This window comes from Physcomitrium patens, chromosome 15, assembly GCF_059467195.1.
Source record: "Physcomitrium patens ecotype Gransden chromosome 15, ASM5946719v1, whole genome shotgun sequence".
In the NCBI taxonomy this organism is placed as follows: domain Eukaryota; kingdom Viridiplantae; phylum Streptophyta; class Bryopsida; order Funariales; family Funariaceae; genus Physcomitrium; species Physcomitrium patens.
Window position 1 is genome coordinate 675,025 of NC_143424.1, and position 121,896 is coordinate 796,920.

At 36.3% G+C, this 121,896-nt stretch overlaps 10 protein-coding genes, 2 long non-coding RNA genes and 2 other non-coding genes across 30 annotated transcripts; 5 read left to right on the forward strand and 9 right to left on the reverse strand.

Annotated features, from left to right (window-relative positions):
* Positions 1–10,350: 10,350 nt before the first annotated feature.
* On the forward strand, positions 10,351–14,340 carry LOC112292390 (coronatine-insensitive protein 1). Of its 5 annotated transcripts, none has more exons than XR_016506511.1 (5): positions 10,384–10,958; positions 11,200–11,869; positions 12,256–12,742; positions 12,859–13,836; positions 14,074–14,340. XR_016506511.1 is itself a non-coding variant. In XM_090256152.1 (4 exons), exons 2-4 carry the CDS (start codon positions 11,376–11,378, stop codon positions 13,657–13,659), a joined length of 1,782 nt encoding a protein of 593 aa, XP_090112278.1. In that variant the 5' UTR covers positions 10,351–10,411; positions 11,257–11,375; the 3' UTR covers positions 13,660–14,340. The 5 variants fall into 5 exon arrangements, 3 of the variants coding, with proteins under 3 accessions (XP_090112278.1, XP_090112279.1, XP_090112280.1); XR_016506512.1 differs by having other exon boundaries at positions 10,699–10,958; positions 11,257–11,869; XM_090256152.1 differs by having other exon boundaries at positions 10,351–10,411; positions 11,257–11,869; positions 12,859–14,340.
* A 218-nt stretch (positions 14,341–14,558) lies between these two features.
* LOC112292391 (CBL-interacting serine/threonine-protein kinase 24) lies at positions 14,559–18,570 on the reverse strand. Its single transcript, XM_024540819.3, has 13 exons — positions 18,038–18,570; positions 17,676–17,810; positions 17,426–17,533; positions 17,125–17,205; positions 16,914–16,967; positions 16,653–16,778; positions 16,419–16,508; positions 16,122–16,247; positions 15,775–15,891; positions 15,554–15,670; positions 15,221–15,280; positions 15,035–15,109; positions 14,559–14,927 (listed from the first exon to the last, which is right to left on the reverse strand). Exons 1-13 carry the CDS (start codon positions 18,188–18,190, stop codon positions 14,838–14,840), a joined length of 1,332 nt encoding a protein of 443 aa, XP_024396587.1. The 5' UTR covers positions 18,191–18,570; the 3' UTR covers positions 14,559–14,837.
* A 21,717-nt stretch (positions 18,571–40,287) lies between these two features.
* Positions 40,288–43,126, forward strand: LOC149987692 (uncharacterized). 3 transcript variants are annotated; one of them, XR_016506514.1, is made up of 6 exons: positions 40,293–40,572; positions 40,947–41,000; positions 41,529–41,651; positions 41,880–41,941; positions 42,292–42,775; positions 43,071–43,126. XR_016506514.1 is itself a non-coding variant. In XM_090256155.1 (5 exons), exons 3-5 carry the CDS (start codon positions 42,177–42,179, stop codon positions 43,107–43,109), a joined length of 369 nt encoding a protein of 122 aa, XP_090112281.1. In that variant the 5' UTR covers positions 40,288–41,000; positions 41,529–41,651; positions 41,880–42,176; the 3' UTR covers positions 43,110–43,126. The 3 variants fall into 3 exon arrangements, 1 of the variants encoding a protein (XP_090112281.1); XM_090256155.1 differs by having other exon boundaries at positions 40,288–41,000; positions 41,880–42,447; positions 42,717–42,775; XR_016506513.1 differs by having other exon boundaries at positions 40,293–41,000.
* Positions 43,127–43,216: 90 nt separating this feature from the next.
* Positions 43,217–43,867, forward strand: LOC149987693 (uncharacterized). The gene is made up of 2 exons (XR_016506515.1): positions 43,217–43,353; positions 43,630–43,867. It is a non-coding gene; the product is annotated as an uncharacterized LOC149987693 (long non-coding RNA).
* A 1,016-nt stretch (positions 43,868–44,883) lies between these two features.
* On the reverse strand, positions 44,884–49,029 carry LOC112292244 (uncharacterized). Of its 2 annotated transcripts, none has more exons than XM_024540536.3 (3): positions 48,261–49,029; positions 47,162–47,291; positions 44,884–46,755 (listed from the first exon to the last, which is right to left on the reverse strand). In XM_024540536.3, the coding sequence occupies exons 1-3, from the start codon at positions 48,307–48,309 to the stop codon at positions 45,150–45,152; spliced, it is 1,785 nt and encodes a 594-aa protein (XP_024396304.1). In that variant the 5' UTR covers positions 48,310–49,029; the 3' UTR covers positions 44,884–45,149. The 2 variants fall into 2 exon arrangements, with proteins under 2 accessions (XP_024396304.1, XP_024396303.1); XM_024540535.3 differs by having other exon boundaries at positions 47,861–49,029.
* Positions 49,030–55,262: 6,233 nt separating this feature from the next.
* Positions 55,263–58,651, reverse strand: LOC112292819 (uncharacterized). 4 transcript variants are annotated; one of them, XR_012219131.2, is made up of 7 exons: positions 58,452–58,651; positions 58,039–58,208; positions 57,356–57,449; positions 56,697–56,817; positions 56,243–56,353; positions 55,980–56,062; positions 55,263–55,801 (listed from the first exon to the last, which is right to left on the reverse strand). It is a non-coding gene; the product is annotated as an uncharacterized LOC112292819 (long non-coding RNA). The 4 variants fall into 4 exon arrangements; XR_012219134.2 differs by lacking the exons at positions 56,697–56,817; positions 57,356–57,449 and having other exon boundaries at positions 55,263–56,062; XR_012219133.2 differs by lacking the exons at positions 56,697–56,817; positions 57,356–57,449; positions 58,452–58,651 and having other exon boundaries at positions 58,039–58,179.
* Positions 58,652–59,200: 549 nt separating this feature from the next.
* Positions 59,201–59,276, forward strand: LOC149987694 (small nucleolar RNA SNORD36). The gene has a single exon (XR_016506827.1). It is a non-coding gene; the product is annotated as a small nucleolar RNA SNORD36 (small nucleolar RNA).
* Positions 59,277–59,656: 380 nt separating this feature from the next.
* On the reverse strand, positions 59,657–65,085 carry LOC112292818 (zeta-carotene desaturase, chloroplastic/chromoplastic). Its single transcript, XM_024541657.2, has 14 exons — positions 64,634–65,085; positions 64,271–64,395; positions 63,997–64,131; positions 63,612–63,684; positions 63,100–63,173; positions 62,757–62,861; positions 62,212–62,456; positions 61,985–62,072; positions 61,454–61,496; positions 61,170–61,326; positions 60,833–60,961; positions 60,625–60,697; positions 60,170–60,334; positions 59,657–59,934 (listed from the first exon to the last, which is right to left on the reverse strand). Exons 1-14 carry the CDS (start codon positions 64,827–64,829, stop codon positions 59,761–59,763), a joined length of 1,782 nt encoding a protein of 593 aa, XP_024397425.1. The 5' UTR covers positions 64,830–65,085; the 3' UTR covers positions 59,657–59,760.
* A 20,010-nt stretch (positions 65,086–85,095) lies between these two features.
* LOC112292220 (uncharacterized) lies at positions 85,096–89,267 on the reverse strand. 2 transcript variants are annotated; one of them, XR_012219048.2, is made up of 4 exons: positions 88,357–89,267; positions 86,896–87,771; positions 85,746–86,617; positions 85,096–85,483 (listed from the first exon to the last, which is right to left on the reverse strand). XR_012219048.2 is itself a non-coding variant. In XM_024540498.3 (4 exons), exons 1-4 carry the CDS (start codon positions 88,609–88,611, stop codon positions 85,452–85,454), a joined length of 1,860 nt encoding a protein of 619 aa, XP_024396266.1. In that variant the 5' UTR covers positions 88,612–89,267; the 3' UTR covers positions 85,096–85,451. The 2 variants fall into 2 exon arrangements, 1 of the variants encoding a protein (XP_024396266.1); XM_024540498.3 differs by having other exon boundaries at positions 85,921–86,617.
* A 759-nt stretch (positions 89,268–90,026) lies between these two features.
* On the reverse strand, positions 90,027–97,969 carry LOC112292219 (AT-rich interactive domain-containing protein 4). 2 transcript variants are annotated; one of them, XM_024540497.3, is made up of 16 exons: positions 96,592–97,969; positions 95,820–96,011; positions 95,581–95,631; positions 95,127–95,215; positions 94,604–94,886; positions 94,203–94,259; positions 94,036–94,067; positions 93,601–93,736; positions 93,289–93,465; positions 92,757–93,051; positions 92,168–92,472; positions 91,804–91,941; positions 91,393–91,491; positions 91,051–91,151; positions 90,747–90,837; positions 90,027–90,614 (listed from the first exon to the last, which is right to left on the reverse strand). In XM_024540497.3, exons 1-16 carry the CDS (start codon positions 96,823–96,825, stop codon positions 90,456–90,458), a joined length of 2,439 nt encoding a protein of 812 aa, XP_024396265.1. In that variant the 5' UTR covers positions 96,826–97,969; the 3' UTR covers positions 90,027–90,455. The 2 variants fall into 2 exon arrangements, with proteins under 2 accessions (XP_024396265.1, XP_024396264.1); XM_024540496.3 differs by having other exon boundaries at positions 92,168–92,475.
* A 3,222-nt stretch (positions 97,970–101,191) lies between these two features.
* On the forward strand, positions 101,192–108,329 carry LOC112292876 (exocyst complex component EXO84B). Of its 2 annotated transcripts, XM_024541804.3 has the most exons (13): positions 101,192–101,673; positions 102,116–102,364; positions 102,594–102,691; positions 103,333–103,948; positions 104,186–104,632; positions 104,912–105,076; positions 105,384–105,558; positions 105,713–105,951; positions 106,147–106,335; positions 106,624–106,760; positions 107,078–107,375; positions 107,733–107,849; positions 108,061–108,329. In XM_024541804.3, the coding sequence occupies exons 2-11, from the start codon at positions 102,155–102,157 to the stop codon at positions 107,223–107,225; spliced, it is 2,424 nt and encodes an 807-aa protein (XP_024397572.1). In that variant the 5' UTR covers positions 101,192–101,673; positions 102,116–102,154; the 3' UTR covers positions 107,226–107,375; positions 107,733–107,849; positions 108,061–108,329. The 2 variants fall into 2 exon arrangements, with proteins under 2 accessions (XP_024397572.1, XP_024397574.1); XM_024541806.3 differs by lacking the exons at positions 101,192–101,673; positions 102,116–102,364; positions 102,594–102,691 and adding an exon at positions 103,037–103,135 and having other exon boundaries at positions 107,078–107,849.
* A 1,777-nt stretch (positions 108,330–110,106) lies between these two features.
* TRNAQ-CUG (transfer RNA glutamine (anticodon CUG)) lies at positions 110,107–110,178 on the reverse strand. Its single transcript has one exon. It is a non-coding gene; the product is annotated as a tRNA-Gln (tRNA).
* Positions 110,179–110,416: 238 nt separating this feature from the next.
* LOC112292255 (uncharacterized) lies at positions 110,417–111,721 on the reverse strand. Its single transcript, XM_024540557.3, has 4 exons — positions 111,541–111,721; positions 111,245–111,366; positions 110,959–111,081; positions 110,417–110,773 (listed from the first exon to the last, which is right to left on the reverse strand). The coding sequence occupies exons 1-4, from the start codon at positions 111,704–111,706 to the stop codon at positions 110,615–110,617; spliced, it is 570 nt and encodes a 189-aa protein (XP_024396325.1). The 5' UTR covers positions 111,707–111,721; the 3' UTR covers positions 110,417–110,614.
* Positions 111,722–113,784: 2,063 nt separating this feature from the next.
* On the reverse strand, positions 113,785–116,027 carry LOC112292225 (vacuolar protein sorting-associated protein 25). Of its 4 annotated transcripts, none has more exons than XM_024540504.3 (7): positions 115,991–116,027; positions 115,632–115,728; positions 115,270–115,409; positions 115,062–115,115; positions 114,754–114,842; positions 114,456–114,525; positions 113,785–114,207 (listed from the first exon to the last, which is right to left on the reverse strand). In XM_024540504.3, the coding sequence occupies exons 2-7, from the start codon at positions 115,679–115,681 to the stop codon at positions 114,083–114,085; spliced, it is 528 nt and encodes a 175-aa protein (XP_024396272.1). In that variant the 5' UTR covers positions 115,682–115,728; positions 115,991–116,027; the 3' UTR covers positions 113,785–114,082. The 4 variants fall into 4 exon arrangements, with proteins under 4 accessions (XP_024396272.1, XP_024396269.1, XP_024396270.1 ...); XM_024540501.3 differs by having other exon boundaries at positions 115,969–116,020; XM_024540502.3 differs by having other exon boundaries at positions 115,917–116,020.
* Positions 116,028–121,896: the final 5,869 nt, after the last annotated feature.

Sequence of the window (121,896 nt, forward strand, 5' to 3'; positions counted from 1 at the left end):
AATAGTTAGTAGGTTGAAGGTTGATAAATAATTTTATCCTCTAAGATGTAGAGATTCTTTTACTATCTTAAAAAGACCATAAATTAATAAAATCGTGTTAGAAGAGGTAAATAATTAACATGGTTGATAATAGAATTAAGTTGAAGGTAGGATTGGACTAAAAAATCCCTATGATAGATTAGATTGATATTCAAGGATCGCCCATTTGTGAGACATGGTTGAAATCAGACCTTCGGTGATTAAATTGATCACCTGAGATAAAATAGGGTTTTATTTGAAGATTAAAGATTAGGATTTGAGAGCTAGCTTAGAGCTTTTTTAGAGACCTGACGCTTATTTTGTAGGATTTGTTGGAATTTACATAATACAATTACAGTTAGCACTCTCTACTAGTTCATGAAATTGGTGTCATATTTATAGTTCAAAATTTGATAATACTTAGTTAATAAGGTGCATTAAATGTGAATAAATTTTTGTGATAATCCAATGGTACAATTGAAAGGTATTTGGATTTTGATATAAGAAGATATCGGAAGTTGGTAGTTTGGAGTTAGGTAGGATTTCTATGATATCTGAAGATCTATTTGTTGGATCAAGGTGAAAATTGGCATGGTGTTAGAAGACTTAAAAGTCAAGCTACACACTAATTTATTAATTAAAATTAATAGTGAAAGAAGGAAAAATCACTATTGGAACGTTTGTTTCAACTTTTAAGATTGAAGCCAAGTAATATTAGTATGGTTTTCAAGCGTTTTTTCATGATCTGTAAGTTAGATTGAGATGAATTATTTTTGAATACAAAGAAGACTTATATTGGCATTTGTTTGTAAATTTTTTTTTAAGTAGATAGTTAAATTAAGAGCTCTATCTTATTGAAACTCGTTGATTAAATTTAAGATTTGTAAAGAAAAATCAAAATTATCTAATTATAAAAGTCATAAGACAAATAGAATTTATATATAATTAAGATTACTAAAGAGAGTATTTTTGACCACTTTGTATTAAATTTAAGTATTTTTGAATTAAAATTCAAATTGCATTCTTTTTATTAGAGTAGTATATATTAAGATTCTTAGATGCTTGTAAAAATATAATTCCACCTTTTATAGCCACATGTTCTATGCATTTTCAAATAAGACGACACATACTACAAAAATATAATAAAGCATGCAATGTAGCATCTTTTAGACTATTGCAGCCAATTCTACTACGAACAATACAATTGAAGTATGTGACTATGGATTTTATTATGTGTTTATGTCAAGGACATATACTAGGAAGTTGTAGAAGATTCTAGAAGGTTCTAGAGAAGCTTTCTAGCTCATGGAAGTTGCTTAAGAAGCTTCATAGATTGTAGTAGCTGCTTGAGAAGCTTCCTAACTTGTAAAAGCTGCTTGAGAAGCTTCCTAACTTATAATATATATATAGGAGCCGAGACTGAGGGGATCTTTAATCTCAACAACACACGTCTTGGAGCTCTAGCTCACCTCTCTAGTATTGTTCTTGTACTCATCTGATTAATTTAGTTCTTGTCGATTCTTCTTGAGCTTTATGTTTAGATTTCCAATCAATATTCTAAATTCGTGATAATTTATCGAGACTATACTCATCTTTCATATCAGAGCTAGTTTCTTCTTGTTAGAGTGGGGATTATGCCTCTACTTCAAGGTACTGGCATTTTAGAGGTTGCGGATTACCTTTCTCTAAACTCATATTTCTTCTATTGTAATATTGGAGTCTTATCTTTCTTGGAGAGAGTAGATTACCTCTCTTCTTGAAAGTTTTAAGGCGTTTTAGAGGTTGCGGAGTACCCTCCTCTAAACCAATACTGCCTTCTTGTAGAGTCATTTCTTTTCTTCTCTTAGAATGGCTGAAGGTTAAGATATTAGTATGACTAAAAGTTTGGATTCCAAGTTTGATGCCTTTATGAATGCTCTTGCTACGTTATTACAGAGAACTATAGAGATTGAAGGAATCATTGCAAGACTTCATAATGATGGAGCATCCGAGATGGCACAATCGAGGATTCACCAACTTCAAGCTTTACTACCAAGAAAAGTAGCTTTGCCTCTAGTTCAACAAGGATCGTTGGTCTTACAATAAAAAGAACCCTGAATTAGCCTTCCAAATAAGTTCAATGATATGCATTCCAAGTTTCGAGGTTTTGTCAATCAAATTAGATTGATAACAACTTTACAGCCCAAACGCTATCCGACGGAGGAGTCATGTGTTAGATTAGTTGGAACTTTGCTCATGGAGCAAGTTCTAGCATGGTTTGCTCCTTTGTTTGAAAAAGGATCATCAATTTTGAACAACTTTGAAACTTTTTTGGAGGTATTTGCAAAAGCATTTGACAAACATGACAAGGCATGATGGACTACAATAAAGATCCGGTCACTACGACAAAGAGCACGCTCCGCATCAATCTAAGTATGAAATTCTAAACAATTAGCATGCAATATCAACTGCGACGAGGAAGCATTGATGAGTCAATTTTATTGGGGCTTGAGAAATAACATGAAGGATTTGTTATTATCTCTTTTCAATCCGCAAATGCTCAATGAAGCCATTAGATAAGCTATGAAGTGCGATAATTGCTTGTTCCAACGTTACTAAGACCAACACTCAAGACAACATATGGCTCACCATGCTCCAACTATGTCAGTAAGCAGCCTAAATTTATATTCAGAGGTAGAAGACATGCAAATTGACGTGATACGTATCAAATTTCTAACTCTAGAAGAAAAAAAGTGGCATAAGGAGAAAGGACTATGCTTGTGTTGCAGTGAAGAAGACCATAGAGCTGAAAACTGCTTCAAGCACCAAAATCGATGTATTGTCAGGACCATAGGTGCATTTGTTCAAGAAAACAAGGATGTCCAGCCACAATAGGGACCGTGCGACTAGACAATTCAATACCACAACAACAATCAAGTTCTTCTCCTTTCGCTCAGCCTACCCATTGCTTTACCATTCCTCTATCTTTTGGCCCTCAAAAACTAAAAATCTTAGCTTTATTAGATTCAAGAGCATCTGTTTACTTTTTAGACGAAGAATTCGTTAAGGGTCATGAGATTCGTCTAGTATAAAAATTTAAACCCATTCACGTAGAAGTAATAGATGGACGACCTTTATTGTCTAGTAGTATCACCCATGAATCAGAACATATAGATGTGATGTTTAAAAACCATAGTAGTTATATTATTTTTAATATTATTAGAACCTCATCAAATCCTGTTATTCTTGGTCTTTCTTGGTTAGAAATGCATAATCCATCCATAGATTGGAAGTTATAAAGGATGACATTTCCTATAGAACATTCTGAGAATAAGCCTGTTAGAAGATCCCAAATCAAAAAATCCTTATTTATTGGAGCAAAGACGTTTGTAACATCGTCCAAGGAAGGCACACGATTTATCATTTATGTGACTCCAACTAGCAGAGAGAAGATTTTGACAGTAAATATACTGGAGTAATATTAGGGTTTTGAAGACGTATTTCAAAAGAAGAATGTCCACATGCTACCGAAGCATTGACCATACAATTATGCCATAGAGTTGCAGGAAGGAGCATAACCATCTTTTGGCCCAATCTATAATTTGTTGCAGATGGAGTTAGCGGAGTTGCGGAAGTACATTGATGAGAAACTAGCCAAGAACTTTATTCGTCATTCAAAGTCGCGAGCTGGGGCACCGATCTTGTTTGTGAAGGAGAAAGATGGCTCATTGCAGATGTGTGTAGATTATCAAGGTTTCAACAAGGTGATAAAGAAAAATCGTTATCCATTACCCTTGATATCAGGTCTTTTAGAGCAACTTGGGCATGCAAGGATCTTTACAAAGATTGATCTAAGGGGAGCTTACAACCTCGTATAAATCAAGGAAAGAGACGAATGAAAGACAACTTTTCTTACAAGGTATAGACATTTTGAATATAATGTCATGCCTTTTGGTCTTACCAATGCTCCAACGATCTTTTAATACATAATGAATGACATCTTTCAAGAGTACCTTGACGATTTTATTGTCATCTATCTAGATCATATTTTGATATTTTTCAAGAACGTAGAAGAGCATGAAAAATACGTTTGTTTGGTCCTTGAAAAACTCCGTGAACGAGGACTTTATGCCAAGTTAGAAAAGTGCTTGTTTAACCAAATTGAGATGGAATTTTTGGAATTCATTGCAACTACAGAAGGCTCGAAGATGGACCATAAGAAGGTGGAAGCAATTGTATCATGAGAAGTTCCAAAGATGATTAGAGATGTATAATACTTTCTTGACTTTGCTAACTTCTATCGGATCTTCATCAAGAATTATTCTTAAGTTGCTACTCCGCTCACTCAGTTGATATGGAAAGACAAGCTTGAATGGGGACCTCTAGGAGAAAAAGTATTTCAAGATCTTAAGACAGCATTTATTATGGCTCCAATCTTGGTACATCCAGACTTTACAAAGGCCTTCTATTTGGAGACCGATGCTTCAGATTTTGCTATGGGAATTATACTTTTGAAGATAGACATAAACGAGAAGCTTCATCCAGTTGTGTTCTATTCTCAGAAGATTTTTTTTGCCAAGTTTAACTATGAGATCCACGATAAAGAGCTTCTTGTGATAGTGGATTCTTTCCAAGAGTGGCGTCACTTTCTCGAAGGAGCTACGCATCCGGTGACCGTATATATGGATCACAAGAATTTGCAGTACTTTATGTCGGCTCGGATTGTGAATCGTTGTCAAGCTCAATGGAATATGTTGTTATCTAGGTTTGACTTTGTTATTACTTATCGGTCTGAAAAGCAACAAGGACTATCCAATGTATTATCAAGAAAATTGTATCTAGCGCCAAAGGCTGGAGAAGCAGCGTTTGATCAATAGTGTACAATATTATTGAAGTCGAAATAATTCACGCTTTATTGTGCTATAGTGCCAATTGATGTTGACTTCCTCAACCAAGTACATATTGCGACTATTGGAGATTTTGTAGCCTTCAATATCATGCAACGTTTCAGTAATGACAAGTTCAAGGTAGAAGGAGATCTTTTATACTTTAAGGAGTGGTTGTATATTCCAAAGGAACCAACACGACTTCAAGTTCTCCAATTTTGACACGACTTTTCAATTGCAAGATATTTTGGATTGAATAAGACCTTAGAACTTATTTTCTAAGATTTTTGGTGGCTCCAAATGTGGTAGGATGTCAAGGATTTTGTCCTCTCCTGTGATATTTATTCAAGATCTAAGAACCCTCGGCATCGTCATTATAGTCTTCTTCAGCCATTGCCTATTCCACATCGGCCATGGTCTTGAGTTTCCATGGACTTCATTATGGACCTCCCACCATCGAATTCATTTGTCAACATCTTTGTTGTGGTAGATCGGCTTACAAAGATGGCACATTTTGTCTCTTGCAAGAAAACATAGTGAAGCAAAGATATAGCAAGGCTCTTCCTTGATAATGTGTATCGATATCATGATTTATTAGATGATATTATGTCGGATTGAGGAATCCAATTTGTATCAAAATTCTGGAGATTTCTCTTTGAGATATTGAAGGTCGATATCAAGCTTTCTTCAACTTTTCATTCTCAAACTGACGGCCAAATGGAACGAGTGAATCAAACTTTGGAGAAGTATTTATAATGTAGCATGAACTATCAGTAATTTGATTAGACTGCATATCTATTGTTAACTGAGTTTACATATAACAACACCCTTCATATGTCGACTCAACAAACACTATTCTTTTTCAACTATAGATATCATCCGAAGCTTAATTTGTTGAGTCCGTCAACCAATAATAACCTGATAGCTGAAGAATTTGTAAAACAACTATCGGAGCTTCAAACTATGTTGAAGCTTCAATTGCAAACCATCCAAGAAGCTTATAAGGCATCCATAGACAAATTTCGAAATTAGGCACCTACTTTCAAAATTGGAGATAAAATATGGATGCTTCGACAGAATATCAAAACTAAGCGGCCATGTGATAAGTTGGACTATCGAAGATTGAGACCATTTGTCATCCAGAAGCAAATCAATCCAATGGCATATCTTTTTGGATTATCAACTGCTATGAAGGTACACCCAGTCTTTCATGTTTCTTAGTTGGAGCCTTATCGAGAGTCATCTTTTCTTAAAAGAGTGCAATGTTCGCCACCTAGTATTGAAATTGAGAACCACAAAGAATACGAGGTGGAAAAGGTACTAGATTTGTGCCGTAAGTAAAAGAAATTGGAGTACAAAGTACATTGGAGTGGCTATGATATCAATGAGCACACATGGGAACCAACGGAAAATCTTATCAATGCTTTGCAAAAGGTAGAGCAGTTTCATCGATGCTAATCTCAGAAACCTAATACCTTTCGATGAAAGTTTTTCAGTGTTCCTTCTCCTTGAAGGCTCTTAATCCTCGACTTTACAAAAAAGAGGGGAGAAGGAACCTCTAAAAGATATAGTTAGAGATTATAAATCTGTAACCTGAGCCCATTCTTCCATATTTAGTTCTTGTATTTTTTGATGTGATGTGGATAGCCAAGAGATAGATACCATACCAGCTATGTCTTTTCAATCGAGTATCTCACAAAGATGATCCCGAAATGAAGAACTGCCTATATCACGAAGATGACAAAAGATACCTACTAATAGGTTGCTAGTGATTGTGTTTGAGGTAGAACCTACCTACGGTGACCTTTGCGAACGAGTGTTTGCAAGGCATTTTCACAATGAAGACACGAAAGTTCATGCTTGGTCAGAAATCAAAGGCGTAGGATACTATCGTTGGTTATAAGGATCAATGAACTACTTGCCGCACAAATAATAATTGGAGTATATTGTAGAGACTATGTGACAAATTTTCAACTTCTTACATTGGTACTAACTTATAATAGGAGTGCTTCTTGGAGACCTCAAAGCTAAAGGGAGAGGTGATGTCAAGGATATACACTAAGAAGTTGTAGAAGATTCTAGAAGGTTCTAGAGAAGCTTCCTAGCTCATAGAAGCTGCTTGAGAAGCTTCATAGATTGTGGAAGCTGATTGAGAAGCTTCTTAGCTTGTAGTATATATAGGAGCCGAGACTGAGGAGATCCTCAGTCTCGACAGCATACCTCTTGGAGCTCTAGCTCACCTCTCTAGTGTTGTTCTTGTACTCATTTGATTAATCTAGTTCTTGCTGATTCTTCTTCAGCTTCTTGTTTAGATTTTCAATCAGTATTCTAAATTCGTTATAATTTATTACGGATGCTTCATAATCACAATGTGGTCGCCATCTTTGTAGATTGACTCTTTAAGCAACTTTATTTGGCCATGGTATGCTTGGATATTGATGCCTTAGTGCTTGCCAAGGTCTTCTTTAATATTATCTTTTGTCACCATAGATTACCTTACATCATCATTTCAGATTGAGATCCATGCTTCAGAAGAAGTTTTTGGTAAGCCTTCTTCAAGCTACTAGGCATATGACTTGTTATGTCTACAACCTTCCATCCTCCAATAGTTAGACAAACAGAGTATGCAAATTGGACCTTGAAAGATATGGTGCTTATACTTGTGGTAGTTCATCATAATGACTAGAATAAATACTTGACACCCTTTGAGTTTACTTACAATAATAGTATTCAAGTAAGTATCCATCATTCACTATTTTTCCTTAACATTGGTCAATATCCGATTATACCAATAATTTTCCATCATCTCATTGACACCAATAATCAAATAATGGAAGAATTCATACAACGGCTTATAACGACCTTACAAGAAATATGGCATTATTTTTTTATTGCACAAAATTGACAAAAGTAATATGTAGATAACCATTGGCAACACAAGACTTTTTGAATGTCAAGGATATGAATCTCAAAGAAAAAAAATCCTCAATGCACTCTTGTATCATTGAAAGGAACTAAAAAATCATTCAAAGATGATACACTATTGAACTAGAATGACTCTTACTAAAAATAAGAAGATTAGAAAGTCTAGAAATAAGATTAAGAACTAGAAAGACATTGACAAGAGTGAAGAAGGCTTTATTCCTGCCTCCATATATACTCTTAACTAGGAGCTACATGGCCATATCCTTCATGACCTCCAAAACATGTTGACTTTATAAGACATGTATCTTACTTTGCAAAGTAAGTTTTTTATATGTGTGCCACATAGTTAGCTTGATCCGTAAGCTATCAACACTTGATTAGCTTGTTGACCAAGTTTCTAACCTACTAATGAATTATAAACACATATAAAGTCAAAGTAGTATCTATGAAGCTTTTGGGAAGCTTGTCTAAAAGATATTATAAAATTAACCTATTTTTATTTATTTTTATTTACTTCTACTTATATAAATATTTACCTATATAGATTATAGAAGTTTTTAAAATTAGAGCTAAGTTAGTGGACTATCTAGAATCCATTGTGGAACATTCGTGAAAGAGCTTAAGGCGGTTATCTAAATGGGATCTACTATAGAACCTTCTAAAAAGAATTTAGGATAATTATCTAAGTAGGATCCATCATCTAAGAATATTCTAGAAAGTCCAAGGTACTAGAACAAAGTATAAATAAGACTAGTGAAGGCCTTTTGGGACATCTTATCAAGTATGACTATAGACCTTTTCTCTTAATAAAATTTGGTTTTACATCTTTTTATTTAGTTTTTTTCTCTTCTACTTCTATTTACTTAGTTTTGTCTTTTGTGTCTTATTTTGTTTAGTTATGTTCAATTTTATCCTAGTCTATTTTGTCCTACTTTGTGATGAGATTTTATGTTGTTGTAGATTAGAAGGAATTTAGACTCTCAAGATAGACCAATCTTGTTTCAAAAATCTTTTGCATCACTATTGAATGGTGACATACAATATGAAAGAACCTCCTCCCAAGATCATGTCTTAAAGCCATGCCTTCTCCAACCACCTTCTTAATTTCTTTAATCAATAATTGTAGGGCAATAAATATTTATTTTTTACTTACAAAATATACTATTATGGCATGTTTACTACGATGTTCTATTTTAGATTTAACTATTTTTTAGTCTACTTGGACCAAAAGGGCCATAGTACATAGCAAGAATCTTGCACTACTCTTTATCAATCCCAATGGCAAGCTCTTCCCAACTAATAAACAATGGAATGATATCTCGTATATTACCTCATATTTATCACAACGGCCACAAGTTCAAGTTTGATTAGATTTTCATCCTTATATGCATTTTCTAGGTCGCTACTTACTTTTGAGTGAGAGGATTGAATTGAAGCATGCTCTATCCTTGCTTTCAATGACTTTGTATATAAGATCTTCTTTGCCATATCAACAAAACGAGCATTCTTTGTTGTATTCTAAAATCTTAAAATCCTAAAAAATAAAAAAAATCTAAAATTATCTTATGCTACCCTACCCACCTATGGATAGCTAACTTATTCAAAAAAATAATTTGCATAATATACGTCCATGAATTTTTTTTTTGCTAAAAGAAAATTGGATCTAAAATAAATTAGGTCATAATGATCATTAATTAGTTGCAAAGAACTCCAAATCGATTGAGAAGTGCTTCCGAAGCTTCATTGTCTTTATTTTTCCTAGCTCCTATGAAATGTGCTTTGATTTTGCAATATAAAGTCCAAAAATCTTTGTCCAATACAAGTTTGCAAAGAATGAGCTTTCTTAAGGAAAACATTGTCCAAAAACATAAGTCAATTTTGAAATGTTCTAATATATAATTTGAATCTAAGTTTCATTTTAATAGAAGAAATCTCCTAAAAAAAATTTAAAAGCCTTTTATAAGGAGTTGACAAAGAAGGCTAAAAACAATGGTTGGGCCTACAACCTTTTTTTCTTTATCAATCATGTCTTCTCCTATCCAATCCATTAATCCAATCATTTAGAGAGGCAAATTAGGATTAAGAATTCAAAGCCATAGTTTTCGAATAATTTCTTTGTATGTCTTTTCAAATTTTCAAATCCAATTATGCGTTTCCAATTTTTGGGTTCATTTATTGGAATTCTTTCCAATATAATTTCTCCACATTATTTCCTTTGTAAACAATCCTTTGTCACATTTTCCTCTTATAGTATCCACAGACCCACTAATAAAGATTCACAATAGTTCCAACAATTTTTCTCCACTCTTTGCAATTTGATATGTTCTTGAGGCATGAATCAACTCGATTGCTTTCTATAAATATTTGTAAACAATATGCAAGAGATTGTCATTCGAAAGTCTGCATTATATGACAATGTGCAAAACTTGCAAGAAGTGGGATCTCCCCTGCTGCACGGCTATAGGGGAATTCCTAATTCCGGTGCGGAGAGATCGCGCCCATTGACTAAAGGAGGGAGAGGGAGTGGCGGAGGTTTTTATAGCTCGGAGGTCTCAGAAATGGCGGGTTCATTCAACGAGCTGACGCCGTAGCTCTCCGCTTTGGTCAGCGCTCCTCCTCCCACCTTCGCCTCGCCTTCTTCATCTTCTTCTTCTTCTGCTGTTGATTATTTATTTATTTATTTATTTATTTCTGCAGCCGATTTGCAGAGAAGTTTTGAGTAAGGGATCGCTGTTGCCGTTGCGCATGAGCTTCTTGCAATGGGTTTTATTTTTATTTTTATCGAGGTTTTGTACAACCGGGAGGGATCTTCACGGACTGGATCTTGTTGAACTCCGTTTAGGCAGTGCGGTGGCTGAAAATCAGTGACAGAGAGATGCAGAGAATGTGTGTGACGAAGCGTGAGCCGCGGGAGAGTTTCGAGGGTTGAGCTTTTGGGGTTTACCGGGGGATGAAGCCCTACGGGGGTAGGAAGTGGGAAGGGAGGGAGATGGTGCGAGGAGTGGTGATTTGGAAGCAGGATTGAAGCTGTTCGCGGAGCGTTTTCGGTAATGAGTGGTTCTACTAGGTGCATTACTAATAGAATCAGGATACGGGTGACTGCCACGGCATTGGGTTGGACTCGATAGGTGAAGAAGAGAGTCGGGGCAGGTACGGCGATCAATCATGCGGTAGCTGGAAATCTTGTTTCACATCTGCTGACTTCTTTGTGCAGATTTCGCCTCTGTTTTCTGTAGTGAGGACGTTTAGTCTTTCAGGATTTGACGTACATAGAATTCATGTACAGCTTGAGGAGTCGCCTTTGAGATTTCTTGGGCTTTTTTAATGTTTCAGTTGTTTTTCTGTTGGAGCTTCTGGTAATCTTGTATTATGTTCCCTGGTACTTGTACAGGAAAATTCCTACTGTGTTTGGCCTGTTTTCGACGCCTCACAATTTTTTGTCGTGCAGCCTCAGCAACTCAGAATTTAGAAACGCCTGGATTAAACGCCATCCGGATGGTCCTGTACACTAGGGGTTAAACGCTTCAGAACTATATTTTAGAGAAATTTTGGGGTTTGTGTGTGGAGATGGAGATGGGGCGAGAGAAGAGACCATCAGGATCTGGGACGGGCTTATCCGACGAGACCCTGGCGTGTGTGTTGAAGTATGTGGAGAGTGCGGAGGATAGAGCGTCAGTCTCCCTGGTGTGCAAGCAATGGCGACTCGTGGATGGTGCCACGAGGAAGTTTGTAACGATAGCTTACATGTACTCCACTAGCCCTGAGATGCTCACCCGACGCTTCAAGCGCCTGGAAGGGCTTAAGCTGAAGGGGAAGCCTCGCGCTGCGGAATATGATTTACTAGTACCCGATTGGGGTGGATATGCTGAGCCCTGGATTCGGGATCTGGGGCGCGCATATACAAGTCTGCAAACGCTGCAACTGCGTCGGTGCCAGGTTTCTAATGCGGATTTGACCTTAATTGCGTCTTCTCCCTGTCAAGCGTCTCTGCAAGTTTTGTATTTACATAAATGCGCTGGGTTTTCCACCGCTGGCCTCCTCCCTGTTGCTAAGTCCTGCCGGTGAGTCTTCTTTCCATGTTTCCTATCCACTTATGCACCCTCCATCAGGCCTTTTGTAGAACTAAAAATTCAAACGTTTGTCATACCACAGACCATTCTGTCTATGTGGAGTTAGTCTGTTATTTATTACTATGCTGTGTAGCTGGAGGATGGTTGTTTACTCTTTGTCATTCATAATCCACTTTTAGGGGTGCATGAAACCATCAGAGTCCAGCTGCTACTTCTTCGGATTTGGCATATTGGAACCATTAATGGTTGCAAATTATTTTTTGATTTTCACCCGCTACTTAAGCATTGCTTGTATTTGTGTGGGCTAATCGGACAATACAGGGTGCTGTTGTTGCAAGCTTTTGTTCTTATCCTCTTTCCACCACGAATGCATCCAGGTCTCTGAAGTCTTTGAGCGTAGAGGACAGCGATGTAACTGATGAAGGTGGAGAGTGGCTATTCGAGCTGGCCCGCAACAATTCCGTGTTGGAGGTCCTGAATTTTGCTGTACTTGGTCTTGAGGATGTTGATGCAGCTGACTTGGTGTTGCTAGTGGAGAGGTGCAAATCACTGGTTTCTCTAAAAGTTGGTGAAGTTGAAATGGTGGACATGATAAGTGCCATTAGCAGAGCGTCTTCTTTGACTGAATTCGGCACAGGCTCTTGCAATTTCTTCGGGGACGAGGACAGCAGGACACATGTATCTATATCTTTACCTTCAAGCTTGACGGGTTTGTCAGGTTTGTGGGCCATGTCCGACCCTGGATTGGCTATGGTTCTTCCCATAGCACCAAACTTGAGAAAACTGGACCTGAAGTTCACGCTTTTGAGCAGAAAAGCTTACTGCCAACTTTTCAGTCAGTGCCATGCTTTGGAAGAGCTTCAGGTAACGTTGGCATAATTTATTCATTAGCAGTGTCTCAGTTATATTTAAAAAAATCTGAAGAAGTCAGGTAGCATTAGTCAAGCCTGACTAGTTCTTGGGAATTCGTTGTTCAACAGGTTCGCAACGCAGTTGGGGACGAGGGCATGGAAGTTATCGGCAAGACATGCAAGAGCCTCAGGCGATTACGCGTGGAGCACGATAATGCAGGAGCTATCACTCAACGAGGCGTTGTTGCTGTTGCCCAAGGGTGTGCACGAATGCAGCAGTTGATCGTGTACGTGTCCGACATCACCAACGCCGCGCTGGCGATGCTGGGACAATGCTGCGCACAGCTGACGGACTTCCGTCTCGTGCTGGAGACCGCTGCAAGACGCGTCGTCGACCTGCCGTTGGACGATGGAATCAAGCTCCTGCTCAAAGGCTGCCGAAAAATATCCAAGCTTGCTGTATATCTTCGGCACGGGGGCTTGACAGACAGAGGAATGGGTTACATCGGGGAGTTTGGCACGAATTTGAAATGGTTATTGTTGGGATGCACAGGCGAATCCGACATTGGATTGGCCAGTTTGGCATACAAAGCGCAGCGCATTGAAAGGTTAGAGTGTCGGGATTGTCCGTTTGGGGAGGCAGGTCTTGCGGCAGCAGTAGTGGCGATGAGCTCGCTCAAGTTTATATGGATTCAAGGCTATAGGGCTCCATGGGCAGGAGAGCATCTACTGGCCTTATCACGACCGTATCTGAACATAGAAGTTATCTCCTCAACAGACACCCAACCAGGCCAGCTCATAGCCCACTATACCACTGTCGGGCCTCGCACTGATAACCCTTTGGAGGTAAAGCAGCTGACGTTAAACCCGGACGATCACCTGCAGGAAATGCGACCGAGTTTACACTCACCTGGATCTACGCGGCACTAAGCAGAGATTAGGCCAAGCGTCATTGCTTTCAGGCCCTCTATTGATTTCTGTCTTCTAGCCGCGGATGGTCGCAGTGCGCCGTTGGATACCCTACCAGAAGCGTGGCTATTAATACTAATGAGTGTTTGCCAGAACGGCCCTTGATTGTGGTCTGTGGTGGACGTTTACTGACAGCAGGTATGGAATTTGGAATTGATCCTTATTTTTCTAGTTTTCAATTTGCTAAATTCATATAGGAATTATGTGTAGCAATTTTTATTCATTCTGCTTGGAATTTTAGCTCTGTGCACTGTCTCGTTGTGGGTTTCCGTTTTCAGTGGGGGAGACTCCCCTAGTAAACAGAAACATCGAATTTATTCTCAGGAAAGTGACAAGTCTCAAATTGAGATATTGTCGGTTGATGCATCTACGCAGGAGGTGTACGAGAGATTGCCCCTCATTGTAAAATCTGTATTAGGACAGCTAGGCTACCAATGCTGCTGTTTCAAGTCCTTGAAACAGTGAAGATGTTGCATGCGTACGAGGACTGCCTACTACTGTATAAGTGTAGTGCAATGTGAAAGTGTAATGTAGTGTATTGAAATTGGGCAAGGAGTTATGGGAAAGGCTATGTAGCTGACACAGTTGAATGTACCTATTGTGCATTTTGGAGAAATGAAGCTCTGGAAATGTTTACCATGACTTTTTGTACATCCTGCCAAATTTGTGGGATCTGAATTTTTTTATCACATGAAATCTTAATTACAATCATCTTGGAGCATACTAATTAACTTTAAGCTTGTGGTTTGCAACTGCACATTGTTCAGTGACAAGATATCTGTACACCAAACTCTTTTCGAGCAAGTGATTGCTGCTTCAAATATAATCATAAATCCTTGCAACAAGATAAACACGGAGTATACAGAAATTTGGAAATAGCACATCTTATTTTCATCCCACTGCCTACGATATAGTACTCAACAAATTACCAACTGTTCTTTTTTACAGAATGTGCCTACATCATACAACAATTTCCAACTGTGTGTTCCACTAATTGGATCAGACACCTTTAGTCCTGTTCTAGTGTTGTTCAAATCTTGTCAGCCTAAAAGTAAACCAGCATAACCACACACCTCAACTCCACAAAAATACTTACACATTCGTTTCTTGTAGTTCACCATACACACACACTTCTATGCTCAAGGTGCAAGTTGTTTTCCTCGATCAATTCCCAACGTCGGCATTTTGGAGGTAACGTCCTTCATTCGGTCACAGAAAGTTTTATAGAACTGTAAAAAACAGACCACTTGAGATATTGTAAAATCAATTTTGAATAAGAGGAGCAATTCCACTTCAGCAAGCGGTGTCATCGCATATGGGAAAGCGCATATATTACCTTGTGATATTCCAAAGTATCACCCATGGCTTTCCGCACCTCAATCATGAACACGGAAGGCGCCATCTCGAACACCTGGAAGTGAAGAATTATAAGAAACAATATTTTCAGAGGTAACAGCCACAGTTCTGAACCTACAGGATCACTTCATGAGGTAAATTAGCTTATTTGAGCGAAATTGACAACCTCAATGGCCACGGCCAAGTGCTGATTAATCTTGCCACCACCACGACCTTCAAGCCTCATCTGCTCCATCCAGTCCCAGACCCAGACGCGTTAACGCATCATCTTAAAAAATCCTCGCAACTTAGATATAAAAAAGCAAATTCTTGTCAACATATTCTGGGCCATTCTGCGATCACCAAATCTTTGCCTCTTGTACGCTCTTGTAATTAGGTCACCAAGTAACAAGCATTGAGAAACCTAAGCTTTGTAACCTTATCTTGAACCAGATTATTTTCTGGCTAAATAAATCACATCACCGCGCTGAAGGGGCATGCTTCCCTTTATTGAGAGTACCTTGTATTTGCGAGTTTCCACTCGAAAGCCCATCGATTGGGCAGCTCCTTCCATTCGAGAAATAATTTCGTTAGCCGGTATATTTGAAGTAAAACATGTTTGACGTTTCACATGATCCTGCACAACACAAGCTCAAGAACATTTACCACAGACCTTTCCATGCCATCTCCATGAAAATCATTTCATAAACGATACTGAATCTAAGTCTAGAAATGCCATACCTGTCGCCTATCAAACAGAGCGGAGAGATTCAATCCCTGAGAGAGTGTTATGAGTTCAAATGCATTCATCATGGAAGGTCCTGATTCTTTGACCAGTTGATCATCAACGAATCGTTCCTGCAGTGGAAATTCAGCCACTATTCTGATAAGAAGGTAGAATATTTAAGTAACGTGATCGCAAGCAAGTAAAAACAAAACATAAAAACAAAAATAAAAAGATCATATGCGATGCTAGGTAGATAAAAATAATTCTAGAGATATTTAGAAACAATATTCGTCTCTCCGCGTCGCCACTCAGTTTCTCAACACTACAGTTGAGGAAGGGAAGAGTATGAGAATTTGACTACCTCTGAATTATCAAAGACAGACTCCACATCATCAAGATCTGAAGCCTCTTCAGCATCGCTCAAACGCGCGGGAACGTAGTTCTTTTTAAACCACGGGTGGTTATAAATCCCCTCTAAAGTAATGCGCTGCACAGCAATTTATCCTCACTTTCTGTTAAAAGAAAGGCACTTCTATAATCATAAATTCATATAACCAACAGGCCTGGGTAGCTGATTCAGTGAGAAAAGAAAAAGGGACAGCAATGCGCACATAAATATAAAAAAAACATTGTTCCAGATCAGCTTTGAACAGCATACAGTTCGAGTATTGGGGTCCAGCATCTTCAATATCAATGACTTGGCGCCAGGTGAGAACCAGGCAGGACATAAGAAACTTGCATGTTGAATCTGCAAACCACCAAGGAAATATCAAGCAGTTAGCTAGAAAGGATACGGATGCACAAGAATTTCAAGCCTGAGGATGAAATGCATAATTTGCTATCTTCCATGGTGTGATCGCTTTTAACTTCAGGTTGTAACATGGGTCTCTACCTTCTCATAAAGAGTTTTAAGGTCGGCTTCATTGAATGGAAGATATCCCGCCATCAAAACGAAAAGGATTACACCACATGACCAAATGTCCGCCACTGCACCGTCGTAGCCATTGTTGTCAAGCACCTATCATAAATCAATCCGACACATTCTAATCAGACAGTAATACAAATGATAAAATAACACAACCGGGTTAAAGCACCCACAACTATCATGATGCCTCACCCTTATATCAGACTGGGAGTTAATTTAATAACATACCTCCGGAGCAACATAGTTGGGAGTGCCACAAGTTGTGTGCAAAAGGCCATCTTCCTGTCAACATGAACGCCAAAAATCCCTCCCAACCTCTTCACACCCAGATACAAGAGTCAAACTAATCACAGAACCAGGATTGCTACAGAACACATACTACGAACCTTTGAGCAAACCATGTTGTCAATAACTACCCAGTTGGAAAGAGAGGCCTTACCCTCACTTGATGCGGCAGTGCACTGAGCCCAAAATCCGAAACTTTCAAGTTTCCCTTAGCATCCAATAGCAGATTCTCTGGCTGCAATACACACAGTGGGTGGGGTGTTATAGGATTTTGAAGTCTCTGTAAAGAAGGTGAGAGTTAATGCGATCGTGTTTGGGCTCGAATTGTACCTTGCCTCGTCGTCCAAACTTTGAAAAGAACGTTCAGGTGAAAGCTGAGTGGCTCGAGTACAACACTAAAAATATGCACACAACCAAAGGTATCGTTAAAGAATAGGATTCCAGCGACACCATACCTTCAAGTCTCGGTGCGATATACCCTTGCTGTGACAATATGCAACTGCATCTATCAGTTGCTGGAAGTACCTACGAGAATGCCCCTCACTGAGTCTCCCTTTGTGTGCCTGCCACATGATTTCAAACACAAAACCCTTACAAATCCTATCCAAAAATTCAAATCCAAGGTCATATCCAAAAATGCAGCAGGGCTGCCGAGGGAAATTAATACCGATCACCATGTATTACTAGGTAAGTTAAGAGTCTCACAATTGTATCCAGCAATTCTCCACCAGAAACAAACTCCAGTACGATGTAGATCTTCGCTCGGCTGGCCAGCACCTCATGCAAGCGCACCACATTGGGATGTCTAATCATCTTCATTATGGATATCTCACGCTTGATCTGTCAAGTTACCACCGATCCATCTCAAACTTCATCATCAATTCGATAGGCCTTCAAAACCCTGGCCAACTCATGGCACGTAAACATTCTACAGACTGAGAAATGTACTAAGCATCTGTTTCCCACTAAATTTCCTGACTATACGGTCTTCGTATACTCGATTGCTGCCGAAATCCCTCAAATGCAGCAAATCGGCCCAACTGAGAAGAGAGAAGAAGAATGACCACCTGCTCCACCATCTTATTCCTCAGCACGGTATCTTTATCCAACACCTTCATCGCCAAAAATTCGCTCGTTTCGGTGTTGATGGCGAATTTGACTTTAGCAAAGGTGCCTTCGCCAATTGTCCGCCCCACTTCATACTTCCCCACCTTCCTCATCACTTCCTCTTATTCCCTCCCGCCTTCATAAACGAATCAATCAACTTCCTCTCTGTATCTTCACAAAACGGACAGCGAAACCGAAAGCAAACCGACTCGGCACAATAAGTACAACCCTAGAAATAATTTAGCCTGGACTCGAAATCCCCACCCCGTTTGAGAGTCTTCCACTATGCCAGCTCTTGCACCTGACGAACGACCACCCCCAACAGCCCTGCGTATATATCTACCGCCTCTCATTTAATTCTATTCGAAGGTAGAAAGCTATAGCTTCTGTCGAGAGGAGCCGCTGACGAGCGGTGCCAGTGGTCAAACCTTCAAGCCTCTCAGCGATGAGTTTTCCAACCCCCCGCTAGAACAGAGAGAGAGCGAGAGCGCACGCCGAGATAATAACCAGCCTGTACTCGTCCGTGCATTCAATTCCCTAGGGAAAGTGGGGTCCATGCGCCCGATTCCAGCATTGTGCGAGAGCACGGGATGTATGGTGCACACCAACTAAGGATCATCCATATCCACCTCCGACAAATCCTACCAGACCCTACCAACACTCGCAATCAGCAATTGCAATGCATCGCCCCTCCCCCACACCAGTCCAACGCAAACGCGAGGCTAGTCCTCAAGAGGAGCCCTCTGTCTTTTTAGGGCATCCTACGTGGCATCCGAGTTGGATGGATGGGGTGGCATTTTGGCTGCCAGGTACAGGAATATATCGCCTAGGTGGCATGCCAGGCTGCCCACCTGAATCTTGCCCTTTGACCCGGATCCGACCTACGACCTCAGGAACCTTCTCGGATCCCACCACCCGCTCCGTACCGTAGAATATTCCGCTCCTTCCTGGAAGCTTCTTCACGCCTTAGTTTAATCATTACTGAGCTGACTGACACGTGGCTACTCATTTCAGTCGGCCTCCCCGGTGTCTGTGTCAGATACACGGGATGATACCCGGTGATAAGTGTAGGCTCCCCGTCTGGTTCTCACAGCTCCACGCCTTTCGTGCGCCGTCACTGTAAGTATTTGTGTGCGTATCTTTCAAGGTCTTGTGCAGAAAAGCTGGAATCTCATGGTCGGCCGTATCCGGCCGCCATTCTACAGAGCCTATTCCAAAACGCCTATTTGGTTCTGTTGCCAAGTTGGGTTGGGTTGGGTAAAGGATTCCATTTTATTCCATTTCATTCCATGCCTTTAGGGTGAGTACCTCAAGGTAACCTACTTAAAATATCTTTTTACTGGGTTTACAAAACTACAGGTCATTGACTAGCTTTATGACAACTGTGGTTCTTGGAAGAATATAACTCAAAAAAGACCTCTGTATCTATTCTGGTACATAACATGTTGTTTTTAGTTCAAACCAAAACTTTTTGCAATATTAGCATTGTTTTTTTTTTTTTTTGAGAGTTCTTACTGTTCTCTTTGGATTATCAATAGGCCTTTTTTAACTAGGGCTTTCCCTAAAATACCTAATTTAGCTTATTTTAGGGTTGTGGCTATGTTTTATTTTAGGTGAATTATGAATGGATGAAATTTATCTACAAAATTGTTCAAAAACATCCATCCTTGTCAAATTTAATAGACTTTGTCAAATTGTTTAGAATGCAAGATACTCTTAAGTAAGAAGTTCATGAATCACTACCAATACTCGTCTTCTTCTACTTGATTACAAAGAAGTCAGATTTGACAATGCTTATGTTAGAAAAAATTGAAACTAATCCACCACAAAAAAATTGAAGTTGTGGAAACTAGTCATTGCAATGAATCTGCCCGACATGAAATTTTATTCACAAAACAGAGTACTTGTCAACAACATCTTTGAAGGTCATCTCTTCGCAGTAAGCACCCACTATGGCTTGGTGGTCATTTTTAATATCTTCAATACATTGAGCATTCTACCTAGTTAATTCTAATTGTGGCCTATGTCAATGGATAGAAATATACAATGTAGATATTTGTAATATACACAAATTATAGGATAGTACTTTTAGAATGTTCTCATCACTAGCATCATTGTTACAATTGTATTGGATAATAATGGATTCCATAGCATCAATAAGCCAAACAAATAAGGTCACCATGTTACAAACTATAGCCTTGGCCTCAATTACGGGTAGCAAAGCCATGAGATTCATCATGAAGGTGCCTTGATTTTAAATGAAAGCTTTTGCATTTGTAAGGGCCACATACTAAGATCTATAGATGACTAGATTTTAGGTGCTATAAGCTATGGCTAAAGTCTTTGCATTATGTAGATCTTGCACTTTGTACAAAACCACCAAAGATTAAATTAAGCCTTTGAGTTGGACTTTTTATCGACTCGAAAGGGTGTTCAATTGTTATAAGTAATTACAACATTAGAGATTACCTTTGTAATATTGTTGAGTACAAGCAATACCACCCATCAAGAATAGAGAAGAGTATATGTGCATAGCTTTTGCGTGAGATATTTGTAGATCACTACACATTCTTACTATAAAAATTTATTCAATTTTTTTATAGATGACTACTATGTATCCATGAATTTTAAGTATGTACAATCCATTCTTCCAATGAGATTGTACTATTAGCAAAGATAAGAGATGAAGTTCATCAAGATGTTAACAAACTAGTCATCATACAACTTGGCATACTTGGCTTAGACTATAAGATTAAATTAGTATAGGATATACCATATCTATATAATTTTATCACTAATCGCCTTGACCATTCATGTTGTGATGCCAAAAATCTACCTAATCATTGTTTGCTTACTATTCATGCTAATTCCAATTAGTTGTATCTTCCATTTTCGAGTAATGATGTCGAAAAGTTTTTGCATCCATAGCAAAGAATATTTTGGTTGTTTTATGATCAAAAAGTGGAATGGCAAGAAGATGGAGGTTGTGCAATTTTGATTGATACTCAAATCAAAATCTAAAGCAAAAATGTATATTACATATGAAAGAACTTGATGATTTTTTGTAAGCTCACAATACAAGCCACCATCATAAACAAAACTGCATGATTGATATTATATCCATTAAAGCAATCCATCCTGCAATATGATCTTTGTTACATCAACGAGATGTGCTATTATTTGAAATAAGATTTCACATGAGACAAAGCTAATCATGAGATGAAACAACCATGAAGAATTGATCTCTACGTTGTCGTATGGCGTGATTTGCTATCTGGGAATACACTGGGTATCTAGCTTTAGAGAGTGTACCTTAAATCTTTATATGATTCTTTTCTTAGCTTCCAAAACTCCTTTATTTTTGTATAAAACTCCAAATATAATAAAATCCCTTCAAAACATATTTTTCCCGCGAAGGGTTTTCTCGCCCTGAACTTTAGCAAATCATAAATATTGATCTAACCGTTCAATTTGTTTCAAATTTACAAGATAGGTAGAATTTACCCTTAGCTTTTACCAAAAAAAAAAACCAACCGCAAATTCACTCCCGATCTTTTGGCATCTAAGAAATCCTAGCAGACACTCCAAACCCTAATTTATAAGCACCCGAAAAACTATTTTCCTTATATCTCAAAAAACCCGAACTCCAAATGTCATAAAACTTATGCACAAAGTTTACTAACATGAAATTACACATTCCTTGAAATTTTGAGCCAAAACCTTGTCAAATTTCTCAAGATATAGCTCAAGAGACAAACACTAGTAAATCGGTTTACTTACTACCCTTAGATTGCATGTGCTGACTTCAAAATCCAATAACTCCTTCATCTCAACTTAGAATCCAGTAAGCAGTATGTGAAAAGTATAGCCGCAAAAGTGCTCTCTCCAATCGCAGTCGCCGATCCTCAATTGCCATCTGTATGCGTGCGTTATGCTCAAAAGAATGACAGTAGGTCCAAAACTAACATCTTAACTTTGAGTGCCTATAATTTCTTCATAAAAACCCCAAATGACACAAAACTTGCACCAAAACCTTAACCAAAAACCTAAACCTTATGATCCTAGCCTTCAAATTTCAAATGGCCTCGAGAAACTAACCCTAATCCCTAATATGGCCTCGGGCAGCCTCCTCAAAGCCCATTGGTCATGATTTTTGACCAATAGGAATGGAGATTTTTATTTTTCATCTCCATTCATCTATATTGGTGCCCTAATTACTCCCTTTGCTACCAAAATCCATCTTCAATCCTTTTTCTTATAAGATTTACATAATGTATGCTCTAAACACCAAATAAAAGAACCAAAATAAGTTTTCAAATGTCACCAATCTCTAACAAAGGTGACTCTAAATATTTAGAAGTTACTATCAACCAAAACCAATCTTAAAAACCACTATCAAAAGGAAATTAAAGTTATACAAATTCTATAGTAATCTTTTTAAATAACCTCTTCTCAAAGTAATAATCAAATTATATTCTACAACCAACTAAAATCTACTAACATGGCTCTCACCATGTTACTTAATAAATTATATATTAAGTACATAATTACATTATTTTCATATAGTAGCCGAACCACAACACGACAACGTTATATGCTTTGCAATTTAGATCTTATTTTCTACCAAGATCAACTTGATCATTGTGTTACATCTTCTATGAACTTAAAAATTGACAAAGCATGTTCACAAGTCAGGGCAAATTCCTTGTCACCTATATTAAATAACATGTCATTAATAACCACATCTATAATATCCCAATTGATTGTGAACATGAGTGCCTTCTTAATCTTAAAATGAACTACAAGGATGTTTTTGAAATTCACGTAGCCAAAGAATTACTTCTTTAAGGCATTTAGAAGGGTATTGTATTCTATCCATACTTTGGCATGCTCTAACTTCATATGCGCTATGATATTATTTGTACAAAAAAAAAAATTAAAAATATTTTTATATTCACAATTTGCTTCTATTTACATCCTATGAGATTGACCTCTTTGCAACCATACTTCTTACAAAATAAGTATTGTGCTAATAGAACTTGATCAATGTTTTTATCTCGTAGATTTGGTGCAAGGCCAAGCTTTGTGTCTACAAAGGATTTCTAAGGAGATTATAACTTCTTTACTATGGTGAATTCAATGTATTATAAAGGACATGAATCATAAAAAAAAAAAAAAATCAATATATTCTTATATTACTTGAAAATATTAAAAAAATATTTGAAGATGATAATATATTGAAATAGAATGGCTATTATCAAAGATAAGAAAACTAATCTTTCATGTTTTGCAACTGAAAGAATTTTATATCGAGCCAAAATATTTTTAAAATCGACACCAACCACCACCACCAATTGTAATTGATGACCAAGAAGAATATGAAGTTAATAGCATTTTAGAGCATGACTACCTTTGCTGTGGTAGCAGATGTCAATAACTTCAATACAAAATTCTTCAGAAGGTTATTCCATCCACGATACAATGTGGGAATGTGTACAAAACCTCACCCATTACTAAGAGACAATTTGGAGATACCATCGGGAGCAAAATGAGGATGTTCTCTATTAGAAGAAGGTGATTAACTATAATAGGATATAGATAAGATATTTATATTATTGACACATAAGAATAGATAGTTAAAACCATGTTTGAGAAGTTATAGAAGTTTTTAGAATTAGGGTTAGATTAGTGAACTAGATAGGATCAATCATGGAAAATTTTTAAAAAAATTATGATGGTTATCTAAGTAGGACCTATCATAGAATCTTCTAAAAAAAGCTTAGGATAGTTATTTAAGTAGGTTCCATTATGGAACCTTCTAAAAAGAGTTTAAGATGATTATCTAAGTAGAGTTCATTATCTAAGAATATTTTAGAAAGTCCAAGGTGATATTGTAAAGTATAAATAAACTAGCTAAGGTCTTATGGGGCATCCTTTCAAGTATGGCTTCGAATCTTTTCTCTTAATAAAGTTTGGTTTTGCATCTTCTTATTCAATTTTATTTTGATTTATTTCATTTGTACAATTTTACCTTTCATGTCCTATTCTATTTAGTTTTGTTCAGTTTTATTATGGTCCATTTTGTCCTACCTTATAATGAGGTTTCATGTTGTTATAGATTAGAAGAGTCTTAGATTCTCAAGATAGACTGATTCTATTTTAGGAAAGATCTTAGATCTTAGAGATAGTCTAATCTTGTTTTAGATATTGAAGGTGGATATAAAATTATCTTCGATCTTTCATCCTCAAATTGATGGAAAAATAAAATAGATGAATCAAATTTTGGAATAGTATTTGAGGCGTGCCATCAATTATCATCAAGATGATTAAACAACTCTTTTATCATTGGTAGAGTTTACATACAATAATTTGGTACATTCTTCTACTCAATAAATATCTTTCTTTACTAATTATACTTATTATATATATCTTGATATTTTTAAATTTTTAAAAGTTAATAATCTTGCAGCAAAAGATTTGTGAAATCATTTTTCAGAATTATATACAATAATGAAGGCAAAGTTAAAAGAAGCTCAAGGAAAAGAAAAGAATAATATAGATGCCTATTGTAAGGAACAACAACAATTCAATATAGATAATAAGGTATAGTTACTTGCTTATCAATTATATCTACCAAAGTCTATGAAGATCCATCCAATGTTCATTGGTTATCCTTTTATTTGAAGATGGAAGGCTTTAGACATTGCAAGTAGTATGCCTAGTAGCTTGAACAAGGCTTATAAAAAACTTCATGTAAAATATAGATTCCGATCTGAAATGATAACACAAGGTAATCTATGGTGATGAAAGACAATATCAAATAAGACTAATATAAGTACTAAGGCATCAATATCCAAGCACACTATGGCCAAGTGAAGTCGCTTTGAGAGTCAATCTTCAAAAATGGCAACCTCAGTATGATTATGAGATATGTACAATAAACACGTAATAAGATCCATAGTCACCTATTCTTAATGTACTATAGGTAGTGGAATCGACTGCAATAGTCTAAGAGACACTGCGTTGCATGCTTTATTATGTTGATATGACTTGTATGAGCATACAAAAGTTCAAACATCATAATCCAAACTTGTCCAAAATCAATTCTTTGAGATCCATTTTAAAATCTTTTCTTATTTTAGATATCTAAATATAGAGATATCATGTCTCTCTTTAAGTATGCACGTCCAGAGTATAGGATTATCGAGTGCATAAATCTCCTTCTTGAAATAGAGCAAGCAATCATTAAGACTATAAACTTGGTACTATATATTATCTACCTTCAATCAATCCCTAACCATCTTAAAATAAGCATCCCGATGCGTAACTTCCTTCTATTTTGCCTCTTTTATTAGATTTAAAATAATACTATTAATGATAGCGATTTCTATCTTTTGATTTGTCCTTCAAGACTATTCTATACAATAAACTGTTTGACATAGTATATTGTCACCCTAGCTTGTACTCAAGTTGGATATTAAAATTTTTTAACTCTTCTTCTCAATAATGATGTTATGATTTCATATTTTCTAGATGCAAATCATATAGCAAGAATCAATGGTTAGTTCAAACAACCATTGGCTTCTCCAACAAATAGTGTTGTCACACCTTTGTAGTGTGTACAATCGCTAATTGCTTCCAATCACATGTAGAGTGATTGCTCTCTATCCTTCTAAGTTTTCGTGATTCATACGCCATAGGTTGAAGGCTCCTATCAAAGTTTTGTTGAAGGACCATTCTAATAGCAAAGTTGGAAGTATCAATGACAAGCATACAAGGAAGGTTGAGATCATACAATTGCAATATTATAGCAATAATAAGTGCCTCTTTCAACCTATCAAAGATGCTTTGCTGTTCTAGTTTCCATTCAAATGGAGCACCCTTCTCCATGTGCATGCCTTTGGAGGACACCACATCCTTCAAAAATGTGACTTTCAACTTCCAAAGTTTTTATTTTGATTACGTGTAATAAAAATAATTATCTTGTAGTCAACATAGCACTTCTCATAGGTATTGCTCATATTCTTGAGAGGTTTTACTATATATGAGGATATCATCAATAAAAATAATTATATAATTATCCGAAAGGTCCCAAAATAATCTGTTTTTATAACTTATAAAAGAGGCTGAAACATTGGTGAGGCCAATAGGTAAAACTAGCCATTTGAAATATCTATAGCACATATAAAATGCCATCTTTTTTACATCTTCTTTTTGCAATAGGTGTTTGTAATAGATCTAATTTATTAAAGATGGTCGCACTTCAAAGTTGGTCAAGAAGATTATCTCTGCATAAAAGTGGCTATGTATTCCTAAAAGTCTTCTTATTAAGGCCTTGATAGTCAATGCAAAGGCAAAGTCCACCATCCTTTTTAGGTGCAAAGAATACATACACTCTCCATGGTAATGTGCTTTCACAAATGAGGCCTTATTCCAAGAGTTCCTCCAATTTTTTTTGTAGATCTTCAAGTTCTTTTAGTGCTAGGTAATAATTGGTCAATTTATTAGTTTGAATCTAAGAAATAGTTCTATTTGAAAGAAGGCACCTCAATTAGGATGCATGCTACTAAGTGGATCAATTCAAAAGATGCCTTGATATTCTCGTACAAGTTGATTTTTTTGTTCTACTCATTCGGCTATCTTTCCTACTATTGATATGAGATTTGGAACCACCATATATTTTGTTTACTTATGCTCTACTTGCTTCTTTAAAAAGGTCATTCCTATAAATAAGTCTTTGATTACACATTGTCTTTTTTCTTTACTTGATGTATAAAGAGAAGATAATTCCTTCAATGGTATTTGTCCCAAATAATTAGAGGTATTGTCGCATGTTGAAGAGCCATTGATATACATCTTCTTGTCTTCAAATCTCAGAATATGTATTAGACTTACTCAATTTTAGCCTAACAAATATCAACTCTCTTATCCTTAAGACTTTTATTTGCCCTTGCAAAATAACTATCTAGCCTAAGAGGTACTATATTTGAACTTCTATTTGAAATTACTCCCCTATATCTCCCATATTGTAATTTCTTTATTAGACTTTACTATTGTAATGTCTTCTCACATCTCGGTTGACTTTTTAAGAGTAACTCATGGTAGCCTCAATATAGTATCTAGTGTGACCACAATAATTGACCTTTCAACTAGATGATGATTATTGATATACTATCAAAGAACAATCTAACACTTTCTCTGATACCAATGAAATGGGATTAGTCTATCATGAGATTCTAAGTCTCTTTTAATCCACAACAATATAAAACCTCATTACAAAGTAGGACAAATTGGATTAAAAAAAAATGAATAGAACTAAATACAATAGGACAAGAAAGATAAAATTGTGCAAACAAAAATAGAACAAAATAGAATTGAACAAGAAGATGCAAGACCAAATTTTATTAAGAGAGAAGGTTCAAAGTCATACCTGACTAGATGCTCCATAAGACCTTGGCCAATCCTATTTATACTTTGTTCTATCACCCTAGACTTTCTAAAATATTCTTAGATGATAGACTCTATTTAGATAATTACTTTAAACTTCTTTTAGAAGGTTTCATAGTAGATCCTACTTAGATAATCGCCTTAAATTCTTTTTAGAATATTCTTGAATGGATCCTATTTAGTCCACTTATCTAACCCTAATTCTAAAAACTTCCATAACTTCTCACACATAATTTTAACTATCTATTCATATGTGTCAATAATGCAAATATCTTATCTATATCTTGTTATATTTTTAATCCATAGCAATATAAATTCCATCAGAATGTAGAACGTTTATAGTCTATCAAAGATCAAATAAAATTGAATAGAACTAAATAAAATAAAATATGAAATATTGAATAGAGTAAAAGAGAATAGAATAAAATTGTATAAAAAATATGAAAAATCAAACTTTAGTATGAAAAAGAGATTAAAGCCATACTCGATCAAATATCGAAACGACCTTTGCAAGTTTTATTTATACTTTGTTCAATTATCTTAGAACTTTCTACAATATTTTAATAGTAGATTTTACCTAGATAATTGCCCTAAGTTCTTTCTAAAATATTCAATTATAAGTCCCATATAGATTACTAATCTAACTCTAATTCTAAAAACTTCTTAAACATGGCTCCAACTATGTATATCTATAGGTCAACAATACAAATATCTTATCTATACCTTATTACAATATCTTAAAAAGAATTTTCCAAAATTTTAATACAAATTATATCCTTTTATATAATATCATATCTTTTGGCAGTCTATGATAGCCATAGATGTTGTTAAAGAAAAACTTGATTATTTCTTCACTTATAATAGATTTTATAATATATTATTTTGGTGAAGCAATCTATGATCACAAATATAGAATCATATGAGCTTGAACTTGGAAGATTCTTAGTAATATCCATAGAAATATAAGATCATAATTATTCCAGTATATGGTTAGAGAAGTCCATAAGATCAATGACGAAGAGTTTTTGATCTTCAATATATGATATATGATTGTACAAAATCATTCATAGTCTTCTACATTTGCAGCCATAAAAAATCTCTAGATATAAGCTACAAAGTCTTGTTATATCTAAAATATCCTATCACTAAAAAGTTGTGACGTGCTTGAAGAACACATAAATGTGCTTCTCTTTTTGGAACATATAGACAACCTTTTGTCACGGACATATATCTACTGTAATTATTATTTATATAATATCAATAGATAGAAATAATTAAAAGTAGATTAATTTCATAATACCTTTTAAAAAAGCTTTCTAAAAACTTTCTAGATGCTGTTTTTACTTTATATGTGTTTGTAGTTGATTGATAAGTTAGAAACTTTGTCAATAAGCTAACTATGTGCCACATGTATTGGTAGCTTATAGAGCAAGCTAATTATATGACATCCATATAAAAAACTTACCTTACAAATTAAGATACATATCATACAAAGTTAATATATTTTTGGAGGTCCTATAAAATATCACTACATAGATCCTGGATATATATAGAGATAAAAGTGAAGCCTTCTTCACTCTTTTCAATTCCTTTCTCGCTTTTAGTCTAATTTCAAGAATCTCTAGTTTTCTTGTCTTTTGGCAATAGCCATTTCATTTTTTTTTTTAATATGCATACTTCTCTATTTCTATTTTTTTATATTTCTTTGATAGAATTTTATTTGTTTATTTGCTTTCATTGAGTTCTTATCCTTGACCTTTTTGAAATAGAGTAGGTTTTTTAATTCAAATTTTAAAATATTTTTGATATCATAAACAAAGAGATCACAAGACTTACTTCATTGAATTTTCTTGAAAAAGATTGAGTCAATGATCAATGTTGATATTATTTCTCGAAGATAAAAATGCTCTAATTTCATGAAAATTCTTTTTTATTGATCAAAAGCTGCATCTCTTTCTTTTAATATAAGATAAAAATATTTAAAAAGAAGATCTAATAAAACTTGTTATTTTTTGAATTTATAAATAATCTTAAAATCAAATCTTGATAAAGACATGCTCAAATAGGCTTCGCAATGATTCAAAACACATGTTGATATAAAGTACTCAAGGTTCTTGTAATTTTTATATATAATAACTAAACTAGAAGTGCCTTCTAGATAATGACACCATTCTTAAAATGAATCCATAATTGAAAAAAAATCTTTATTATAGATCTCGTAATTAATCTTAATTGCCAAAAATTTCTTAGAATGAAAAGCTATCAAGTAGAACTTATCACATATTTCCATTTGTGATAAAACAACACCTATAGTAAAGTTTGAAGTATTTTTTTCTATAAATAATGCCTTAAAAAGTCAATATAATACAATATTGGTACAAAAATAAATGATGTCTTCAAGACTTCAAAAGGTACTTCAGCTTTTTTATTCTACTCAAGTTTTTTTTTTATATGTGAAGTACGTAAGAAGAACCACAACTTGAAAAAAGTTTTTGATGAAAATCTGATAATAATTGGAAAATCCCAAAAAATATTATACATCTTTGGCTGATTTTGGAATCTTTGAATCTATAATAGTTTACACCTTCTTATCATAAAATCATCATTTGACATAATATACCTTAGGAAGTCAACTTTAGTAGTGTAAAATATACACTTTTCTATCCAAACAATGATCTTATATCTTTTAATTTTTGTAACACATAATAAATATAAAATTCATATTCTTCTATATTTTTAGAGTAAATTAAGATGTCATTTAAATAACAGATAATAAAATTAGCAAAAAACTCAAAAAATATATCTTTCATTCAATATTGAAAAGTAGCTATTGCATTTGTGAATCTAAAAGACATGACATTATATTCAAAATTTCCATACTTGGTTAAAAACATAGTTTTTTATTTATCTCTTTTTTTAATACATATTAGGTTATATGCTCTTTGTAGATCTATTTTTGTATAGATCTTTGCTTAATTCAGTTGATTAAGATGTCTTAGAATTAAAAGTAGAAGATATCTATTTTTGATAGTGATTTTGTTGAGTCCTCTATAATCTACATACATCCACAAAGATCCATCTTTTTTCTTCATAAATAAGATAGAAGCTTATGCTACAGATTTTGAATGGTGTAAAAAAAATTTAGCCAAATTCTTATCATAAATCCTTTAAATGTAATCAACTAATTCTATAATAAGTTATAGATTGGTTCAAATGGTGGTTGAGCTCTTTATTACAAATCAATTGAATAATTTTAGGAAAAATATTCTAAAAGAATATCTACATTCTTCTTTTCAAAAATATCCTAAAAATCTTCATACTTGCTATGAATATTACTTGTCATCTTTCTACCATCAAAAATACATATAACATATATAGCAAAAGATGACCTTTCTTTTGCTCCATGTATGAAAGCTTTTGCACTTATCTATAATGGTTTGGATGTATTAGACTTATATATTTTTACTTAACTAACAAAATTTTAAATTAAACTATAAGAAAAATTAAGGTTATAAAAAATCCAATTCATTTGAGGGTTATATTTTTCTAACCATAATAATCCTAAAATTATTGGATAAGTGGAAAATTTTATCATATTAAATATTACTATGCTATTATAATCTTTAATTGGTACATCTAAAGAAATAAGCTTAAGGATAATATTTCTAAAAGACAACAAATAACTATCTATAACTTCTACGTGTATGAGTTTAATTTTCTTGACTAATGATATCTCTTATTTTTTAATAAAGTCCTTGTTAATAAAATAAGTTGAGGCTTTTGAATCTAACAAAGCTAAGACTTTCTGATTTTTTGGTCCTAAATAAACTTCTATTGTGAAATAAGAAGAGGGATTGAAAGAAAAAATAAAAACTTTATTAGGTGTTTTGTAAGTTTTCAATTATACAATCTCTACTATAGCTAGAGAAACTTATTTTTAGATACATTATCTTTTTTGACAACTATGCTTCTCATTTTATAATTGTGTTGTTTCTTTGGATAATATTAAATAGTATACTTAGATTTTCTATAATATAGGCACAAATCTTCTTGATGACAATAAGTCTTTTCTTACTTAGTAAGATATTTAAAATGTAGTGTGTCAATTTACATAAGCTCTGGTCTAAATGAATAAGCTTCTAAAAACTTAGAAGGTATTGCCATAGCTTGACTTATCTCTTTCCAATAAAATCTTTGTTTTTGCCATCTTTCAAAGAATTGATTGTTGCATGTAATGGCTTGAGCAATAAATTGTTCTAATGAATCTGATCTTGATATTGTCAATAAATAATTCTTTGACATTATCTTCCAACCCATATTGAAATTGATTGATAAAGGCTTTGTTATTCCAATCCATGTGTCAAGGACAAGAACTCGATGAAAAAACAATTCAGACAAGTGAGCCTTCACTCAAAGAGAGGTAAAAAAATATATATAAATAAGGATATATATTGAAAGAGAAATTGGAATGGCTATTGCCAAAAGACAAGAAAACTAGAGACCCTTGAAACTAGACTAGAAGCAAGAAAGGAGTTGACAAGAGTGAAGAAGCCTTCACTCTTGTCTCTATATATACTATCTAACTAAGGGCTACGTGGCGACGTTCTATAGAACCTCCAATATGTGTTGACTTTGTAGGACACATACCTTGACTTACAAGGCAAGTTCTTCTACGTGTGGGCTACATAGTTAACTTGATCTTCAAGCTAACAACATGTGTGGCACATGGCCAACTTGTTGACCACGTTTCTAATCCAAAAAGTCAATTAAAGACACCTATGAAGTCAAAGCAGTATCTATGAAGCTTTTAAGAAGCTTCCATATTAAATACTATAGAATTTACTTACTTTTATCTACTTTTACTTACTTCTACCTATTTGTATATGTAATTACTAGCTTACATGATTATGTCCGTGACATTACCCCCCCTTCTAGGGACGAGTTCCACGATGAGTGGTCATCATATGTCGAGGAAATCTATGATGCGACGAATTGTATTTGCCACATACTCTAATCTTTCTTCTTTTTGAAGATGATTGATAGGGCCTCTCAACCATCGGTAGTATCCCATACCAGGGCAAGAAGTCCACCCAGTTATTTGATCATTGTTGAGGCCTTCGTAACTTCTTTCGAATAGAATATTTGGAACACCATCAGGAGTTGTTCCTACCTCTAGCACAATCACCAAACATCGGAAGTCCCTTCCCAAATCATGATATCAAACGCATTGTATCTCGCCATCTATTCGAGGAAGAACATGTCGTTCTTGAAGATCTTCATCTCAATTACGTCGTCTTGAAGGTTGTGACAATCATAATGTCTCATCCGGCAGGTCAGCAAATGAAGGCTCTTGAGTCGAATCCACTGGTTGTTGGTTCTCCATCTTCTGAGCGTCACTACTACAAAGAAGCTACGAACAAGAATTGAAAGTAGAATGTTATCTTGCCTAGATGTTGTTTCTTTTATAAAGAAGATTTTCATCTTGATTTTGATGGATGTTGTCAATGAAAAGCCTCCACCGCCTTTGCTGCATTTACAAGATTCTTTATTGGCTCCTATGTGCGTTCACTAATACCATATCCGTGCCAATGGACAAGATATTCTAATTTATTTTGGCGCCGCCTTAAATCTAAGACTTCTTCTATCTCAAACTCTTTATTATTGTTCACTTCTATAGGAGGAGGTGGAGCTTGTCGTCTTCTTGATATGTCTACTATCTTGTATGATTCAAGAAGAGACACGTGGAATATTGCATGGATTTTCATTGACTCCGGTAGATGTAAACGTTATGCAACTGGATTGATTTGTGCAGAAATAGAAAATGGTCCCAGCCTTCGATAGTCCAACTTTTCACAAGGACGAGTAGTCTTGATATTGCAACGAAGTAGCCATACCTTATCACCCAAGACAAATGATGGTTGTTCCTTTCAATAGACATCCGCATTGACCTTTTGTTGTTCTTGAGCCTCTTTTAATTACGCCTTCATCGTTGCATGTAGCTCTGATAAATGAATTGCCAAATCTTTTGCAGCAGGAATATCAACTTTTGAAAAGTCAAAAGTATCAAGTTGTGGATGATAACCATAATTAGCAAAGAAAGGTGTTTATTTTGTAGAAGAATGTACCGTGTTATTGTAAGAAAACTCTACCAATGGCAAAAGAGTTGTCCAATCATCTTGTTGGTAATTAATGGTACATCTTAAATATTGCTCCAAAACTTGATTAACACGCTCCATTTGTCCATCAGTTTGAGGATGGAATGCCGAAGATAGTTTTATATCCACTTTCAGAATCTTCAAAAGAGTCCGCCAAAATCTTAATACAAATTGAGTTCCCCTATCTGATATAATATCCTTGGATAATCCATGATAGCGATAGATATTGTCAAGAAAGAGCTTAGCTGTTTCTTCACTTGTGATAGATTTTGTACATAGTACAAAATGTGCCATCTTGGTAAAACGATCTACTATCACGAATATAGAGTCATAAGAACTTGAAATTGGAAGATCTATGATGAAGTCCATAGAAACAGAAGACCATGGTTGTTCTGGAATGGGTAATGGCTGAAGAAATCCAAAAGGTCGATGACGAGGAGTTTTCGATCTTGAACAAACATCACATGATTGTACAAAATCTTTAACTGCCTTCCACATTTGAGGCCACCAAAAATCCCTAGATATCAGCTCTAAAGTCTTATTATATCCAAAATATCCTGCTCCTGAGAAGTCGTGACGAGCTTGAAGAACACGTAAACGTGCTTCTCCTTCTAGAACATATAGGCGTCCTTCAAAATAGAATAGGTTATTCTTAAATTCAAATTTAGAGGGATCATGAGATTTAGAAGAATTATTCTTGATATCATGAACAAATGGATCTGAAGACATATTTAACTGGACTTGCTTAAGAAAAGTTAAATCAACAGTCAATGTTGATTTTATTGCTCAAAGATGAAATTGCTCTGGCTTCAAGAGAATTATTCTTTATTGCTCAAAAGCTGCATCTCCTTCTTTTGGTGTAAGATAAGAACGTCTAGACAAGGCATCGGACAAACCTTATTATTCTTTTGGCCGATAAGTGATGATGAACTCGAATCTTGATAAAGACATGCTCCAACGAGCTTGGCGACGATTTAATATGCGTGCTGACATAAAATATTCGAGGTTCTTGTCATTCGTATACACAATGACTGGACTGGAAGCGCCTTTTGGATAATGATGCCATACTTGAAAAGAATCCACAATTGCAAGAAGTTCTTTGTCGTGGATCTCATAATTGATTTCTTCTGCTGAGAATTTTTTTGAATGAAAGGCTACTGGATGAAGTTTGTCATCTGTTCCCATTTGTGATAAAACCGCACCCAAAGCAAAGTCCGATGCATTTTTTTCCATAAAGAATGCTTTGGAAAAATCAACACAATACAAGATTGGTGCACAAACAAACGCTATCTTCAAAGTTTCAAAAACAACTTCCGCTTCTTGATTCCATTGGAGTTTGTCTTTACAAGTCAAACGTGTAAAAGGAGCTGTAATTCGAGAGAAGTCTTTGATGAAGATCCGATAGTAGTTGGCAAATCCCAAAAAACATTGGACATCTCTTACCGTTTTTGGGATCTTCCAGTCTATAATAGTTTGAACTTTCTTAGGATCCATCATAAGTCCATCATTTGAAATGATGTAACCTAAGAAATCGACTTGAGTAGTGTGGAACACACACTTTTCTATCTTAGCATAGAGTCCTGTATCTCTTAATTTTTGTAACACACGACGAACATGAAGTTCATGTTCTTTTGGATTCTTAGAATAGATCAAGATGTCGTCTAGATAACAGACCACATAATCATCCAAAAATTCTCAAAAAACATCATTCATTAGATGTTGAAAAGCTCCTGGTGCATTTGTAAGTCCAAAAGGCATGACGTTGTATTCAAAATGTCCATACCTAGTTCGAAACGCAGTCTTCTATTCATCTCTTTCTTTGATGCGTACTAGATTGTATGCTCCCCAAAGATCTATTTTTGTATAGATCTTAGCTTGATTCAGCTGATCAAGAAGTCTAGATATTAAAGGTGGTGGATACCTGTTCTTGATGGTAATCTTGTTGAATCCTCGATAATCAACACACATCCGCAATGATCTATCTTTTTTCTTCACAAATAGAATTGGAGCTCCTACTGGAGATTTAGAATGGCATATGAAATTCTTGGCTAGATTTTCTTCAATATACTCCTTGAGTTCAGCCAACTCATTTTGTGATAAACTATAGATTGGTCCGAATGGCGGTTGTGCTCCTTCTTGAAGGTCAATTGAGCAATCATAGGGACAATGTTCTGAGAGTGTATCGGCATTCTTTTTTTCAAATACATCTTGAAATTCTTCATATTGGCTTGAAATGCCACTTGAAGTCTTTTCACCAGTAGAAACGGGTGTGGCATAAATAATATATGGTGATTCTTTCATAGCAGCATGCAAGAAAGCTTTTGCACCTATAAATATGGGTTTAATTGAACTGGACTTATGACTCTCTACTTGATTAACTACACTGTTAGTTATACTTTTAGAGAAAGTAAGAGTTTGGGAAATCCAATCTATTTGAGGGTTGTATTTTTCTAACCACAATAAACCTAAAATGACTAGATTAGAGGGAAATCTAATGATATTAAATACTACAAAACTATTACGACCATTGATTATTACTTCTATAGGAAGGGTTTCGTGAGTAATATCTCCAAAAGACAATGGACGACCATCTATGACTTCTACATGAACAGGTTTAGTTTTCTTTACTAAAGATATGCTATGTCTTTTAGTAAATTCTTCATCTAAAAAATATGCTGAGGCTCTTGAATCTAACAAGGCAAAGACTTTGTAATGTTTAGGTCCTAAAATAACATTTAATGTAAAACAAGGAGAAGGCTCTGAGGAGAGAATAAGACCTTTACTAGATGTTGTGCAAGGTTCCAACTGCACGGTCCCTATTGTAGCTGGACAAACTCGTTTTCCGACATATTGTCTTCTTTCACAGCCATACTCCTCATTTTGTGATTGCGTCGTTTCTTTGGACAATGTTGAATAGTGTACTTTGGTTCTCCACAATATAAACATAATCTTTCTTGACGACGACGAGTCTTTTCTTGCTCAGTAAGAGGTTTGAAACGTACTGCATCAATTTGCATATCCTCTACTTCCGAATGTATGTGTTGAAGAGGTGTTGGTGTTGCCGTTGAATTATAGTAACGTTGAGGTCCACTTGTACGGTTCTCAGATCGGAATTCAAAAAGGCAATTGTCGCACTTTACAGCAAAGTCAATTGCTTGACTCAATGTTTGAAGATTAGGCAAGTTGAGCATTAATTTTTTTACCTTATATTATAATCCGTAGAGAAATTGGCTAATAAGTGCAGCATCATCCCACTTGATATCAGTTACAAGTTGTCGAAATTGTGAAGCATATAACGTTACTGATTGATTGCCTTATCGTAAAATATGGATCTTATTGGTTGCAACACGAATTGCATCATGTTTTCCATACATGGATCGAAACTCCATCAAAAAAGCCTCTAGATTATCCAATATTGGATCTCGTCGTTCAAGAAAAGATGAAAACCACAATAATGCTGAACTTGAAAGAAGCGTACCAATGAATCTAACTTACGATCCTGAAGTTGGATAGCTTTGGGATTGAAGTTCAATCACAAGTTGCACTTGATTGATAAATCCTCGAAACTTGGATCTGGTGCCATCAAACTTCTCGGGTAGGACAATTCTTGGTTCTCTAATATTTGAAGGGCGTTCCACCATAGGAGAAAGGACATGGTTTGGAGCAGATGTTGAAGCAGCTCCAACCATTTCTATATCTTCACTTCTTGCCAATTTTGTTGCTCTTTGTAGTGGTAAATTGAGTTGATGCATTGCAAGCATTAATTCCCTCAATTGTTCTTGCATTTGTGCCATTGCATTCTTCATTTCAACAAGTTCTGCCATGATAACATTTAGAAGAGAGAAGATGTCTAATATCGCTCAAGTCAAATAGAAGAGAGGACTTGAGAACAAAGAAAATACTAAGGACAATATCAGTTTAGAAGAGGGTAATCTACATCTTCTAATATGCTTATATCTTATCAAGAAAAAGGGGTAATCCACTCTTAATCAAGATTAGACAAAGCTCTGATATTGTAGGTGTACTCTTGTCAATCTGTCAAGGACAAGAACTCGATGAAAAAATAATTCAGACAAGTGAGCCTTCACTCAAAGAGAGGTAAAAAAATATATATAAACAAGGATATATATTGAAAGAGAAACTGAAATGGCTATTGCCAAAAGACAAGAAAACTAAAGACCCTTGAAACTAGACTAGAAGCAAGAAAGGAGTTGACAAGAGTGAAGAAGCCTTCACTCTTGTCTCTATATATACTATCTAACTAGGGGCTACATGGCGACGTTCTATAGGACCTCCAATATGTGTTGACTTTGTAGGACACATGCCTTGACTTACAAGGCAAGTTCTTCTACGTGTGGGCCACATAATTAGCTTGATCTTCAAGCTAACAACATGTGTGGCACATGGCCAACTTGTTGACCACGTTTCTAATCCAAAAAGTCAATTAAAGACACCTATGAAGTCAAAGCAGTATCTATGAAGCTTTTAAGAAGCTTCCATATTAAATACTATAGAATTTACTTATTTTTACCTACTTTTACTTACTTCTATCTATTTATATATGTAATTACTAGTTTACATGATTATGTCCGTGACACCATGTCGTAAACAAGATTTTGAGATTCAGCAACATGTGTGGTGGTTGAATGTGATCTTTATCATAGAAATACAAGCTTGGTTTTTGTTATCATTTTTTAATTACTTCCTCCAAATGTGGCTATAAACACCTCCTAGAATAAATTCAAATCATAGAATAATTATGAATCTTTTACTATCAAAGGTGCAAATTAAGAAAGAACACTTGCAAAAAGAAATGCACATATGAATTCAACTTGGATAAATCCATTAAGATATTAAGAAGGATGCAACTTTAGATAGAGCTTTACTTGTTATAAAAACCCTCAAAATTTTGATCTTGTTCCATTAAACTTGTTAAGTATACTTATCCTTGCCTCTTTTATATTTGTAGTAGTAAGATTCCTCAGATTCAATTGTGAATTTAATCTACTTACTTTTCTTAATTTCACATCTTCTTAACACAAATTTTGAACTTCATTATTGACTTCTTTCATAGATGTAAGAATAGTACATCTATGATTCATATTAGAAGTATGTGAGATTTCTATCCTAAGAATGTTAATAAACTTGTGAAGATCTACAATAGTTATAAATCTATTTTCACTTCCGCCAAGAATAACATCTATAATTTTTTTTTCTATAGATAATTCAAAAAAATTGAAAAAGTTAAATTAGAGGAGGATAATCTACAACCTCTAATATCAAATGAAAATTTCTATGAAGAAGGATAATTTAATTTCTTTAAAAAAAAATCAATGTTAGATAATTAAACTATTTGTTTAAAAGTAAGTTATCTACAACCTTCAAAATACAATAAAATAATTCACTCACTTTTAAAAAAAGATAAAAATAATAAATTAGTACTCTTATTAAATCATCAAGAATATGAATTTTAAAAGAAGAAAATTCAATATACTCTTGTGTCACTCGAAAAGATTAGAAAGTTATTCAAAGATGGTAATATATTAAACTAGAATGACTATTGCCAAAGATAAGAAGACTAAAAAGTCTTGAAAGAAGACTAAGTATTAGAAAGGCATTGATAAGAGTAAAGAAGGTTTCATTCTTACCTCTATATATACTTTTTAACTAAGAGCTACAGAACAATGTTCTATAAGACCTCTAATATATGTTAATTTTATAAGACATATGATTTAACTTGCAAGGCAAGCTTTTTATATGTACACCACATAATTAGCTTATTTTATAAGCTATCAATATGTGTGGCACATAATTTACTTGTTGATCAAGTTTCTAATCTATCAATCAGCTATAAATACATGTAAAGTCAAAATTATATTTATGAAGCTTCTAAAAAGCTTTTTTATAAGCTATTATGGAATTAATTAATATTTATCTATTTCTATCAATTATATAGATAATTATTAGAATAAATATTTATATCTATGACATGTATATATTCCAATATGATTGTTGTGACCTTAGATCAATATTCCTCCACAAGAATTGCATCATGTGGCACCTTTCTTAATTATGCAAAGAAATATTGTTGGAACCTTATTTTAGGACATCTTATTAAGCTTATTTTAGAAAAATTAGATTTTTTTAAAAAAAATTCTAATTTAAAAAGGCTTGATTATTCAACCATATGTTGTATTTGAGTAAGACTCTATATATTGGATGTATTATCTTATTAGAAGATTATTACATAGATTAAAAGATTATGTTGTCATATTGAATCTATATCATTTAGAAATAAGTGCTAGTTACTGAGGGCTACTTAGGATTTGAGAATAACAAATAGATCTTTATTAAATGTGATTTATTTAAAGTCTAGAGAGAATCAAAATAAAACTTACAAAAAAAAAAAAAAAAAAAAAAAAAAACACACACACACACAGACAACTTCCATGTGAGAAAAGAAAATAGCCATAGTTTTATAAATATATTAATTGGAGGTTTGAAGTGTGAGTCTAGAAGTCACATACTCCACCTAAAATTGCCCTTAAAAATGATATTCATCTATTTTTAATTATTTGTCTATTTTTTTTTAATGAGAGACAATATAAAGACAAAATAAACTAAGTGGATATATCTGGATATACTTTGTTACTTATTGAGGTGAACCATCTTCAATTAACTATTGGATCATAATTCCATTCTATGTGGACCATCAACACCATCTTAATTTATAGTGCACTTGTTGATGCACGTCATATTCTCCAAAAATACTTCTCCCATTCATATTTCTGCTCAGTAACGAAACTATAACTATGCCTAGACAGCAACATATATGCACAGTTCAACTTTACATATACCCACCTACAGACTCGGTGTGTTGCTACACAAGAAAAGTGAGTTTCCCAGTGAATCAGTTGGATCTGTTTGTTACTGATGCGAAGCTCTTTGTCAGAGAAGTTGCAGGTTCTTTCCCATGGTAGCTTCCCAAGTTTTGAATCTCAAATGTGGTGATATTGGGGTGGGCAGCTTCTTCAGCTTGTTGAATGTGGACTTAAATAAGATTGTTGGATCTGGATTGAATTTTAGAACAGAATTCAGGTCTCGTTATTCTCAAGTCGCAGCCTTGAAATCATCATCGTATTCAGAAGCCTGAAACCTCAACTTGATTACTACCACCATCCATGTGTTCTTGTACCGCTTCAAGCTCATTACCGTAGACTATAAGAAGTACACTTACAGAATCTTGTGTTTTTGTGTCCAAGGATAGATCGATTGCTCTGGCTTTGAGCACCCACACCGACACTCGATTCACAAGTGAAAGGTATGAGAACTTATGGAATCTTGTTGTGCATGATTTGCCATGTTGCTTTGACACTGAAATGTGTAGTTTCTCATAATGTCGATCTGCAGCAGGAGGCTGAAGTGGAACCCTTATTCAATTGCCGCTACCTTCCGAGTTCCCCTAATCACGGCAATTCCATAGTATTTGGTCTTTTTTTTTTTTTTTTTTTTTTTTTTTTTAAAATAGTGGTGATGCAAAAGCCTCATATGAACGTTCACGCAAGCTATTTGTTTGTGATGGGCGGTTGCTGCACACAGTTTGAATGGGCCGCTATGGAATTTCCAGCCATTTCTCTTTGACGACCTACGTTCTGGACTTCAGCCATTTTTAAACCAGCCGTTGAGAAGAAAATTGAATTTTGGGGAAAGTTAATGCTTTTGTCATTGCTGTGTCATTCAAGAGGATGAGAAGAAGAGCATGCGTTTGGTTTCTTTGTGCATTGTGTGAAAATTGATATGTGCATTTGAGATTAATTTGTGGATACCTACCCTATGCTTTGCTGTGCAGGATAACAGACAGCGGAAGGCTAAAGCCCAAAAATGCCGCGTAAGATATTGACGCTGCGTTTGCTTTTTTGTAAACGCAAATTCTTTACAGAAACAAAGGAGGACCATTGTAGAATTCGTCAAGGTGTGTCTTGGATGTACTTCATGGAAATCGATATCTTTCTTGTGATTTTATGTGACTTGGTTTCTTATCTTTTCGATGTTCATCAAAGGCGGCAAGTGAGGAAAGTTTGGGTAACTGACATTTATTCCTTGTTAAATCTTGTTTGTCTCATTGTGACAGTATTCATGACCTACTTTGTTTCAACATGTCATTTCTAACTCTTCTTTATCGCATTGCTTTTGTGACAAGTATTCACAGGCTTTCAAGGTCTCTGAGTCTTCTGCCAATTGTGTTAATGCAAGTTCTTCGAGGTATGTCATGGTTCCAGGTGTTGATTCAGATACGAATTCAACTTCCAGTTGATCTCTTTCCGACACAGTAATGCCTGTACAACATGTTGAAATTGTTTACGGGATTTTGTTTCGTCGGTCATTTGCATGACCATTGAGACGCCTCGAGATATTTCATTGTTTCTAGCTCTCGAGTTATATTAATTTATTTCTCGACTCTAGTAGTTCCCTTGAATCATACTGCTATGCCAATGGCATGGTTGCTACTAGGATAGGCATGAAAGGTTCAGAATATACTGTTGAATATAACAGTCTTCTCTGTGGAATTATTTCCTTCACATTTCGTTCTAAAGAGTTACTCATGGATTCAGACTTTTTGAACGAAATCGCGAAGAAAATGCGTTACAAGGGTCTAACTGGCTTCTTCAAGGGCTTAAACACCACTATCATGCAGTTTGGTTTCAGTAGCGATGATCTTTATGATCAAGGAGTTTGTGAAAGCAGTTTTCGCAATGGTTACGAAGCAGGTGAAGATTTCCGAAGTGGCACTGTTGAAACTTCCCCACATGTTATTCTATAGTTTCGTTCTCCTTTTTTGAGAGCGCTATATTGCACTCCTGTGGAGGTGATAAAACATGAATTTCATTCCACTAATCAGCTGATGCATTTATTAAGGATAATCTTGACGTAGTCCAGATTAATGCAACATAATCATTGGTTTCCCACATACATTGAGATCGATATACCATAGCTTGAACAATAACATATTTGGCTCTTTCTTTTGCCAATATTTCAGTTCTGTTTTGTTTATTAAGGCTAAAATTGAGAAAGAGGGGATATTATTCCAATTTAAAGGTAACCTTCTGTGGATTTTCATCTTCCCTTGTGTTGCTTGCTTTCATCGATTCATTTCTACACAGTTTGCAGTACAGCCAGTAAATTACGGTAGACCTCATTGAATGGGTGGCTACGAAGAAAAATCCCAATTGATACAACATGATGGACTTGTGTTTCCTTCACATTCCCAATGCAGACGTATGGTTTGTCTGGTCACCAAGTACACGTACTGGCAATGTCAAGTAGTCAAAGTAGAGGTTCCGTTGTGCTACGTCTCTCAGCTGTGCTATGGCATTGGGTGTTGTGTGGTCAGGGCTGCTTCATTTCACAATCCTTGGATTTCTCTCTCTAGAGCTGGTTTCCAAGTCGCCGACCTCGCATGGAGACAAGTGACCGTGGGGGGCCGGCCTCAAGGCGGTCTTGATGAGGGCATTAAATGTTGTCTGACAGAAAAGGCAACAAGTCTTGACCGAATTGGTTCCATGTTGATGGAGTGTGTCTGACATCTTCAAGTCAATTGCCATGTGTACAAACCCCATTTTCTCACAACTCACTTGCTTTTTTCGATCCAATCGAACTCTCAGCACATGGGAGAGGTACGCAGTTCCTCTTAACTTGAATGTTGACATATTGTCGTTTATGAATGGATTCAGCTTTGATCATTCGCTGTAGATGTTTTGTGTGTTAACTTGCTACTGCAAAGGAAAATGGTGGCAATGCATTGTGCTAAACAATCAACCTTAGTCTAAGGTCGAAATAAAAAAGTTACACAAATATCATGATGTATGTATCAAGAGGGTGTACAATGTACATATCACTTATGAGGGATCAGAGGAATGTAGCTGAATAATACAGTGGCTGTTCTGTTCCAGAGAAAAAGGGCGATGTTACAAGTGTCCCATGCCATTATTAGAGGCTCTGCAGAAAACTGGCAACCCCGCTGATTGTTTGATGCGATATCTGATTGCTGAGCAGAGCTTTCTCCTCCAAGTGTTCAAGAATGTACAAGAGGCTTACTATGCATGGGTAAGATTTTGGGACTATCCTCCATGTTAGCTGTAGCTACTTTCGTAAACCGAAGCCCTTGTCAAGTAATTTGACATCCTTAAATTAGTCTTGTTCTGGTCTGGTTCCTGATTTGCAAGAAAGTGGTTACTTTGGCTAACTGACTTTGGACTACCTGTTTCAGTTATTCAAGTGTCGTTATTTCCAATTGTTGATGTTGTTGGATACAGCTTGGAAGTTGGCATCAGTGTGAATCAGAGCTAAGAAATCAACTTGGATAGGATCTGATTGAATTGTGCATGTGAGGCTGCATGTTCGAAACTCTCCGACTAGGCAGCTCTCATGAGGATCACAAAAGTCAATGTTTTCTCCTCAATAGAGCCAATTACCCGAAGTAACAAACTCCAACAATGACTGCCACACAGGGATCATTAAAAATAAAACAATAAAAACAATAAATAGTAAATAATAAATAACGAAAAAAACAAAAAACTGTTCAAATCATGGAATATTGTGGTATTGATGTGTTGATATGAGACGCACGTACTGTAATCAGTGACATGGAAATGCTTTTGCACATGTAGGGGAAAAACACCAAAATAAAAACAAAAGAATAAAATAAAATCGCAGAACTTTTTGTGAGTGTGTATAAGTGTGTATGATCTACGATAGGAGATGAGGGAAAGAGAGCCTAGAATGTGAAGGATATCGACCTATTGCATACCAACAAAGACAAAAAGCCTGGACCACGCAGTCAGAGCTCAAGAAAATCTGTACTTGGAGCATGACACTGACAGACATGTACCTTGATGGGCCATACCAGACAGCGAGCATATTGTACCCACTAGTGGAGAAACACGAATGATGAATGAAAGACGTGCCCGAAATCAGAGACTTCTTCAGTGGATGCGGAATAAGCAACACAGGCGGAGATGATTCCAGACGCAGAAGGTTCCATCGGATCAAAAGAGGCTTTGAATTGTCATCGGTGACTGAATCATATACAGGATGAGTGGAGTTGTTCAAACAATATTGAGTGCGTGGAATAATGCACTTCAAGCACTGACTTCAAACTAGGACTCTTAAGAAACTTTCAGGCACTCATCGCACACAGCAGTTGATTTATTGCATTGGTTAAAGAATGAAATGATTTTTAGTATTGATCATGCTATCTAATAAGTTACCTCCAGATGGACATCCGCACTGGCTTGTGGGTGATATATAGTTTTACAATTCACCCATGTCTGCTTCTTCCATTCCAACTTCAGCAGTTTTGAGTCATTGAATTTCATGTACATGTTTGAACCAAAAGTTTTCGTTACAGTGTGAAGATTCTGTATGAAATGAGAGTATCTCTACAATGTGAAAACCAATCGCCAAACGACCTCTAAATCTGGTCAAGAACGGCAGCCATCCGTTGAAGGTCTCGAAAAATGGGAACCATGGGGGCGTGGTAGAAAGAGCTGTGACCTTGTGCACCATCCTGAGTCTGCACAATTTGCCACGGATCATTGTCGACATAAACCTCAGGACCTGTAACTGCCAGCAGCTGATGATTCACTTGATCAAGCCCAACAGTGTTGATCCTGGTCCGATCGTGGACGTTGTGACAGGTCTGCTGCTGATCTTGCAAATCGCACAACTTCATGACAACGTCGCAATCGGGATTCGCCGCTCCACGCTTTAGGAGATCATCGGGAGAGCAGATCAACGTGGCCCTCTTAGCCGAGAAGTGTTGGTCACTGATTACATCTTTCGCAGGCAGAACAGAAGCACACTTCCGTTTGACGGTCGAAATCGCTGGAATATCGGTGCCAGCTCGATTCTGCCATAGATGGTTGGTGCCAAGAGGACTTAGGGCACGATGGTTTCTGTTAGTCTGATGATTTATCTCGATGCTGAGGTTGCTGGTGCTGCAACTGTTCGGTTCTGGCCAGAAATATGGCCTTCGCAGGCCGCGTTCGGGGTGCTCCAGATCCGCAGACATGTAGATGTCGTTACCCGACCTACAACCGAGCTGCAGAGTGTCACCAGGTTGGTGAAGATTTGCAGTAATGGAGCTCAATTCTCCCCTATCCTGTACAAAACTAGCGTGACCTGGGAATTTTCCCCCCGGGATGAAGTCAGGGTTAGGTGAGAGCGAGGATGAGTCGGAGTGTGTTGATCGTGGACCCAGCCTCGGCTCCATCTCTGAAAGATACTGGGGAGAGTCGGAGAAACTGCTAAGCTGCGGATCCAATTGCTGTGTACCTCGGTCGTGCACTTTGTTGCCTTTGCAGGTCAAGTGGACCTGAACTGATGCAGACGAAGAACTGGTGGCTGCCCCAGACTGACCGAGCAGCCAATACACAGGATTGAAAACGGGTGGAATAGTGGTGGACTGTTGCTCAACTTCTACTAACCTCGCGGAATCATAGCTTTCAGGTTGAAGATGGTTTGGGGAGCTCTCAGCCAGATTCGGCGCTGTGGGCGAGAACCCTGCGTCGTTACTTGTCCCGCTCACCATCAAACGCTCCAGAAGGTTGTCAGTCGAGAGTTTCATTGATGGTGTATGGCCAGCTTGCAAGTCAACCCTGTTGAAGTCCACTAAGTGTCCGACTGCGTGAGAGTATTGAGAGCTTACTCGATGGATTAAGGATCTGGTTGGATTGTACATCACATCCTCCGAGGAGTTGAATATGTTTTGGGCAGTTTGCGGAACGAGGAACGTAGACTGAGCTTTGAACTTGTTCCTCAACCTTACATTCCCTTCACCCGCTCTGTCGATGCCGCCGGCCATGAGCTGGGTGGAAGATTTGTGGGAGTTGTTCGTAGGGTTAATTTCACTGGAGGAGCTCTCCCCAGCTTCCATCAGTGTCGGGTTGGGAGTGACAAACTTGTGAGTGCTGGGGTCGATTCCCATGCTGCGGAGCTTCTTCTTGATGCATGAGTTCCAGAAGTTCTTGATCTCGTTGTCCGTGCGGCCTGGGAGTTGTGTTGCAATCTGTGACCACCTGCAGACCCACCGATTGACTAATTTTAAAAATTAAAAAATTAAAAATAACAATGTTGTATCATGTCGACCATTCACAAGGGTTGACAGAATCTCTCATCTTCCTTAATGACAGCAAACCTTGTAAACAATTTCTAATATCCACCACTTCAGTTATTCAGTCCTTTCAAAAGCAATCTATTTCTTTTAAAAAAACATATTGGATGTGAACTTCATTCCTTATGCTTAACGTAGTCATTGCACGTGACCTAGAGCAGACATAAATTTGCTACAAATACTGACTACCGAACATTCCAGCATTTTCCCATTGAAACGGCTCACGAATAATGAATTTGCAATATCGTCCATTCATGGTGCATGTGACATTGATGGATAAATTTAAGGTTTAGTGAGGTGAAGATTTAGACCTGTTGCCAAGTGCAGCATGCCAGTCTATTATCAAACTTTCTTCTGTCGCGGAGAATACCCCTCGTTTCAAATCTGGTCTCAAGTAGTTGATCCATCGCAGCCTGCAGCTCTTCCCACACCTTTGAAGACCTGTTGCATCCATTCACAAACACAAATATTGGTTAGTGATTAGTACAAAACAAAGTGTGCTAACCTGGTCGCTCTTCATTCCTGCGAAACCATTTTCATTTCCGAAATGCAGCTTCCTTGCATTAATCTAGAATTCGGGGTCTTTTCAACTGGTCCCATTCAACTGACTGTGGGCCTTAAATTGTATGTGAAATAATTGTTGATGATTAAGTAGGCTGTAGCTATCAGAATCGATCCAAAAAGAAAGCAAGTGCAGGGACAAAACAAGCCTTCATTTTCCAGTCGAGGAACATAGAAGCTTGTTTAGCTAAGTAAACAACTTCTAACTGCTTAGAAGTTCCAGGAGAATTTATGCCGGAAAACTGAAAAAAAAAGCTTCAATTTATCGGCACAAGTTTCCTGGAGAAGTTCTAATCCTCTAATGATCTTGTGACCAAGTCATGGGCGAAAAAGGTGCGAATCGAGCAGTATATTATTGTGTGCAAACAAAGTTCATCGTTGGTTTTGAATATATAGCAGCTGAAGTGACAAGTACTTAATTAAAGCTGTCATGGGTTAGAGGAGAAGACCGGCTTGTTTAGGAACAGCGCTCCAGCAGCCATGGCCGTGCTGAGTGATATATCGCACCAGCTTATCGTCTTCTTCTGGTGACCATAAGCCTTTCTTCAGTTTCTGTTTGTGACAACACGAGTGCCGACCCATGGCGGTTACACTACTGACTCCTGGCGATTGTGAAATCGTGCGCCTAGACCTCCCTTCTCACCCTCTAGTCCTGGCAATGTCATCAGTTCTATTACAACACATTCTGCGATGAGCAAACTATACTCTCTTCAATTTAATGTGCTGTATTGGGGCACCACTGCAGAGCGTCTAAATTAATCACTGCTGCCGGTGTCCCAGATAGGGCATTCGAGGTTAGAGACACCAGCTGTGACTGAACCCCAGTGTCGACTGTAAGAAGGTCTGCACCTCTTCGTGCCGGCAGGTTTGTAACAAAAATTCGTTGCACCACTGGCATACTTCTAACCCGTCATAGACAGTGCTTGATTGAGCGCCGAAGCAAACAGTCCCTGCAAAACAACAAGTATAGACGAAGTTGGTCCTAGCTTCTGTTGTTCCGAAGGAGGTGTATTCTTGTTTATGAACCTGAGATAACCACGTTTACAGATGTTCGGTAGCACTGCGGCTGTGTGCTGCTCTTGAACTCAAATTTCTCGACACTTGCATTTCTGTTATTGACTCCCCATTCCCTATCAAATGAGTATGCAACCCCTTCTTCACTCTCAACAAGGATCCTCTAGGTTCAGATACTCCTCTCAATTAATCTAAACGTGGACCAGAGTTCAGAAGAACTCAGTTGAAGTGGAACCGTGGATGACGGCGCTGGGTCTCGCATCCTGAGAAGGCTGAATCACATAAGTTGGTCGCGGGAACTATATAAACAAGCTGCAAGTTTCTCCGCTACTTCGATCCATTTATACAGGGGTGTAAAGTTAAGTAACGCCTTTCTAAAGCATTTCGGTTACCTCGACACTCCGCACAGCAATCGATATTGCGAAACCCAGCCGACCAGCTCCAGGGCCCACATCTCAACGGAAGACAATTCTCTTGTAAATCAGGAGCTACGAGACAAAGATTTTTTTGGTGGGTCGTGACTCAGCTTGTACTTGGACTCACCTCTACAGATGCACAATGTTCCTCGCAGAATCCGACCAGACCACGGAATGCAGGTACTGCGCAGATCGGAGCACACATGCGAGGGAATATAAATGTAAATTTGTGGTAGCTGGGACAGGCCGATCGCTTGGATAAGATAAGAATAAAAAAAATTAAGACCCCCCCTAGATGAGGTCTTCTGGGGTGGGGTCCCAACCCTGGCAAAGTGTCCCAGGCAGCACTGCAGCTTTCCAAACCCTCGATCGACCGAGCTCATGATCTGTTTTCGTGCATCCATGTCTCAACCCTTCTCCTCCCCAATTATTGAGTGCGACTTGCAGAACACATTGCTTTTCTAACAAGTATGACAATCACCAATATTGCATAGTAATGTGTTAATCTCTCGCTCGTGGAAAAGCTTTGACATCGCTGCAGTGCTGTGAAACATCACTCAATATCGGTCAGGGATCTCACATCAATGTTCACGCTGCAGATAGAAAATTTTCAATTTTCAGACTTCCTCGATGCTGTAATTACGAGCCTTAGCTGAAAATTTTAGCAACACTACAATCAGTATCAGAGTTGTAGCGCTACCATACGGCACTTCAGTGCGGCAGATAGTTTGACGTTTCCAAATTAATCATTTACTAGTCAGAGCCAGGAAAGTCGTAAAGCATGCATGCTGGATTATATTTCCAAGCTCATGATTTAACGGCCTGGTTGATCACGATCCGCCAGTTCACAAAGATCGCCGACCCATTCGAGTAAATCCCCACTGATCGAGGAAAAAAAAAAAAAAAAAAAAAAGGGGGAAAAGGAAAATGGTGTGCACCATCTGATCCGCACGATAACGTTTTTTTTTCTACCCCCACTCAATCTGCAGATCGCAGGAAACTAATCAGCACCCTCGCGAAACTTCGACTCAAACAAGGTGAACAACGCCGAAAATTCACTGTCGAGGCGTTTCGTTAACTGATCATGGCCCAAGTTTCTGGCTTGCTTTTGATCACCCACGCGCCATTACTTGATCCTGGTCCCACTGTGGAATGATTGCAAACTTGGCTACGCAATGGCCACGTTCATCAGTAGTAGTAGCTTCCATACCCCGATGGACAGATTAACTATTTCACCGAGCCCCGGACCAGATATTCCCATCGTGATGTCGGAAGAATCTGGGCTGCGCACTCCTCCTCCATGTGAGGAACTCCAGTCTGCGATCGACGCAGCACCATCCCCCTCCCTCCCTCCCTGCATGGGATGATTATGCACTAGACTTGACTAAAGCGAGTGAGAGAGAGTCTATTCGCCAGACCTTGGGCTGATGCTCATTCCCCTCAGATCCAATCAGATCTATTTATCTAACTCTCTATCTTTCTGTCTACTACTACTACTAGTATTACACTGCCCCCATCACAATGCCATTTCTGAATTCGGAGCCACTCCCATAGCGTCGATCTCCTTGCAACAGCAGCCCCGCGCTGTCGTCTCCGCGACCTGCCTTTGTTGGACGAATGAATGTATTTTTGATGGATGAATATATTTGGATGAATGTTTCTGGTTATATGGATGGGTGAAAGAAGGTTTTTATCATAGGTAGGAGGTGATGTTAAAAGAATAAGTGTGTTCCTCTTTGTTGTAATAAGGTTTATAAGCAAACTTGTCTATAATGGGCACTTTAGGATTTTGGCACCTTAATTGCCTAGATTAATTCTTCAAATGTGCCTAAATTAAGGTTGTTTGCACAATAGTAGTTATTGACTACCTAGATCACTTTTTCAATTGCACAACTATAGAGCAAAGCAATCAGTAGTTACTAATTACTTAAATCACTTTTTCAATTGTACAACAAGAAAGCAAAGTGGTAGTTAGTTATTTTGTTTATTGATGTTTAGACCTCTGATTTTGATATCTAAGTATAGCTTGGGTTATATTAAGGTCAATGATGTAAAGTATGGTTTGAAAATTGTCTCTTCTTGTGTTGCCACTTTGGTTGTCAACATCGTGTAGTACCACTTCTATATTGCATTTAATCATTAGGAGAATGTTGGAGTAAAGCACAAGATCACAACCAATATATAAGGTTAAAGTGTGTCATTTCAATATAACAATATTGACTTATACATGAAGAAGCAACACATTGTCAAATTCTATAAGTATATACAATTCCAATCAAAAGCAAAGGATGATGCCTTCTTTGATGATGTTACTATCCTATTTCAAAATTCAATAAGATCTTACTTCATCTCTAAAGCTTTAAGCCAACATGAAATTGTATTAAATATAAACAAAACCATTGTTGAAGTCATCATCGATTATATGATGTATTTAATTAAGGATGAAGCCATCGACAATGATAATGACTTGGAACAAAATGAAGACTAGGTTGCTTTTGGTTGTAGGGCCAAATGTGCTTGCAATCAATAATCATTATACAATTGCTTTGAAGATGAAGGAGTGAACAATTTCACTTTTTAAGTATAGCAAATTAACACATAATGAAGATGAGACATTATATTTTTATATTATCATAATTCCAAAGATCAAGACAAAACTATTCAGTCTTGTAATTTGATATGTTGTGTGTAGAGCATTGTTTTCCATAACATCAAACATCATCAACAAGACATACAAAGTCTTCTTTTCTCCATTGTTGTGTTCTTGTACTTCTAATAATATGAGTAGTTTTTTCAAGATGATTTGTACCATAAATTCCAATGTCTATTTAAATTACTACATAATATGTGGACATTCTAATTGATGCTTGACTTTGTAGCCCATCAAAGCATGTTATATCTTGACATACATTTTTGTATGTATGTGGAGCAATAATACATCATCATCAACTTGCATGGATGTATGCTCCCAATTCTTGAGTAGTACATAAGTGAAGTTATGTTCAACATGGTTGCTAAATTTCCTCATGTATTATGTTTAATTGGAGGATGCACCTTTTTGGCATGTTAACTAATGGAGCTAGAAACATGATCAGTTGTTTCACCAACGTCATGACTTAGCTTTAGAAAACTCTTCATTATAATTACAAATTGATTTGTATCTAGTGTAGAGTGTATCAACTCGATCTATTCATAGAGCATATCATTAATGTAGTTGTATATGAACATTTCTTCTTTGTAATGATTGGCATCATTTTGTACCTTATGTAGCAATAGAATTTTATTGTAAAAATGAATATAATATGTCCTTATATTGTAAACCGTTGGCTCTCTACAAACAAGGTTACCACTTGGTTCAAGAAGTATCGGCTGAAGCTCCTTACTTACATTCAGATGAAAGAACCTACAAGCATCCTGCCTTGGCTTTAGTAGATTTATTTGCCTATAATGGATACCTTCATAGAATACAAAGCTTGGATGTTTCATAAGATTCAAGGCCTAACAACTCGAATCTTGCAAGAAGAGGCAAATCTTAAGGCTTTTGTTAGTCACTTTATTGAAGATCTTAGATCAATTGGCTTACTCACCAATAAAATGATCTTAAGCTTGGATTTAACAATGCATGTTATGAGCAGTTGTTATGTTGTCTCTCTTTTTAATGAGCACAAATATTTTTTATTGATCTCACATCTTGAATAAAAAACATTCTCAATGATACTAAAGAAATTGAGCACAACCATTTGCTACAAGACATTGGCTTCATCTTCATCGTAGGATGTAATCATAATGAAGACATCTTTATGTAATATGATGTAGTCAATAATCCACATGCAAACCTATATTTTTTATTGCTTATTTTATTGCATGAGCTCATTTTAATTTTTGCATCCAACTTTATTTGTAAGGCTCGTAGATAGAGCTTTCAATTGTAGCATTGTTACTTTGCAACGTACATCAACTTGATTGTTAATAAGCACAAAGTTCTTTGTACCTACACCAATAATCATATTTTATAGGGGAGCATTAATGCTTGCAATGAAAAGACATTGTTTGACAATGTTTGGATCTTGTTCAATGCCCATTTCTCAAACTTAGTCAAGTTTTGGGGTAGTATTGCAACTCTCTTCTCCAACATGTGTAGTAGGGATTTAACTTCTTTATCTTGAGATGGGTGAAAGATGATTACCACAAAAGTCTATCAAACTTTGGACTCAAAGGCATATTATAAGCAAAGCAATACATCCAAATCAAGACACTTGTTAATTTTGAGTGATCCTTTAGAATGATTTGCATTACCTTGAATAAATCTAGTCAATAATGTTCATTTATTGGCATTGAGCCTTGCCTAAATTTTCCTACCACCTATATTTACTAAATTAAACTATTTTAGGTAATTTAGTTAAGCGCCTATTATAATCAGGCCTATTTATAAGGCTTTTGTGGAATTAGGGTTCAGGGTCAGAAAGAACTAGCAATGACTCAAGCAAAAGTTAGAATCTGAAGGATACCGTTCATCAATTCAAATTACCTTCTATCTCCCTTCAATTGTGCCTCAAACTTTCTGAAAAAGGAATTATATATATATATATATATATATATATATAAAACTGTCGTTTCTAATTTCCAAGTCCATGTTACAATTGCAGACTTCAGTATGCTAAAAGAAGTGTTTCTGAAGTCAAACAATAGCAACACCACCATTACAAAGGAGTAAGTAATGCATGCAATCAAAAGCAGAGGAACTCAATCATACTGAACAAACCCAGTCTCAAGGCCCAAACGCTCAATCCCAGAGTTGAAATCCATCTGCACCAAGCAACTATGAAATCGAGCTAGTACCCCAAAATGAAGAAAATTTCCAGACTTGGAGAAAGAAAAAAGAAAAAAGAAAAAACACACACACACACACACACACACAAACTATACAATTATCAACCCGCAAGGAAAAATGTCACCACCCCAAGTGGTAAAGAATCCACCTTTAATAGTAAAAAAGGACGGCAAAAGAAGGCCTTTCCCAAGGTACAGATCGTGTTTTTATCTATTTGTTTTCTTAATATACATTTATATATATATATATATATATATATATATAGATACCTGTTTTGTTTATTTATTTGCTTTGCTTGCATGTTGAGTCGAAGCAGAATTGGGGCTGAAAGATTGGCTGTATAATGTGGCAATAACGAGGCAGCACGCCAAGGTCCTGCAATAAGGAAGGGGGGAGCATTAAATGCGCGGACTGACTGAGGCGTCGTCAAAAGGCTGGCCTTGAATAATGGCGAAACCCATGCATGAGGTGAGGGCCGGCCTGTCCACTCCCACAATCGTCACAAGCATCATCATCCTCCAGGGCACAAGAGAGTTTCTCAGCCCTGTCAACGGAACTGTATCATCATCATCATCTGCAGCCTTCGAAGCTTCGATCTGATGAGGACGAAGAGGAAGTGAGAATTGGGAAGTGCATAAGGAGAAGAGGGGTTGAAACGGCAGAGCGTGACCGTTGCCAGGCGCTCACAGCGAAGCTCTTCCCGAGGGTTGTGTGGTGTGGTGTGGTGTCATGGTCACTGTGATCTCCGCCCTCGTCCTCTGCCCTGGCCCCACGAATAATATAGGTCCGCCCAGACCCCGGCCCCACCCCATGATTCTTCTTCTTCTTCTTCTTCTTCACTGCTGTGGGTCCATGATCGTTTAAGGCACATTGTTTTATATCCTCGAGTGCAGCAGCAGCAGCAGCAGGACCTCCACACCTTCATTTGACCGTGACCCGTTTCATTGCGTCTGTACACCACGCAAGGAAATCGTCATGGAATCCAGTTTCCAGCACAATCGACATTATACAATACTCCACCCCTACCCCCGCCGGCTGGCTGGCTGGCTGGCTTCCAGGAAATCGTGGGAAATCGTGGGAACTAGTAGCCGACGTCTCTCCCTCGACTGCCGGCTGGATCGGACAGACGATCTCATTCTCCTTGAATGAGACTTTGCGTTTTCAGAAATCTTTGCGCCTCTTGTGAGATGTTCATCTTCATGTGTATTTGACTTGTCCATTGGAAATAGGGAGATGGGGGGATGATGGAAAGCACATGTGATCTTTATAATCGTTGTGAACCTACACCCTCTGAACTTGGCGTGCAGTTTATTACTACAAATGTGTACTAGTAGGGTTGATGAGTCCATCCACTGCGTTTGAATGTTCGAGAACCTGGAGCGTTGTCGACAATTGTCTAGAATTGCGCAGAAGAGCACAACCACAAACCTTAATTAGCAGGATAAGTAATCAGGAAATCTTGTCAACCGGTGTTTGATGAAGACTTCTCCTGCCAAAAGCGAATTGCATGCTCAATCTATCTCGTGCGACGTCCATGAACCATTCATACGTGAGTTCGATGACATCACTCAATCCGCTTTGAAACTTCCATTTCCCTTGGCGATGGCTGTCAATTTCTTTAACATGAGTATCAGAGACAACAACTCGGAACTTTAATGGGTCATCCTATCTTGGTCATCGACATTCTATCCTTGAGAACGTTGTGTAACGACGTTTGAGGCCATTATCCAAGCAAAAGCCCCTCCGCCATACTTTATCTAAAGACGCTGAGCAGGGTCTTCCAAGCTCTCGCCGTAATCTATGCAAGTGATGCAGATAATCCAAGACCTCGTCTGAGAAGACAGTACAATGCCAAGGAGATTCGACACAAACATTCTCTAAATCTAACCTGTTCTAAGATTGCCCACTGAAATGTAATCCACACTAGCATCAACCAATCATGGAATACTAACTTATCTCGAGCAATGCTTTTGATTGTCAGTTCTCTTTACATCAACTACTTCAGCAGATTGGTTGACTTCAGAATTCAGAATATCTTCTGCTCCACTGAGGAACTCCAGACCAGCTGACTTTTTCAGCAGATCCCTTGCTCAGTCATGTGTATCCATGCAGCTCGATCAAAGAATCCTCTGTCGAAAAATCTTGGGTAAGATATTGTACCCCAAAACGTAGGCACCCTCTACAAATACTCTGTTACTCCACTTGAGCGATCCTAACCGAATGATATGCCTCATCAAATCACGAATCCCTGCCGTGGCACAAGATATATCACATGCATTTGAAAGATAAAATTATGGGTCCACAGACCTCCCATTTTGAAGCTTTCTAAATGTGCCATAGTTAGTACTCAGGACTGTTCTCTGCAACTCCAAGCGTAAACGAACTCCAATCTGTACAATGAATTAATTTATGTCGATTAGCTTACAACACGACGGAACGTGAGAGAAACATTTACATTTTTAAGTGATGCATAAACATTTCAGGCCCTAGATAAGAAATCAAGAAGTCTGAGTCGAAACAAACGTTACACCAAGGTAGCCATTAAAACATACAGCGCAAAAAGTACAAACCTTTGCAAGCAATAGAAACTCGCGCAAAGCTTCCATGACAAGAACATCAAAACCAGGACGCAAGTGAAGGTGTGCTTCCAAGCTCTGAACTTGAGGATATCCAGACATGTCCTTCAATGAAGAAACAATCCCAAAAAAACAGAAGAATCGAGGTCAAATACTATCCAGAAAGTCAAATCATACGACAAACAAGAATACCATGAGCTGACTAATGTGTGTGACTGAGTCATAGGCATTAGTCCTAAAATTCACGGCATGGATGATCTGAGTATGCTAGAAAAAGCAAGAAAATCAACACTAGCAAGACACTAACATGATAAACAGCTTGAGATCTCGATAAGTCTATAACACATAACTCCACAATTAATCATGCAAATTGCACTAAGTTCTACCCTAATCAATGCCTTTCATATTGTTGGAATCATCTCAAACAATCGTGGTCAAAAGTAATTACTACGAGCATAAGCTACTAAGCCCAAATCAACTTGCTAATGGTCCAAGAAGAGATTGCAGAACGCGCATTCAACAACTGAAATAAGTTGCACGTTTTCCCAGATAGCTTCCATTCTGCTCACCTGCACAAAAACCCAGCTTCTCAGTAAGCTTTGACGATTGAGAAATATATTGCATCGAAATAATTGTCTCAAAACATGGAAATACAATGAATTAAGAACAAATCTCCGTGAAAAAGAGCCAGGCTTCCAAGTGCAGCCGTGCATCATCCAACATAGATCCAATTTGAATCTTGAAGTACTGACAGATTGGGGCATTAACGAGTGAACCTTTTTTCCTAAGAAATAATAATAAACAGTTTAAATCTGTCAGTGAGAAACAACAATGACCAGATGTCCTGAAGGCATTTCAGCAAAAATGTATCTGGTAGGCTACGCACTTTGATTCGGATATCCCTGTATGATCTCATGTCTATGTCTTTTCAAAACCCAAATGTTGGACACACAAACTCTATGACGAACTACATTTCATATGTAATGTATAAAGTGTGAAAAAAACCTCTAGAATTGCTTAATAGGACGCTAAGCTCGAACGGTTTGATGAGAGCTCAAAAGAATCTGTCAGTTATACAAAATATCACGCTTTTGTGACCTCCCTTACCACACAAAAGCTCAACTAGTGACTACTCTTGGGATCAAAATCATTGCGAATTGCACTGCACTTCCTCAATTCAAAATGCGTCTCCGCAATGTATCTGTGCAAAGCATAAAATAGAATACATCTATTAACACTGCCCAGTCATCGAAGCAGGTGTGGAAGTCATTCGCAATTATAGCGTGTAATTTAACACACGATAAAAAAAATTTAAAAATTTAAAAAATTTAAAAAATTAAAAAAAAATCCTCTGAAGACTGTACAGGAGATCACTGAATGAGAGACGATGTGACATTATAGGTAGATGAGTAATCCCTCAAACAGGGCTTACCGGCGACTAGACACGAAATGTGAGGTGATGGGAAACTCAACATAAATCAGTTCTGCATATTGCATTGAAAATTGACACTTCAACTATATGTACACATCGCGGCGGTAATGAAATTCCTCATTCATCATTTGATGATCCGTTAACTCCAAACTGAACAATTCATGCCATACAAAACTCCTAGATATTCTCAGGAACATACACTAAAGTTGAAACAAAATGTCGGGAACTTGGTAAGCGGTGCGCCAACTTGTCATATCTCCCAATGCAAGAATCGACAACCTGCACATGATTAGAGACTCGGAACTTTCCGCACGACGTCAACCAAGTTCGGATGGAGAGATGAAGATTAATTACGCACCTCTTGGACACAGCGAGAGCAGCCACTGCAGATGTGCCTACGACCTGTTAGCACCAAACTTCCAACAGTCCAGCAAGAGACTACAATTGGTTTTGATAGAATCACAGATCACCAAGCTTGAGTTTAACTCCATATCAGCTTCGGCAAAAAACTCATACAGCTGCCTGACACTGAAACCAAAACAACGCATCACCAAAGGTCCTGAAAATTTCTGGGCACAGCTCAACCTTGCAAAAATAAAGCAGATGAGCACCAAGACATAAAAATGCTCAATCCAGCACTTCACTTAAAAGCAAGGAATCGCCTTAACCCTGCTTCATTAACGCAGCCCGAAATCGAAAACCCAAAAATCGTAAAAACCCCCGACGTGATTCTGAAAACCGATTGAGTCAAGAAATTGGGAGATTTCGTACCAATTGTTCAACAGATGAGGAAAATTGGATTCAAGCAGGGCGACAAGATACGCTGGCGATCTCTGAGCACAAGTGATTGTATTGTCGAAAATTTCGGTTACTCTCACAAAAGAAACAAATCACAAGATCATCCAACAACACTTTGAAAGGAATCTGCATCGCATCCGATCAGTCAACAGGCTTGCAATCGAGAAACTCCCGGTGTCGGTATTGACTCGATGCCCCAATGCCTCAGACCCATGAAGCGTTCATCCGTTTTATCTTCATCCATAAAATAAATCCAACGTCCATCTATTTCGAGTATTGAAGGACAAATTTTGGAAGATGAAGGTAAGATGAATGAAACTTCCTTCTCTACTTTTTTCATCTCTTTCTTCAACGAGACTTTCGTTCCCTAACTGCTGTTCCCAGTTTTGTTCCCAACTTCGTTCCGAGTTCAGTCCCCTTCCGCTTTGCCGTATGGTCTTCGGCTTGCCTCCAAACTTCACGCAGTGCTTCAGTTTGTGAGTGTGGGATTGTCTAGTTTTAAATTTTTTTTCATTGTTGTTCTCTTGGTTTAGGGTTTAGGGTTTACTATGTCATGCAATGATACGAAACCAATATCTAGCTTTTTAGTTTTGTGCATGTCTTATTCTTAGAGCTATTACGGGTTTTTACCTCTTCTCGCTGCTGTTAGTTGTGATAAGATTGCTGACTTATTCGAATGTGTGTAGTCTAGGTGTGTTGGGTTTCGCTATGGATCAGGGCAAGTGTAAATGATGCGAACTAATTATGTGTCCTATGGCAAGTGAGGAATCTAAACGAGCTCTTTAAATCTGATGCACCTCGCCCTGCGTTCTTAGTTTGTTGTACGATTTGTAATGGTATGTAGATATTTATTGCTCTCTGAGCCGAGTTTCGCTGGGATGCGGAAATATGGAAACTCGTTCATGCGGAGCATATCCTAGTGTTCTTCTAATCGGTATGAGTGGACCAGTAGTGTTCCGTGATTGGTACGCATGTGAGTATGCGTAGGTCAATGGAAAATACATCTGGTATCTAGTTCGGCAGGAGAATGTCTCGGTCCAGCTTTCAGGGGAAAACGAAGTGAGTTGCGGAAACAAAACCTACTTTGACTGGAAGCCTAAAAGTCTCTGAGACACCGAACCGTGAAACTTTGACTGGAAGCCTAAAAGTCTAGACTTCATGGGGATCATATACCGAGGTCGAGTGTACAAGGAGCTTTTACAACCTTCATCATCACGTCACTAAACAAACAGTGGTTTAAAATTACAGTTTATAATGTGCTAATAACAGCGACAATACTGCACTAACCTCTAAAATCCAACACAAACGTCGGCTCGTCCGTGGCTTCGAGGGGAGCATTGACTTCTGTTTGGGATTGTCTTTGTCGCAGATCGTAGAGAAAAGAACCTGCTTCATTGATTCGAGCAGATGTCTGCCGTCCGGAAAGGGTGGCTCCCTCCATGCTGTCAATATAGTCCTGTTTCAACAAATCCATAATTGCATGAGAATATGCCATCCTCCTCACTGAAATGTGAGGTGATGTTCGTTTCGAAGTCCATGGATTGCGTGTACCTTGCACGGCTTAAATCTGCTACTTTTACAACGAAGGAAAATCTCCAGTGTATAGTGGCCTCTTCAGCCACCATAAACTTGCGAGTTATCAAGTAAGCTTCAAAAATCTTGCTAGAAGTGGGAGTCATGCCATGCTGTACCTGCTTGGTGTAGGAGCCTGAGAGGAAAAAGTTGGAGACCGGGGTCTTTTGATCAGGCCGGAACGGGTCCATGCCGGGAGCTTCACGGTATAATGACTGACCGATCTTAACCACAGATGACCACGTCATCTCCAGTCCAGTAGCTGAGGGGAAGAGCCGAAGAACCTGGAGTCAAAATGAAATTGAGGGTAAAATAATCACGTATGCGGCGCAAGGCACAAGACACAAGTCGGTTGATGCTGAGTCTCTTTTGAGAGCCCCAAATACGCTTGTTTTTCACCGTACCAACATTTTTTTTCGCAACTCTCTTCACGATATGCACTGATGCTCCTAAATGAGATTCCATGCTTCGTGGAATGATACAAAAAGCTTTTCATAATGAACCTATATTCCTGTATGATTATTTATTTCATGTGTGATATGTCAAAACTTCTGGAAGGGGAAAAAAAATAAACCTGTTCGTGCACGGCTTTGACAATCTTGTCGTTTGTTAATTTCATGTATGGATCTCCGGGAGTTAAAACCGCTCTGGTATTGCACAACAATATCAAATTGGAGTCAAACCACGAAACAGAGTGACACTTCGAATGTAGTTAAACAGACAGAAAATGCATGGGCAACTTAATGGCCCCTCACGCGTTGGACCGAGAGGTCGCGACTTACTGGATGAGAGAGCCTTCTCCCTCTTTGTAATAATCTTCAGGTGATGTCAATGCGAGATCAGCGAAACATGAGAAATCTGCGTCCGCTGAGTAAAGAAGATTATCTAATCCTGCACCTCGCTGCAACTGCCTGCATCAGGGTGAGCAGAATATTCAGATGCAAGCATTATAAACCATCCTTCCTGGCATTCATCAAGCAGCATGCGATCGAAAGACAATATTAATACCCCCGCCAAAGATTAGTAAAGCTGCTGGCTAGTACCTTGCAGTGGTAGAATATAGTTACAAAAAAAAAAAAAAAAAAAAAAAAAAAAACTAGAAAGTAATGCCGGGAATACCTAGAAAGTTCCAAATCTTGCATTTCAGTGACCCAGCCATTGAATCGTAATTGCACTGTCACAACAGGCACTCCTTCAAGCTTGTATATGTTATCGAAAAACTCCCACTCACGCCAAGGCTGCGGTAGAAGTCTCTGTATCCCTGGCACGTCACAAGCTGCGCACACGGAGGGGAAAGAAAAAAAGATCAAAACCTTCTCCTGAAACAGTCGAGAGATTGTCACAAGCCCACAACCGGACTAGATCAAAATACAACCTCATAAGATTCAAGAGATGATTATTACCTGCCACATAAGCATCTGCCTTGATAATTTGACGCTCAGTTGCCTGTTGCAAGCGACGTTCAAAAGTCGGAACAGAACATGATCTTCAAACATTGCTGACGAAATGACAAAACTTGCGTCACAAGACGCATCAACTAAGGACCTTTCCTGACACATCGAGTTGGGCAGCCTTATCATACCGCAAATACCCACGCCACATACATGAGGACGATTACATATAACAAATTGTAGTTACTAGTTCAGAATCACTCTCGTCTATCAGCGACAAAAATCAGAAGACAGTGTTAGCTCGAGAATCTCCTCTTTTCAGTAAAGTTAACGAATCGAACTTAGCAGCCACTTCCACATGATCTGTAATTATGCCATACCGTCTCTCATATTAACTCAAAACAGTCGCAGTTCACTGGAACAATTGGTATGATATATTGAAAACTTACATTTCCTGATGAAAACCTGCAGCTCAACACAACAATAGTTTTTCAAATCCCATGTTGAAGACTGCACGTCAATGGATACCTAGACGACACTCACCTTTGTCATCACAAGCCCAGTCACATATGTCTCTCCCTCTGATGTGCGATCATAAAGAACCTCACGACAGCCCCATCGTAAGTGGAACCTTCAAGAGACAACGAGACATAAGCATGGCAAGGAGCAGCATTCCACAACATCAATGACACATGTATCGTGTTTTGCAAACGAGATCAAAGAGCGAGTTCATAACAGCCAAGTCTTCGCTTCAAAAGGATCTGTCATACCTGCCGCCCTTTTCTGTGATGTACTTTGCGATTGGCCCATTGAGACGCATGTCAGGAGAACCATTGAGCATTCGCAATAGTGATGCCTCGGTTTTGGTCGCAAAGAATTGAAAAATGGTGAGCATGCACCGCGCACTGATATTATCACAGTCTATGAAACCCAGAGCATAAGCAACAGGGTTCCACAACCTTTTGATGCTCATGCGAGACCCACCATGAGACATATACCAATCTGTAAAGCTCACCTGCCAAATCGTCATAAATCACTAATGCTTCTTAAACTTTAGGCCTTGAAAAAAGAAGCAGATCCTTTCCGTTTCTTAAGAGTTTTCGATGGTTAACTACGGTGGAATATAGAATCTATTACGTAGAAACTGAGAGGGTAGTGAAGGCATATAGAACTGGAAGAATCAAGCATCCACAATGGCACTCTGTATATCCTCCGCTTCTCTTGTTTCCTCTCAAAATTATCCTACTATCGCGCTCAGAAAAGAGGACATCAAAGAGCATGAGAATGCACATGGTCGTCAGGAAAGCATCCATACCTTGTCCAAGTCCCGGATGTTGCGCATAGCCCCCTCTGGATCGACAAAGGCTCGTACGACTGGGCTTGTTGCTAGTGCTACCGCATTCAAAACCTTGTCTACGGGCTGTTTAACATGCCATATTATATAATTTTATGTGAGGATTTCGTGAAACTTCCTAAAGCTTGTTAAAGCCCACCAGTAAAACGAAATAAAGATCGTTTAAGCTTACATTCGTCAACGGTGGAATATCGCTTCGAAACACAGTGTAAAATCCTCAAAAAGGTGAGGTGAGGGAACTTAATAGCTACGCTAGGATGATGCAACGACAAATGACGGATCAGAGGAGCAAGGAGGTACTTACCTCAAGCTGATTTGTGGTGATAAATGCATTCAATCCGTGCAGAGGTGCTCCAACTGGAAATCTGAAGTCCAACTCTGTAGAAGAGCGCCACTAGAAATGTGAGCAACAATTTACGTGCTACGCATAATTCTAGTTGAAAACGGCGTCTGCATCCTCCTGGTAAACCAGTGCATACAAAACAATTTATCAGCTGAATATGCAATTGAAAAAACTATCTGACGTCCAAAGATTAGTTCGGATAAGTCCTACAAAAAACCCGTTCGACCGAACCTACAGCAGATTACTTATTGCCCGCAGATAGTTGCGCTCATTTATTATTACAACACTATGCAAGTGATTATTGCACTTTCTCATGTAACCAGAGATGATCAAATGAAGACACGACACTCAACATGGCTTGACTAAAAAAGTTAAAACCCAGTCATAGATCATCAAAATTTGCCCTACGTATCTACATTTGCCTCCAAACACCCAACTAAATGAGCAAAAAGAAGAACTCAGGAACAACCGACCTCCAACGTTGCCACCCTTGTTAATGAAGGTATGAATGTGATCCTTGACCAGTAAATTGTTGTCTGCACCAACCTGTCAAGGATTACAGTGATTAGATGGGGGCGGGGATCATCTAGTTGTGGCAGCCGAAATTGCTACTGCCAACCAACTCAAACAACTCACCCGAGTTCATAATGAAAACCTCAAGATACCAGTGCAGGGAAATATAACAAAGTATACTGATTTTTCGTGTGGACATTGTCTAAAAATTCTAGAGTCATCTACTTCCGACGCTAATTGATTCTTCCGTGTGAGGAATTCCAGAGGTCACATATTTACGAATAACCAAAATCAAGTTACGTGAAAAAAAAAAAAAAAAAAAAAAAAAAAAGGCGAAGACTGTACCTTGGTCAGGAGACGAAAGAGATTATTGTAACACCCAAAGAACACATGCAACCCCATCTCAATATGGTTTCCATTCTTGTCTTTGAAAGACCCCACTTTCCCACCTATAAACTTCCGCGACTCATATATATCCACCTGTGCACCATCATCACCCATGGTCAACACCCAGGCCTACAAATCAATACCTCGGCAGCAACTTCAGACCACAGACCGCTGATATTGAAACACATTAGGAAAATCCCAGACAGTAATGCGAATCCGTCCAAAGCAGCACCTCGTGTCCTTGCTCGAGAAGCTCCACGGCAGTGGACATGCCAGCGAGACCAGCGCCAATGATGGCCACTTTGAGCTTGGGTCCTTTGTAGGTTTCGGGTTCAGGAGGGAAAAGCCCCTTCGGTGCTAAAATTTAACAAAACCCGCCACCACAAACTAGAATCAATACCACTCCAACCCATCCATGGCAAAGATACGAAATCGAAATTCCCACACAACCAATTCGCACCCAAGACTCAAAAATCAAAAAACGGTGTAGGAAACATTCACGTTCTCTCGCCAAAAAATCCTACACCCATGAAGCCTTCCTTTTTCTTCTTCGATTCCCTAAGAGAATGACACCAAGCTACAGTTTCATGCACACCTTTCTTGCTCATATCCGACACCAAGCTCTGCAAGCTGGCTGAGACTTGCAATCTCCCGGCTCGCCTATCGCCATTCTGTCGTCCCAAAGCAGAGAGAGACGGCACTGAGGAGGACCCTTTGGCGTAATCAGACGAGGAAGAAGCGCACAACAAGGTTGAAGCCCCCGCTTGGCGCAGCAGTAGCAGCCCCGCCATCGCTTACCGAAACTCACACAAACAACGTCCAGCCTCGCCTCGCAAAACCTCCTTCAAACCCCCCTTGCTTCAAACTCCCTTCAGAAACCCTTCAGAATACAACTGCAGCCTCAACTCAGTGTCCCCGCAACTAAATTCAACGGCGTCATGAATCCCTTCCTCTGCGAGAGCCACAAATCGGAGCCTTGACGAAACGGAGATGTCGAGCACTGCGTGGGTGAAACCACGAATAACGCATCCATAAAAATCACAGCGTTCATCCACGAGTCCATTCACTAACCGTTGGTCTAAATTTGTTCCCGTAGCATGTCAACGTGGCAAATCTAAGTCAGCACATCAACTCCACGTCAGCTTTTCATTTCAGGCCCTGTGGTGTAAACGCGACCATTATTGGGAATTCCATGTTTACAGTGTGAACGCAGACCTGCACATTGCCAAATGGCCGCATCTCATGTGCCGTCGATCGATCGACGATTCTCATCGGTCGGTTGAGATCATCACACATACTACAGTTGGCTAAACCAGGGACCGGATGAGAGAGGGAGACGTCACCGAGGGAATATACGTGATGGATGAATGATATTATTCGTTAACGGTGTTGGAGTGGCTGCGGCGATCATCGCCGACTGGTTTGACATCGGTTTGCGGTCCGGCGCAACACCAAAGAGTGCGCCTGATCGATACATGAATGCAAGGAAGGGCGCAGATTTCTATTCTGAACCATGGAAGTGGCGAGAAGGAGGATTCTAGTGCTTTGGGTTGAAGCGCTTCACACCCACCAGGGCTTTCCCCGCAGGCGATGAAAGATGCGCGCTACGGATCTCGGGTGAGGTGGGTACCGAGGTGCTGGGGATTTCCTGCGCGCGCATCCCCTACAACACGCAGCAAAATCCTCTGGAATATCCCGCGCTTCCTTTCCATGGACGGGTTCCTCTTGGAACACTCTCAATTCCATCCCGCATCTCCCCCATGCGCTTTGTGATCCCGATCCCTGAATGTCGCCGTCTTTATATAGGTGATGAGATTCTCGGGAATAAGAAAATTCTCGTTGTGTGTCAAGGCCAAGCTTTATGGTCCTTACGAGTGGCCTCCGTGGGACCGGGACTCCAGCGCTGGCATTCGCGAAGAACTTTTCTTTGCAACACTGGAACGTTCCCTCATGAGTGACAAATGAAAGCTGCGCATAGTCGACATCGTAGACAGGTTTCCGAGTACACAATCATCAGTCATCAAAGCTACTATCGTCCGAAGGACAGGAAAGTGTTCGGGCGATTCTCATGTCCGCTACTTCGAGGTCCAAGCTTTGCCGAACGTGATTCACATATCATCTCACTTTAGACAACAATGTGGGGACACAGACTTCGCAGCTCCAGGAAGGCGAACATACCAAAGCACATGGAACTGGAGCAACAGCTGCAGCTCTACGAGCATGAAAATGAAGCTTTGATGACCAGAGATGGCTCGCGCAACCTCTCAGCTGTCTTGACCTGGTGAACAGTGAGCATAAAACTGTGTTATGGATTCAATCATAAGTTTGTAACAGTCTTTCTTTCTAATTCTGATTCCAAGCGCCATTCCGCTCATTGAGTCTGAAGTTTTCAACGCAGGTCCAGATTTCCTCCAACAAGACAAACGGCGAAGTATCTTCATGCCTCCCACAGTCAACATGTCCCCGGATTTCCTGTCTCAGTATCTGATTCCGATGTGTGTTATTTGCAGTGGAGCCAGATACATTATATATTATTATGATAAGGAACAACAACAACAATAATAATAATAATAATAAAACAATGAGCATAAATGATGCGACATTATGAAGTATTTTAATGTCCACTTTGGAGATTTTGTGAGAGGAGGTAGAATGAGATTCATTGCAATGCATCACCCACAACAATTCAAACTTTGAAGGCTCATAGCTCATTGGTAGTAATAAAATTTTAAAATGTTGTTAATTAATTTTTTATACAACCACTTATATTTGAATTTTTATTTCAAATGTTACAGATTCCTGATTCTACATAGAAAAAGTTCAATTTTTTAATTTAGTAAGCTGAATTTATGTTTTAAATTGATCAAAAGTTACTTATTCAATGGGATAGAATGGCATTAAGTAAGTGATGAATTAAAGGCGCTTTTTTAATTATTGGCCACAAATGTTTTTAAAATAGAATAAAAATGTTTAAAAGTTCCTGAAAATAGTTGCTATGTATAAATATATTTATCTATATATATACACACACACTTTATTAATATATATAAATCTCTTGTTTTTTGTTTTGATTAATGTAATAAAATACTTCCTCACAATTGTAAATTTAAAAAAAAATAAATAAACAAAACAAAACAAAACAAAAAAAACATTACATCTAGGTACAGATTTGAAGAATCTAGTTGATTTGATGTATGTGTGTATATAAATACATACATGAATACTATTAGTAGATTATAGAAGAACCCTACTAGATAATGAAAATATTTTATCATAAAATAATAATATCACAAGTCAAAATAATAATATCACAATTCAAAATAATATCATAACTTATTAGCATTCATTTAGTAAATTATTATTTTTTGCAACCAGCAACTTCAAAAAAAAATTATAATAGCATTAACTATGTTTTGTAACATTCTTAAATCTAAGAATATGATGTTTCTACTTTTCTTTTAGGAAGATCCACTAAATTTTGAAAATTGTTACACAACACCTATTCTACAAAAAATACACACAAATAAAACAAATTCTCAATTAATAATTCTATTCTATAGTCAACAATCACATTGCATAATATTTTCTTATTAATTCTAATAGAATTATTATTCAAGACAAAATTAAAGATTTAATTTTGTATACAAGATCTCATAACAATTTTTCTCTAATATAAACACAATAAACAATGGTTATTAAAATTCTTAACCTTTAAATTTCCATTGAATCTATTCACATTCTCTTCGATACTATTGTAAACTTTTAGATATTTTAAAAGTTTTAATATATAATATACATATGTGTATGTATTTATGTATATATATATATATATAGAAGTTTTATTTGATAATATTGATAAAAATTCGATACATTTTTTCAATAAAAATTTAGGATCTTTTTTTTTTCTTTTTTTCTTTTTTATGATATAAATCATGTAAATTTTTAATAAAATCTTGTTAACTTTTTCAGAAACATAAATAAAAGCAAGGCCAACTTAATGTTTAATCTCATCAAATTTACACTGAGATTTTATTTTTGTTGCTTGAATATGGGTTAAAAATATAAAAAAAAAAAAATCAGTTCCATTATTTTTATTATAACAATTAATCTTTCATATGTAGCATACATTTTTAATAAAAAATTTTGTTTGATTGCAAAAAAATTGATATAGTTTGTGCAAAAATCATTCAAGCTTGTGATATATACTAATTTATACTGTTTACATATGTGTGTGTATGTATATAGGTAAATTTATAATTATATTAAAATTGCATAAATTAGTCTTTAATATTTAAAAACTCAGATATTCAAGTTAATTTAATTTTTAAAAAATTAAAATAAATAAAATATTTATTAAATTCTTACATTTAAAAAAAAATGATTATATAATTACTTTTGTTGTGAATTTTTTTTCAAATGAATATGAAAATCTATAAAGTATAGAATATAAGATTGCATTTAAATAACAATATTAATAACAAAAGACTTTAAAATTGATGCAACTAAATTCAAATCATTATTACAAGTAGACAAAAATATAAGTTAATAAGTATAATTTTATTTATAATATAAATATTCCTAAAAAAAAATAATATATATATAGTTGTATTTAGATTTGTACATTTTGAAACTAAAATTTTCAACCAAAATAGGAATCTTTCAAATCAACTTTTATAATAAAAATAGTATCTATTTAATTATTAATATTTTTAAAAAAAATTTAAATGCATTTATAAAAGTTTGATTGAAAATAGCAAATAAACTATATATATATATATATATATATATATACACATTGTAGAAGGGGTAGAAATTTGTTTTTATAAGATATTTTGTAAAGTAGATTAATCACTCTTAGGATAGTCAATTCAATAGGATGGGTGATTGAATTAGTTGTAAAAAATGGTTATGTAGGGAATAACGGTTAAAATCTGGAATTTCAGAAGTAAAGCATAAATAAGTTGAAGAAGATATTGTAAGGGCCAGACTATAATAGTCATGAGCCGGGGTAAGCTTGGTGGTACCTCTTTGTTTCTTTGTTGTTGAAGAATAATGAATAGTTTTTGAATACTGAGAAGTGAATTTGTGGAATAAATCAGAGATTGATTTACGAGTTATTGATTATGTAATTGGAGCATTGTATGATTGAATTATATGAGAAGTTATTGGAAGATTGATTATAGATGGAAGATTATGATTGTTGTTTATTGAGAGTTGTGTGTGTTTCGACAGAGGAAGTCTGTGATTATAAAAATTGTGTGAATCTACATTGGTTGGAGTGAAGTCTATTATTTCTAGTGTTGGATGGAATTTATGTATTTTGAGTGGTCTTTTGAGAGTGCAAGGCTACACATTATTGCTATCAGTTGATGAAGGAGTATTGTTACTGGGAGAAAGCATTGTAGTATTTCTTAGTATTTTAGTGGTTTGAATTATGGTTAATTGTGTGCCTCTAACATGTAAGCTCATGTAATAGTCTTTCCCTGTGTTTGAATCCCCTTCTATGGATTTATTCTAAAAGGAATTTATAGAATAAGTAAGACAATAACCACATATATATACAAGTATATAAAGATACAAAGATAATTTGCATAAGTTTTAATCTTTTATTAATATTCTTTATTTAATTCATAAGATTTGTTAGGATGGAGGTTTTTTTTTAATTGTAAGTTTATAACATGATTTTTTGTATAATTAATAAATAAAAATAAAAATAAAATAAAATATTTTTTTATAATTTTAATATTTTTACTCTTGCAAAAAATAAATGAATATAGGTCCAACAATAATAGAGATCATTTATTTTTATAATTAACATTTAGAATAGATAAATGTTGTTATATTTTGCTCAAATAGATTGACAACTTTGGATTAATTTTATTTCAATGTATATCCTAATAATGGCTATGATAACATCTACATAAATGTCTCCTTTTTGCATGAATGCTTCTTTTTGCATGATGGATTTGTTGTGGTGGCATCTTTTTTTGTTGAATCTTAAGCAATCATTTAAGTTCGCAATAAGGATAAATAGCTTTAGTTAATTGTATCTCATAAATTGAAATAATATTATTATTTATCATTGCATCTTTAAAGAATAATTCAATATGATTGCTACAACTCTCTACTTAATTTTTCTACTATATTTTCTTTTTTGTTTGCAAGGAATATTTTACTAAAGTGAGCCACCCTTGCATCATGTTGTAATATTGTCCTACTTTAAATTTTCAATCAAATCTAAAATATCCTACAAGATAATATTACTCACATAAAAAAAAACTTTAAAAATAATCCAAAATAATTCCTTCAAATTCCTAAATTATCCAAAATAGAAAAAAAAAATTATATTCTAAAATTTTGTCTTGGATACTCTCAAGCTGCTACTCAAAGTTGTGGTGTAACCTTGTACCACATTACAACTTCAAGTTACATCATGCCTTGACTCCCAGTCTTCGTACATTACCACTCTATGCTAAGGCTTTTGCATTATATCCCAACATTATCTTCGGCCACAATTTAAGAGGGTCGCTTTGGGAGTTAATTCTTATTTTTGAACCAATTTTTAACTCCCTAAATTAAATCTAAAATAGAATTCATACTTCTAAGGCAAAGAACTCTTGTGCCCTTTTAAAAAACACATAGGACTCACTTCTAATAATTAACTTATTTTGCACCCCGCCTTATACCCTTGCACAAGATTTATCTTGTCATGAAGAAGGTGGCCCTTTCAACTTCTCATATGCTACTTCATTGCAAATTTTTCCTAAATATTAGGAAATCCTTGGCTCACACTTATCTCTTAAAGCAAGTAAAAATATTAGTTCTTTTTAACCCTTACACCTTCCTATACTTTGAAGAATCAATATCTTCATTGACATACTATTAGACATTTGCAAGGTAAGACTTTCTTAGGAACTTATTTCTAGGGGATGTTTTGCAATATATATCTCTTTTTCTAGGTAACTTGAAGGCTCTCTTCTGCCTATCTTCATGTTTATTCATTTCTTTATCTAAAAAATGAGGTTTTTGTTATTGCTTTCTTGAGTTAGAATGTTATTTTTTTCTTGTGTTTCTTTATGTAATTTCTTTTTCTTGCCTTCAATTTCTCTAAGTTCTCTTAAATTTTAGATTTGAAAGTTCACATTTTTTAATGCAAATCATAAGAACTTATAATAGAAGTAACTTGCAATCACTCAATGAAAAATCTATTTAAAAAAGGCCAACCAATTAGGCATGGTTGTCCAAAATCTTATATTTGTTTTATATAAGCTTCTTAAGATTTTCTTCTATAATGTTCCCTTGAGTTGGAATCTTTTCAAATCTTTCATCTCTTTAGAACTTACTCTACTATAGTTTTGGATTACTATCACTACAAAATTTTCTAAGTAATATCTCCTTCATCTTTATATTTTTTCCATCTTAATTTTACGTAAGGATTTTTCATATATTTGGCTCATTACTACCATCTTTATTTTTTGGTATTACATATCATTTTGTAATCTTCCTTTACTTTAGAATGAAGATATCTTCATCTTTTTAATCACCTTTATTTGTCTTTTATATCAAAAATAATCAACTTAATATTTTTTGATTTACTTTTTTGTAGTCGTTGGTCTTTTATAGCCACCTACTTTCTTATTGAAAACTATGACTAAGCCTTGCACATATCTCAAATTTCTTTTATTTATCTATTAAAATTCATAAAAAAGATAATCTTTGAAAGTACATAAGTATTGAATCCTCCTAACATTCATTTGTTTTTTATCAAGTATCGCCTCTACTTGACCAATAGTTTGATTCCATACTTCATATTGAAGTGGAATCCTTGCCTTTTTTTGTGAAACCTTTTTCATCCTCAACAAACTTCTTGAAGACACTGTCAAGAACATGAATCTTGAAGAAAGAAATCCTTAATATATTCTTGTATCACTCAAAAGACCTAAAAAGTCACTTAAAGATAATATGGTATAAAACTAAAATAGCTATTATTAAAGACAAGAAGACTAAAAAGTTTTGAAACAAGACTAAAGACTAAAAAAGACTTGACAAGAATGAAAAAGGCTTCACTTTTGCCTCCATATATATTCTTAACTACAAACTATATAGCAATACCATATAGGACCTTCAAAACATGTTGATTTTATAAGATACATATCTTAACTTATAACATAGGTTTTCTATATGTATGCCATATAGTAAGCTTATTGAACAAGCTATCAAAACGTGGTTAACTAATTGACCAAGTTTCTATCCTACCAATCAACTTCAAATACATATAAAGTCAAAATAGCATCTATAAAGCTTATAAGAATTTTTTTAGAAAATATTATAAAATAAATCTATTTTTATTTATTTCTATTTAATTATATAGATAAACATCATAGTAAATATGTATGTCCATGATATTATCTTCATGACATTATCCTTTCTTTTAGAGATAGGTTCCTTAAGGGGCAATCATCACACATTAAGAAAATCCAACATGCGGCAAATTATGTTTGCCACATATTTTGATCTTTGTTCTTTTAGATGACAGTTGATAGGCCCTCTTAGCCATCAATAGTATATCATATCAGGGCGAGAAGACCATCCTATTATTTGATCATTGTTGATGTTTTTGTAACTTCTTTCAAATAAAACCTTTAGAACACTATTACGAGTCATTCCAACCTCTAATAAAATCACCAAATATTGGAAGTCTCTTTTAAGGTTGTGATATCAAATATGTTATATCTTACTATTTATTCAAAGAAGCACATGTCATTCTTGAGGATCTTCATCTTAATTATGTCATCTTGAAGGTTTTGATAATTGTAATATTTCATCTAATAAGTGAACAAGTGATAGCTCTTGAATTAAATATATTGGTTATTGGTTTTCCATCTCTTTAGCATTGTAAATATACAAAAGTATCAAATACAAGTAAAAGATAGAATGCTAACTTCTTTGAATCATGTTTTTTTTAAAGCAAAGATTTATTATTCTTCATTTTGATTTTGATGGATGTCATTAAGAAAAAATTCACTTCTCTTTATTGTATTTGTAAGATTCTTTGTTGGCTCCAATGTGCATTCACTAATATCATATTTGTGCCAATGAACAAGATATTCTAATATATTTCAGCATTGCCTTAAATCTAAGATTTATTCCACCTCAAATTCTTATTTATTATCTACTTCTATAAGAAGAGGTGACATTTGTCTTCATTCCAAGATATTCACTATCTTATATGGCTCAAAAAGAGATACATAAAATATAGAATGGATCTTCATAAACCTTGATAAATATAATCGTTAAGTAACAAGTTTGATTTATTCACAAATAAGAAAAGGTCTAAGCCTACAATAGTCAAACTTGTTATAAAGATGAGTAGTTTTAATATTATAACAAAATAATCATACCTTGTCACTCACATTGAATTGTGGTTTTTTCTTGTGATAGGTATGTGTATTGATCTTTTGTCATTCTAAAGCTCCTTTTAACAGTACCTTCATTGTTGCATATAACTTTGACAAATGGTTTTTTAAATCTTTTATTGTAGGATTATCAACTTTTAAAAAGTCAAAAGTATCAAATCATGGATGATAACCTTAATTGGCAAAAAAAAAAGTATTTATTCAATAGAAAAATGTATTAAATTATTGTACATAAATTCTACCAATGGCAAAAGAGTTTTCTAATTATCTTGATAATAATTGATGGTATACCTCAAATACTACTTCAAAACTTGATTCATCCATCTTCTTTGTCGATTAGTTTGAAGATGAAAAGTTAAAGAGAGCTTTATAACTATTTTTAGAATCTTAAAAAAATTCTATAAAATCTTAATATAAATTGAATACTCGTATCTGATAAAATATCCTTAAATAATCCATGATTATGATAGATATTGTTAAAAAAAAGCTTAGCCATTTCTTTACATATAATAGATTTTATATATGATATAAAATATGCTATTTTGATAAAACAATCTACTATCACGAATATAGAATCATACAAACCTAAGATTAAAAGATCCATGATAAAATCCATAGAAACAGAAGACCATCATTGTTTTGAAATAAGTAATCATTGAAAAAGTCCGTAAAGTCAATGTCAAGGATTTTTTAATCTTAAACAAATATCACATGATTATACAAAGTCTTTGATTACCTTCCACATTATAAGCCACCAAAAATCTTTCAATGTTAGCTCCAAAGATTTTTTGTATACAAAATGTTCAACTGCTAGAAAGTCATGACAAGCTTCAAGAACACATAATTGTGTCTTGCCTTTTAAAATATATAATCATCTCTTGACATAGAGTAGTTTGTTCTTGAACTTGAACTTAAAAGTATCAAAAGAAATATTTTTGATATCATAGATAAGAAAATCAAAAGACATACTTGATTGAATTTATTTAGCAAAGGTTGAATCAACAATCAATGTTGATGTTATTGCTTCAAGGTTTAATTTCTTTGGCTTCAATAAAATCATTCTTTTTTAATCATAAGATGCATCTCTTTCTTTTGGTATAAGATAAGAATATTTACAAAGGACTTTTGACAAACCTTGTAGTTTTTTGAATCCACAAGTGATCTTAAAATTAATAAAGAAATGCAACTAATTTGGCAATAATTCAAAACATGTGCCAACATGAAGTATTTGAGGTTCTTGTGATCTATATACATGGTGATTGGATTCAAAGCACCTTCTAGATAATGATGCCATTCTTAAAATGAATCTATGATTGTAAGGAATTTTTTGTTATAGAACTTATAATTAATCTCGGTTGCTAAAAAAAATCCAAAAATAAAAATCTATTTAATAAAATTTATTATTCAGTTCTAATTATGACAATATTGCAGCTAAAATATAATCCAATGCATCTATTTCCATAAAAAATATCTTGAAGAAGTCAACACAATATAAGATTGGTGTAAAAATAAATTCTTTTTTTAAGCATCAAACAATATTTTTGCTTCTTTACTCTATTCAAGTTTGTCTTTACAAATCAAACGTCTAAGTAGAGCTGCAACTTGAAAAAAAAAAATCATGAAGAATTTATAGTAATTGGCAAAGCCCAAAAAATATTACACAACTTTTATTATTCTTAGAATCTACTAATCTATGATAATTTAGACCTTCTTTAGATCTATTATTAGCCTTTCATTGGAAATGATGTATCCTAAGAAGTCAACTTGAGTAGTATAGAATACACACTTTTCTAACTTGGCATATAATCTTATATCTTTAAATTTTTGTAATACATAGCAAATATGAACTTCACGTTCTTTTGTATTCTTAGAATAGATTAAGATGTTGTCCAAATAACAGATAACAAAATCATCAAAAAACTCACAAAAAACATCATTCATTGAATATTGAAAAGCAATTGTTGCATTTGTGAGTCCAAAAGGTATGACAATATATTCAAAATGCTCATACTTGGTTCAAAATGTAGTTTTCTATTCATCTCTTTTTTTAATGGATATTAGATTATATGCTATTTATAAATCTATTTTTCTATAAATCTTTGTTTGATTAAATTAATGAATAAGTCCTAAAATCAAAGATAGAGGATACTTATTTTTGATGATGATCTTATTCAGTCCTTGATAGTCTATACATATTCAAGAGATTTGATTTTTTTCTTCACAAATAAGATAGGAGCCTTGGCTGGAGATTTAAAATAGTATATGAAATTTTTAGCCAAGTTTTCATCGATGTATTCCTTGAATGTAATCAACTTCTTTTGTGATAGGCTATAAATTAGTGCAAATGGTAGTTAAGTTCTTTCTTGAAGATTTATGGAATAATCATAAGGATAATGTTCAACAAAAATATCTATATTTTTTTTAAAAAAAAACATCCTAAAAATCTTGATACTTGCTATAAATATTATTTGATGTCTTTTTGCCATTAAAAATAATCGTGACATATATAGTAAAAGATGACCCTTCTTTTGCAGCATACATGAAAGTTCTTGTACTTATTAATAAAGATTTGGATATGATAGACTTATATATTTTTACTTAACTAATAGAAATTTGGATTAAATGACTTAAAAAATTAAAGTTATAAAAAATTCAATCTATTTGAGGATTATGTTTTTTTAATAAAGATAATTTTAAAATAATCAAATTGGATAGAGATCTTATTATATTAAATATTATTATATTATTATGATCTTTAATTGTTACACCTGAAGGAATAGTTTCATGTGTAAAATCTCCAAAAGATAGCAAACGACTATCTATGACTTCTACATGTATGGATTTAGTTTTTTCAATTAACAATATCTCTTATTTTTTTACAAAATCTTTGTCTATAATACCAATTGAAGCATCTAAATCTAATAAAGCTAAGATTTTTTACTTTTATAGTCCTAAATAAACTTCTATTACAAATAAAGTGAAGGATCTAAGAAGAGAATAAGATGTGTTGGAAAATAAACTTTTACTTTTAGTCTTAAATAAACTTTTATTGCAAACAAGGTAGAGAATTAGAAAAAAAAAATATATATATATATATATTTGAAGGTAGGTAGTTTGCAACCTTCAAAATATAATAATAGATTCTATATGTATGCCACATAATTAGCTTATTCTATAAGCTATTAACATGTGGTTAATTTATTGACCAAGTTTCTATCCTATCAATCAACTATAAATACATGTAAAGATAAAATAGCATCTATAGAGCTTCTAAAAAACTTATTTAGAAAATATTATGAAATAAATCTACTTTTATTAATTTCTACTTAATCATATAGATAAATATCATAGTAAATATGTATATTTAAGAAAGACTCTTACATGGAAAATTAGATGCTATTTCAATATCTTTGATATGTTTAACACATAGATATCCTTATTTAACACTCTTTAAATTTCATAAGGACCTACCTACTTTTGAGTCTATTTAAAAATGAGATGTGTTGGATAAGTGAGGTTAGTTGTATTTAGCCACACTTTGTTTTTTTTTATCATAATATATATCTTTCTTATGTTTATTGGCTTGCTTCTTATATTTTCTTTGGACTAACTCAAATCTAGCTTTGGCAATATCCATTATAACCTTTCTTTTAGTCATCCACCTTAGTAAGCCCAAGTTTCACCACTTGATGAAACTGATATTATACAACAAGTTCAAGAGGTGGAATATGAGAGCTTCTAATTGTGTAATTTTTAAATTGATTTAAATCTTTGTATTAAAAATTTAATTAACTTTATGCCTTCAAAGTAATGGTTACCAAAATAAAATAAAAAAGAAAAGATTTAATGAGATTATAATGATCTTCAAGGCTATTTGTATGATTTCCATGTAAATTTCAATGGATTCTTCAAGTTCATTATATAATCTATAATGACTAATTTTTATATGATTACAAAATTATAATCAATTAGAATAGATAAATAATTAATTATTTAAAACTTATAAATTATTATTTCTTAAATAATTGATGATAAAAATAATTAATCAAATTATTACCATTAATTCATAGTAAAAATAAAAAAAATCTTAAAAGTTGAGTTAAAAGTACAAGTTGAAAGTTTAAGGTTGAAATTTAACAATAAAAGTTATAATTTAAAAGTAAAAGTAAAATTTAAAGTTAAAAATAAAGTCAAAAATAAAAATTAAAAGTAAAAGAGAAAAGATTAAAGGTTAAAAATTAAAAATTAAAATCTAAAAATTGAAATATAGAAGTTACAAATTACTATAAAGATAAAAGTAAAAGTGGGGCTTAAGAGAGATAAAAGCAAAGGTACCTTCACAATGCCCAAGAATTGAGGGCATCAAACTCCTTTCTACTCCAAAATTTGCCAAAATTTGTGATTAGCTCTAAATTGAATGATTTTTAGTTTATTTCAAATTTAACTTGAAAGCGCTCTTGCTCTAATAAATTTAAATTCAATCTAGTATCTAAACCATGAGAAATGTTCCTTCAAGTTGATTGACTAAGTCTGCCATTGCAAGCAACCTCCCTCTACCTGAAAATCAACCAAAAATTAAATTTGTCTTTGAATTCAGTGAAATTTATGCCATAAGAAGTTCAACTTGAAGGTGCACTTACTTCCAAAATTTCACAATAATACAATTAGGAGGCACTGAGAAATGCCCTTTCAAATGTGGTTGATCTAAACTGCCAAGACAGCCAACCCTTGTGCACTCAAAATTCCACCAAAATTTCCTCCTTACTCCAAATCAAGCGATCCTTACCTTGTTGGAAAGCTAACAATAAAAGCTACAGCCACAAAAGAACTTACATCAAAACTAAAAAAATTAAATGACTGATTGAGGGAAATCCAAGGCTCTTGAATCCTTGGGATATTTGAGAGGCCGAGGGAACTATCTAGCACAATGACCTATGTCTTAAAATCCAATGATCATCATTTGCTACTCCAAATCCATGCATACACAACCACAAGTTTACATTGAGATTAAAAATCAAAAAAAAAAATTAAGATTAGAATTTAGAGCCAAAATTTGGCATGGCTTCACCCTTCACCAAAAGAGGTGGGTTGTAGAAGGGCGGCCATATCTCCACCTTTGATCTCTAAGATCCCTAATGTAGATCTACAGCCCTCATTCATCCAAGATCCAATGTCATTATCAAGGCTAGTGGTTCTTGTAAGTGGTCAAGAAAATATTTTTTGATAAATCTAATTTCACCATTGTCTTCAAAACACCTTTTTATGCTAAGATCAACTACTCACATGCCTCAATCCATACTCAATTGCAATTTTCATGGAAGTTTTTACTTACAAGGATCTTGGCAATTTTTGTAAAATTCTTCAAAATGAGAATTCCATTGCTTCACTTGTATTTTGAAGGAGAGGGTGCTGATCTAGTTTTCTTCACTCCTCAGGGTGAATCCATTACCACAATTGCATAAAAAAGGCTCCCATTAATTAAAAGAACCACCATGCAACTTAAATTTGTCAAATTTGGAAGAAAGTTTAAAACTATCATTGTTAAAATTCACTAAATCTTTTAGAGAATTATAATTCTAATTCATTCTAAATCATATGAAATGATTAAAGGTGCATTCATAGGCTTTTAGTCAAATCTCATAGTAGTGACTAACAACATCTAAATTATTAAAACTATTATTATAAGTATTATTTTAGAATCCTAATTTAATATAATTTATAATAAATTATTATAAGTATTATTTTAGAATCCAATTTCCTCATAACATGCTCCTAAAATTGACTTCTCAATCTCACATCCCTTTCACTTATAATTAAAGTTGGCACTCTATACAAAGAAATCTACCAATCAAAAAAAAATCATATTGTCATTCTTAAAGAAGTTTCTAATACTTCTTTTGAATCTTTTGGAGACATTATCATTGATATGAATCTAGTAATATTATAAAATCTATCTATAATGACCAATATAGAGTTAGCTTCACCACACTTTATTAAGTTAGTTATGAAGTCTATTGAAATATCTCTATATAATAGAGATGGAATAGGCAATGGTTCCAAAAATTTTACTTTTGCTTGTGTGGAGTATTTGTTTCTTTGACACACTAAGTAGCTATTATATATTATTCTACATCTTTTTTTATTGAAAGCCAATAATAAGATTTTGCCACATCCTTCAATCTGATCTTCATATCTTTATATTCATTAATAATATGGAGAATTATATATTTCATATATTATTTTTCTTTTCTACTATTTTTATAGTATATAGAATCTAGTTTGCTTAAATCAAATAAGTCCATCCTTTATAGAAGAGACTCCTATAAATCTTTTCTATTTTCTTATAGTTTTAATTTGAGCAAATGCTTTTCTTATTTCAAGTGCATCCTCATTTTTTCATAGTCTTCTTTGATGCCTTAGATAAATAAAGAATCATTATAATATACTATTATCTTTAGTGTCCTTATATCATGGAGTTTCTCTCTTATGAATTCTTCCCTTCTATTTAGTGTATCTAGCATTATGTTGTCTTTGCATGGTTTGTGAATAAGGTCAATATCCATTGAAACTATCATATCATACCACCTCAACTTTTAAGAGAGGCTCATGCTTTTGAAATAAAATACTTAAAAAAAACATTGTCAATATATACTTTGGCTTTTTTACCTCTCAAGTAGTAATTCTAAGATTTTAAACAATGTCCGATTGCAAACAATTCCTTCTTATGTATTAGCTACCTCAGCTAGCTTCCACTTAACTTTTTACTCTCAAAAGTCATAGATCTTTTCTTCCATTAAGACTCTGCCAATTACAAATTCACTTATATGGATATGGATTTTAAATTCTTTATCAAATTAATGATAGAATAAGATTGTACTTGAAATCAAAGCATCTTTTATTTCTTTGAAAGACTCTTCACAATCCACATCCCATTTATGGATTTGCTAACTTTCTTTAAGAGACTTGTAAAGAGACTAGCAATTTAAAAAAAAAATCTTAAGAACTTCCTATAATAATTTGCTAGATTCAAGAAGAATCTAACTCTTTTCTCAATTTTTGGAACTTCCTAAGTTTTGATTGCTTCTATTTTCTTACAAATTAGTATCAATCCTTTTCCATTCATAACATGTCTTAAGGATTCCAACTCTTTTAAGAAGAAAACATTTATTTCTATATTAGAATAGAGTTGATTATCTCTTATTTTCTCCAAGACTATCTTTAACTATAGCTTGTACTCTTCTTTACTTTTAGAAAAGACTAAGATATCATCAATATAAACTATCTCAAATTCATTACTTTCTTTATGCAAAATATAGTTCATCAAAGTGGTAAATGTAGCTAAAGTATTTCTTAATCTAAAAGGCATAACTTAAAATTCATAAGAATCATAATTAGTTCTATAAGTAGTCTTTTCTATGTCTTCTTGAATAATTCTTATTTGTTAATATCCACTCTTAAGATCAATTCTACTAAAATACTTACTATTATTCAATTTATTTAATTAGTCATTAATTCTTAAAATTAGATAGTTGTTTTTTATAATAATCTTATTCAAGATTCTATAGTCAATGTTTATCTTCAATTTTCCATCTTTTTTGCTTATAAAAAGGACTAGGATTCCTAATAGGAATTTATTTTATTTAATATAATATTTTTCAAGTAATTCATTGAATTGCTTCTTGAGTTCTTTTAACTCCACTTAATTCAATCTATATAATACTTTACTTGGTCTTTGTATTTTTGGAACTAAGTCTATCTTATAATCCACTAATTTATTAGGTACAAAATCCTTTGATAATTCATTTGTTAGAACATGACCAAACTCCAACATAAGACTTTTCATAAGTTTTGCATAATGTGGAGTAGTCTTCACCAAGTCTCTTTTATTAAGAAAATTATTTATATCTTCATATTTAAAATCAATATTTTTCAAGTGTAAGAAGAACTGTTCTCCTTCTAACTCACTCTAAGAGACTATAAAATTTTTTAATTCATATAACATGGAGAGGTTTATCAATGGTAGGTCTAATATATTTCTATTTTCTTCAACCATAACTACTCTTGACTTAAACTTCTATCAAAGTTCTACTCCAGAAAAGTCCAAAAAAGTATTTTCTAATACTACATTTATTCTACTAAGATTATATATAGTAAATTCTTCTTAGAACCTTTTGTTTCTATACTTAAACTTCACAACCAAGTTGGTTATTTCCTCACCTTGGACAAAAGAGATCTTCACTTCCTTGGTTGGTTCTTGACTCAATTCTAACATTACTCTAATACCACCTGTAACATTGCCTAACTTTGAATTTTCAATCAAATTTAAAACATCCTACAATGCAACATTACTCACTTGAAAACAAAATTCACAAGTAATCCAAAACAATCTCTTCAAACCCCCCAATTATCTAAAATAGAAAACAATTGTATTCCGGAATAAGATCCTAAACATTGTTGGGCTATGATCCAAAGTCACACCATGATTGTCTTTCACATCACAACTCCATGTTATGTTGTGCCTTGACTCTTAGACTTGGTGCATCATCACTCCAAATCAATGCATTTGTACTATGCCTTGACATTGCTTTTAGCTACAATTCAAGAGCGTCACTTTACAAGTTAATCCTCACTTCCAAACCAACTTCTAACTCCTTAAATAAGTCTAAATTAGAATTTATACTTCTAAGATAAAAGAGTCTCATGTCTCTCTAAAAAACATCTAGGACTTACTTCTGGTAATTAATTTATTTCACACCTTACCTTATGTCCTTGCACAAGATTTATCTCTGGATGAGGAAGGTAATTCTTTCAACCTCTCTTATGTTACCTCACCATAGATTTCTAGTAGGTATTGAAAAGTCCTTGACTCACAGTTACCTCTTAAAGTAAGTGAAAGGATCAGTTCCTTTTAATCCTTACGCATTCATGGAGATGTATCACAAATATATTTATATTTATTCAAATAATATATATAGATAGAAGTAGATAAAAATAGATTAATTTAATTATATCTTATAGACAAGCTTCCTATAAGCTTTATAGACGTGGTGTCATATTACATGTGTTCTAGCTTGAGAATGCACCAAGCACCTACTTATAGAAGGTAAGTAAAAATGCAACAATAATTCTACCAAGTCTAACAAAGCCTTAAATAAATTTCAAATAATATCTAATAAATTCAATCAAACTTTAAGCTATGAAAATAAATTTAAAAGAAGTCACAAAAAAAACATAAAATATTTAATATATATATATATATATATAAAAAAAAAAAAAAAAAAAAAAAAAAAAAAAAAAAACTTTAAAAGAATAACAATAATCTTAAGAAAATATAAGAAATAGAAATTTTAATGAAATAACAAAGAATCCTAAAGAAATGTCAAAAATAAATATCCTAATTTAATCTTAATTAAAACTCTAATTGAATCTTAATCAAATCATAGATGAAATCCTAATAAAATCCTAGAAAAATTTTAATCAAATTCTAATCAAGTTCTAAATCAGATCCTAATTCTAATCAAAGTCTAGACCAAATCCTAAGCTCTAATCAAATCCTAATCAAATCCTAGATCTTAAATAAATTCTTAATAAATCCTATAGCAAAATAGAATCTCAACAATTAATAATCAAACCATTGATATCAACTCAAAATTTGCACACTTATTAATATATTAATTAGGAACAAGCACAAGAAAGATGAAATCAATTGCACTTACCAATTGAGAAAAATGCAAGATAATCCAATCAAGTATTGGATGGCTTCCTACTCCAACTTAAATGTTAAACTTTTAGCACCAATATCTCCTTTTTGAATTGTTTAATTGCTCAAAAATTTCACCCAAACATTAGAAATAGAGTCTAATATCCATACAAAAAAATCACTTCAATCTAATTCATAGATTCCTAAAAATCTTAAAAATACTCACTCACTCTCAAACTCCAATTTTTGAAACCTCAACCTACAAAAATCCTCATATACTTCAATCTAGCTGTTTAATTGACTTCAAAATTTGCATACAAATTCACAACTAATAAACCAACACATTGCCCAAATTTAACTTATACATAAACTATAGAATTCAAGAAACCCTCAAATTTGTAAACATATTTTTTTTTCTTGAACATTACTAACTTTGAAAATCCCTCAAAATCTCAATATTGTTCTAAATGACATGAAACCAATGCTTAAAAATCTCTTCTGAAGTCAACCCTCAAATCCCATTATTTGATCTATAAAAGAGCTCTAGAATCACCATAGGTGTGCAGTTTTGTGCCTCAAGGTCTGATTTCGACCCATGTTGACAACTGGTTCTTTCTGGGTATCAATTCTTGGCTTCTTGAAGTAAATTTTGCTAAATCTGCTCTAGCATCTTTCTTACACATACCTATATTATTTAATTTTCTTATCTAATTTTTTTCTTTATTTATAGTCCTACAAAGTAAATAGAAGTCCATTTTTGAAAAAGGCAGCATTAGCACTCTTTAGTTTTACTAACTTTTTGACTATTATCTATATTCTTTCAATAATATAATATTTTCTTCTTTCTTTCATTCATTAGCCATATTACATCACAATCGCGGTTTTACTTTTATACATGTCCATAGGTGATTTATAGATTAGAAACTTGGTCAATAAGTTAGTCACAAGTCACACATAATGGTAGATTGTGGTACAAGTTAACAATGTGGTGCACTTATGGAAAACTTGCCTTGCAAGTTAAGACATGGATCTTGCAAATTGGACATGTGTTGGAGGTCCTATAGAATGTTGCCACATAGTTCTTAGGTAGATAGTATATATAAAGACAAAAGTGAAGTCTTCTTTACTCTTATTAACTCTTTTTTTTGCTTCTAGTCTAGTTTTAAGAGTCTCTAGCTTCCTAGTCTTTGACAATAGTCATTCCAATTTCTTAATAAATATATTTATTTTCTTATTTCTATTCTTTTATCTCTTTTTGATTCTTTTCTTACTCATTTACTTATCTTCTTTGAATTTTTGTCCTTGTCAAGATGTTCTATAGCACTAGAGGAGGAGCATGGTGTTGTTTATATCCATTTCTAAAGGATAGGTTATTTCACAAGCCCTTGGTGCTTCATGATCTATAATGCTATTTATCCTACTTTGATTTGGAGTACTTTTCAATATAGGTTTTTTTAAATAGGTCGTGATTTGCAAACTAATGCATAGTTACAAATGTATGTGGCTCTCATTGTACCAATATTCCCAATTGAGATAGAAAGACTGAATTGTAGGAGTTGATCCTTTGTTGGATTTTGTATCAAAGATTAACAAATTTACTATAAAATTAACTTGATCTAACTTATATACTATAAAATTATTTTAATTATAAAACCTTGCATAATTTACAAAATTTCCATCTACCAAAGTTATAAATTAAGTAAGGTACTATTGTTTGTTCGTTTATCTATCTCTCTATCTAAATCATATTTTGCTTTCCAAATTACATTTGTTACTTATGATCTTATTCTTGGTCTTTTCTTACTATTATATTGATTACATTTTCAATTTCAACCTAAATTATTATCTTTGCCAAACTTTAATGCCCACTAAAAGACTTTTGATGGATGTATGCACTTGGATTTTATGTTTTGAAGTTGTAAATATTGATGAGCATGAAAATTTGGTCAAAAATAAACACTTGATACAAAACATACATTTAAAGTTTGACCCTTATAAACACATGGGTGGACTAATTACAAAAAAACAGTAGATAGTCTAATACACTAAACCTTGGTGAGTACATAAAAATTCTTCTCTACTGTGTAAGATGCCAAAAAGCTTTTAACAAATAAAAGCATCATCTCAGTTGAATCTCAACTTGACCTCTACAAGCTCTTGGTGCCCAAGATGACCAATCTGTCAAGGATTAGGAACTGCTAAGAGCCTATCAAAAAAAGCAGATGCTTGATGCTGAAGCATGGTGCAAACTAAATCCTCCATCCCACTTTAGGCGAACATTGGAATGGTGAAAGCCATTACCAAAAGTGAGTAGACCTGCCTGACCGACCTGCCAAGGGACAAGAGAATGGCAATTAAGTACGTTAGAAGATGTAAGAAATCAAGTGGTAAACAACTTGCAGAGGAGAAGTACGAGAGGTTTGATGCCAAGGCATCTACACAGCAGACGAATGTAGAAGGTACAGTTAACTCATCATTGTGTTGAATACAGCTGCACTCACTTCTTAAGGTTTCATAAAAGCAAAAATTTAATACGATAGTCTAAATTCATCATCAGTTTTGGCTTAGTGTTGAGAAACATTTTCACGTACTCGTTTAGCAATGCGGCTATTATACACGCTAACAGATATTAGCAAAAACGTCATGGCGGGGGGAATCTCTCTAGTTCGCTTCCAAACATCGATGGAGGGAAAGGGTCTAAAATGGGGTTGGCCGCCAGGCCACCCATTAGAATAAGTGAAGGCATAGAATCAGGTCCCAACCCACCTCTCCCAAGACTCCCTCTTCCCACTCCCTGGCCAGGTAAAGAAAGTTCATCCGGTTCGCCAATGCCATTAGCACCCGAATAATTTGTGCTCCAATATGCTCCACCAGGGCTCCGAGGCCTAAACCCACCAATATTCCCAAGGGCTGGAAACCGGTCATAGTCTCCTCCCAACACGCCTGGAAAGTGGGGAATTACTGGGGGTGGTCTCATGAGAAGTGGAAGAAAAGGTTCGCTTCTAAGTTGCCTTTCGAACACCCTCCGATCTTCTTCTCGCCTTCTCTTTCTAGCCAGCTCTCGAGCGTAGGCAACTTTCCAACCACGGCCACCAGGGGCCCGAGTGGCATCAGATTTAAATTCCGCTTTAAAACGAGCTTTCCACAATTCCTCACTAGAAGCCAGAAACTTCAGCTCTGAGCATACACAACAGAGCGTTGCGAGAGCAGCTGCGGGAAGGTTCTCGAGTAATTTAATTTTTAATTCCGTGGGTAGCAGCAACAAAGACGCTGGCGGTTGGAGCCCAGCCTTTTCACAAATGCATGTGAGAAGAGGAAGGGACAGGTTGTCTTTCACTTGCTGCCATAACTCAAATACATTGCAAAACATGTCAACTTTGCTTGGTGTCACTATTCCCTCTGAAGTCAGACACTCCATGGGTGTTGCACCTTCTTTTATCTCTTCACCATCCTTGGCCAAATTCTGCATTCCAAACAGCAACGAACTTTATAATAAAGGTTAATACTAACTTAAACAGCTATCTGATTTTAAACTGCCCTTTAACTGAAAAGTCCAATAAGGAAATGAAACATGATGTGTGTTTGCCAATGGACAAAACGCGATTGGCTTGCGTGTCATGTATTCAATCATGAACAAAACTGACAAAAAAATACTTTAACTGAAAAGACCAAGTAATCACGACACGTTTACAATCAAAGCATGTAAGTACAAGAGTAAGAGAGAAAAGAAAGCTTGTATACTTTTAGAGCGTCCCTCGTATTGTCTTTATCCTCCACCACAAAGTCCTTTTGTAAGTACCTAGATACAGGCAAGCTTAGCCTGTATACCTCGGAACCCTGCCCTCCAGTAACAGCACCATAAACTACAAGGAAGTTGCCAATAAACTGGCACCGGAGCAGCGCATCTCCGACCGCAGATGTCTGCGCACTAGCGGACGCAGCCGTCGTGATTTCAGGAAGAGTGTAAGTAAGGTTCGCAAGCCCCCCTTTGCCACTCCAATCAACGGGCAGCCCACACCTATCCGAGGACCCCACCGCGTCCGTGGGATGTTGCAGCACAAACCCCGTCTCCAGCATCACGGCATGGATCGCAAGAACCAAAAAAGCTTGACGTTCCTTCACTTTTCCATGTTCATGTTGGAGCACTCGCTGCAAAAGATCTGGAAGAGAGCTATAGGATTTTTGAGAGCTTAGAGACTCCGTGAGGCAATGTTCGTCTTCCTCAATCTCCATTTCCGTAACCTCATTGCCCGAGGCAGAAGCTATGGTAGAATCCATCTTGTCCTTTCCCTTCGCACTATGCGGTTTCAGCTCCTCCCCGCGAGAGCAAGTCGCAGAATCTCCAGATGTCAATCTAGACTCCTCGGCATCATTAGTAGGTGAGGCGCGCAAATCGGAAGAGCTTGCTTCAGGCTGCGACAGTGTAGTTCTCTGCAATGCTGCTGCGGCGCAAAGCTCCCTCCGCAAGCTTGAAGGATCCAGAGTTTTATTCTTATTACTTGATGTCGATTGTATGTCGGAAGGGCTTCCAAGATTGGATCCGCTGCTGCCTATGCTCGTCGGAGTCGAATGCGGTGAAGCGTTTCTCAGGACATTGAAACTCGCAGGTGCACCAGACTGCGTGCAGAAAGTGCAAACGTACTCACAAGTTATTACAAGCAAAACAGTAACCTCAACAGCAGGTTCCAAATTCTACAGCGATACATCCGTATCAGTATTATTATAACTACAACGATGCCCACCGATATAAACTCCCAGGATTACACGCACATGCTACCTTACATTTCAATTGGACCTGTACAAACTAGGACTCCCACTTCTGGTCCAATTCTGGAACCTAGAATTTAAACTTTTCAAACCTCAAAATTTAATTCTAGGGAACCTAAAAAATTTCAAGAGATCCGCCCTAGCACATTTGCCCACTAGAAACTACTCTTGAATGCAGCATTACAAGAGAACCTTTAATGACACTCTTCCCTGCATGAACAAAGCAATTTTCGCAAAATTGCGCAAATCCGGAAAGAACAAGTTTTTAAAGTGTTGTCCTATACAACCTTGAGCAGAACGATGTAAACGCGTAGGGATTCTCGGGTTTTTCAAGGAGTCCTACAAGCACCAGCCAACTCTGCTCCACAATAATTCATCAAAACATACAGAACTCGAATAGAGGAGCTGAGCACGATGTGAAGTCAGGCAGCTTACCGAAACAGAACTTCCTGTGCTAGGAATGTAAAACACCAGATCCCCGTTGATCACACCGAAAGCAGAAAGCAGTAAATCAGGCGGCCCACTGATAGGATCTTTTTTGTTTAAAGAGATCTCAAACGACGATGCCGACTTCTCAATTTGCAAGGCGATGGCATCTTTAAGGGCTTGCAACGTGCAAGGCTGTTGCAATTGGACTCGCAGCGTCGGACCTCCACTCGCCGCCCTAACCCTTACCTTCAAAGTCGCCATGTGGGAAACGAAAACACGCTCGCACGTAGACGGGAAACGAGGAGATGACTCTCTAAGGAAGTAAACCCGAAGAATGACCCAACAATCAAACCGTCACACAACACCGAAACTCCCAAAAGTTAACCAATTCTCGACACATGCAAACGAACTCCGGCACTCTCTTCCCACACCACCAAATATCACGCCATCAATTCGCTCCTCAAGCTCCACCACACGAAATTCTCTCTCGAAAACCAAAACCCAAATTATGCAACCGCTCAATTGAGACAAATCCCTCTCCTCTTCTCTCCTCCTCTCCCTTCCCTGCCCTTCCCTTCCCTTCCCTTCCCCTCCCCGTCCCTAAACACAGAGTCTCCACAAGAAATCAACTCTACACAGACTACAGATTCTTCGATCCATGTCGAGATCGCAGAAAGCTTCAGAGATCACCAAATCACACGAGAGTTTGGTGACTGAAAGAGAGGAACGAGCAAAAAGAGAAGAGTAGTGCAAAGCCTACCCAACAATGGGGCGATTCAACAACGAGTGTCGCATCCCCAACGAGACACAACAACGGACTGTCCAAATCCTGAAGTAACAATCACGTTTGTAGTTAAACGGTGTGTCTTGTCGTCGTAATGATGAGCAGCGATTCCTCGTTTGAATGGCAACGATGGAAGAATTCGCGAGAAATCTCGCGGCACCCGAAAGCACATTTGTTGAGTTGGGGCGAAGGCGCGGTGAAAGGGCGCACTGGCCGCGCCTATACGCACCTATCCCATAACCGCGCCCCTTTCCTTAACGGGCCGCGATGTCGATGGATGAATGGATAATTTATTTTAGATTCTTTTACTAATGACATGTTTGACAGAACTGAACCAAAAAATAAAAAATAAAAAATAAAATATACTAAAAAGTGTCACAAGGGGAAAATGAAACAAGAATATCTGCTGTTTTTACGAGTCAAGTACATTTTTGAAGAAAAACTTTATTTAACATATCCCTCTGCAGTGTATAGAGTAATTTAATTATTGTTTCCTACACTTGGAATAAATATATCATCCTACAAAACGCAAGTTACATGGCAAAAACTCCTTTTTTTTTTTTTTTTTTTTAAATTCTGATGTGCGAAATGCAAAATAGTGTTGTTCATATATTTGTAATAAGGAATTTTGTAATAAAGAATAATTTTTTCATGAATGGAAATCATGACTTTTTAGGAAATTGTTTTTGAATTTGATGAACAGGTATTGCTCATTCTACAACTCGTGTAACAAAGACTGAAGGTAATACAACAGTGAATGGTATCCAGGTGGCCACTTTTTCATGCAGATCACGAATCCAAAACACCAAAGAATCGAGGCAAATGGAACTGGGTTCAATTCAAATTATCCAACAAAGCCGCAAAAAGCAACCCACAGAGACCTCTGAGAATATAAGAGCGACAAAACCATGCACAGTGAATATTATACAGGTCCTATAGTAACAATGATGGTTCAGAAAAATCTCCTCTGGTCTTGCTATCTAGTTCGATAATACCTGTCGTCGGCAGTGAGCTGTACTAGCCCAAAACAACATTCAACAGCGTCCGTTCTGTCTTCCTGGTTGCATTCAAAGGGATGTTACATGTACCAGTTCTAAAATATCCTACAACGAGTTAATGCTGTGATGCATTTCAGTGAAGAAGAATAAACAAGACAGGTACTTGATCCCAGCAGGGTGTTGAGTTTGCACTTTCTTCAGACACTGTTGTTAATAGAATTGCCGACTAGAGGATCCAACCAACACAGTAGATATGATACGTGTCGATTGATCCCATCTCTGGTAGCTTTACTTCGCGTTTGGAGACATAAAAATGACAGTTGTTAGCTTCTCCTCTGTTTTGTAGGAGGATGGTCGCTAGGCGGAGACTGTATTTCTTGGGAGCTCTTCACCTCTAGAAACTTCTTAGATCGTCGTGAGTTTGGCTTCCCTTCAGAGCAACAAGGACAGATGTACTCCAAGCCATCTGTCTTCGCATAATCCTGTACAGTAAAGATTGTAAAACATTAAATTGTCAAGTACCAAAAAAACGCTACAGGAGATAGCCGGGAAAACAAGGCGCACGGTTGTCGTCTTAAACAACTGACTATGATTCACGTATAATCAGGGCTTACCTTGAATGCTCCCAGTCCTAGTCGATGATCACACCCAAAATGGGCCCATTCTCCACAACTTCCACAATTGACCCAGTCCCCCTCTGACCCACTGCACAAAAGGCACACTAAAATTCATCAACAGACATTTAAGTTTGCACTACCAACTTTGGTGGCGGAAGGTTAAGTTCATGATATTCTTTATTAAGAAATAAATAAATAAAGCGCTAAACTAACCACGTTTTTTCAAAAACTCAAAACCACATCACGAACTGACTTATTTAAAAGACGAGTACGTGATTTGAATTCTGGTCATTGCGATCACCTGTGACATAGTATGCAGCATTCACCATCAACATCATCATGAGCAAGCTCGTACTCCAAGAGATACGTCTCATAGTGCTTTTTGAGAGTGTTCCCAACCCCCTGCCAAAAGAAATGTAAGATCAGTAAAGAACTTGACAAGGATAGGATACACAGAGCAATAACCAAACAACGATAGAACAAAGCGTTCAACTGGATTCTGAACGCCCGAGTAGGCAGCTTGTCAAGTGCAGTAAAAACGCCTGCATTTGACTGGTACGCGCATTTCAACACAATCTTCGAATGTGGAGCAACTATAACTGCAACCATTCCTTCACTAAACTATGCGAGTCCAGAAACTCACTGTCATTTTGTTGACTGATGTATGATTATGCATCTTCGAAAAAACTTGACCTTTCCAGTTGATGCCATTTCCAACGTGGAAGCCTCCTCTTGACACCACCTGCAGTGCCAATAACGATATTAACACCAGTTGCTCTACAACAAGTCTACCACAACTCAAAACCTCACTTTGCCAAGAATTGGGCCAGAACCTTCTGCTAAATGTGAACGTCTCACTAACATCTAGAGTTTTGAAACAAAAAAACAAAAAAAAAAAAAACAAATACGGTAATTTATCCCAGTAATTCCACGCTAACTTCGTCATTGTCGCGATTCTGAATAAAAAAAAGCTAAAATGTGGGCCAAACACTGTAGAGGATAGACGATCAGCGACAAAGTTGAAAGATAAATAGTGGGGGTTGTGTCAGCTAACCTCTTTATATAAATTGTAAAGGTCAAGACGTTTCCCGTTAAGGACAACCTCTGGAAACGCTTCAAGGCCAGCTGGGGGAACAAGCCGGTTATGACCTCTTGATTCTAGGAAGTTCACCAGATCCTGCAGAAACTCATCCTGAAATACCACCAAACAGATCATGAAAATTAGATGCGACACAAGACAAGACAACGCATCTAATAATAAATACTGAAACCCCTTAACCGTATTATTCGAATTGAAACACCTAGACAATTGAACGAGCTGTCATTGCTGTGCTGCAAGAAAATGAGAACGTCGACTTTTACACGCTCAAATGGCCGAATCTCTTTTGATAAAAAAGCAAATAATGGTTACGACGTACCTCTGTGCATTCTTCCATAGGTGGTCGACTGCACCCATGTGGCTTTACCATGGCGGGGGTAATTGACAAGTGAGGATTCACTAAGCCGCCGCTTCCCTGCGTTGTCGCAGTTCTTGGTCTTCCTGTATGTGGCCTTCGTTGCCGTCTACGCTCCACCCTGGTTGTCTGGTCTAGCTTCATGGTCCATCCAGCATGTTGGGCAGCCATCACAGCATTTGCAAAAGGCATGAATCTCCGCCGATTAGAATGTGGCACTGGTTTCATCGCTGCCAATAATGTTATGCTCCCATGCTTACTTGACGAGGCTGCTACATTCAAAAAATAAATAAAACAACTTCACATCATCAATTGGAAGCTGAAACCTGAAAATCTAAATAAACAGTACACATCTCACAAAAAATATCCATAATTGCAGTTCTTAAATTCCAAGATAAATGCTTAAAAAGACTCTAGTAGCCAAATTTGACAATATGGAGTACTCCAGCAGCCAAAGACAACAGATCACACCCCATACTATCAAAGTCCAATCAAAAAACACCAAATTCCATTATGCTATTACATCTGCAAATATACAAGACGACTTAAGTACCTGCATCCGCATTAGCTCTTGACGATCTCCTATCGTGCTCTTTCAAGCTATCAGTTGAATGAGATGAAATAACCCTCATCCTTTTTCTGCTCGCAGGTGGAGGGGTCAACCAAGAAGGTACAGATGAACTACTGGGAATCTCTTTAATGGATGGACAGTCCCGCGAACGTTTTAAAGAAACTAAGTGAGCAGAATCCTCTTTCAAAAATGCATTTACAGGTGCTCCTTCAACACCAGCTATTCCAAGTGCCACTAGACTACGGTAGGATGGTTCAGATGCCAGCTGTCTCAGTACCTACAAATAAGAAATTCTAACGTAAGAAAGCGGTTGCTTACATGTTTACCATTTAGCATAGAATCGTGAACATGAAGGTACCTACAAATCAAGGCACCCACTAGAAAAATCTGTCTTTCTCTGCAGCAAAGATCCCAATCTCCTTGTCACAACATACTGCAAAACTGAAGAAAACTTCATTCAGAACTGTGCTTTCTAGTGGCTTAAATATAATAGGGAAGACATTGAATCCAATACCTGCCCAACCCATGTAGGAGCCCTGATCTTCAGCTCCACAACTGAGGAACCACTTGCAATAGAAACCGAACGCCTCAAATTATGGTTCAAGCGAGGTTTCTGAGATTCACTATCCTCAACTAAACGGATCTTTACACACCTTTCCAAAAGTTCTTTTCGGACACTGTTCTCTAGCAGCTGTAATGAAAGTCCACCGTTACATTAGTAATGGGTCTCATTGGTGAACACTCACACTTTCATGCGATCAATAACATCAAAAGGTGTAGAATGGGCATCAACAAACAACGCCCTGAAGTAATGTTGAACCTTCACCTGATCGTCAAAGCACGTCTGAGCAGCTCCCGAAACTAGCAGAGCAATACGAGCAAAAGTTGTTGTACAAATGTCACAACGCATGGTGACAACTCCACGATGTAAGGATGAAGCCGCCTGAGGTGGTGCCGGAGCACTGCATGTGTGATGTAACTGATTATTTCAGTCCACGTTCTAAAAGGACATTGCATCAGCTAGACAATTAAATGACCTTGTCTCAAGATGTAGAACGAAAAAGATTGAGCACAAGAGCGAGAAAAAGAAAATTTGCAGAGAACAAAGGCCCGCCGTCGGGCTATGTCGGAAAGAAACTCATTGTACATGCTCCCTACCACCTCTAGGAACTAGTTATCTAAACGACTACGTCTTTACCAAATTCTGGTATATTGATGTTTATATCCCAGACACAACAAAACACTTGTCCAAACAACCAACCTGGCACGATGCAAAAGACGGACTCCTTTCGCCTGCAAAGCAACACAAAACGGATGCAGCAGTCAGTACTTGGAAACTGACCACTAACCACAAAAGTGATTTAGTCCAAGAATACAAAAAACGACTCAAGATAGGACTAGAGCCTCTTAGAAACGTCAAATGAGTACCTCAATTGTCAAAAGCGCACTCAATCCGGTTTCAAGAGCTGCAAACCAAGCAGGGGTCTGCACAAAATGGAATGAGTACAAAACAGATAGTTAGAATGTACTGAACATGTTTTGCAGCTCATTTTAGAGTTTGGTGATATAAATCACAAAAATCCTCCATGATCGCGCTCTCACTTCCCTCCCCTGCTCTTTCGAAATTGCGGAAATCAACGTAAATCTAAAATCTGGCAATAACCATTGCAAACCCGAAGAAAACTGTATTACAGACGTTGAAAAGCAAGCACAACTTACATTAAAAACTCACCATAACATACACGAAGAGGCTGGGTGCAATAGGAGTCCACAAAAGATAGGAATATCTAAGTTAGAACATCCAATGGACGAAGGTTCAACAGACATACCGGTCGACTAGCTTCGGAACAAACTAGAAGTCGGATATTGATGTCGTCGTCGTATATTTGAACGGGTGCAGAGTCAGCGGGTATGGTTTGTTTCTCATCCTCCTCATCAGCAGAGGTAGATGAATCCTCATCTGAAGCCTTAGGATCCGCAGGTGCCAGAAGCACAGGCAACACATTGCTTGCCTTCTCATGACCGTTGACGCTGGCAGTCTTAGTTTGCCCACAATGAATCTGAAAAGATGCATTTGCTATTTGAAAGGCATCTTTGGCTTCTGTTGCAGAGCTGGTAAAAAAGAGGATGTACATATGGTCAGGTGCACTCTACCTTCAAATTTACAAATGATACAAGAAAACCTTTCCAGGAGATAAACATCTTTGCACTGATATTAGACTCAGCGTGTAAGTTTGCTGTTTTACACATGCTGAAACAATGTACAAAATGGATGAGATAGTTTTAAAGACCGTAAAAGTAATAAATAAGCTAAGAGAGCGCAATCAGAGTCCTAAAACGTAGATATATTACCTTCTTAGAGCAGCCAATAATGCTTGACGGAAGTGAGAGGCAAGCGTGAGAGTTGGAGCCCCTTTCCAGTAAATCACATGGGGTACACCCTGCAGCAATAAGCAGAAAGCTATTACTCACAAGAAAAAATCGGTAAAAGAAACAAGATTGTCCGCAAACCACTAGCTTATATTGGTTCAAAAAATATGCTGCTGAACAAATAATAAAACTTAATGTGTGCACAGACCAACTGTCTTCCTTACTAATCTAGAATCTACTGCTGTTCTGCACCAATCTCATTGTTCTCAGCAGCATGTCACTATTCTATAACTTAAAACCAGGGGATTCAAGTTCATTCCACTCATGTATGAGTAGTGCATTGGTTATGGCTTTGAAATAATTCCGATCAGAGTGTTTATAAGGTCTCTGAATCAGTAAAGATACAAAGGAGCAGTCACATATTAACGGGACCAACCTGAGAACGCAGGGCATCACCAAGCTTGGCCCCAGAAGTCTCTAGATATATCTGAAAACACAAAAACAAAAAACAAAAAAAACAAAAAAAAAAAACAAAAACAAAAACAATCAGTGTTCCACAGCTGTAAATCCACCTCTAGAAAACAGTTGTACTCCTTAAGCATGCAAGTACCCAAACTACTAACAGGCCCCAAACAGGAAAAGAAGGAATCGAATAGTCCAGACAAGGTGATGTACCAAGTTTGGAACCTTAGCACCATACAAGGATGCAAGGGCATCAGCTGAGAGCTGGCTTCCATCTCGAAGCACAAGCCCACCGATATCATCTTTGCTACACGAACACTCGCCATGAAGAAGAAGGAAATCAGGATGTAGCTTTTCAAGTTTCCACCCTAACTCTTCTTTTGTAGGATCATCTATTATGTGGACCTGCAAATAAAATATCAAAGCAATCTCCTTAGCCCAAGCAGTAGTTGCAGATAACTGTCTCACGTAGACAGATGCATTAGACCACAAAGATAGGGCCATGTTCCGTCTCGTTTGGACACCTATCAACAACAGATCCATAACATCGAGCTTCCTTTGCATAAATGTTGCAGATGTAACGCTAGAATATCTCACAACCTCACCACTTCTGCCAGATCCTCAACAAAATCAAATTCCATACTTTGCTCTCTTAGCTGCATTGAGTAAAGATGGCTACGCGACGGAAAAAATAACTTCAAAAAGTTGACCTACCGCTGTCCTAACGTATTCCACCGATCGAAGTCCCTCATTACAGCTAAGTACCAGAGAACTTTATTAACAAAGATCCTCACTGGCTACAAATACAAACGGCACTGCTCTCTGTTCCATACAAACCTTGATATAACTCTTGAGGTTCTACGTGAACTGTGGGCAGGGCCTTGAGACTGATAGATATGCTCTTTCGAAAGCCTCAAAGGCAATTTGCGTAAATCCTAATCAGAAACCAATCTAAGACCAGTAAGAATCATGCGATAGTACAAACCTCTAGGTATCCAGACGTCTCAAGGTCTGCGAACTGATGTTGAAGTTGGCCGCTGTTGCTTCTGCTTTCATGGAGAGTATAACCATTTGCGTGCCTTTCAATTTTTCGATCGTTTTCCACCTCATGACCAGAGAGATTATTTTTTGACCTCTTCCCGCAAATCACAGCAAGTAACGTACGAACGGTCTTCACTTTTCCGCTTCTCGATAAACCAGCAGTAGTAGCTCTCGACATTTTAGAGCAATTCAATTCTAGTAATAGCTTAAAAGCCGATGCTCTAAGGAAAAGGAAGAGCACTTTCCACGTGAAAATAATTATGTCAACCGGCGTGAATATGCTGAACCCCCCACCAACATTGATCAAAGAAAAACTTGAATTTGCACACCAGAAAAATGGTTCGAAAATCGTCAACGTAGCATCCAGATATGCAAACACCCTGTGAACCCCAAAAAAAAATACTCCAAGAGCCTCAGCCTCACCAGGCTTTGTGCGTTCAGTGCTCGACCATGCCCCTCGTGAACATCACCCTGTCAATCACCAAATTCTGAATCTAATCCCGTTCCGTCGAAATTTTCCAGTCCCGCGTGGCTGAAACAAGGAGGCATCAGTTCTGCCAACTTCCAGAGTCCAGATCGAAAGAGCACCAAAGGCCGGAACAAAGACGAACTTGATACACAATGCTAATTAAGGACGAACCGTATAACCACTTCCAAGGCAATGATCGCAGTTGTATAGAAACCTAATTGCTGTTGCACTTAAATGCAAAAAACCCCCCGGTTGAGGTTGCCACTTCAACATGGATGCCCCAATGTGTGGAAAAATATACCGATTCAAATCCCTTTTGTTCTCAAGTTAGAAATCCAAGCGAGTGTCCGTCAGTCAGTCGCAAGAATCCCACACATGCCCAGACGGTTGAACACTGATGAACCCCAAGCCTTGTGGAGCACTCGTATAAATATTGCTATTAGGTTGCCCCCTACTACCACCACCACCACCAGAACCAAAAAACACCGCCTCGCAAGCAGCACCAACCCCAACCGATTCCAGCAACGAAACGCACGCTCCAACCCCAAATCCAAACCCCTCAATCCCACCACCACTTCTCCATAACCCAACTCTCGAAGCAGCCTCCAACAGGCGGAATAGCCAAAACCCAACTCCTAATCGCACCCCTGGCACAGCCCGTGCGCACTGCAATGCGCCAACAGTCCCCAGAGCGACGATCGAGCGGGCGGAGACGCAGCAAGATGCAAGCCTGGAAGAAAAACAACCACAACGAAGACAACTAGGGCAATAATAATAAACAGACGATGAACACGCCGAATGGGAATAAGGGCGTAAGGTGATAGAGAGAACCAAAGGACCCATCAGCTGCATGGATCATGAGAATCTGGTACATAAGTGTAAGCCCTATCTCGCCTCAGATCTGCAGGCTGAGGTGTGACGGGGGGACCGCGCTGACCATTTATAACGCCATAGAAATGTACGCCTTGCCTGCCTTCCTTTAGAGCCGGATAGATTGAGATTCTTAACCACCCCGTGGGGAGTGATCTAACTCTCTCTCTCTCACACTCTCTCTCCCCCTCCCCCTCCCAACAGAAAGAACTCGCCCCTCACTTTCTGCTGATCAATCCCCCCACCCTCCTTTCAAACCCTTTTCCAGTCACAAAATGGCATCATAGCCTCCAATTTTGGTGTTATTATAAACTTAAGATGGGGAGGAATTCTGTCCTCCTCCCGGGCCCGCTCACCAAGGGAGAGAGAGAGTATCATCACTCAGGCGCGTAAGGGTCAGTCGGTATCTTCTCTCCTCTCGTGGGGGGGGGGGGGGGGGGACCGATTGATTCATCACCCACGCTCCCATCCCAGCCAGGCTAACAAAAGCTACTACCGTTCCATTTAAAAGGGGGTGGAATGTAGCCAAACCCTCCTCTCCTTCCGCTACCCCTGCCAATCAATCCCTGGTACTACTCCCCCCCCCCCACTCTCCTCCCTCCATTTCAATTATATACCCCCCTCCCTCCCTCACTCTTTCTCTCTCTCCCTCTCTCTCTCCCCCTTTTCTTCTTCTTCTTCTTCTGTTCCCACTCCTCCGGATTCAAATTATAACTTGCTAACCCTCTCTCCCCTCCATACCACGCGTGCCTGCCTCCCTCCCTGCCTGCCAGATCAATCTCTCTCTCTCTTCCTCTCTCTCATCTTACAGTCCCTCTCACAACATCAATCTCGTACACTTACTTTCCACTCTTCCGACGACTCTCCCCCCACCCCCCGCACTCGTCCTGTTTCTTCCGCTGGCGTAGAATTCAAGGCGCCCTACAGTGACCCTTGCCAGAAATGTGAAAAATTATTTAAAGAAGTGTAAAATTTTAAATTCCTCATTGGCTCCCTCGCCTCAATCGCTCGCTCTCTCTCTCTCTATTCTCTCACTTCTGCGGCGCCCCGAACACCAATTCCATTCATCACCATCTCATTTCCATCAATTATTCGGAATTGAGCGTTCACTTACAACGGCGCCACTCACTCACTCACTCACTCTCACAGTAGTCGCAGTAGTAGTAGTGGGCTTCCTCCTCCCTCCTTCCTTCCTGAAGCCCCCCTCCCTTCCCTCCCTCGCTCGCTTCCCCTCGCTTCGATCCCTTCGAAGTCGCGTTCACACAGCGCCTTCCTGATTCCGTCCTTTTGGCGGGTGTTGACCGGTTTGACCATCATGCCGTCGCCACGTGGTGCGCACCAAACGGGCTGGTACTCAATAGTGAGCCGCCAGAACAGCGACGGCTGGCCGTGCGAGAATGTCGGATCCCATGGCCGCGGGGGAGATGCGAGATCTGGTCCAGTCGCCGTGGAGAATCAATCAGTGTGTGTTCCCCCAGATGGCCGCATTTCGAATCTTCGCTCCCCCTCATGGGCCCGTCCTCTCGGTCCCCACTTTAGAAAATTGGGAGCATCCTTCGGTGGGGCCCTTCCCTGCTGCTGACTGGGCCCGTCCTTTGCTGACTGGACCCGCGCGTGCTGACTGGACCTCCCCCTCCCACTATCCCCCTTTTGTCTTGATCAGAGGGGGAGTGTTCGTCTTTGTTCGCTTCGACAGCACATTTTTCCAAAAGAATTCAAATGCCAAACCATTGTCTACAGTCGCAGTACAATTATGTCCATGCATGCATGCATGTTACTTCCAGAAAAAATATTCCTTGAATACCTGTCTTATAATGATACTTGTAACGAGTCTGTCATAATTGTCAACGATATAAATTTCTTGTGACTGTGGATGGGAAAACACAGATACTTTTATGTTTAGCCGAAGGTAAAATGTAATTTTTTTGTCAATAAATTATTATTTTTGATAGAAAGCATTGTTTTAAAATCCTAGAGTGTTCATACTATTTATTTTCCTTCCAATATTTTTAATTATTTTCTTATTTTTTCACATATTTGAATACATTTTTATTATTTACTTGAAGGAGCACTTATACACGGAGAAAAATATTTGTTAAATCATCTAGGTATCCAGTTCAGTTTATTAAGTGGATGTCATATCAAAAAATATTTGATAATATATAATACTTTATTATTATTATTATTATTATTGATAAACCAGAAAATTATATATTATCAAGATAAGATAAGTTCTTATGCAAAATATAATTGCTTAAATATGTTTATGTATATATATATATACATATATATAGACATTTATATATTTGTAATTTTCTAAATACCTTGAATTCTCCAAGTATTATTTAAATTGTTTGTATAGTGGAATCACGTCTTACATTTTGTTTTAATTTGAAAAAAAAAATCCAAATTCAAAATCATAGAAAGTTACTATATGTCATAAAAAATTATTTATTTTAAAATTACTGAGAAATAAAGGTTGCATGTTAGAATAGTATATTATAATATTACATGCACATGTAATATTATTTTAGAAACACTAGGTGGACACCCTCTTCTTCTTCTTCTTCTTCTTCCCTTTTTTTTTTTTTTTTTCTTTTTTTTGTGTAGACACCTTTCTTGTGTTGCATAGACACCCTTCTCATATTGTATGGACACCTCTATCCATACACAAAGTAGTATCTTTTACACTTGAATGTTTTCTAATGATGATATTTTTTAATCAATAAAGTTTAACAATTGATAAATATCACAAAATTAAATTGGTGTCTTCTTTTTGTATTTAAATAATTGATTTTACATAATAATATCTAGATTTATGTTCCATGACAAAGAAAAGAAACATTTAAACTTTGCAATCAACTTGTACAAGTGATCAGAAGTATAAGAAAATTTATTTTTTATACAAAATCTTGATACCTTTTCGGCACTTTATTGATGGTACCAGCATGTCGTCCACCGGTGTGAAAAGGGCTCAAGACATTTAGAAAGATTCCACATGATTTTTGAAGAGCCCATGGATTTAGGTTCGATAGCACGGTTACAGGGAGCTTTGGGTGTCAGCAACCTGTGGCCGAGTGGATGATAGGCGGATGACTCAGTCATTTTGACGAATATCGTCGACATCGAAGGAAAGTGAGGATTCTGCCTGCGTGCATTGTCGTCTTCGTCGTCGTCGTGCTCAGAGAGCTTTCAAGTTTTGTAACAAATTTGACAGCTATGATGTCCAGGCACGGGGAAGCTGTAGCCTGTCGACTCTGTTGCTAGCCAGTTAGCCAGCCAGCTAGTTAGCCAGTCGGATAGGAGCCCCTCGTCACGCTGCCCTCATGTCCTGCCCGGACGTGTCTTCACTTCGTTTACCCATTCGCTTGCTTGTTTCGTTTCGTTTCGTTTTGCCGCTTTGAGGCGAGGTTCATGTTGCTGGATCCAAGCGGACAGGGACCTTGTCTGAGTTTGAGGTGCTTTGTAGACTGACGAGGGACGCGCGCCCGAGGAGAGGTGATCTGGATTTTGACAGGGGAATTTCGTTGTTAGGTTGCCGTTTCTCGTGAGTTTGGAGCACTCGGGGATTGTGAGGAGTTTCTGAGAGCGTAGAGGAGATCGTGGTGCGGCGGTCCGGGGGATCGCGGGGATTTTATGCAAGTGGGAGGTTGAACGGATTGGCGCTGGGCTGGAATTTTCGCGATTGTAAGCACGAAATCCCTCGAAGGTTGGAGTGAGAAGGGGGGAAGTGTAAGACAGGGACACCGAGAGAGCTCTTTCGAATGTATTGAGGGAGTGTGCACAGTTAGTATTGGATTTTCTGTTGGTTCATTCATGTGTACTCCACAAGGCACTAAGTGCAGACGAATGTGGGTGTTTCAAGGGATTTGGGCCTAATGGTGGAGGTTTTTTTATTTTATTTTTGGAAAAATTGTTGTTATTTTTTAAAAGTTAGACTACTCGATGATATCTAGGTTATGGTTTTGATTGGTGTAGCGCCTGGAGTGGAGTTTTTCTTGGAATTATCGCGTCGAATCAAATTGGGAAGTTCTTTAGTTTGAATTTCGCGCGTTTAGGGTAGAAGCGTTGTGTATCTCAGTTTCTTACCTATGCAGCTCATAATTGAGGTTGCATATACTTTTGACAGATAGAGCGAAAGGTTGTAGTGCCATCTTTGGGTGGAGCAATGGGCTCGGTGAAGCCTTCTGTTCGGTATCGAGGCTCTGGAGTTACTTCAAATGTCGCTGAATCGACTGGAAGCAACGGCGTTATTAATGGAACTCCCACTACCAATGGCCACATTAATCATCTGCGTCATGAATTGTCTGCTTTTGAGAAAGAGGAGTTTGATGCCCAGGCTTATGTACATTCTAAGTGTCAATCTATGAGTGAAAAGGTTTGTTCTCTATCCTGCAATCGTGGTGTTAGGAAGCTCGCCTTTTCAATACAATCGTGTCAAAAAGTTTGCTTTCTATACATGCTGACGTCGCAGAAATAGGTTGAGGTATTTGCACTGTTCCATGTAATGGTGAAGGTAGTTCCATTGCTTTTTGGGAAGTAAGTTATATATTCTGCTGGTTGCGGCTATTGAGACCATTCTTTTCCTTCTTCCTCCCGATTCATAGGACATACGCAAATTGTGCGGTGATCTACTGGATTTGAAAAAGTCGTCTGCAGAAGAAATGCGCAAGAGCGTGTACGCTAATTATGCAGCTTTCATAAGGTTCATCGTCCTCCCTTATCACTCCCTCTGCATGGCACTTACCATGTTCAACGACAATGCAGACCTCGATTTCTGAGTTCGAATTGCATCATCTCCACTTGATTGCAATGTTCTATGGTCACAGCCTCATTCTTGTAATAAATTTCCTCATTCATATACGTGAATTTAAATGTCCTCACAGCATTCGCACGCCTCGTCAATTGGGTCCAGCTTTGTGGGTAGAGAATCATATTTCTGTGATAGACAGTGCAATGTTCTAGGAGAGAGCTGCATCGGTCAAAATATCCAGGAACTAAATTGCTGCTGTGCATCACGAATTCTCCAGCTGTAGATATGGCAAGCTGGAATATCCAGATTGTTTGGAATGGCTTCAAGCGTCCTTCAGTTGGACCTTCCAGCCTCACTACAAGAGCTATTGTAATTTTGAGTCAAATACAACTTGCGGTTGGTCATACCTCTGGCACGGAGAATTTCCTCTTGGTTATGTACCGCTGCACGCTCTGCTTCGAGCATCTTGCCATCGCAGTAACTTACGTCGATGATTGATGTGATTTTCAAGTTATTATTTTTGTACACAATTCAGCCCAATTTTATCGTTCTCTAACATAATGTCTTTTCACTCTGTCTCATTTGTATGGCAGGACTTCCCGTGAGATATCCGATGTAGAGGGTGAGATTGTCGCCATGAGTAATCTTCTAAAATCTCAGGCAAAACTTGTTCGTAGCTTGGCAGAAAGTGGGGTTTCTACAATTGCAAGCAATACATCGGTGACTGATACGGAAGGAAAGGGTCTTCCTCAGCATGAAACGGAACCTTCACAGTTAGAAAGGGAAGCTCAGGCTATTCCAGACTCTCTGGATGTTCTACTAGCTGAGAAGAAAATAAATCAAGCCCTGCAGATTTTAGAAGAAGGTGATAGACTTGTTGCAGAGGCTTTTCACCCGAATGGCCACGGGGGTAGAATGAGCTCTGCCGCAGCTTCACAATTACAGTTAGCTTTGTCTGAGAGAAGAGCTAGATTAGCTGAGCAACTTGCAGAAGCCACTCAGCAACCTTTCTTTAGAGGTTCAGAGCTACGTTCTGCACTAGCAGCTTTGGATAAATTGGGTGACGGAACACGAGCACACACTCTTTTGTTGCGTTCTCATCACAAGAGGCTTCAGCACAATATTACAGGACTTCGTCCTAGTGGGACATCTTATGGTGGGGCTTACACTGCTGCTCTCTCCCAGCTAGTTTTCTCTGCAATCGCCCAGGTATATTCTTTTTCTTAGATATAATATTATCTACTGAACTGGACTTGTACATCTCATGTTTGTTGCGTGTCTGCAGACAAGATATTGCTAGGCGATACCTATGTGGTGTGTCGGTTCCGTTGATATAAATTTGCATGATGTTGATGCAAATCTAGTTGATACTGTGACCAGCACCTAGGATTATCGGAGAGCGTCTGAAGCGATCTTGTCCTATTGTTAATGCTTTGCTTTCTGCAGGCTTCTAGAGATTCGGTGGCAGTATTTGGAGAAGAACCCGCATATGCCTCAGAACTGGTGTTGTGGGCTCGCTCACAAACCGAGCTTTTTGCTTCTTTGGTGAAAAGAAATGTCCTGTCGTCTTCGGCTGCTGCTGGAGGTTTACGAGCGGCTGCTGAATGTGTGCAGATCGCCCTTGGTCATTGCCTGTTATTAGAGGACCAAGGACTGGCTCTTTGCCCAGTCCTCTCCAAGCTCGTGAGGCCAAGTGTAGAGCAAGCTTTGGACGCTAACTTGACTAGAATTGAAGAGAGTGTGGGTGCATTGGCAGCAGCTGATGATTGGGTGCTTAGTCATCCAGGTGCAATGTTGCGCGGTTCATATGGAACGAGGTCCTCTTATGGCGCTGGACATGGTTCGTATGTAAAGCTGTCCAGCAGTGCGCACCGGTTCAACTTTATGGTGCAGGTTTGTTTTTACAAACCTGATTTGCTTTCAAATTTGGAAGCATGAAGGATATTTTGGTCGCTACCAAGTCTTATTTGACGAATGTTTGTATGTTAGTGATTGATCTGTACTTTTATCCTAGCCTTGTTTACTTGATGCTCTCACTTTTGTCTAGCTCTATGATATTGATGGTAAGCGAGTTTACTGTTGCTCTCAATGGGGTAAATATTCTACTTCTGAATTTATGAGTTCGATCATTTGTCTTCTTCAGACTGAATATGTAAGTTCTATCTCGCTCAGGATTTTTTGGAAGATGTCGCCCCCTTAATCAGCATGCAGCTCGGAGGTCCTACACTAGATGGTCTCTCTATGCTTTTTGACCATTATGTTGACATGCTAATTAAGGCTGTTCCCAGTCCTGGGGAGGATGAGGAAGGTGGAGCACCGAATGGAGAGGTTCGGAAGGTGAGAGTGTTGGAAAATTTCTAAGAAATAAAGTTTACATTTTTAATTTTAGCATGTGCTGTTTTTATCGGTCGCAAATGCTATTTAAAGCTTTTGGACGGGGTAATGGTTTAAGTTGAGAATGATTGAATGGGAGAACATCTTTAGAACATGAAACCAGGGATAGTTCCGAAAAACCACCTAAAAGACTATAGGAGAGAAGTTGAGATGTCATTTTATTATTATTAGATACCCACAGTTGTGGTTTTTCTTAGGTGCATCTACCAAGATATATTCTGAATTTTGCAAGTCTAGTTGACTATTGCAGGTTCGACCCGCAACTACAGAGAGTCAACAATTGGCACTTCTTGCAAATGTCTCTGCGCTCGCTGATGAATTTCTACCTCGAGCTGCCTCCAAGTTGGTTCCAGGTGGTATGCAGACAGTTATGAGCAGAGATGATTTGCGATCAGCAACCCGCCGAGGTCGTGATAGGGATCAAGGTAATCATCATTGGCCTCCCTTACTAATCGCTTATTGTGTCTCTTTGTATATATATATATATATATATATATATATATATATACTGCATTCAACTTACGTGGCCTGTGCAACGGTGTTATTTAACTGATTGTACCTTCAAAAATTGTTTGGCAGAAAGACATCAACTTGGAACCGTGGCACATCGCTTACCGGAGCTCAAGGATTGGAGGCGAAGGTTACAGAGAGAAGTTGACAGACTTAGAGACCATCTATGTAGACATCATGTTCTTGAGTTAATATATTTCTCTGATGAACCCGAGTCTCAACTCAGCCCTGACACCTACTTGAATCTTGATAATGGTGGTGGAAACCCCAACTGGCACCAAGAACCAATGCCATCTCTCGTCTTTCAGGTGAGTATTTTTGGCATTTAAGGTGCTCTTTGTGTTGCATGTTTGTTTCTTCTCATTTTCCTTCATTCTCGACTGACAGCATGAATACGTCTGGATTTTTTTTCTCGAAACTTCTTTTGGTTCAGACTTCTGCTATTTTTGCTTGTCCTCGTCCTGCCTGTTAAATCTTACACTCAAAGTATGTGGACTTTGCAGGCTTTATTTCACAAACTGACCTCTATCCAGCACACAACTGCAGAATTGCTTTCAGGAAGAGAAAGAGTGGTGGTTGTGTTGCTCATGCGACTTACCGAAACCTTAATAATCTGGTTGTCAGAAGATCAGGAATTTTGGAATGTCATAGAAGATGGGGAGAATAGTCTTGGCCCCATCGGTCTACAACAAGTACGGTCTTGCGTTGCTCATCTTTGTACTAATAGCTTTTGTGACATTTTAAAAATGACATACATTCGTGTTGTGATTGATCTTATTCTTGTTGGATGATGGACGGTAACATTCATCAGCTATGGACAGCATAGACTTTTTGAGTCTGAAGCAGGGTCCGAGGTTGAATGTAATAGTGAAGATTGTCGACTAGTAATTTCAGTTAGATTGTTTGTGCATGGTTACTATATCAGTTATGAACATGCCCGGTAAGCTGATTTTAATACTACTAGTATTTTGTGGATCCAGTTTGTTTTGGATATGCAGTTTATCATTCAGGTTGCCCTCAACGGTCGGTTTTCATCAAGACACATGCGCCAAGTGGTTAATGATGTCACAGCGAGGGCTGTTACTGCTTTTGCAGCGACAGGAAGTGATCCCCACAGGTAAAACCCACCAACCGGCTGAACCTTTTCGTCACAAAAAGAAAAAAAAAAAAAAAAAAAAAAAAAAAAATCAATTGCTGACGACGACGAGGATGGTAAATGTGCCTTAAAGAATAGTGCATTTTACAGTGTGGATCCTAACGCTAAATAGCTTTCGCCTTGCCTCCAACCATGCTTCAGGAGGTCAGTGCCGGTATTGAGGGTGAGGACCTACAAAGCTGAAAATAATTTCATTTGAAGACTCCAGTCTTGAAAACCACCTATTGTTTCTGCGGGTTCTAAACGCTCTTACTGAAGCATACCTTGTTTTCTTGCAGTGTGTTGCAAGAAGATGAGTGGTTTTTAAATGCAGCTCAAGAAGCAGTTCGCGTGCTTCTGGAAGAATGGAATACACAAGTCGGCAGTCCGACAGCGTCAATTTCTGCACAATCAACTTCATCATTCCGTTCTCATGGAAGTGAATAAGTTGTATGTCAGTCACGTTGGATGCTTTGTCAGGGATGCCTATGGAACTGACCATGGAAGTGGACTCAAATTGAAGTGTTTCTGCTCACATGCTAAAAACTCAGGATAGACCCAAGCGACGAAGGGACATGGTGGTGTAAGCGTCGAAATGTACGTGCAATCATTTGATATGATTGCATACATCACCATTATGCATGGAGATGTTGCCCATACCAGTAAACCAAGCCGATTTACTTATATAATAATAATAATAATAATAATAAGAATAATAACATACATATTCATATAATTGAAATTAAAAGCTGAAAAGTTATCCGTGGGTGATGAGTCAAGTTGAGACAACTTGTGCTCATTGACACCCTAGCTGCTGCGATTCCACATTTCCTGACGTCTAGGTTTTTATTTTTCTTAAAGTGAAATTTATTTTCAAACAATTGAAAACATTTGGATAGTGGTTCTTTTTATAATCTGATAGCAGTAGAAATTTATTAAGCCCTTGGCATTCAGTACTGTGTGCACAGGTTAGTTCTGATGCACATTGGGTCTTTACGTGTGGGCGGATGTTGAGAATTGTTACCTTTCAATCCAAAGTGACCTGATATATACAGAGGAGATGCACAGCTGGTACAACGCTCAATCGCTTCTCTTTCATGTTGTTTGTGATGAAACAGCTTAGGAATTTTGTCTTTTCATGTTTTTAATGTGAATTGTAATCTATTTCATTTCTCTAAAGGACAGCATCTCGGGATAAATGTGGAAGGTGATTCCTGTAGGGTTTTCGAACGGACATGCTTACTTCGGTGACTAACGCTGTTCTTGTGTTTCGGTTAACAAGGGAATGGAGACTTCGAGTAGCGACCTGTCGAAGTTTTTATCTGCGACAGTTTGTAGGATATAAAGTTGGTTGCCTTGAGACTGTGTTGCGCTCCTGTGCGTAGACACCATTCATTGACGTTTTGCTTGAACAACTCCCTCACCGGGTTGTTTGTGTCAGTGTATATTGCTAGTTTTTTCACTCCCTCCATCAATTTACCAAGGTTGTCTCCGAACTCGATGGAGTAGGGAGTGTTCATTATTTATAATAAAAATGAGCTGTGTTCGCTACATCGTTGCGGCTAATATTTGCTGCTAAAGCAAATGAGTGCATGCTAATTACTTTTATTTTCTTTTTTCTTTTTTCTTTTTTTTAATCCATTAATTACTGGTTCTTCTATCTTTCAATCTACTTATCCTTCTGCCACGGGCTTTCGATTTCTCCAGATCTTAGGAGCATCCGCTAGTAATATGACCGCAGTAATTGTGTTTCAGAAATGGTCGATTGCGGCCTGCTCATACACGACTTGGAATTTGAATCTGACTGTCAGACGTTTGATGGAACTTCAATGAAAGGATTGTAAATCGCTTTCTAGGTTAGCTAACCATGGTTCAACTCCACCTGCATGTGATAACTGCTTCAACTGTTTGTGGGACATTTTGCCCTTTTATCCGCTGCATGTGGGCGTGCTTGGCAAGCACTACACATGCATGAACGTTCTACTTTGGAGGTAGAAACTTGCAAGGGGACTCATAGAAGTAATTGTGGCGAAGTAATGGAATCAAATGGACGTTACGGCTAGTGCCCATGTCTACTTGCACGTGTTCTGCACACTGTTTCCTTCCATTGCAATGTTGGATTACCTTGTTTCCTCGAACCAAAGACACATTTGTTCCTTTGATGTGCGGAATTCACGCAGTGCAGCTTTATTGGTATTTCACTGAAGCAGCTACCTTCGCGAATCTGCTCGAAGGCTCCTGAGTCAAAGATTTACAAGGATTCCACTTGCAGAGGGATAATAACGTGTCAGGAATCGAAGATGAGGTACATTTCAGTAGAGTCTTCGGCAGTATAGCATCTTTAGGATATTAAAATTTATTACTTTGTATATTTGTCTACTTTGTTGCCTCTTTGTAACAATTCCAAAACCATAATGCAACAAAGAGTAGAGAGAATCGGTTGTTACAATGTCTAATTGTTTTTTAGTACGAGAAGATTACTTTCTAAAAGTGCATACATCTCTATTTATATATCTTTGTTATAAGAGTTGGTTTAAAACAAAAACAAAGTAAAAATAAAAATATTGTGGAATAATGCATTAAAGATTATATGCAAGTAATAAAAAAGTTACTGTAAATTTAGGAGTTACTAGTAAGCAGTCTACATATTACATTTCTAAAAAAAAATTAAGGTTATATGAGTTTGTAATATTGAAATTTAAGAAATTTTGAAATACAAAAAGATTCACATAGAAAAAAATGTCTTTGAAATTCATTTATAATAAAATTGTGATAGTGATTTATATTACCAAAATGATGTTTGTACTTTGATAATTATTCTTTTGGTTCATTAAAAAAGTTATTGCAAATATCTATGCTTATACAACAATTGATTCAATTTGTGTGTGTGTATATATATATATATATATATATATAATATTTTGAATTGATCCATGTGGATTAGATTTAAAGCTTATTATTTTATTTTTATCATTATTATATTTTGTAATTATGTCTAAGTATCAGATTTTGACTATCTAAACAAAAGAAATTATACGTATATGTATATGTATATACATATATATGTTGTTGACCAAGGAATTTTTAAAAACTATATTTCAATATTTTTAGACAAAAGATATGTTCTAAGACCAATAATCATGTAAGAATCATTTTTCGTATGTATCAAAATCCATCTCTAAACTATAAACCAGCCCTATAATCTTAAGTCCCAACCTTAATACCCAAATGAAATCTTCCATTCCCAATATTTTGAAAGATGTCATCTAAGTTAAAAACTACTACCAATGTTGAACTGATCAGACCCCTCAAGCTGGAGCTCCACGAGAGGTCCCGGCGAGATTTGAACTCGCGTTACTGGATTCAGAGTCCAATGTCCTAACCGCTAGACTACGGGACCAAGAAAACACTCTATCATGACAGAGACTGACAGAAAATAATATTTACTAATTTAAATACTTGAAGAGGTTTGAATATTTCTTCAAGTTCTTAAGGATCTTGCTGAAAAATGAGAAGTTGGAAACATAGACTACAAGTCTCGTTTAGTCTCTGACCAGCCATTGCATATGACCATTAGTTTAAAAAAAAAGAAAGAAGAGAAAACTGTATGAAATAGGTCACGACAGTCACAACAACAATTTCACAAAAGTGAGCTCCGATTGAAGATTTTTCTCTGCTCCTCCTCCTGCTCTTCATTTATGTGGTGATATTACAGGAATATCTCAAGAACAACAATGAATAACAGTAAATGACTACAAAATTTGCACCTACATCTGAGTTTCTAGAGTAAGTTGAGAACGAGAAAACGATACAAAAAGTGGAAGAAAGGCAACGCCCTAATCCAGGCGCACCTCGAACCACTGGATGGATCCCTGGCCATCTCCGAGGTCGAGCTCGCACACTGCATTCAACAGATATTGCACTGCTTCGTCTAACGTTGGAAACTTTGCTAGGTCTACGGGGAGCTCCTCGCCAGGCCATTCTTGCAACCAATTCTGTCGCCAATATTGCTCACAATTAGTTGCAGATGATTCAGCAATAGGAGGTCATCGATGCATTTAAATGGCAGCAGCAGCCCAGCAAACACACACACAAACACATTTTCATCACATGCAAAGACGAATCGAATGGAAGAGATGGTGGTTGTTGTTGTTGTTGTAGTTGTTGTTGTTGTTGTTACCTTAAGTCTTTCTTGAAGCTCTTCAGCTGTAACGAATTGCTCATCCTCCCCTGGCTCCATCAACACGTACGTCTCCGCATCCCCATACAGTGCGCTTCGCCCTGACCGTTGCTGTGCGACAAACTGCATGCACCCCAATATTTCTACCATGAACCCGTTCACAACGCTTTCGCATCCTCAAGGCTACGAACACAAGAACATTACACGGTGCGAGAATCGCAGATTACGACGACAATGGGGGCACAACTGATTCGAATCCCACACACACACACACTCACACACTCACCTGTAATCCCCTTGCGTTGGATAGTCCACCGCCGAGGATTCCGTCAAAGCTGCCTGCGCGCATTCCTTCGAGAAGATAGTGCGCAAGGTTCGACGCCCGCACTGAACACGGACGGTCCCCATCTGTGAAACGATGCAAATTGGGTTCACAATGTAAGAATGGTGAATCTATTTCGTAAGTTCAACATTCTGAGTGCGCCGCATGGACATAATTCTAATTTTTTTTCTTTGTTTTCCTAGAGATGAGGCTAAGGACAAAAGTAAAAAATAACAGATTCATAAGCCTCGAATTCTAACCGAAGCGCAAACCACGATGCCCTCGTCCCAGTGCGCACACTACAATTCCCTCAAAACCATCGTATCGTGGGGAGTTGGTCTGTGCACCACCAGCACCACCACCCGGGCCGCAAGAATGCGAAACCCTGACAACAGCAGATTGCTGAAGAAGTTGCGAAGCTGCCATCGCTGCTGCTGCCTGTCGTGCAATTTTGTGATCCTTTCCTTCAAAATTGAGCTTTAGGGCCAGTCGACGACGGGACTGAAACTCACTCTCATCGCATCAAGGCCTCAGCTTAAGCCCAATCTGCACGGTCTCACCCTATGGCCGATGTATTTCTTCCTTCCTTGCATCACGGTCTCTCCTGTGACCGAGGGACCTCTACCTTGCTTCACGGTCTTGGGTTGCCAACCGAGGGGGAGGAGGGACCTTTCTCCATCGTGCCTCCATCTCTGCGTTTGGGTGGTCGGCGTCCAGGAATTGTCAATTTTTGAAAGCACAAATTTGATCTATTTGGAGAGTACATGAACAATAAATAAAATAAATAATTCATGTATATTAATGAAAGAGCTATTTTATTTTAAATTTTTAGAATATGTGGATAGTATGAATTGAATGGCAAGATTATAATAGAAAAAGAAAATAGTTGATATTTTTTGTATAAATAATTGAGCATCATCTAATATATTGAAAGGTTTAGTCTAGTTGTCTACAAATCATTAATATAGAAAATAGCAAGCAAATAATTGAATCGCAGAAGCTATTTGGAATTAGAGCATAAGATTTTTATATTCTTATATTTGAATTTAATATCAATTTTATTTGATATTATTTTGTTGTGCTTTCAGTGATATTGTAAATTATAATTAATCCAAATTGAGCAACTTTAATATGCAAAGGATTGGCGAATTCATTTTGAAGTGAATATGCATTAACTCAAGTGCAAAGTTATGGTTTTACTATAGAAGTTTAAATATGATTTATTCCCAACACCTAGAAGGTACAAATTTTATGCTTTCTTTAATTTCAAATCTGAATGGCATTGCATAGCAAGGTCCTTATTATTGATTTGTTTGAAGATTTTTATGAGCATCCAAAATCTCACATAAAGAACCAACAAAAGATATTTTTATTTTTAACAACTTCTCTTTGATTATAAAAATAAATCTATAAATTAGTATTTGTTTTTGTAATGAGAAATTGTAATGCAACTAGATAGAATTAATTGCAACATGTCATTGGTGAGTTCAATTATCTATAAGCAACTTATGTGAACAATCAAAATTTTTGGTATTTTTTCAATATTACCAAACTTGCGATTTTCTAAAAAAAGTTGTTATTTAACTAAGATTTTGAAATCTTAGTTAAATTACTATCTTTTTATAAAAACTTATTTATACATGTATAACTAAGATTTTAAATTTTTTTTTTAATAAGGATATATATATATATATATATATATATATATATAGAAATTAAAAAATAAATGACATAAATTTAAAATAAAATCTCAAAGTTAATAATTCTTTCAATTATAATATTAGTGCAATTACATTAAAGATTTAATCATTATTTATAGTAAACCTATCAAATATGAATAGAAAGTCATAAGTTTGTTCAAAAGATTTCACTTATAATTGATCTTCCACATACATTATACAGAATTAATACAAATAATAGGAATATTAATAATAAAAAATCATTATTTTGTTTTAGATATCTATTTCTTTAACAAAAATAACTTTGATTATAACCACTTTAGTTTTTTTTTCTGTATTTCATTTTATCTATGTACACAAATTACTATTTCTAATTAAATATCCAACATATAAGCAAGGAATCTTGTCTAATAAATTTATTAAAATAAAAAAATATGCAGTTGCCAAATTGATAACATTATGTCCTACAAAAGCTTCACCTTCAAATAAGTTTAGTATTGGTGGTAAGGTGATGAAAAACCTTGATCTTTGATAGTTTCAAGAGTAGCCACTTTATAACTCACATACACTTGGAATGTTTGAATTTTAGTACTTATTAATAGATTCACTTCCAACTACAAATAAAATTCACATTCTTTTCTCCTAAGAACAACCATCTATTTATATGGTAATGGCAGAATGTAACAAATCAGCAAATGGGTGAGACCAAGTCTATTGAGTAAAAAGCTTATGCACACCATGCCAATGGACACTTGGTCAGATAGACACTACAATATTATTATGATGTCGGCTCTAACTTGGTGAAAGAAGCAAAGAACAAGAGCGTTGCACTAAACCAGGATGCTTGGCTTCACATTCATGATAAATTATGGAAGTCCGATTGGACTGAGGAAAAAACTTTAAAATTGCACGACCCATATGGTGTTTGCACAACTGTCTAAATCTATCTTACATATCGAAACAGTAAATATACAGAAATTTCCTTGTAAAAATCTTCATTTCAACATGGTGAGACAAAAAGAATGCTGCATATGAATGAAGCACTAGCAACGTGTCTCAGGCTGGACGACAAATAGGATTTGTATGATACTGATTATCTTGACTCTTTGACGGAACGCATGAACTAGTTGGGTGAGAATTTGACACCATCATCATCAGTTGAAGACCCCTTAAACATTGCTGCTTTGCCACGCTGCTCCAAGATCTTGACTGCTCGGACTAACACACCTCGGTCGAGTCCAGCAAGTTCTGCAACCACGAAGTGTATCAGTAAAAGACTCGAGGTGGGGTTCAATTACATGGAAATGGTAAAGCCACACACAATACATAGGGAGCGTTAATAATTCCGTAGAGGGACAATAAGTAATGGTTTGTTCTGCTTTCTAAAAAAACTTGGCAGGCACCTCATGCGATTCCAAGAAAGTTGGCAACCCATTGTGGAGTTTGCAGACAAGGAACGCAGTTAATTTAGCACAGATGCTGTATGTCTTAAGTACCTGTGCCATATGTCTCATCTCCTGATATAATCTCCTCTAATGTCATCAACTCAATTCCATTTTCTCGCACCTGAAGAATAAGCATTGCACGGTTAAGTGACCAGAATTCATGTGTCATAACCATGCATGTTGATTGCTCAAGAATGCCAACGGCTAATCAAGTTGAAAGACGATCAAATAGAGCAAGATAGGTATCCAGGATGTCGACTTTAATTGACGAAAACACTCAATAGTGTCTACAACCATCAGCATCGAACTTGAAAGCTACAGAATGAGAATTGCGTATAAGTTGTCTTACAAAGTTGAGCAGCGAGTCAGCCCAGTCTTCTATTCTGCGCCACAAGATGAGACACTTCCTGTGATTCTTATCAAGCCATTCGGCCCTCCCTGCATTCACGTGATAATTACCATATTTATGAATAGGTAGAACGTATTCTTCAGAGTGTACCCTCACAAAGTTGCTGAATTCTCATCACTCATGAAGTTAATAAGCACAAAGTACCATATATCGATAAAAGTCATTACATCTTAGAGACCGAATCTCCGGAGGATAATCTTATGGAGTCCCACGACTCTCTAAAGAGATTCATGAGGAAAGAAACTTACCGTCTGCTATTAAAGCACTCAAAAACTGTTCTCTAGCCTCGAATGTGAGCTTTCCTGCAACACAAACGAAGATAAATTGAGCACTTGCCACTCTTCTAAAGGAGGCAACAACCCTGCAGCCTGCAAATTCCTAACCTACCCTAAAACCTAATGTTCCATAATGACACGTACGAAAAGTGTCGCTCGGCAACTGGACAAGATCACTCACTTTGAATGCTCGTGTTCTCAAAAAGTGCAAACTCCTCTTCCAAGTCGATCAAAAATAATTTGTGATGCTTACAGTACTTGAGAATGAGCTCTTTCCACAGCTGGATTTGCTTGTCCCGCGTGTCTTTCATTGGTTGCAGCCTGCACGAACATAGAAGACTCTATCAGTCCACGCAAGCCCTCATGCCAAACTTCTTACTCGCTAAAACCTAAACCTAAAAAATTGCAATGTAGACACATCCAACTCCCACCAACATCCAAAGACCTCTGGCTCCCTACTCGCTCAAGTACGAGACACCAGACAACATTGTAGATAAATCAGTAATCATGCGACAGGAGAAAGGGCTTCTGAGGAATGCTTACGTGAAGTATGGTGGGTAGTTGTAGAAATAAGGAAATGAGAATTCTCCCATCTCTCACTTCTGAGATTGTTCGTGATTCTTCTTCCAATCGTGCTCACCTGCAGTTTACATTAGTTAAATTACCCCGCGTTCACCCACGCAACTAATACCATTGAGAAACTGAAGCTTTGAGCTCGAAACCCATCTACCGATCACAAAACAACCGCCACAAAACATCGACACAATCACTCAACTTTGGAATACACAGACAAGTCACAACTTGGAAAAAGACGCGTAGAAACTGAACTGGAGAGAAAATCGAAGATGCCAGAGACGAGATCAGGCGATGCGATGCATACTGTGATGATGCCAAGTGCTTACAGAAACCAAAAACCAATCGTCTGATTGATCAATTGTCGCGCAAAAGCAATCTAAGTCGAGAGTCGGCAATAAAACGACGAACCACGGCGGTAGGAGTCGCGCGGTGGTTAGGTAGGTGCGGACCACCGTGTGTCGCCGGTGGCCGCAGGATGAAATAAGGATGAATGACTATTTGCAGGCAGCAGATGGAGATCATCCATTTAGGTGTGTGAATTGGAACACTGTGACGGTCCACCCGCTGGGGATAGTTTTGGTTACTACGCTGGTGTAAGCCACTGTATATTCAAGGCTGCTCACCATTTGATTGGTAGATTCTACAGTGTCTTGTATATCCCTCAATGTTGGAAAATTTGAAAAGAAATCATGTGGCTCAATTAAAATTTTAATTTTCAGTAATTCGATTTCTTTTTATTATTATTGTATTATTTTTTCATAGTATATTTACAAGTTAATAGTTTAAATCTTTTGATTTTTTCATGTATTTGTGTTATTCTTTTAATCATGTTCTGTCCCATTTCGAATTTCTAAAAGATATCTTTCTCTTCAAAGAAATAAAATAAATTTTAAACTTATAAATATAAATTTATGATGCAGTAATTGCTGTTATTTTAATAAATGTAACAATTTTAAGTTCAACATTAGATATAATAAAATATCCTTAATTGATACAGTGTGTATGATTGGATAGTATTTACAATCATATGCACAGATTTACAATCTAAAGTTGTGTAATTAATATATAAAATACAAATACCACTATAAGTACAAAACTATTATAATAAGGATTATAAATACACATGCACAGAAGTATCATATATTTTAAGTTAGCCTTGTCCATCTATTCACAAAATGATTTTTTGTTGGATTTTGTGGTCTCTAGTTATTATTATTATTATTATTATTATTACTTTTTCTTTTTGCAAATAGGCAACTTTGGAAGCATTGATGTTGATGGACTACTACAAACTACTCTCAATTAATAAAGAATATTATTATTGTATACACAGATACTATTGCTGCTAACTATGACCCTAGTAACTACCATTGCAATAAACACATGTACCAATGCTAATGTTAATGGTTGCTGTTGAAATAGAGATTCTTGATCACTGTAATAATTTACATTGGATTAATGCAATGAATTACAATGCAATTAATATAACCAAAAATCAAAACAACATATACTTTCAATACTCTACAAATATATATATATATATATATATATATACACACATACACATGCAATTAAATTTGAAAAATGAGCATTGGACAAAAGTTAAAATATATTAAAAAAATAGATTGTATTATAATTGCTTAAGTTCCAAAACTATTTTGGTTGCATCATTTAAATAAATCTCAGTGATAGGTTCTACTAAAAAACCAATATTATACAATAATACTTCAAATTGTACATTGAAAAAGTATTCAATTCATATTATATATTAAAAATTAAATGATATTCATAAAAAATTTGCTTTAATATATTACTCCCAATTACAATCAAATTTAAAATTTTCCGTAATTTATAAAATTTATTTTATATTATGTTATTAAATAAAAAAAATAAGATCATTCTATTGAAAAAACAGTAGGTAAACACCTCTCTTTTATTATATGGACACCTTTGAGCCATGTGCCTTGCATTTACACAAAAAAAATTGAGGTAAATTTTCACAAGAAGTTTTTTGTACAATGACTTGTGGCATTTTTTTATAATTTAATTCAATTTAATAAAATTTCATAATACATTTCATGCAATTCTTATTATTTTCTTTAAAATCTTTTTGATTTTCTCGAGGGAATGTTATACTCTAAATTTACCTTAAATCATTTTGTACATATAAGAGTTCTCTCATGTAAATCTAGGATGTGTGCATAAGAACGTCCATATAGAAAGATAAAAACAATATCCACTTAGTTATTTTATAAATAATTTTATTATTTTAAATATAAAAATTTTAAAAAATTCAATGTAATACACTAATTTTAATTATAATCATATTACTACTTTTGATTGAATGTAAATATATTCCTTCATAAAACATATTCTTATTTATATATATATATATATATATATATATATATTCATATATACAAATATTTATGTATTTTATCTTATATTATAATATTATAATATTTATATTTTTAATATTACATATTACATATATATAAATTAATATTTTTAATATACTTCTTAATTAGTAATATGTTAAAATATATAAATATTAAATTTTAATTATTTTTAAAAGTAGAAATGGTCTTTAATAATTACATGCTATTCAATAGTTATTATTATTATTATTATTATTATTATATATATATATATATATATATATATATATACACCACTGAACTAAATGATTGTATATCAAGTTTGATTTTAATTTTAATTTTTTTTGAATTATAATTAGATTTGTGTCCATATAAATAGAGTATATATGTATGTATGTATATATATATATATATATATATATATTTAAAGAAAAATAATAAAGCAATCTAAAATTTTATTAAAGTGATCCATTCTATCTTAAGCATCATTGTACCCTTAGAGCTCTATCCCAATTTCTAGCCATTGTGCATTCTCAATTGTTGCTAGGAATGGGAGCGGAGGATTGGAAATGTTGAGAATAGAGGTGGGAAACTAGGAACATCAAGAATGGAGTTGATGGTTGACAATAAAGGAATAGCTGAAAATACAACATGTGGATTGATTTCACAAAATTTTAGGATGGTTTATCGTTTCTTTTTATATATATAACTTTGCATATAATATATAATTATTCTTAAAAAGAGCAATAAAATATGCTTTAGATCAAAGTGTGGATATATGCTTATAGTAGTTTTTTGCCAAGTGTAGAAATAGCTATGGCTATAGCTCTAACAATTGCTAATAATCCATTAGTTGTCGACATATGCCATCATGTTATATAAACAATTTAAGCATGCATGCAACTATAATTATCAAGCTTTATGCATAGATATCATAACAATCTTTATTTTGTACTAACAAAAACCCGTATTATTGAGCATTACAATTTCTATTACTATTTTCTATCTTTTTCTTTATTTATCATTGTTTCTTTATTCACATATTCTTGTATTTCTATCTTTGGCCAATAAATAGGCTTCTTTATTTCTTTGTGTTATACCTAAGTCATATCCTATAATTGATTATAATTTAAGATCTTTTTTTGTAATTTTTGTTTCAATCTTCATTCAAGAGGTGATTTAATCGTAGACAAGTTTGATATATTGTTATAATATTATATAAAGAATAAGTACAAAATTAAAGTTTTTTTATTATATATTATTAAATATGAAAAATATAATATAATAATTTTGATGTTATTTTAAATTAAAAGCTTAAATACAAGCAATAATTATATGGACTAAAATATCTTCTTTGTTATGCAAAGTTTTTACTTAGAAATTCTACCAAGCATATAGCTAGCTAGTGCAAGAAAGATGATACATGTGTTGGCTACTTTAGCAAGACTTTAAAAATTAGCAAAAATACAATAACAACAAATAAAAGCACCTTGATAGCATTAACTACAAATAACAATAAATAAGGCCTCTTTGTCAAGTTTATGGTTTTAGGAACCAGTAACTATTCTAATATACATCAAGACTTATAAATAAAATTATATAAGATTTAGATATTTAGTATAAAGTTTTTAGAGAAGAAAAGAGTGTAACGATGAAGATCCAAACTATTAAGAAGCTTATTTGGAGGGATGAAAGTAAGATATGGGTAGATGAAGGAAAAGAGTGAAGGTCTTCATCTCTATTGGTCAAAGGCCATGCCGAATAGGCTTTTTAGTACGTTGCTTGCAACCATAGCAAGGATTTTGATGACTTTAGAAGGGGCATTTGAGAATCAAAAGCAAGGATTGTAAGGTTTAGAATTTGGATTAGAATTTGTGTGAAAAATTAAGAAGATTAGGAATTAGAATGAAGAAGTTATAGCCATTTGAAGTTAAGATGTTATTTAGGAATTACTATTGGGCTTTTGAGGATACAAGAAGTTATACAGTAGCTTTTGGAAATCAAGAGATGTGGCTGAAAGGATGATTTCAAGATCTTTGTCTTTCTTAAAAGAATTGCTATATTTAGAATTTATATAAAGAAGCTATAAGATATTGAAGATAATACATGTAATTTGAAGATAGTAAGTGAGCTGTTTTATTGATAGTAATGATTGGAGCCATATTTTAAGTTTCTAGACAAATTTTGGCACAAAATTTCTAAAGATATGAACTATTAGGTTAAAAATCTACATATCAAAAATTTTTGGTATTTGAATACTTAGTTTGTAAAATATGAAAAAAATTACATGTGAATGTATGTAAGCAAGGGTTTAAAGCTACTATTAGGATTTTGGAAATATCTCAAGATCTGTAACAAATTTACAATTAAAATTTGTTGTAGTAGTTGTTTAAAGTACATCAATACTTTATATAAAATTTTAGTTCGTTTGGATAGTCCAATTATGAAATATAAGTTGTTGTAGTTTGCAAAAAATTTACCTAAGGATATATAAGGGTTTAGAATATTTTTATCACATTTTGGATGTTCTTTGGTACTTAGAGTTCATGTATTGATGTAATTATCCTTGTAGGGAAAATTTTGTATATAAAGTTGATACTTTCTTAATTTGAGACTTAATTAAGCAATTAGAGACAACCAAAAGTCCAGGGCTTTTTTGAAGCAATTCTTTTTATCTTGACAAAGTATCAATAATAATAATAGGTTTATGGACATGTTAGTTGATGATTAGGAAAAGAAGACTAGAAAGTAAAAAGTACTATTAATTTAAATTAATTTCTTATGGTCAAATAAAAGATTAATTTTTAATTTGATTAAAAAAATATTTTTAAAAAAAGAATATTTCAATTTCTCTTTGAATTTATATTATCATCTAAAATAAATTTTTTTAAATACTTGATGATATGCTTAAGACAAAAACTTCTCATATAGATGTAATATAAATGTCAATATTGATTTTGGTTGTCAAAACTTAAACAATGTATACATTTGTAATTACATATCGTATTATATATACAAATTTGAAGTTTTATGCTTCTAAAATGATTTCTTTTTATATGATTATATCATATTTGTTGAAAGCTGAGTTAGTTGATATAAATTTAAGAATCGAGTATTAAATAGTTTTTTTCTAAAAACTATTGCTATAACTATAGCTTCTATTAATTTTATGTATTAGTCTTTATTAATTTGGATTTCATTTAATATTTTTATACAAAAATTTAATTATATTTTAATGGTATTTTATTTATAATTAATAATTTTATGTTTTTATATTACAAGTTAATTATTTCACTAGTATTTTAGATAGCTATTGGTGATATTATTTTTAAATATTTGGATAAATTAAAAATTTATAATTATTATATAAAACTGTTGTAGGAAAGAAATTGATTAATATAAATAATTATTAAGTAAAGAATGTTCGTAAATAATTATTATTCTTTAGTAGCTTTGTTTACACAACAAATCTCTAAGCAAAGAATCAAGTGATGCAAGTTAATCTTTTCAATAATACTAATTGCATGAAAAATCCAACTTATTTACACAAGTTAATATTTGAAGACAACAATATTGACAAATCTAATGATAATCATTATCTTTTGTCTATACACAAATAAGTTGGGCTATTTCATACATCACAAAGAGAGAACCTAAAAGTACAAGTGTCACTAGAAAATATTATAAAGCTTTACTAAAATGACTAAATTAAAATTGCTAAGCAAATTCTTATAATGTAAGTTTTTTTCTCTCATAATCACTTACAAGACTTAATTTGACAAGAATATCAAGTCAAAGGACTTCTTTTACCTAAGTCTTCAAATTTTAGTTAACATTAATAAATTCAACTAGTA

Bases quoted from the DNA above. Each gene is read 5' to 3' on its own strand.
- LOC112292390 (XM_090256152.1), top strand. From the start codon at position 11,376: ATGGAGATGGGGCGAGAGAAGAGACCATCAGGATCTGGGACGGGCTTA. The intron at 11,870-12,255 runs GTGAGTCTTCTT...GAATGCATCCAG, and splicing joins CCTGTTGCTAAGTCCTGCCG to GTCTCTGAAGTCTTTGAGCG. The intron at 12,743-12,858 runs GTAACGTTGGCA...GTTGTTCAACAG, and splicing joins ATGCTTTGGAAGAGCTTCAG to GTTCGCAACGCAGTTGGGGA.
- LOC112292876 (XM_024541804.3), top strand. From the start codon at position 102,155: ATGGGCTCGGTGAAGCCTTCTGTTCGGTATCGAGGCTCTGGAGTTACT. The intron at 103,949-104,185 runs GTATATTCTTTT...TGCTTTCTGCAG, and splicing joins TTTTCTCTGCAATCGCCCAG to GCTTCTAGAGATTCGGTGGC. The intron at 105,077-105,383 runs GTGAGAGTGTTG...TGACTATTGCAG, and splicing joins CGAATGGAGAGGTTCGGAAG to GTTCGACCCGCAACTACAGA.
- LOC149987692 (XM_090256155.1), top strand. From the start codon at position 42,177: ATGGTTGCTACTAGGATAGGCATGAAAGGTTCAGAATATACTGTTGAA. The intron at 42,448-42,716 runs GTGAAGATTTCC...CCAATATTTCAG, and splicing joins TCGCAATGGTTACGAAGCAG to TTCTGTTTTGTTTATTAAGG. The intron at 42,776-43,070 runs GTAACCTTCTGT...TTGTGTGGTCAG, and splicing joins GATATTATTCCAATTTAAAG to GGCTGCTTCATTTCACAATC.
- LOC112292225 (XM_024540504.3), bottom strand. From the start codon at position 115,681: ATGGGAGAATTCTCATTTCCTTATTTCTACAACTACCCACCATACTTC. The intron at 115,410-115,631 runs GTAAGCATTCCT...ATGTTCGTGCAG, and splicing joins AACTACCCACCATACTTCAC to GCTGCAACCAATGAAAGACA. The intron at 114,843-115,061 runs GTAAGTTTCTTT...ACGTGAATGCAG, and splicing joins GAGTGCTTTAATAGCAGACG to GGAGGGCCGAATGGCTTGAT.
- LOC112292255 (XM_024540557.3), bottom strand. From the start codon at position 111,706: ATGGCAGCTTCGCAACTTCTTCAGCAATCTGCTGTTGTCAGGGTTTCG. The intron at 111,367-111,540 runs GTTAGAATTCGA...ATCGTTTCACAG, and splicing joins GCATCGTGGTTTGCGCTTCG to ATGGGGACCGTCCGTGTTCA. The intron at 110,774-110,958 runs GTAACAACAACA...TATTGGCGACAG, and splicing joins AGCTTCAAGAAAGACTTAAG to AATTGGTTGCAAGAATGGCC.
- LOC112292391 (XM_024540819.3), bottom strand. From the start codon at position 18,190: ATGAGGAAGGTGGGGAAGTATGAAGTGGGGCGGACAATTGGCGAAGGC. The intron at 17,206-17,425 runs GTATGGTGTCGC...TGTGTATTGCAG, and splicing joins TATCGCACCGAGACTTGAAG to CCAGAGAATCTGCTATTGGA. The intron at 14,928-15,034 runs GTAATATATGCG...TGTTTTTTACAG, and splicing joins ATACTTTGGAATATCACAAG to TTCTATAAAACTTTCTGTGA.
- LOC112292818 (XM_024541657.2), bottom strand. From the start codon at position 64,829: ATGGCGGGGCTGCTACTGCTGCGCCAAGCGGGGGCTTCAACCTTGTTG. The intron at 63,174-63,611 runs GTCGGTTGTTCC...GCTCTTCTACAG, and splicing joins CAAGGGTGGCAACGTTGGAG to AGTTGGACTTCAGATTTCCA. The intron at 61,497-61,984 runs GTGAGTGTCGTC...CGCTTGCAACAG, and splicing joins CTGGGCTTGTGATGACAAAG to GCAACTGAGCGTCAAATTAT.
- LOC112292219 (XM_024540496.3), bottom strand. From the start codon at position 96,825: ATGTCGAGAGCTACTACTGCTGGTTTATCGAGAAGCGGAAAAGTGAAG. The intron at 96,012-96,591 runs GTTTGTACTATC...TTTTATTTGCAG, and splicing joins AGACGTCTGGATACCTAGAG to GTCCACATAATAGATGATCC. The intron at 94,068-94,202 runs GTACTCATTTGA...GTTGCTTTGCAG, and splicing joins GTGCGCTTTTGACAATTGAG to GCGAAAGGAGTCCGTCTTTT.
- LOC112292220 (XM_024540498.3), bottom strand. From the start codon at position 88,611: ATGGCGACTTTGAAGGTAAGGGTTAGGGCGGCGAGTGGAGGTCCGACG. The intron at 86,618-86,895 runs GTATACAAGCTT...TTTGGAATGCAG, and splicing joins ATACGAGGGACGCTCTAAAA to AATTTGGCCAAGGATGGTGA. The intron at 85,484-85,920 runs GTGGGTTGGGAC...GTCCCTTGGCAG, and splicing joins AAGAGGGAGTCTTGGGAGAG to GTCGGTCAGGCAGGTCTACT.
- LOC112292244 (XM_024540535.3), bottom strand. From the start codon at position 47,993: ATGGGTCGGCACTCGTGTTGTCACAAACAGAAACTGAAGAAAGGCTTA. The intron at 47,292-47,860 runs GTCTTCTCCTCT...TGGATGCAACAG, and splicing joins CGCTGTTCCTAAACAAGCCG to GTCTTCAAAGGTGTGGGAAG. The intron at 46,756-47,161 runs GTCTAAATCTTC...GTGGGTCTGCAG, and splicing joins CATGCTGCACTTGGCAACAG to GTGGTCACAGATTGCAACAC.